Below are 135,360 nucleotides of genomic sequence, written 5' to 3'. Positions count from 1 at the left end.
GTGTGTTTAAAAGATGTATTTGAAAGAGTTAACGAGAAGGAAGGAGAGACAGAGATCTTCCATCTACTGGTTACTCCCCAGGTGACCGCAATGACCAGGGCTGGGCCTTCTCGGTCTCCCACACAGGTGGCAGGGGTCCAGGAACTTGGGCCATCTTTTGCTGCTTTCCCAGGCACATTAGCAGGGAGCTGGCTCAGAAGTGGAGCAGCGGGGACTCAAACCAGTATCCATATGAGAAGCCAGTGCAGCATTTGGTTGCTTTACCTGCTGAGCCACAGCACCAACCCCCCATATTTTTTATTTTTTATGTTTTATTAAGATCATTTCTTGCAATCTCTTCTGCTTTTGTTAAGTTCTGATTATTTGGAAAGAGCTGAGTCTGAAAGAATTAATATTGTTTTTGGGTATCTACTTATTTTAAATACTTGTGTGCTCACCTTATAACTGATTAAACCTGGTCTGTAATGGTGAAGGCAGCCTCACTAAATGGGTGGATGTTGTTTCACAATAACGAAGGGTTCTACTTTGACCAGATACATTAGGCCCTTTGGCATCTTTCTCAGAATCAAGGTTGTAAGTTGTTTTTTAAGAAATTCCTTTTATTTGAGAGGTAAGTTACAGACAGAGAAAGGAAGAGACAGAGAGAAAGGTCTTCTATCTGCTGGCTCACTTCCCAAATGGCCACAACAGCCGGAGCTGCACCGATCTGAAGCCAGGAGCCAGGAGCTTCTTCCTGGTCACCCGTATGTGGGCAGGGCCCCACGCACTTGGGCCATCCTCCAATGCTTTCCCAGGCCATAGCAGCAAGCTGGATTGGAAAATGAGCAGCTGGACACAGATCGGCGCCCATATGGAGAGATTTCCATCCACCGGTTCACTCCCCAAATCACTACAATGGAGGGATTATGCCAGGCCAAAGCCAGGAGCCAGGTCTCTCATATCTGTGGCAGGCGCCCAAGCACTCTGGTCATCTGCTGCTTTCCCAGGTGCCTTGGCAGGGAGCTGGATCAGAAGTAGAGCAGGGGCCAGCGTTGTGGTGCAGTAGGTTAATCCTCCACCTGTGGTGCCGGCATCCCATAGGGGCGCCGGTTCAAGTTCCAGCTGTTCCACTCCCGATCTAGCTCTCTGCCGTGGCCTGGGAAAACAGTGGAGGATGGCCCAGGACCTTGGACCCCTGCACCCACGTGGGAGACCAGGAAGAAGCACCTGGCTCCGGGCTTCGGATCAGCGCAGCTCTGGCCATTGCGGCCATTTGGGGAATAAACCAACAGAAGGAAGACCTTTCTCTCTGCCTCTCCCTCTCACTGTCTATAACTCTAACTCTCAAATAAAATAAATAAAATCTTTTTTAAAAAAAGGAAGTAGAGCAGTTGGGACTCCAACCGACACACATATGGGATGCTCATGTTGCAGATGGTGGCTTAACCAGGTTAATATGCGCCACAGTGCTGGCCCCTGGTTGTAGGTTACTAAACAAGTGTGTTCTAGCAGGCTGCACCTAACCCATGTCCCGTTAGAAGCTACAGACCTAGAACCAAGGATGGAGACAGTGTCACGGACCAGAAGAATCAAGGGTTGGATAGGCTGTAGTAACTCTCCAGGAAGCCCTGGAAACAGCAGCATGGGCAGCAGATCCCTCAGCCCAGAAGGCTGAACTCAAAGCCCTCACCACGCCTTATGCCTTCAGGAGGTAAGAGCAAAGGAATGCTGCTGACCTTGGCTTCGCATGGAATAGAAAACATGATGTACTTTGAGTCTTGGATTCAAGGGAGATGGGAAAAAATATAGAGAAGCCTTGCCAATTTCCCAAACATGCTTCATGGGTGGCCCAGATCTGTCTTCCACAGGACTGGAGGAGTTAGGTGGGCTGATAGGCAGTGAGGTCACATCGCTGTTGGAATGAGAAAAGGGGAAGTCAAAATGCTTGCTTCTGCGCCTGCGCTGTGGCGTAGTAGGCTAAGCCTCTGTCTGCGGCGCCAACATCCCATATGGGCAATGGAAGATCTGGAAGGAGCTTCTGGCTCCTGCCTTTGGATCGGCCCAGCTCCTGCCATTGTGGCCATTTGGGGAGTGAACCAGCGGATGAAAGACCTTTCTCTCTGTCTCTCCTTCTCTCTGTAACTCTACCTCTCAAATAAGTAAATAAAATCTTTAAACAACAACAACAAAAATGCTTGCTTCTCCCCCTGAAGCTACCTTTAGCAAAAGCAAAGTACCATCCCTCTCCTCTGAGTGTCTAGTTTTATCATGAGAATAGAAAGACAAAGTTACCTATCCTACCCTTCTGAGTTGTTGTTGTTGCTGTTTTATCATGAGCAGGCTGGACAGGATTACAGTTCCAGCCCTCTGATGGGTTTTGTCCACGCCCTCTGGTTGTTAGCTGCTCTTCTGCTCCCCCAAACTGTGCTTACAGGACCCCACTTTGTGCGTTTGACTCTCATTTGACCGCAGGGACGCTGGTCTCCGTGCAGGGAGAGAGCCAGGCAGAAAGGAGGCCTCGGTGCCAGGTCGGTGCCTATGTCATGCTTGTTTCCCCTGCGTGCTGTTGCCAAAGATGATGGCTTGCAAGGCCGGCCCACACCACGCTACTTCAACTCCCAGGTTTATGGAAGATTCCAGGCCTTGCATGCAACTCCCTTCTAACTGCCATTGCACCCCCTACAGGGTGGCTGTCTGAAACCCAAAGGTGGGTGTCCATGTGGGCTTGGATTTTCCCCAGAGATGACCAGCATTTGGCCAAGCTAAGGGCCCAGGATCTGGTTAGGGGAAGGGCAGGAGTGGTCCTGGTCAGTGCCCACCCCACCGCCACACACAGAGGAGACCCAAAGGCAGAGACAGACTGCTCCTAGAGGCTGTTTAGGACAAGTTCGCACAATTAAACTCAAAACTACTGGCTGGCAGGCAGGCAGGCAGGCAGGTGCTGTGGGGAACGGGGCGGAAGCATCACCTTTCTGTCTTGGCTTTTCTTTGGGCTGGCAGGGCCGGGGCGGGGGGGGGGGGGGCAGAGGGGGGAGGGGGGAGAGACCCATACATTTCCAGGGTGAGAGAAGGAATACCAAAGGAATTTTCTATTCAATCCATCTCACTTGTTTCTAATAAAGGAAGCAGCTAAACAACAACCAGAAGACCCCACTTGGACAGAGCCCCCTCCCCCCACGCTACGGCAGGAGGTTTCTGACTTAAATAATCTTGTTTCACTCACTGTGAGACAAGAACCAAGGTCACCCATTTCCCGGAACAGCATGATCCCTTGTTATCTTTGTCCCACAGGTAGGACTTGGGAGTGTAATTTGGAGATGGCAACCTTGAAAGGGGAAACTTGTGTCTCCATTGAAGTAGTGTTGTGTAAACATACCTGATTATTCCAAAAACATCTCCTTAGCTCTCCCAGATACACACACCTAGATTACTGCTGCGTCTTAATCAATGGATCTACTCCGGGTTGGGGTAGAAAAGGTCTGGTGGGAAAGAAGTGCCTCTGGCTTTCATTCTAGGTACAGGAATGGTTGCGTGTTGTTGACGTTTTTGATGTGAATGTTGACGCACCTGCAAGATAAAGCTGTCCACAAACTAGGTCTGGCTCCAACGTGACACAGAAAATCTCCTCTAAACCTGAGACACTGCACTTTGACCCTGAACAGCAGGAAGGCATTGGCCCAACTCCAGCCAGACTGAGGAATAACGAGAAATAGGGGAGAACGATACCGAGCCCCAGACGGTGCCTTGAGTGCAGACGCTGGGTACCGCTGGGCCCCGTCTCCTGGCCAGTCTGTCTTAGCTGAACTCACGGGATGGACGGAGTGGGGCACATGGCCCTACAAGACTCTAATCACCAGACTCATGGGGTCATTTGCTCCTCCAATACATAGCACTTCAGTGGCCAGTGTTGTCTCCTGGGGTTCCCTTGAGGGGAACTCCAGTCCAGGGCAGGAAGTAACTACCCCTGCATGAAGCCCCCCTGGGCTGACCGAAGCCCACGTGGCCCCCATGCCCGCCAGGTGACCGTGCACGGGCAGCCCACGCACAGCATCGTGTCGATGCCCTGGGGCTGGGCCGCGGGCTTCCTGCTCACCAGTCCTAAGGCCACACTGCCTTCTTCCGTATCTCAGCTTCTTTCACAGAGGACACAGAGAAGGGATGCAGGGGCCTGGGGCTGGGCCCACGCCGGAGGCCTCAGCTCCTCTGCAGCTTCACTAGACCAGCCCCCCTCCTTGTAGCCCCCAGCAGCCTCACTCAGAGGGCGGCAGTTCTTGAGACCCAGAGACCTGCTACTCCCTCCTCTGCTGACAGACTAGACTTTCTCCTCCCTTCACTCTCAAACCTTGTCCTCATTATTATTATTATTATTTTAAAGATTTACTTCTTTATTGGGAAGCAGAGTTACAGAGAGAGGAGAGACTGAGGTAAGAGATCATCTATTGGCTGGTTCACTCCACAAAAATGGCCACAGCAGCCTGGGCTGGTCCAGGCCGAAACCAGGAGCCGGGAGCTTCCTCCAGGTCTCCCACGTCAGCTTAGAGGCCCCAGCATTTGGGCCATCCTCTGCTGCTCTCACAGGTGCACTAGCAGGGAGCTGGATTGGAAGTGGAGGAGCCGGGACTCGAACCAGCACCCACATAGGCTGCTGGTGCCGCAGGCTGTGGTATAACCCTCTGCACCACAGCGCCGGCCCCTGTCCTCATCATTTTGATTTGGCACCAGGAAGAGGGACTAAGGTTTCAGGAACCTCTCTAAGCCATTGGGAGAGGTTCTAATTCCCCTGCAACAACAATTGGACTCAGTATCAGAGGGAAAATTATCAACCGAGTTTTATACTGAATCAAAATTCCATCCCAATTTAAGTATGAAATAAAGACAATTTCAGATATACGAGGACTTAGAAAGGCTCCCAACTGCAGATATTCTTCACAGAATCACCAGAGAGGTACTCCTGAGAGAGGAATCAGGAGAGAAGATGCACAGGAATTTGGAGTTGGTTCTTTGTCTCCCGAGGATGAAGAGTTCTGACACGGACAATAAAGGGTGGTGAGCCCAGCGAGTGAAAGTGGATTTTACAGAGAAGCAGAGACTCCTGCTTGCCAGGAGGGTCTCCGAGGAAGTGGGTCTGGGTCTAGGGAGCTTAAACAAGGGCTGCATATCAGTTGATCAATTCAGCTGGGTCTGCTTTGTTTTTTCTGTGTCCCTTGTTGGAGTGGTCACGGTTCCTGATCAGTTCACAAAGGTGGGTTGTGCCTACCTGATCAGTTGCTCAGCCCTTGAGACACGCTGCTTTGTGGTGTGTGGTGTGTGATGCCAGAGCCTGGTTCTATGGGTACGGGACCCACTGTGTTCCCTAACTCTCTGTCTTTTCATTTTTTGGGGGCAATGTCTTTTGTCTAATTAGCTGATGCCAGGTTTCATACAAACACCTTCCCACAGGGCCCTTCCTGCCTGTTAACCCTTCTGACTGCACAACATGAACTCAATAATAGAAGTGAATTATCTGAGGAAATCGTGAATGACCTAACCAGTGATACTTACCACTACCTCTGAACGAGCAGAGAATTAAACACGTCAGTATGACTGGGACGTGAAATCCAAGATCATAGTAGCAACGGTGCATGATGGGAGAACAAGGCCAAGGGAAGTAAAGTGAGCTGAAGTCTTTCGTCCTCTTTTTTAGATGATGAGATACAGACCAACACTGGATAATGAACAGAAAAATTTAGGTCTGAGTTAAACATTGAAAGATAAACCAAACTGAGGGTATCACTTCCACATCATCGTTAGAGCAAGAAAATCAAATGGAGCAACAGCAAAAACCTCATGATTCATCCAACACAGGTGGAAAGGGAGTTGGAGAAAAAGCATGCTAACAAACATGTTCAACCAACTCACAACCATCACTAATTCCAATATCCATAACTATGCAAAAATTAAGCCATAAAAGTCATAAATTTCTGATTTAGAAAAAAAAAAAAAAAAAAAAAAGGCCAGGCCAAAGCCAGGAGTCAGATTTTTTTGGATATCCCAAGTGGATGCAGAGGCCCGAGGACTTGGCCCATCTTCCACTGCTTTCCCAGGTGCATTAGCAGGGAGCTGAATTGGAAGTGGAGCAGCTGGGACTTGAACTGGCACCCATATGAGATGCCGGCATTACAGGCGGTAGCTTTACCCACTATGCCACAGTGCCGGCCCCTTATTTTTTCCTTTCTAATGAAGTTAAACTTACCTTCTCTGAGTTCATCTGCTTCATACTTTGTTGCAGATAGGGCAAGTTCCCTTGGCTCCTCTCAGCTGTTAGGCCCCCATCTAGTTCCCTGCTATTGCACCTGGGAAGCAGCTGATGCTGGCTCAGGTACTTGAAGTCCTGCCCCCCACATGGGAGATCTGCGTAGACTTCTGGGCTCCTGGTTTCTGCCTGGCCACGCAATTGTAGCCATCTGGGAGTGAACCAGAGGATATGTCTGTCTCTCCTCCTGCCCCCTGTTACTCTGCCTTTCAAATAGATCAATAGACAGATAGTTGGGAAGATAGACGATAGATAGACAAATCTTTAAAGAAGAAGAAAACCCCAGGTGCACACAGTTTCACTGTTGGGTTCCACTAATCCTCCATAGAATAAAATTTTTTAATTTGTGTGACAATTCCAGAGTATAGAAAAAGAGGAAGCCCTCCTGAGTGCATTTTCTATATGCCAGCAACAAACATTTATTTTTATTTATTTATTTTTTTATTTTTTTAATTTTTGACAGGCAGAGTGGACAGTGAGAGAGAGACAGAGAGAAAGGACTTCCTTTTGCCATTGGTTCACCCACCAATGGCCGCCGCGGTAGGCGCGCTGTGGCCGGCGCACCGCGCTGATCCGATGGCAGGAGCCAGGTGCTTCTCCTGGTCTCCCATGCGGGTGCAGGGCCCAAGCACTTGGGCCATCCTCCACTGCACTCCCGGGCCACAGCAGAGAGCTGGCCTGGAAGAGGGGCAACCGGGACAGGATCGGTGCCCCGACCAGGACTAGAACCCGGTGTGCCGGTGCCGCAAGGCGGAGGATTAGCCTAGTGAGCCGTGGCGCCGGCAGCTACAAACATTTAAAGTCATGAATTCTTTAATAATAGCATCAACCTAATATCAACATCAGTATAAGAAAGGAAAAGTATAGATCAGTCTCCCTTATGAACATAGATGCAAAATCATAAACTATTTTTTAAAGATTTATTTATTTATTTGAAAGTCAGAGTTACACACAGAGAGGAGAGGCAGAGAAAGAGGTCTTCCATCCGCTGGTTCACTCCCCAATGGCCACAACGTCCAGAGCTGCACCGATCCGAAGCCAGGAGCCAGGAGCTTCTTCCAGGTCTCCCACATGGGTTCAGGGCCCCAAGGACTCGGGCCATCTTTACTGCTTTCCTAGGCCACAGCAGAGAGCTGGATCGGAGGTGGAGCAGCCGGGACTCAAACCAGTTGCCCATATGGGATGCCAGCACTGCAGGTGGCAGCTTTACCCGCTGCTCTGTAGCACCAGCCCCAAAATCATAAACTATTAGATGGAATTCAGTAATGTATATAAAGAGATAATATATAATCACTAATTGATATATATATATATATATTTTAAAGATTTGTTTATTTATTTGAATGGCAGAGTTCCAGAGAGGCAAAGAGAGAGAGAGAGGGAGATCTTCCATCTGCTGATTCACTCCCAAATGGTTGCAATGGCTGGAGCTGGGCCAATCTGAAGCCAGGAGCCAGGAGCTTCTTCTGGATCTCCTATGCGGGTGCAGGGGCCCAAGGACTTGGGCCATCTCTTGCTGCTTTCCCAGGAGAAAGCAGAGAGCTGGATCGGAAGTGGAGCAGCCGGGACTGGAACCTGCCCCCATATGGAATTCCAATCCTGCAAGGCGGCAGCTACACCCTCTATGCCACAGTGCTGGCCCCTAATTGATACATTAATTCTACTATTAAATGATGATACATTAATCAGAAATGAGAGGCTGGTCAACAGTAGACACTCAAAAATATAATCCTTCATATTAATAGATTAACACAAAAGTCTCACCATCATCCCAACATATATGGAGAGAATTTTTCATGAATTTCAATGCTAATACTCTAAGGGCTTCCTTAAAGTCTAAAAAAAGGGAAACAGTGGAAGAAAAGATGTAATGATGAAGTGTTGAAAGCTCTCTGAGATCAGGCTCAAGATGAATAAGCCACTATTCCAGCGTCTCTTCAACACTGCCCAGTCAGCACAGTCACACGAGCACAGGACACGAGGGACAAGTGTGACAAGTTCAACCGTATTGGGATTTAAAACTCCTTTTCAATGAATGACACTATTAAAAGAGTGAAAAAGATGGGGCCAGCGCTGTGGTACAGCGAGTTAACACCCTGGCCTGAAGCACCGGCATTCCATCTGGGTGCTGGTTTAGGACCTGGCCACTCCACTTCCGCGCCAGCTCTCTGCTATGGCCTGGGAAAGCAGTGGAGGATGGCCCAAGTCCTTGGACCCCTGCACCAGCACAGGAGACCAGAAAGAAGCTCCTGGCTCCTGGCTTTGGATTGGCGAAGCTCCATCTGTTGTGGCCAATTGGGGAGTGAGCCAGCGGATGGAAGACCTCTCTCTGTGTCTCTCTATTCTCTCTGTCTCTCTCTGTCTGTCTCTCTCTCTCTGCTTCTCCTTCTCTGTGTAATTCTTACTTTCAAATAAATAAATAAACCTAAAAAAAAAAAACAAGAGAAAATGTAATTGCAACATGTGTAACCACTGTAATTGCAACATGTGTAACCGCTGAGGTCCTAGTGAGTAAGGCTGTCACCTGCAGCATCTGCATCCCATGTAGACACTGGTTCGAGTCCCAGCTGCTCCACTTCTGATCCATCTCTCTGCCAATGCACCTGAGAAAACAGTGGAAGATGGCCCAAGTGCTTGGACCCCTGCATTGGGGAGACCCAGATGAAGCTCCTGGCCCAGCCCCATCAGTTGTGGCCATTTGGGGAGTGAATCAGCAAATGGAAATCTCTCTCTCTCTCTCTCCCTCTGACTTTCAAAATAAATAAATCATTAAAAATTTTAAAAAATAGTATTTATCTTAATGGAAGTTAATTTTTTTCTACAGAATTTTATTTGTAAATGTACACTAGAAACCAAAGCAACACTCTGTTGTAGCTGTAGGTGATGAAAGATGCTTTGGCAGTCCCTGTGGCAGCCTTGGCAGCCCAAGTTCATGTGTACAAAGCTAATCCCCATGGTGAGGTATTAAGAGGGTGAGACTTTATCCAACTCTGGAGTTTATTTCTGCCCCTAAACTGTGGAAAGTGAGTAGGTTCAGATAAGGTCGCTTGGGTGGAGGCCCCATAATTCAATCCTTGTGGATTTCTAAGAAGTAGACACACTCACCCAGGCACCTGTACCTGTGTGCTCCTGCTCTCTCGCCATTGGATGCCCTGCACCACACGGGGACTCTGCCAGCAAGAAAGTCATTGCCAGAGGAAACCCCTACACCTTGCACCCCCAGAACCATGACCTAAACCACTTTCCTTGGTGAAGCGAGCCTGCCTCAGGCATTTCATGAAATTATTGCAAAATGGATGAAGACAGCAGGAGATCCAGACGGTTAATGAGAAAAGGATCTGGGATCACAGTTGCCTCCGTCACAAGAAACAGCTTACTTTTTGCCAGATTTCTCAGTTCCACATGTGGCCAGGCAGATTTTGCTTTTAGCTCTGTGAGGTTCTCCTGTTCCTCTCTTTGCTTCTGCTAAAAGCCTTGTCTTCCTTGTTCAGCCCCTTGCCCTGTGCCTTGGGCTCTGCCGGGAATTCTTCTTGTCACTTTTGCTGTAGATTCAGCACCTGTTGTCTCTTCCCCAGATCCTTCTACTATAGAACTTTGTCACTTTAGGGGCCTGCATTGTGGTATAGTGGTTTAAACTGCCACCTTTGACACCAGGATCCCACATGGGCAGTGATTCAAATCCTGGCTGCTCCACTTCCGAACTGGCTCCCTGCTAATGCACCTGGGAAAGCAGTGGAATATGGCCCAAGTGCTTGGGGCCCTGCACCTGCGTGGGAGACCTGGAAGAAGCTCCTGGCTACTGGCTTTGGCCTGGCCCAGCCCCAGCCATTGGCCATTTGGTGAATGAACCAGGGGATGGAGGATTTCTCTCCCTGATTCTCTCTTTGTAATTCTTCCAAATAATTTTTGTACACCTTTATTTATACATTTTGATGAATGCAAAATTTCATAGAATGAAAAATCATGAAGATCAAAATATAATTATGAAATGAAGGACCTGGAAGAGGGAAATGGAGACGCTCAAGCGAGCTGAGTGACAAGAGAACAGGCTGGAGCCTTAGAGGGCCCGACATTGGTTTCTGAAGCCTGCACCTCATCCAGGCTTGGGCACATCTGTCTAGGACTAACCGGAGAGCTCCAGCCTCACTGCCTGGGGCCTGGGCTGAGAATATCTGACCAGCACTTGTCACCCTCTTGCTGGACAAGTTGCTTTCAGTAGGGCAGACGACAGGAAACTGGACCAAGTCATTGCAAGGAAAATGCTTTGGGAAGAGGAACTGGGCCGCTTCCAGAGCAGTCATTGCAGGGAACTTCAGGCATGGTAAGAAGGTCAGTTAGACTTCTGCCTTTGGCTTTGCTATATGAAGAGCCTGGAAGTATTACTCTCATCCCTGCTCTGCTTGTCCTGGGTCCAAGAGGTGAGGAGAGAGAAAAAAAGAGAATAAATGAATTTTTATGAGAACAAAAAAAAATTTTTTTGAGAGGTAGAGTTAGAGACAGAGGGATCTTCCATTTGCTGGTTCACTCCCCAACTGGCCACAACATCTGGAGCTGAGCCGATCCAAAGCCAGGAACCAGGAGCCTCTTCCGGGTCTCACACGTGGGTTCAGAGGCCCAAGCACTTGGACCACCTTACGCTGTTTTCCCAGGCCATAGCAGAGAGTTAGATTGGAGTGGAGCAGCTTGGACTTGAACCAGTGCTCATATAGGATGTCGGCGCTGTAGGCAGCGGCTTTACCCGCTAGGCCACAGTGCTGGCCCCAGGAGGTTTGATTCCCTGTGCTTTTTCCTTCAGTGCACAGCGGTCACATGAGTGTGATAAACCCACCCTTCCTTCACAGATTTGAAATGTCACCTTTAGCATAAGCTTTCTTTGCACATATTCCTAACTATTTCTATACTTTATGCAGTAGAATACCACTGATCAACTTGTCTATCTTTAGCCCTTTCACTTCATGTTGCAAAATCTATTTATATAGCTTTATATATACTTTTATTTATATTTGCATATATTATAGGAAAGATTCTTAATACTCTGTTTTGGATTTTATTGTGTTTAATTTTTCGGCTGCTCACTCAGCTTTTCTGCAGATTCCAATTTCAAAATCCTGTTCTGATTTGGTTGGGGCTGCGTTACACTGACGGATGAGTTGGCCCGCCCTGCATGACGGTAGCACAGAAACCGCTTTTCCTGGGCGAGCAGCAGGTGTGAGTGGCTTTCCAACGCCCTTTGTGAATTCTTCCGACTTGATTCCGACAGGCAGGCCCACAGCGCTCTCGCTGTCGGACTGTCCACAAGGGGTCCTTCGACTCCAAGGGATGGGCGGTGCTTGTGGCGCGAGGCTGCAGGCTCACACGTACAACAACCATTGCACCTGCGTCGCCGACCTGCTCGGGGCGGAGGAACCGTAAGCGGCGCCGGCCTTCCTCACCTTGAGAGCCGCTCCTGCGCTCTGCTCAGAGCCCAGCACCATTCCACAGCTGCGGGCTACTCTCTAAAGCGGTCGCGCTCATCTGGCTCCCATTGGCAGCGGCGTAGACTTGCTAAGAATCACTTGAGTCTTTCCTTTAACCCTGCATTACAGCTGTACAGGTGTTGTATTCGCCTCATTATTACAGGGTGGGAGTAGCAAGCCCTGTTGATGCCCTTAAGAGCGCCTCATTACCCCTGGGCAAGGGACGCATCCATGCTACCCCTGTCCCCTGGGCTCTGCTGACACTCCCTGACTGGGAGGGGTGCAGCTGCCCCCCACATGGTCTCCAGGGACACTCTATGTTCCAACTCCCTGGATTTGCTCTTCTGAATAGATCACATAAATGGAATCATAAAATGTGTGGTCCTGGGGCCAGCACTGTGGTGTAGTGGGTAAAGCCGCCACCTGCAGTGCCATTATCCCATACGGGCGCTGGTTTGAGTCCCAGCTGCTCCACTTCCGATCCAGCTCTCTGCTATGGCCTGGGAAAGCAGTGGAGGATGGCCCAGGTCCTTGGGTGCCTGCACCCTCGTGGGAGACCCGGAAGAAGCTCCTGGATCCTGGCTTCGGATCGGCTCAGCTCCAGCTGTTGCAGCCATCTGAGGAGTAAACCAGCAGATGGAAGACCTTTCTTTCTTTCTGTCTCTACCTCTCTCTGTAACTCTTTCAAATAAAAATAATTAAATCTTAAAAAAAAAAAACTGTGTGGTCCTTTGTGCCTATCCTCTTTCATTTAGCATAATGTTTTCAAGACTCATCCATGGAGCTGGTGCTGTGGCATAGCAGGTAAAGCTGCCGCCTGCAGTGCTGGCATCCCATATGGGCACCGGTTCAAGTCTCAGCTGCTCCTCTTCTGATCCAGCTCTCTGCTGTGGCCTGGGAAGGCAGTAGAAGATGGCCCAAGTCCTTGGGCCCCTGCACCCACGTGGGAGACCCAGAAGAAGCTCCTGGCTCCTGGCTTCAGATCAGCCCAGCTCCGGTCGTTGTGCCCAATTTGGGAGTGAACCAGTGGATGGAACCTCTGTCTCTCTCTCTCTCTGCCTCTCCTCTCTCTGTGTGACTCTTTCAAATAAATAAATAAATCTTAAAAAAAAAAAAAAAAGACTTATCCACGCTGTCACATGCATCCTCATTCTCTTACATCACTAGGAAACAGCCCATCGTGGGGTCTGACACCTTTTGTTTTTCCATTCATCAGTCAATGCACATCGTTTCCACATTTGGGCTATGGTGACTAAGGCTTCTGGGAACAGTTGTGTGTGCAGGTCTTTCCAGGTTACCATTCCGCCTGGGACTGCATTTGCTGGGTCACGTGGTAACTCAACGTTTAGCCTTTTGAGGAGCTCCCAAAGTGTTTTACAAATGTCTGCGGCGGGGCCAGCACTGTGGCGCAGTGGAGTAAGCCAGGGCCTGCAGCACCTGCATCCCCTCTGGGTTCCAGTTCAAGTCTCGGCTGCTCCAGTCTGATCCTGCTTCCTGATAATGCACTTGGGGAAGCGGTGGAAAGTGGCCCAAGTCCCTGGGCCCCCGCGCCTATGTGGGAGACCTAGAAGAGGTTCCTGTCTCTTGGCTTCAGCCTGGTACAGCCCTGGCTATTGCAGCCATTTGGGGAATGAACCAGCTCATGGAAGATTATCTTTCTCTCTCTCCTTTTCTCACTGTGTAACTCTACCTTTCGTCTCTCCATATCGTCATCAACTCTTGCTATTGTCCTTATCTTAAAATTTATTTGTTTATGGGGCCGGTGCTGTGGCACAACGGGTTAAAGCCCTGGCCTGAAGTGCCAGCATCCCACGTGGGTGCCTGTTCTAGTCCTGGCTGCTCCTCTTCTGATCCAGCTCTCTGCTATGGCCTGGGAAAATAGTAGAAGATGGCCCAAGTCCTTGGGCCCTTGCACTCATGTGGGAGACCCAGAAGAAGCTCCTGGCTTCGGATCAGCGCAGCTCTGGCCGTTATGGCCATCTGGGGAGTGAACCAGTGGATGGAAGACCTCTCTCTCTGTCTCTGCCTCTCTGTAACTCTGTCTTTCAAATAAATAAAATAAACATCTAAAAATTATTTTTTTATTTGAGAGGAAGAAAAAGAGAAAGAGGGGGGCTGGCACCATGGCTCAATTGGTTAATCCTCTGCCTGCGGCGCCGGCATCCCATATGGGCGCCGGGTTCTAGTCCTGGTTGCTCCTCTTCCAGTCCAGCTCTCTGCTGTGGCCCAGGAAGGCAGTGGAGGATGGCCCAAGTGCTTGGGCACCTGCACCTGTGTCGGAGACCAGGAAGTGGCATCTGGCTCCTGGCTTCGTATCGGCATAGCTCCAGCCATGGCGGCCATTTGGGGGATGAACCAATGGAAGGAAGACCTTTCTCTCTGTCTCTCTCTCTCACTGTCTAACTCTATCTGGCAATTAAGTTTAGAAAGGAAGGAAGGAAGGAAGGAAGGAAGGAAGGAAGGAAGGAAGGAAGGGAGGAAGGAAGAAAGAAAAAGAAAGAAAGGTTTCTTCTACCTACTGGCTCACTCCCCAAATGCCTGTAAGCAGTATGGCTTGTCAGGCTGAAGTTAGGAGCTGAGAACTCAGTCCAGGTCACTTCATGGCTATCAGAGACTCAGGGACTTAACATCTGTCTCCCTTTCTCTCTGTCACTGCCTTTCAAACTAATTAAATACATTAATAAGCCAATCACTCGGCCTTTATTCTTCTTTGAAAGGCTGAGACCAAGAGCTTCAGCTGTTGGTTCACTCCACAGATGGCTGAAGCCAGGAGCCAGGAGCTCCATCTGGGTCTCCCATATGGGCACAGGGGCCCAAGTCCTTAGGCCACCTGCTGCTGCTTTCCCGGGAGCATTAGCAGGGAGCTGGGTCACAAGCAGAGCCCCCAGGACTCAAACCGGCGCTCCAGTATGGGATGCCGGCATCGCAAGTGGCAACTTAAGCTGCTGCCCCACAAGACTGGCCCCAAATAAATATTTTTTTTAAAGATTTTATTTATTTGTTTGAGAGGTAGAGTTACAGATGGTGAGAGGGAGAGACAGAGGTCTTCCATCCGCTGGTTCAATCTCAAATGGCCGCAACGGCCAGAGCTGCGCCAATCTGAAGCCAGGAGCCAGGAGCTTCTTCTGGGTCTCCCACACAATTGCAGGGGCCCAAGCTCTTGGGCCATCTTCCACTGTTTTCCCAGGCCATAAGCAGAGTTGGGAACTGGTGCCCATATGAGATGCTGGCACCGCAGGCAAAGGATTAACCTACTGTGCTGCAGCGCGGGCACTATAAATAAGTCTTTTTAAAAAGTTCGTGTAAAATTGAATTAAAAGAAAAATTTAAAAGTGAAAAATATTCACTTAAAATGTGTCAGTGACTTAAATATAAGAGTGAAAACTTCCTCCGCCTTGTGGCGCCGGTACACCGGGTTCTAGTCCCGGTCAGGGCACCAGATTCTGTCCCGGTTGCCCCTCTTCCAGGCCAGCTCTCTGCTGTGGCCAGGGAGTACAGTGGAGGATGGCCCAAGTGCTTGGGCCCTGCACCCCATGGGAGACCAGGAGAAGCACCTGGCTCCTGGCTTCGGATCAGTGCGGTGCTCCGGCTGCAGCGCGCCAGCTGCGGCGGCCATTGGAGGGTGAACCAACGACAAAGGAAGACCTTTCTCTCTGTCTCTCTCTCTCACTGTCCACTCTGCCTGTCCAAAAAAAAAAAAAAAAAAAAAAAAAGTATAATAGAGGGGCCTGCGCTGTGGCACAGTGGGTAAGGCTGCCGCCTGCAATGCCCGCATCCCATATGGGCGCTACTTCTGATCCAGCTCTCTGCTGTGGCCTGGGAAAGCAGTAGAAGATGGCTCAAGTGCTTGGGCCCCTGCACCTGCATGGGAAACTTGGAAGAAGCTCCTGGCTCCTGGCTTCAGTCTGGCCCAGTCCTAGACATTATGTTCCTTTCTCTCTCTCTCCGTAACTACATCTTTCAAATAAATAAATAAATATATTTTTAAAAACTAAATGCAAATCAAAACCAATGAGAAAACAGTTCATATCCACTAGAATGGTAACAATTAGAAAGACAAATAATAGGTATTGATGAGAATGCGGAGAAATTGACAATTTAATATTGCTGATAGGGATGGAAAATGGTACTAGGCCCAAAGTTAACCACACAATGATCATCTAACATGGCACTGCAATCCAGAACTGTCGTCAGGAGTGGGGAAAAGAGGCTGGCATTCCCAGGGAGCTGGATCAGAAGGGAGGCAGCCGGGACTCCAACCAGCGCCCATATGGGATACTGGCGCTGCGGGTGGGGCTTTACACACTACGCCACAGCGCCGACCCCCATTCAACTTCTTTAGACATTAGGGAAAATTGAATTAATGCCAAATGAAACACCGTGGCACATCCATTGGAATGACTGAAATAAAAAGCACCGACAACACCAAGTGCTGGATGAGATGTGGAGCAACTGGGACTTCTGCACCCTGCTGGTGGGAGGGCATAATGCAGGAAAGCCTGAGGCAGTGACTAGCAATCCCATTCTAAGGATTTGTCCTAGAGAAATGAAACCTTACACTTACTCAAAAGTGTGGGTAAATGATTATAACATTATTTATAATCACCAATAACTGGGGACAATCCAGACGTCTTTCAATGGGCAGTTAGATAAACCATCTGTGGTATTCCACACAATGGACTACCATTCAACAGCTAAAGGGCCAGCATTGTGGCCTAACTGGTTAAGCCACTGCCTGCAATGCTGGCATCCCATATGGGTGCTGATTCGAGTCCTGGCTGTTCCACTTCCAACCCAGCTCCCTGTTAATGTGATTGGGAAAACAGCCGAAGATGGCACAAGTGCTTGGGCCTCTGTACCCACGTGGGAGACCTGGAAGAAGCTCCTGGATCCTGGCCTTGGGCTGGCCCAGCTCTGGCCGTTGCAGCCATTTGGGGAATGAACCAGCATGTGGAAGATCTCTCCCTCTCTCTCTCTCGCTGTAACTCTGCCTTTCAAATAAATAAAAATCTTTTTTTTAAAAAAAAATAATTAATCTTGATATACAAAAACAGCATGGGTGAGTCTCAAATATCGGAAGATTATACACTTTATAATCCTGAGAAAGGTAAAAGTAAAGTCACATGGAAATCAGTGGCTGTCAGGAGCTGGGCGTGAGGGACAGGGAGTGAGTGCAAGGGCTTGTCTTGCCCATGGTAGCTAAGAATCTTCACGTTTGTGAAAATTCATAGAAATATATACCAGAAAGAAGAGGATGTTTACTGTGCATACAACTAAAAGGTTTATTGAAAAAATTGATAAGTGAAGAAAAGGTAGTAGAATACCTGGCTGATTTTTATTTAATAATCTGAAGGTAGGGAAGCCCTTTCTAGGCTTAACACTCAGAAGTCCTAAGATGAGTGACTTCTAAATATAACTCATAAAAATGAAAGGTGAGAAGGATTCTCTCAATAGAGTGTCTGTGAATCAACAAGTAAAAGGCTGATGGTCAATGAAGAAATAAACAAAAATGGGAGGTTCATAGAAAAGGAAACACAAGTGCCTTGAAACGTGAAAGCTTTGCCCCTCATAAGACAACTATAATTTTTATGAGATTTGTATTTTTATGAGATTTTATTTTTACCTCTCAGATTAGCAAGATTAGAGCGAGTTTGAATCTGCTCCGTGTTGCCCAGGCTGTAGGAATCCAGCCAGCCCTCCATGTCTGTGGGTTCCTCATCCCTGGGCTCAGCCAACTGCAGGTGGAAAATCCTAGGGAAGAGCACTACCTCGAGGCCAGCGTTTGGCACACTCGGTTAAGCCAGTGCCTGCCTGGCAGCCCTCCCATACCAGAGCGCCAGATTGAGCCCCAGCTGCTCCACTTCCAATCCAGTGCCTGGGAAGGCGACGGAAGGTGGCCAGAGTACTTGGGCCTTCCTCATAGGAGATCCAGACGGAGTCGCAGGCTCCTGGTCCAGCCTTGCCTTTTCTGAACATCTTGGGAGTGAATCAGCAGATGAAAGTGTTTTCCCTCTCCCTCTTTCTGTCACTCTTTCAAATTAAAAAAAAAAAAAAATTCCCAAAAGTATTGCTTCTGTCCTCATCACAGGCAGACTTGTTTTCTTACCATCGTTCTGTAAACAGCACAGCGTAACACCTATTGACATAGCGTTTGTATTGTGTTAAGGCTTTTTTACAAGAAACTTTATCTGTTCATTATAAAGGGCATTGCCAAGAATACAGAGGAAGAATGCACAGGGCAAGGCCTGGGGGAAGGAGAGAAGGTTTCAAGTGCAGAGTTTAGACAGACGCTGCCCGTTTTATAAAACACTGAAGGCTCCTTGGAACTTAATGTCTTCAACGATCCTGGCACGAGTCCCCCGTGGACACTTTCGGTGGAATTTGAGCGTCCTGCGCTGAGGTCATGTTGGCCAAAGCCACCAAAGTCGCATTATTCTTGTGGCAGACGTGCCATTTTCAGCATCTTCTACTGTAATTTTACCCCTGCAAAGGTATACATGGAAAGATACTCATTGCAGCTTTATTCATCTAAGAAAACAGATCAGACCAGGAAAAGGCTATGTGGGCCTCAGACTGGGCTCCTGGCCGGAAGAAGCAGACGTGACCGGTTGGTGACTCAGGTCAGTTATTACCCGGGGGAACTGTCGGGAGGGTTGGCGATAGGTTCAATGTCAGATCTCAAGGAGCTAAGCCATGAACCACTTAGGAAATGGCTGGAGGAGTACAGTGCCCGGAACACTGTGCTGGCACCAAGAATTCCGTGCTGTAATTGGCAGTGGCCCCAAGAACTCGCCCTGTAGCTCCCATTGCTCCCAAAGCCACATGCCCGCTCTGCCCAGGGGCCTGTCCCCTCCTGGTGCCTACCTCTGGTTTGCACCCTGGCATAGGTGCAGAGGAGAGCGGAGGGCAAGCTTTCCCACAGCCAGCCAGTCAGCAAACCCAGCAAGTGGCCACTGTGCCATGTGCTGGTAGGACATGGGCTGCTGTGTTGTGGCACAACAGTGTTTAGTCCCTGAACAGAGTAAGGTAGTTTATTTTTTATTTATTTATTTATTTTTTTGACAGGCAGAGTGGATAGTGAGAGAGAGAGACAGAGAGAAAGGTCCTCCTTTTTGCCATTGGTTCACCCTCCAATGGCCGCTGCGGCCGGTGCGCTGCGGCCGGTGCACTGCGCTGATCCGAAGGCAGGAGCCAGGTGCTTCTCCTGGTCTCCCATGTGGGTGCAGGGCCCAAGCACTTGGGCCATCCTCCACTGCCTTCCCGGGCCACAGCAGAGAGCTGGCCTGGAAGAGGAGCAACCGGGATAGAATCCAGCACCCCAACCAGGACTAGAACCCGGTATGCCGGCACCGCAAGGTGGAGGATTAGGCTGTTAAGCCACGGCGCCGGCCAAGAGTAAGGTAGTTTAAAAAAATATTTACTTGAAAGGCAGAGGGCAGAGATAGAGGGAGAGATAGACAGTATCTTTCATCCACAGGTTCACTCCCCACATACCTGCAATAGCCAAGGCTAGGCCAGGCCGAAGTTGGGAGCCGGGAACTCCATCTCGGTCTCCCACACATGTGGCAGGAACCCAGGCACTTGGGCAGCATCTGCTGCCCCCAGGCGCTTTAACAGGAAGCTGGATCTGAAGTGTGGAGTAGCCAGGATTCAAACCCGGCACCCTGGTGTGAGATGTGGGTGTCCCAAGCCATGGCTTACCCCACAGTGTTACAATGCCCACCCCAGAAAAAGACAGTTTTTTTGGTAAGATTTATTTATTTTTTTAAAAAGATTTATTTATTTATTTGAAAGGCAGAGTTAGAGAGGCAGAGAGAGAGAGAGAGAGAGGTCTTCCATCTGCTGGTTCATTCCCCCAGATGGCTGCAATAGCTAGGGCTGGGTCACGCCAAAGCCAGGAGCCTGAAGCTTCTTCTGGGTCACCCACATGGGTTCAGGGGCCCAAGCACTTGGGCCATCCTCTGCTGCTTTCCCAGGCACATTAGCAGAGAGCTGGATCAGAAGTGGAGCAGCCAGGTCTCGAACCGGCACCCATATGGGATGCTGGCATTGCAGGTAGAGGCTTAACCTGCTACACCACAATGTGGGCCCCAGGACAAGAGAGTCTGAAGAGTAGTGATGGAGGGGAGCGTGGTAGGCAGAGCTCCGACACATGGCCCATGGTGATAGGTTTCATCATTTGTATTTAAGGCAGAGCAGCACACATTTACATAAACTTGCCCATGGACACACAACTCTGGAAGGATATACGAAGAATGGAGAACAGAAAAAGATTGCTTCCAGGGCAGGGAGAAGGGAGGCAGGGATGGAAAGGAGTCCTGCAGGCCTGTACCGTAAGTACATTTTGTGCATAGATCACCCATGCAGCAACCTTTAAAAGAAGAATGTTTGCCACACATCCAAACTGCGATTATGCACTTGATAAATGTCACTCACGTCAGACTGCTTAGGGAGAGAACCCAGGACCAGCGGGTGTTAGGCACACTGTGATGAAAAGTGGCAGCGCAGGTGCCAGAGATGCTAATGGTATCTCAGGATCCCCAGCGCCAGCTCCGGGCTAAAGGTTTCCCTTCTCACACCCACCACTGCGAAGCAGCCTCCATCTGTGCCAGACACGGCCTGCCCGGGTCGGCTTGCACCCCGCCCCCCAAGCCAGCTGAGATCTGATGCTGTCAGTGACATTAAGGACACGGAGCGTTAACGAGCATAAGCATTCCATCCTAGGAGGTGAGAAACACTGCCTCGCGCCCACCCCACAAAGTCCATGTCTGGAATCCTCAAAGTGTGAGAAGTTGAGAAACACCCGGGTGACATCGCTAAGCCGCAGACCTTGGGGTAAAACAGCTCTGCTGAGCCGGGGAGGGTAATGTTCTTTAACTGAGATCCAGGCCTACTAACCATGGCTGTGTAAACCCTGCTGAGTGAACCTCGAAATTCCTCCAGCTGAATCACTTAGGGTGCTTCCAACAGCATAAACAGGACGCCCAACGGCAAATGGCTCAGTGAGGTCTCGCACCATCTCACATAGCAAAGAAACTGGAGAAGGGAATTCCAGAGCTGCCTGGCCGCCAAGTCCAGCCTGGCCAGAGCTCTGGCTGGGTCTTTCTCACCACTGTCTTGCTGTGGTGACAAGAGGGCCTCTGCACGGGAGACCCTGGAAAGCAGCCAGCACCAACTTCTTCCCACATCACTCTCTCTTCCTCATCGGGAGGGAAAATCTTTCCCAGAAGCCCCCAAAAAGTCTCTGCTCATCTCCAATTGGTTAAAACTGTGTTACACGCCCACTTCCAAGCCAATCATCGGTGTGGGGGAGAGGTACACGCCCACTTCCAAGCCAATCACCCATGTGGGGGAGAGGGCGAGCCTGCAGGCAGGGCTTATGTGCAGTTCACGCTTGGTGCCTGGGGAGCAGGGTTGTCTGGTTTATCTGAAATTCAGCTTTAACTGGGCATCTTGTATTTTTGCTAATTCTGGCAGCCCCACTGGAGCACACCCTCATCTTTTCTGAGCTCACTGCCAACCCATCTTTGAATGTCAGAGTTCGGAGTTCTGTCTGCAAGGACACAATGCCTAAGAGTGGCAGGAAGCATGACTGGCCCTTGCCTCCCAGGGCTCCCTATGGCTTCAGTCAAGAGAAAGTCGGCATTGCTCACCCAGCGCTTTCACATAAGCACCAGGGTGGCCAGGACGCATGCGTGTGTGTGTGTGTGTGTGTGTGAGTGAATGGGAGATAGCAAGGTAAATAATCATGTCAAAATTCTAGGATGAACAATGGCAGAGATCTTAAAAATAAGATTACATAGGGTGTGTTGCACTCTGTAATTTATATTTATGTGATCCAAAGTTTTATTTTTACTTTTTAAATAAAGATTCAGTCATTTATTTGAAAAGCATAGTTAGAAAGAAAGAGAGAGAAGGATATCTTATATCTGCTGGTTCACTTTCCAAATACCAGTAATAGCGCCTGGCTGTGCCAGGCCGAAGCCAGGAGCCTGGAACCCCATCTGGGTCTCCCATGTGGCTTGGGCCATCTTCTGCTGCTTTCCCAGGTGCATTAGCAGGGAGCTGGATCAGAAGTGGAGCAGTCGCTCATCTGGGATGCTGGTGTCGCAGGCAGCAGCTTAACCTTCTGGGCTACAACATCACCCCCTGATCCAAAGTTTTCTCCACGCGTCTACTTTAGCATTGTTGTGAAACCTAAGGAAGTGGGACACACCAGCCCAGCTGCTCCCAGAGACCCGAGTCCCCTCTGTGTGGGAAACTTTACTGGGCACTGCTGCCTGCTCAAAGGCCACATGGCAGTGGAGAGCAGGTGCCAAGGAAATGATGGAGGGGTGGTGGTGAGGGCCGTGGGAATTGCTCTCACGTCACTATTTTTATGCTTTTGTAGGAAGGGGTGTCTTTGCTGTAAGTAATAAAAAGGCATTTCTGGATACTGATGATAGGTGTGCCCACTGGAATGCTACTCATCTATACACACGCACCCACAACCCCTTGGCCAAGGCCCCAGCCCACCACTGCAGTGGCTGCTGCGGCTCCCACACCGGCTGTGTGCACCACTTGTTTGCCAGACCCCAGGAACTCTGGCCCACAGCCCAGGCGGCGCTGACACACCTAGTCTGCCAGGCTGGAAACCAGAGTCACTCTTTGCAGTGTGCCTTCCCTGGGAGAGGAAAATCACGCGGTTTGCACGGAGACACTGACTGTGGCCACGTCTGGCAAACACTGCTGTTCTCTGACACAAATGTTTTCTATGTATTGCTGGGAAAACAGTATGCATTTCCTAAACCACATTTATGTCTTAGTCCTGATTAAAGAAGAGCTTGTGTAAATGAGCATGAAAGAATGGACACTGTAATAACAGGAAAGAGAGAAAAAGAACTACAAACCCAGAGGGTTAAAGAGAAGACAGAAATGAACACAGGAACCGAGAGATGCGGGGGCAGCTTTGGAAAAAGACAGTGGATGGGGCGTGATAACTGACCTAGCAGGAGGGAGAGGCTGTGCCCCAAAGGGGTGCATGGGGGACTGGGCCATCAGAACACTGGGAGGGTCAAGAATCAAAGGCAGAGCCAGTGCTGTGGCACAGTGGGTTAAAGTACCAGCCTACGGCCGGCGTCGCAGCTCATTAGGCTAATCCTCCGCCTTGCGGTGCCGGCACACCGGGTTCTAGTCCCAGTCGGGGCACCGGATTCTGTCCCGGTTGCCCCTCTTCCTGGCCAGCTCTCTGCTGTGGCCAGGGAGTGCAGTGGAGGATGGCCCAAGTGCTTGGGCCCTGTACCCCATGGGAGACCAGGAGAAGCACCTGGCTCCTGCCATCGGATCAGCGCGGTGCGCTGGCCGCAGCACGCCAGCTGCGGCAGCCATTGGAGGGTGAACCAACGGCAAAAGGAAGACCTTTCTCTCTGTCTCTCTCTCTCACTGTCCACTCTGCCTGTCAATAAATAAATAAATAAAATAAAATAAAAAATAAAGTACCAGCCTGCAACGCCAGCATCCCACATGGTTGCCAGTTTGAGTCCCAGCTGCTCCACTTCCGATCCTGCTCCCTGCTATGGCCTGGGAAAACAGATGCATCTTGGGAAAGTGGGTGTTTTGATTGACAAGTAGGGAGACAGAGTCATGTATGGGGGCTTGTGCCCTCCTGCTCAGCGGACGTAGCAAGCTGCCTGCCCCATCACATGGATGAGAACAGGTCCCGAGCCACACGCCAGCATGCACGGAGACGGAATGCCCTTTTCAAATGTCAGCGGTGGTGGAAGTCCCCTAGATCCCTAAGGAAAAGCGAGAGAAGGGGCTGAGTGCTCCAGCTGGGCTTGGGAGGGCTGAGGTGCAGTTCCCACCACCAGGACGACAGGGGACATCTGCTCCAGATACGGGGGTGACAGGTGTACCACTGCTGCAGGTGTCACAGGAGTCCCTGCTCGATACCTTTGACAACACACAGATGAGGAAGCTCCTCTGGCTCCCAGGACAGGCCTCGCCAATCCCCAGCCTCAGTGGGATTTCTGAAGGCCTTCAGAGAGCTCAGTGGGTCCCATCTGTCTTTTTTTAAGTCAGACAACTGATTCACAGATGTGACTGGGGGATAAAGCACATCACCTAAAGGCTGGCGCCATGGTACAGTAGGTTAAGCCTCCGCCTGCGGTGCTGGGATCCCATATGGGTGCCAGTTCAAGTCCTGGCTGCTCCACTTCCAATCCAGCTCCTTGTTAATTTGCCTGTGAAAGCAGGGGAGAATGGCCCAAGTGCTTGGATCCCTGCACTCACATGGGAGATCCAGAAGAAGCTCCTGGCTTTGGCCTGGCCCAACCCTGGCTGTTGTGTCCATTTAGGGAGTAAACCAGTGGATAGAAGATATTTCTCTCTCTCTTTCTAACTTTAAAATAAATAAATAAAGTCGTTATAAAAAATGTCACATGAAGGCCGGTGCCGTGGCTCAACAGGCTAATCCTCCACCTTGCGGTGCCGGCACACCAGGTTCTAGTCCTGGTTGGGGCACCGGATTCTGTCCTGGTTGCCCCTCTTCCAGGCCAGCTCTCTACTATGGCCTGGGAGTGCAGTGGAGGATGGCCCAAGTGCTTGGGCCCTGTACCCCATGGGAGACCAGGAGAAGCACCTGGCTCCTGCCATCGGATCAGTGCGGTGCGCTGGCCGCAGTGCGCCAGCCGCGGCGGCCATTGGAAGGTGAACCAACGACAAAGGAAGACCTTTCTCTCCTCTGTCTCTCTCTCTCTCACTGTCCACTCTGCCTGTCAAAAATAAATTAAAAAAAATAAAAAATGTCACATGAAAGGAAGCATAGGAAATGTCTACCCATTTTTGCCCTGTGTAGTGCCTCTGGGCAGGACCAAAAGATTGGCACAATCTACGATTTTTGTATGAAGAAAATCTTAAGAGAATATTCTGCCTGTCAGTGTAAATCAAAGCCTATTTAAGACTAAGCCCCCGTGTTCTTGTGCTTTACTTAGTAACAGTTTTAAGTGGTGGTGACTATGAAAGTGTGTACTTAACTGGGGTAGGAAAATTATATGCGATGAGGATTTTTTTTTTTTTTTTTGAGACAGAGAGGTCTTCTTTCTGCTGATTCATCCCCCAAATGCCCACAACAGCCAGAGCTGGGTCAGGTCAAAGCAAGGAGCTGGGAACTCAACTCAAGTCTCCCAAATGAGTGGCAAGGGACCCTACTATCTGTGCCATCAGCCGCTGCCCCCAGGGTGTGTGTGTTAGGAAGCTGGAATTGTGAGTGTAAACAACACTCACACTCAAACATTCCCATGTGGAGCCAGGTGTCTCCAGCACCCAGGGGGGTATTGTTTTCAGGAGGAGGTGGGCTGGGTTTATAATTGTCCGTAATGCTTGGTGCCAGCCTGCTGGGGCAGGGACACTGGAAGGTCAGGGTCCACCAAGGCCTTAGCTCACATTGTTTTGCTTACAAATTGCACAACTTTCCGAGGGGATGGCTCTGCCCTTGTGTTTACAATCTGGTTAAAGAGTCAGCCCTTCTACCCATGTTATTCAACACACACACACACACACAACGGTGGTCATGGCAACAGCAAGGCGCCTCTGGGTTGGACGCTCTCAAATCAGTTAGCAACTTGGGATCCGCAAGACTGCAGGAAGATGACGTTTTTACCCACGCTCGCTCACGGGAGAGAAAGCAAGGGTCTAACGTTCATAGAGAGGGAGGTGGGCCGCATTGCCCTCTGGGTGCTGGAGCTGAACACCTGTCCCCAGCTGCTTTGGGTTAAGACTTTATCAGGCCCCTTCTCTCTTCCTTAGTTTGCGGTTCCTCTGTTTGCCCTGTGGTGATTACAAGGCAACTCCTTATTAAAGATTAACTCACTCAATTAGGGGAGCGCTCCAAGGATCAGGCTGGCCCCGCAGGGCTACGGATGACAAGGCTCGGAATTTAGCGTCCATGTCAGACTCTATTTTGAGATGTTTTACAGGATCTCCGAGCTCTGATCAAAACAGATCTGCCAACGTTACCCAGTGCTCAGTTTCCCTATTTAAGAGGGAGGTAACAGTCAGTGCATCCCCTGGCCAGGAGACGGGCTCACCTTGACTCTTGCGTTGTCAGGGTCCAGTTAAAAGAGAAACCCCACACCAGCTGTGTTCACAGAGCACGCTCATCGTACGGACGGCAAAGGGAAAACGGAAGTGCCAAGGAAACAGAAGTGGCAACCCAAGGAAGCAGTTGGCCCCTTGGGGTGGGGGTGGAGGTGGGGGGTTGACTAAGGGATGGGGTGGGAGTTCCTGGAACCCCGGGACAGACCTCCGAGGAAGGAGCAGTAACTGCTGTGCTGGCATCCTTGCGGGATATAATCAAGGCAAGCTGAAACCTTGAACCAAACTCAGCCTCCTGGGAAAAAGCTGTTGGCACCTGACACCTTAGGCACAGGAAGCAAACTGCAGAAAGCAAGCCCTGTCTCCCTCCGCCACCTCCCCTGTCCCCGGCTTCCTCTAGCGCCACCTCTTGGTGGGTCCGAACGAGGGAAGCTGGCAAAGCAAAAAGTGGTTTGTGGAATCCCGGCCCTGACAGCCACAGGAAACAAACAAAAGCGTCCACATGGCAGGGGTGTGTGTGTGTGTGTGTGTGTGTGAGTGCACGCGCATGCGTTACAGTGATGCCGTGAAGGGCATTCTTGTACATGTTGATGCCTTGTGTACCCAACAACTTCGGATCTGCAAGGCTGTAGGGAGATGCCAGGGGCGGTGCGGTGTACAGCTAGGAGTATACTTACTGGAGTTATTAACCGCTCTGGCTGGGTGTGGTACGGTGTCTCACAATTTCAACGTGCATTTTTGCACTACTAATGAAGTTGGGCATTGTTTTCCATTTGGCTATCCTCTCTAGAGAACTGCTGGAGACACCTGCTGGCCCTTTGCTGTTGAGTTGTTGACCTCACTGGTCTGTGAGGAGTTCTGATACTTTCTTGATGCAGGTTTTTTTTTTTTTTTAAGATTTATTTATTTATTTGAAAGTCAGAGTTACACAGAGAGAGAAGGAGAGGCAGAGAGAGGTCTTCCATCTGCTGGTTCACTCCCCAATTGGCCGCAAAGGCTAGAGCTCTGTCGATCCGAAGCCAGGAGCTTCTTCCGGGTCTCCCACGTGGGTGCAGGGGCCCAAGGACTTGCTTTCTCAGGCCATAGCAGAAAGCTGGATCAGAAGTGGAGCAGCTGGGTCTCGAACTGGTGCAGGTTCTTTTGATTACATTGATTTATGATGGTTTTACTTAACTTTGAATCTTTGACTTATGATGGCGTGGAAGTGATGTGCATTCAGGAGAAAATGTGACTTGGAAATCTGAATTTCAATCATTTCCTGAGCTAGTAAGTACAGGCCATTTCCGTTTCCACTCCTGGACAGCAGTGGTCACTGTGGCTTCTGGTCAGCCAAGTGAACTTGACAGGAAACGATCGCAATCAGTGGGCTAGCGGTATACAATGCATTTTAAAAGGTTTATTTATTTATTTGAAAGGCAGAGTGAAGGGGGGGGGAGAGAGAGAGAGATGGAGAGAGAGAGAGAGATTTTCAATTTGCTGGCTCACTCCACAAATGGCCACAGTGACACGAGCTGGGCCAGGCAGACGCCAGAAACCTGAAACTCCATCCCGGTCTCCCATATGGGTGGCAGGGCCTGCCCTGGCCCCTGGATCAAATCTTTTTGCTAATTTTTCAAAGGTTCGAGAGCTCAGTTGCCTTTGCCACGTGCAAGGTCCCAGCCTGTTCGAAGGTGCAGGCTCTGAGATGCTTCGGTCCTCCTGTCCCCTCCGGCACCTCGCAGGCCGGCAGCTGGGAGCAGTATCTGCAGGCTACTCCTAGCCCCCAAGCAGCTGTCCTGCGGCGCCACCCACGGCCAGGCTGCGGAAGCCGAGCCGGGTCACAGGCGCCCACCCGCTTCCCCCAGCCAGCCAAGCGGGGCACAGAGCGGAGGTGGACCAGCAGTCTCGCCCGGGAGGTTAATGTTCCGCCCTGGGCTTCTCAGGCCGCGCTCCGAGGCCGCTCGCCAGGTGGCCTAGAGGAACGAGGAGGAGCCGGGGGCGGCGACGCTGGGGACTCTGCAGCCTGGGCGGAGGGACCCTGCCCTTCAGGGCCGTGGGTGCGGGTACTGGGCTGCCCACGGAGATCTAGGCTGGGGGTGGGGAGAGCTGGGCCCTACGGAGAGCAGAGGGCCCCTCTGGGTATCTGGCTCTATCTACGTATCTCCGGACGGGTCCCGAGACACTCAGAAGCGCCTTTGCCTTCAGGAGGAATGCGGGGTCGGCCCCCGAACCCACGGACCATCTACCCAGTGCTGCCCAAACTGCTGGCCCTCCTGCCCTTGTCCTGGCAGAAGCGGCTGCACTGCACAAGCCACTGCCAGGTAGAGCTGCTGACCCCGGAGCCCCGGCCTTCCCTTCCCTGCGCAGTGCCCCCTGCTGGCCAGTACCTTGCCTGCCTTCTCTCCCTCTCCCCTCTGATGTCTGGGGCCTGTGCTTACCTCTGCCCACAGGGCCATGGTGTTTGGGGTGCAGAGGACCCCAGGCCGCTCTGCCCTCCTCCTCCTCTTCCCCGTGCTCCCCACGCTGTGCTCCTCTGTGCTCCCCCCCAGCAGGCATCAAAGCAGGACCTCACGCCTTCTCAGCAGAATCCTCCCCACCCCTTATCCTATTCACCAGCTCCACCCCCTCTGCTCTGCGTGCTCCCCAGGACCTCCCTGTGGACACCGAGCTGTTTCCAGAGAAGATGAGGAATGGGGCACTGAGGACCAGTGGCGACAAGGAGGCCATGACTGCAGCCAGCCCAGCCCACGTCCTCCAGGATGGCGCCCCAAGAGGTGGACTGGGGACTCAGCCATGGCCCTCACTGCTCAGCACCCCTACACCGAGTCCCCGAGTCCTGTGTCTAAGACCAGGACAGCGCACTGGGGCTGCCTGGGCAGGGGGTGGAGCTGTCCCAGCACAGAGGAGGGGCCGGGGGAGGGGCTTTGTTGACTATCACCAGAATATTCTAGAACGCAGGTTCTAACGAGTTTGGCTCAGGACCCTTGGCAGAGCTTTTGCCTATGTGGTTGATATCTATTGATAGTCACACATTCGAAATTAAAATAGAGAATGCTTAGAAGGCACTAATAAACCCATTGTACATGAACATACATAACATTTATATGGAAAATAATTGCTTTCCCTCCAGGAAAGAGATGATAGTGAGACGGGTGGTGCTGTCTGTCGCACTTGACATCTGGGGTCTCCGCCCTGCCTCCACGTTCCATCTGCCGTCACGGCACATGTCACGTGGCTTCCGCAACTCCACTCGGTCAGGAGAGAATGAGTGAAAGAGACAGAGTGTCTTTGTGTCATGAAACTGATTCTGGTCACGTAGGCACCGTTGGGGTCGGGGATCCCCAGGATTCCAGCTCCACGCCTGGAATACCGCACGCCTCGGGGCCCCCGGGACGCACTCCGGGCTTCTCAGCTAACGTCTCAGCGGCATTAGGAAGGCAGCCATAGACAGCATTTCACAAAGCGTGTGGCTGCTTCCCAGTGACTTTATTTACAAAATTAGGAAGGAAGGGCTGCATTTGGCTCAGTGGCCCTAGCTCCCCTCCCGTGGATCTAGAACAGAAGAAGTTTGCTGGGGCCAGGCACAGCCAGTATTGTGAAGCAGGGGATTATCCCATTGCCTGTGGTGCCAGCATCCCACATCGGAGCACCAGTTCAAGTCCCAGCTGCTCCACTTCTGATCCAGCTCCCTGCTACGCACTTGGGAAAACAGCAGAAGATGGCACAAGTGCTTGGGCCCCCACACGTACGTGGGAGACCTGGATGGAGTGCCTGCACCTGCCCCGGCAGCTGGGGTAAGAACCAGCACGTGGAAGATCTGTCACTCTGCCTTTCAAATAAGTCAAATAAAGCTTAACAAGGGAAAAGCTTGCTGGGGTCCTGGGCCTAGGGCTTGTGCCACAGAAGGGAGAAAGCAGTGCCATCCGAGTCCTAGCCAGGCTAGGAGCTCCTAGAGCTTCTCCATTTCCAGTGTCTTTGGCTCCCCAGTTGCTAACATCCACAGCTTCCACCATGATCGTGCCCCTTGGTATCCTCAAGGACTCACTTTCGGGGTCCCTGCCCATGCTGAACCCCGCAGGAGCTCATGAGTTTCTCTATAAAATGCCGTAGTATTTGCACGTCAACTACGCAATCTTTGTGTAGCCTTTAGAGTATGTACAAAACCTAATACCAGGTAAACACTGTGCACATAGTTGTTACACTGCATTATTTAGGGGATAGCAACAAGAAAAATGTCTGTACATGTCAGTATGGATGTGGCTTTTCCTCATGTTGGACCTGCGGATGTGGAACCCACGGATGGATACCGAGGGTGCTGGACTTAGACGTCCCTCCGCCAGCCCTGCTTCTCCCACAGCTCCTTCTCAGCCTCCACTCTGGCCTCTTGCTGCTATTGGAAAGCAGAGGCACGGGGCCGGCGCTGTGGCGTAGCGGGTAAAGCTGCTGCCTGATGCTGGCATCCCATGTGGGCACCGGTTCAAGTCCCAGCTATTCCACTTCCAATTCCACTCCCTGCTAATGTACTTGGGAAAGCAGCAGAAGATGGGCCAAGTGTTTGAGCCCCTGCCACCCACACGGGAGACCTAGCTTTGGCCTGGACCAGCCCTGGCTGTTGCGGCCATCTGGGGAGTGAACCAGTGGATGGAAGCTATCTCTCTCTTTCTCTGTCTCTCCCCCTCTCTGGAACTCTGACTTTCAAGTAAATAATAGATAAATCTTTTATTTTATTTTATTTTGACAGGCAGAGTGGATAGTGAGAGAGAGAGAGACAGAGAGAAAGGTCTTCCTTTTTGCCGTTGATTCACCCTCCAATGGCGGCTGCGGCTGGCGCATCGCGCTGATCCGAAGCCAGGAGCCAGGTGCTTCTCCTGGTCTCCCATGCGGGTGCAGGGCCCAAGCACTTGGGCCATCCTCCACTGCACTCCCGGGCCATAGCAGAGAGCTGGCCTGGAAGAGGGGCAACCGGGACAGAATCTGGCGCCCCAACCAGGACTAGAACCTGGTGTGCCGGCGCCGCAAGGCGGAGGATTAGCCTGTTAAGCCATGGCGCCAGCCAATAATAGATAAATCTTAAAAACAAGGGGAAAAAAAAAGCAAGCACAGGCACTTCCGGCGCTGGAGGTAGCAGCAGGGACTCTTCCTCACCCTCCCCACCCTGAGTCCTGGGCACGTGGGGAGGCGGCAGGGGCGCGTGAGGGTGGAGCAGCCTCGCCCCGCCTCCTGAGCCAGGCCATGTCCTGTGTTTACCTCTCTGTCCTGGTGCCTTGTGGGGCTTCTCACCCACACGCCCTTGGGCCTGAAACTCTGCCTCCTCCCTGCTCTTGATGGCTCTCAGCCACCCCCATGCCTCCCAGCCATCTTCTTCCTCTGCTGCTCCTGGTTCTGGTCTGTTCCTGGGTCCAAGACTCCAGCCCCAAGGTCAGGACTGACTTGTCCGAGAGGGCGAGGCCCCATCCCTCCTCTGGCTGTTCCCACACATCCCCTGAGCCTTCCCTCCGCTAGCCCTGTCCCCTGCCAGCCCCTCTGCTCCCTGACTCTGCTGGGTGCTGTCCAGCTGGGGGAGACAGTCAGCATCCAACGGGACTGTCCGGGGTATAAGGAAAGCACAGTGCCTGGGAAGAGGCCCCAGCCGGGGCCTGCTGGGCTTTGCTTTGCCTCTGCCCCCACAGCTCCATCCTTTGCCTGCCTTCCTGGCCTTCCCCACCGGGGTCACGTGGCCAACCCCTCACCCCAGGACCCCGAGGTTACTAGGCAAGGGCTTGAGTACGGGCAGGGTGGGGCAGGGCAAGCTCAGTCGTCGGGAACCCCCAGCACAACCCCGCCGAAGCCAGCTTTGCTGCCGTCCAGGGAGGGACTCTTCCGGCCACCCTTGAGCTCCACCCGAGGATGGACACTCGGCTTTAAAAATAGAACGCTCGCGCTGGACTTTTATGGTCTTGTGGAGAGCACTGTGCTTGTGCCCTCCCACACCTGGTCTCTGCCCCTGCCTGGCCCCGAGTAGCGGCCCGGAGCGGCCCTGCACAAGCTCGCCAGCGGCGCTCCGCCGACGGCTCCCGGCAGATTTACGAGTTCGGCCTTGGCTGAAGCCTGCTCCGCATGGCTGCCCGCCACGGTCCAGCTGCTCTCCCAGTCCCGTGCAGCGCGGGGCTGGGACGTGCCGTGTCTCCTGTTCTACCCCCGGCCCAGCTCGCTGCTGAGTCACCCCGTCAGCCCCCTTTCCCCTGCTGCCCTGGCCAGCCCCCGAGGCGGGGGAAGAGCAGGGCTCATCAGGCTGAACCCAGACCCCCACCCTCGCTCACACTCATGACTGACGAGGGTGACCGGGTGGGGACTCCAGGCGCTGAAATTAAAGGAAAAGGCGGTTCCTTCCGTGCCTGGAGCTCAAGGCCAGTTTAAAGCTCTGAGTTCACCCCAGTGTGCGTAGACTATGATTAGTTCTCGTATTATTGCTTCAGGGAAGAGAGAAAACCCTTAAGGCTCCATCTCGTTGCTGGCACCCCTGGCAGGACCCGGGGTGGCGATGCCCTCAGGAGGCACTGGCCCCAGGGAGCTGCTCTGTATATGGGTGGTCGAGGCGACTCCACAGTCAGTGAAGCCATAGCCAGCCATCGTCCGAGGAGCCTGCCCGGCCCTGGCCTTGAGGTTGGGTCCTAACGCAACGGGAAGAGAAGACCGTGACCATCACTTCATGGAAAAGACTCGCCTTCTGCGTTCTAGGCCCTTCATGGGGGCGTCACGGAGCCTCCCAGGATCCTTCCCGGGCCAGGCCTGACATCGCCTGGGTCAGTTACGGTGGGGCTTTCTCTGGGACAAGAACCTCTGAGTAGGTGGCTGCGATGATCTACAAGCTCCCCTGGGGACCGGAAGGCAATAGTGCGAGCTTTATGACCTAACCCCGGACAAATGCAAGTGAAGAAGGGAGGAAGGGGGCAGGGCTGGAGAGCGGGCAATGCTGCACCTGGCGCAGACACGGCTCTCCTGAGCTCCCCACTCCTCGCCCGTGGGGCTCAAGCGTCTGGAGGGACCGGGAGAAAGTACATTCTCTTCTTAGCCTTCGCAACCCCAGCCCAGGGTTCTTCACACTTGCAGCGGCCAAGAACCTCTGAGACCCTCAGGCTTTCCCAGGAGCACCTGGGGCTGCTGCCAGACCAGCCCCTCCCTCTGTTCCTGGGCAGCAAAGTCTGTCTTCTTGTCTGTGCAAGTCTGTAGGAGCCGGAGGCCAGGAGAGCGAGGGGTGATGTTGGCACCCAGCTGCGAGCCCACTCAGACGCCTTCGCCGCTCACTGCCCTGAAGCTGCCACAGAAGAGCCATTGGGAAGTCCCTTCCCGGGTGTCGAGGGCGGGGCTGTCCATCCTGTGCTCCCTGGGAACTCCCCACCATGACAGTGCCTGCCGCACCTGCCGCTGGGACTTGGGAGCTGAGGCCGAGTCAGATCCGACGGCTGAGGTCCCAGTGAAGACACGGAGGGTCTGGTGGGAAATCCAGGTCCCTCCGTGAGAGTCGCCGTCTCGGAGAGCAAAGCAAGTGTGACGCTCATTTGTCACCCAGAGCTGGCGGGAGTGGCTTGGTGGAAAGGCCAGCCTCTGCCTCTTCAGAGTCTGGGGACCGCACTTGCACATCCTTCATCCTGGGGCTGCAGGTGGTGGCTGGGGTGGCGTCCAGGCCGGAGCACCCTAGGCCTCCAGCATAGAGACGTGAGCGCATGGGCCACTTCTGCAAGACACGGGTGGGGCTTGCCTTCCAGAACCTCACACTGAGCCTCGGCCTCCCCTCACCCCTGCCTGACACCCTCCACCTTCCTCCCTGCTCTGATAGCGGTGGTCTCACCGCCACGTGTGGCCTCCAGAGCCTGCCCGAGGGGCACAGGAGAAGCCATCTGGGGAGAGCCAGGGCCCCCAGAGGAGAAACCCTCCCCTGGGATGGGAGGTCAGGCACCCTGGGCAGCCTGAGGGTCACTCCCTGTGAGGTCAAGTGCCCTGGGCAGAGGTGGCAACAGCCAGGGGCTGGACAGTGGGCACAGCAGAAGAGCTGTGCCAATCTCCCTCCAGGCTGGGGACTTCCATGACTGCCCGTCCTTCCGGCAGGAGTGTGGCCAGTCCCAGAAGTCCCCACGCTGACTCTATCCTGGGGTCTGCCCTTGTCTCCGGCAGCCCCTCCCCCTGGGGGCGGGCACAGCACAATGACATTTAGGACGTAAGTATCCTCAAAAACATAAATGTGACCCCATTACTCTGTCACCCTCAGGACAGAGGACAGAGTGTGCGCCTCTGCCAGCTCCTTCCAGCTCCAGCCCGGGGCCTGCCCGGTGGCTGCGAGCGAGTCGGATGGCCCTGGGTTCAAAGCACGCCCAGCCGTCACCCCCTAAGCTGCAGCTTCTCTGTAAAGTGACCTTCGTTTGGTTCTCTCCCTGGGGGGAAAACACGCTGCCAGCCCTGCTCCTGGCGTGTGCTCAGCCCTCAGGGGGTGGGGCGGCTCCTCTGAGGGTGGTCAATGTCAGGGATGATTTCCTTCATAACCCCGCGCCGTGCTGTGCTCTGGAGGGGAAGGAAGGCTCGTGCAAGCTTCCGTTTTGCTTGTAATAAAACTGAGGTTCTGGAAAGCCGGGCTGTGGCCTGGCAGGCCGTGCACGCGGGAAGCCCCAGCTCCTGCCCAGCCCCCACCCCTCACTGCTGCCCCTGCCAGCTTGGCTGCTTCTAGAATGCTGCTGTCTTGGGCTGCCGCCCTCCTGGAGGGCAGATCTGCAGGGCAGCCTAGAGGCAGGTGCAGCGCCACGGGTGACCTGTGGCTATGCTGGGGGCCACTTCCTTGGCCAGGCCCCAGCCCTACAATCTGCTCCTTTTTAGTTTTTCCTGCCTTACCACCAAGCACCCTCCAGAGTGTTTTCCTCCTCGAGGGGGACCCACATTCCCGTGAAGCCATTTCCAGCCGCCACTCCACGAGAAACACAGGGTCAGCCCCACCCAGGGAGCCAGTCCCGACATCGCTCCCTGTGAGACAGCGGGAAGAAGCTGGCCCCAGTGTCAGCTCAGCCCAGGGCTGGGGGCCAGGTCCAGTGTCCCCTCCCCGCCCCCAAGGTGCTCAATATCAAAACGCCTTCCCTTCCCCTCCCATGACCTACCTTGAGAGGGTGCAAGTAGCGGAGTCCGCGCAGGAACGGTGGCCAGGCGGGGCCGGGCAGCTCGTGCCCCAGCGTGCGCGTGAGGTGGGCGATGTAGCTGGTGGCCAGAACCAGCACATCCAACTTGGAGAGCTTGGTGTCGGGAGGCACGGCCGGCAGAGCAGCCTGCAGGGCCAGGAAGGCCTGGCGCAGCGTCCTCACCCGGCTCCGCTCCCGCGCCGCGTTCTCGGGGCTCCCCTCGCTCTGCTGGGGGCGGGGGTCCCGTGAGTGGGTCTGACCCAGCCGGACCCCCACCCGCCCCCAACCTCTAGGAGACAGGGTGCCCTGCTGGACGGAGTGCAGAGCTCTGAACAGCAGGGCCCGAGGGCCCCGATCATTGCAGCTGAGAGGAGGCCTGGCTTGGGGACAGACGGCAGGTCGGTACCAAAGCTTGGCTTAGAGCCCGAGAGTCCTGAGTTCTCTCGGCTATGCCACCAACGCTGTGTCCCACACCCAAGAGTGAATCCTGGTTCTCAGAGTACCCTCGGGGCCACGGGGAGCCCCACGATCGGGGGGCTGACCCCTGACCCAGCCAGGTCCTGAGATAAACAGGCTGTGGTGGTGCAGAGGAGAGGTGCTGAGACACAGGTTGATGTCCCTCCCTGTCCCTGATGCTGCTGGGGACCATGGGACAGTCACGTCCTTCTTCCCAGCCTAGGTGTCCCCAACAGCAGGGAGTTGAGCCAGTGAGTGATAGGCTCAGCTGTGCTCTGGCTAACAGCAGCTCTGATTTGTCCCAGACTCTGTTGGGACTGGCGCTGTGGGGAGGGGTCCCAGCTCTTGGTCAGGAATGGAGAGACTGGCCTACCTGACCCCCGACCCCAGCCCCAGCCTCCTCCAGCTCCCCTCGGTGGGCCCAGGACTTGCTTACCCTGCCTCGAGCCCGGCCCCCTGTCCTGGCCCCTCGAGGGTTGGGGGCGGCCCGGCCCCAGCTTTGGGTGCTCCAGTTGGTCTCTTCCCATGGGTCCTGCCTTGTCCTGCAGAGGCGGCTCCTCCTCTTCTCGGTGCCTGGCAGCCCCTGCGCTCTGGCCTTAGCCCGGCCATGCCCTGCGCCTGGCGTGGCTGGCGCCCCTCTGGCCTCCCTATGTGACATGCCACCCCCCAGGCTATGTAGGCTGCAGCCCACAGAGCAAGACCACAGTGCCCGGGGGAGCACTAGCTGGGGCGGCAGCCGGCCATGCAGCCGGCAATGTCTACGTCCGAGGAAGCCGGCGCCAACTCCGTCCTGCTCGGTCCTTGCTCTGGGAAAACTGCCCACCAGGCACAGCCCCCGCAAAAAGCCTCCGCCCACCTCCCAACCCAGAGCGGTGGTGGGGGCGCCGCATGCTGGGAGTGGCCAGCCCTGGGCCGAGGGCCATGCTGAGGAAGGCCAGAGGGCGGGTGGGAAGGGAGCACCCTCCTGGGCTGTGCTGGACCCCAACAGTGGTCCGCAGTGGGCCTAGGACTTCAGTTTTGGGGCCCAGGTCCGTGGAGGGGCCCTGTGCACGCATCCCCGAAAGGCCTCTCCTCCCTTTGCCAATGAACATGACCTTGAACGCCACAGGAAGCTTCTCCCCATCCCCTGGATGTGCGTCCCATGTCCAACCCAGGGCTTTTCCTTTACCCTCCCCTGCCCCTGAACAGCTGCCCCAGCCCTGCCAGGGCTGTGCCGTCAGGTTATGCCCTTCATTCATGAGGCCTTGGTCACACCCCACAGAGCCCCCAGCCCCTGTGTCCCAGTTGGGTTGGTGGCACTGCAGCCCGGCTGGCTTCTGCCCAGCTCCATGCCCCTAGAGCATTGTGCGCCAGGCACTGTGCTAAACACTTCCTGTGCGTTATCTTGCTTCTTTCTCAGGGTGAGCTTATGAGAGAGTTGGGTTAGAAGGGGGCACATATCCAGACGTGAGACAGTTTACCCAGTGTCAAACCCCTGGGAAGTGATGGGGAGGGATGAGAACCCAGGCAGGCAGTGGGACGGGAGGCTCCCCCACCCTAGGAGAGTGTGCCACACGTCTGTCCCCACAGGGTCTTTGAAGGCAAGGACTGCGACGTTTGCACGGCCTCCTCCACACAGCGAGTCAGGAGGGAGGCAGAACCACTGGACCACAATAGCCCCTGCCTGTCCTCAAATCACAGCCTTTGCTTACAGCACAATCCATCTTCCACGTCCCTTGTCCCCAGGTCTTGAGCTCCAGGACAGACAGAAGAATTAAAGGGGAAACACAAACATAGGTGTTGACAGTGAGAGAGACCCCGAGCCAGCCAGAGAGAAAGGGGAAAAGGGGGAGGAGTGACTACGACCTGGAAGTGGTGTCGCACAGCCCCAGGAGCTCCCGGGGAGGGCCCACCAGCCCCAGGTGGCCAGGGCTGGGACCCACACGGGTCTGGCACCTCCAGGAGCTGGCATGCAGTGCACGCACCAAGATCCCTCAGCTGGGGAAGAAGCACGAAGAACATCTCTGGCAGACCCTGCTGGCTCCAGAAGAGAAGGCAGCCCCGGAAGAGGAGGGCCTCTCGGCCATTCTGGACGGGCGGGCTCGGCCCAGGAGGGAAAAGACAAGAGCCCCTTGCAGTGTAGACACGGACGGATGGCCTGGCAGACGAGAGCTCCGGCGGTTGCTTCAGCTGGAGCCATAAGCACTGCAGGGCAGTTTCAGAGGCTTTGGGGGAAGGCACTGCTCTTCAGGCTCCTCTTCCGTAGCGGCCTCCAGAGAACTGCTGGAAGGGACACAAGGACACTGAGAGACGTCTCTCCAGCGGTCAGCTCCGTCTGCAAAAAAGCCCTAGGCCCTGACAAAACAAGCAAACAGCCTGGCTGAATTCAATAAATGCTTGCTGTCTCCATACTGTGGAGTAATGTGCAGTCATAAAAAGAGTAACACCGACCTCTGTACAGAGACGTCAAAAACTTCCCAAGATACACGGCTTAGCGAGAACGCTTACCGTAGGTCAATATGTACAACGAGATCCTAGCCAGGTAAAAAACACCGAAGAACTGGGGTGGGTATTCGGTACGGTGGTGCTGAGGCGCCGGTCGGGACAGCTGCATCCCATATTCGAGGGCCTGGTTTGAGTCTTGGTTCTGCTTCCAATCCAGATTCCTGCTAATGCACACCTTGGGAGGCAACAGATGATGGCTCAGGTGCTTGGGAGATGGGGTGAGTTCCCGGCTTCTGGCTTTGGCCTGGTCTACCTTTGGTTCTTGTGGGCACTGTGGAAGCTATCTCTCTCTGCCTTTCAAATAAACTGAAAATAAATAAATAATGTACGCCCCACTCATAAAAGACGCAAGCATAAAGGTTTACGTGTTACGTGAGAATGAGGAGATGCACACTACGCATTGTTAAATTCCAGATGTAGAGAATTTAACACGCACCTCGACCCAGGGCCCACGGCCATCTTTGGTACACACAGAGCCTGTGGTCAGCCCGCCCTCGACCTCCTCCCCCACCCCGCCCACTTCCTTCCTTCAGTTCTCTTTCCTCCATCCCATGATTCCCCCCAGTCTCAGGAGACAAGTCCACGCAGGCGACAAGTCCATGGTGCTTGATACGTATTCTTTTGTCCATAGGTGCGATGGTTTTAAAATGCATTCACACGTTCTTTGACAGCTACTGCATTCAAAAGGTGGCACCCAATCGCTCTCCCCCTGAACAGGGGCCTAACTTGGTGACTTGCTTTGAACAAACAGAACGTGGCAGGTGTGTCAGGGTGCATCATGGGAAGCCAGGTTACAGAAGACGTGAAGGCATCCCCTCTGCTGTCTCGCCCCTGGAGCTGCCGTGTGGAGGCACACAGGTTGCCCTTGGAGAGGCCCGCATGGTGATGGAGGAGGTGTCTGACAGATAGCACTAAGCTGTGAGCCAGCCCGGAAATGGATCCCCCAGTCCCATCTGTGCTGTCGGTTGGCTGCGGCCCTAGCTGACAGCTTGAGTGGAACTCTTGAGAGACCCTGAGCCGGCCACCCAGCTGAGCTGCTCCCACCCGCAGACTTCCTGACCCACGGAAGCCATGTGAGACAAGCAATGCTTATTGTTGCGTGAGTTAGGGAGTGTTGTGCTGAGCAGCCACAGACAGTGGAAGTGATGTGTGTTACTGAAGCACGCGCCCTGTGGCAGGAATGCACCGGAAATGTGCACAGTTGATGCCTTTTATGTTTGCTACTTCCCTTTCTTGCTGCTAACCGTGGCAGAGTACGCCACGGCGATGCCCACTACCCGCTGACTACTCAGAGGCCCAGGCACGGGCATCCAGATGGCCTGCAACCCCGACAAGGCTGCCGTGGGTGTCCTGGGGCTCCCAGAGCGAGATGCTGGGCTAACCGTCCAGAGTGGCTGCAGAGCCTGCACACCCGGCGGCAGCACTGCCCGGCACAGCGGTGCGAGCCAGACCTCCAGTGTGCAGTCAAATCTCCACGATGGGTGTCTGCTGCGGTTTTAGTTTGCCCTTCAGATTCCTGATGAGTCGGAGCATCCCTGGTGCACGGTGCTGGGTTCAGGTTGCTTGCTTTTCCTCCACATGTGAGCCCGTTTTACTTTCTCTGGAGAGTTTGCCCGACGTCATCTACTGAACCCTCTTCTTTCTCCCCATGTAGTTACAGCTCCAACTCGTTGTCTAGGAGTTGCCTTAGTTGTACCTAGGTCAGCTCATGAGCTCCCGTCTATTCTTGATCCTTTTGTCAGTGTCAGAGCCAATAGCCAATATCACACTGCTCTGATTACAGTGACTTCATAGTCTGCATGTTTGGTAGGGCGAGACTTCCTTCTTTTTTTTTTTGACAGGCAGAGTTAGACAGTGAGAGAGAGAGAGAGAGAAAGGTCTTCCTTTGCCGTTGGTTCACCCCTCAAATGGCCGCCACAATCAGCACATTGCGCCGATCCAAAGCCAGGAGCCAGGTGCTTCTCCTGGTCTCCCATGGGGTGCAGGGCCCAAGCACTTGGGCCATCCTCCACTGCCCTCCCGGGTCACAGCAGAGAGCTGGCCTGGAAGAGGGGCAACTGGGACAGAATCCGGCACCCCAACCAGGACTAGAACCCGGTGTGCCGGCGCCACAGGCGGAGGATTAGCCTAGTGAGCTGCAGCACTGGCCAATTTCTTTCTTAACTCTTTATTTTTTATACTTACTTATTTTTAAATATTGATTGATTTATTTGAAAGTCAGAGTTACAGAGAGAGGAAGAGAGACATGGATCTTCCACCCACATGTTCACTCCTCAGGTGGCTGCAATAGCCAGGACTGGCCAGGCCAAAGCCAGGCGCCAGGAGCTTCTTCTGGGTCTCCCACGTGGGTAGCAGGGCCCAAGCACTTGGGTCATCTTCCACTGCTTCCCCAGGCCATTAGCCAGGGAGCGAGACAGGAAGAAGAGCAGCCGGGACTTGAACCGGTGCCAATATAGGGATGCCGGCACCACAGGTGGTGACTTTATCCTCTATGCCACAATGCTGGTCCCAACTCTATTTTTGAAGATTGATTTAGTTATTTCTAAATTTCTATTTCTTGTTTTTCCACATAGATTTTAGAAACTGTTCACTGAATGACTAAAAAAATTCAGCTGAAATTTTTTTGATATTTCATTGAATACATGAGTAATTTTTGGGGATGTTGCCATCTTTGTACTTTTAAGATAATTGTTCCAAAAACATGGGATGTCTCTCCTCTTATTCCAGTCACCTTCTATATCCTTTATTAGTTTGTAGTTTACTCCACTAATGTCTATGTATTCCTGCTTAAGTGAATCACTCAGTAGTTGATGATTTTTGTTGCTCTTGCAAATGCTAACCTTTTTTTTTTTTTAAATTTTAAAAACTATCCTAGCTGTCATTGTGGTATAGCAGGTACAGCCGCCCCTGGATTGAGTCCCAGCTGTTCCACTTCCCATCTAGCTCCCGGCTAATGCGCCTCATAATCTGGGACATAGGCCGGGTGCCGAGTATTGGTCTAACTCCTGGAAGCTGGGCCTCGTGGCTTCCACCGCGGCCTATAATACTGGTGATAGCAAGTTCTCCTCCTCTGGGTCCTGCTTCAGCACCGCACCATCAATCTCCACATTGGCAGGCCCAGGAAGAAGCCTGTGCACGTCCCGTCTGGACAGGACTGGCTGCACACGGAGGACTGGAGATGGAGTGATGCCAATAGGATCATCTTTACGCCAGAACTTGGGGACTGTCATCTACACTTGGAACAATGAACCCTTGGACACTGTTTAAGTTGGGGTTCCTTTGAAAAAGAAGGTACTTGGCAAGCCCAGGATTCACCTGTATGGCCAGGCGGGTGGTGAGAAGGGACAAGAAGGGGCCTTCTCCCTGCCACCAGGACACGCACTCACACTTGTCTTAGCTCCCACGTGCTGGAGAAGGCTCTGGAAGCTTCACCACCTCCAGTCCCAAATGGAGGCCCTCTCTTATTTTTAAATTTCTGTTGTCCCTGACCTATTAGGAATATACCTAATTAATCTTTTCAAAGAGCAGCCTTTGGTTTTGTTGATATTCTAAATTCTTTTTCAAAACATCTTTTATTTATAACATTCTGGTAAAACGTACACGACTTAAAGTCTGCCATCATAGCCATTTTTAAATGTACAGTTCAATAGCTTTTGTACATCCACCTCTGCCAGCCATCCAAACACTTCATCTTACAAAAATGAAACTGTGTACCCATCAGACAGCGGCATTGTTCTGAAAGGGCGCTTTGTGCAATGGATTTTGAGTGTTTCTACTGAGATGAATGCAACCAACTCCTTCAGCTGACGTTAGAGTTGACTGTCTAATTGATAGACAGTCAGTCCCTACTTCACACAATTTCTCTGTTCAGAGACCATGCATCAGGTGTCCTTCGGACTCCCAGGCAGGTCTGCCGACATAATTGGAGACTGTTGATGATGCTGAAAGCTGTTAAAATAACGATGACGTCACATGAGACATAAAAAATGTGACTGCTGACTACACTTTGACTTTCCAAATAGCCAGGCTATACAGACTATATGCTAATCACTTCCTGTCTGTGTGAGCGACTTTTAAAAGGCTGAGTTTATAAGTTGGCGTTCTGGGGCTTACCTCAGGCTGTGGCGTTTTAGTTGGCATGGTCAAGGGTGCATTTCTAACTCTGGAAAGTGAGAGGCCAGGTACAATTGCTGCTGTGGTCTGAGTGCGTCTCAGTGTTGGAAGTCTTCACGTGTTGGAAGTTCAGTCTCCAGTGCAACACTGTTGAGAGGCGGGACCTTTAAGAGGTGATAGGTCACGAGGCCTCACCTCACGGATGGTTCATGTCGCTATTGCAGGAGTGGGTCTGCTACAAAGACGAACCCAGTTCTCTCTCTCCCACCGTTTGGTGGCAAAGCAAAGCAAGAAGGCCCTCGACGGCTGTGAATCCCTTGACCTCGGCTCTCCCGGCCTCCAGAACGGTGAGAAGAGAATCTTTGTCTCTGTAAGTTGCCCAGGCTCAGGCACTCTGTTACAGCAACAGAGAGCAGGCGGAGACAGCTGCCTTCGCCGGTGACAGTGCATACACCACTCCCAGAGGCTGCATGTTCTCCAGGAGTTGTCTGACTTGAACCCACTCCAACCATTGTGGTCGCTCGTTTCCTTTCTAAGCATTCTCATGCACTGTTTAATTATCCTGTTGAAGATGCTGGCAAACAACTGGGAACTTACTGGTTTGGGATTCCGGAATCTCTCTTGTCCCTTTTTGAATATTTACTATCTGCAGCGGTCTGGCACCCTTGTTAGAGTCCCGATTCCTCCAAGCTACTCAGGGTGGCTCTGTAAGCAGCCCTTGCCAGCCCCTCTGTTCCGTAGTATAATGTGCAACCCAAACAGAACTGAAAAAGGAGAGTGGCAAAGGTCAAATTCTCCTAGACAACCACGGTGTCCCCGTCCGCTCACAAGCTTTTGCAGGTCTCTAGGTTGAGTGAGCTGCATAGCATTGGGAAGAAGAACACAGTGTTCTGAGGTCTACAGCTGGAGGCCACGAGGTGGGAAGAGTGGCTGCTAGCTCATTCTACAACAGGAAACAGCAAACCCAAATAGTTTCATTACAAGCTCTTGTCTATATCCTGGATGCCAAATGCTTAGACAACTTCTCTCTGATCAACAAAGTTTTACCAAACATTAACGGGGGAAGTGGTCAGTGCAAATTGGAGGAAACCTTTCATTAAAACTATGAGGGTTTTTTTTCCTCCTGACGTGTCTGACACCAAACACAGGATGTTTCCTGACACCTCTCCCCCAATGCTCTAGATGCTAAATGGGTGCCCAATGACTCAACTCCAATGCCATCTACTTGGAGTTGGCCTCAGATCCCATAAATGAAAGGGGCTCACGCACATGGATGGCCTCCATTTCAGGTACCAGCTTCACCTAGACTTCTGAATAACCGCCCATAATCCAGTGGCTCCCCTGCTGCCCTTCTAAGGTTTCATGAGTTGCCAGAACAGCTCACAGAATTCAAGAACACATCTTACTGACACCTTCCAGTCGATCACAGTGGGTGCTACTCAGGAACAGCCATGTGGAAGGAAAGAGACAAGAGGTACAGAGCATCTATGTCCCTCTGGGCAACCATCCTCCCAGCACCTAAACATGTTCACTAACCCAGAAGCTCACTGAACCCCACTCTTTGGGTTTTCTGTGGAGATTTCATTCCATAGGCATGGTGCATTAAATTGTTGGCCGTTGGCAAGTGAACATAATCTCAAGCCTGTCTCTCCTCCCTGGAGTGTGGGCGACAGCTCAAAGTTCCACACCTATAATCACATGGTTGGTTCCCTGGGTCCAACTCCCCATGCTTGGGGTCTTCAGATCCCTAGGAAAATACAAATGCTTTTTTAAAAGGATTCAAGTTCTAGAATTATCAGTTGTCCCAGTTTATGAGACTGTCTTGGTATTTTTTTCTTCTAAGATTTATTTTCAAAGAGCTACAGAGAGAGAAGGGAGAGACAGGGTGAGAGAGAGAGAGAGATCTTCCATCTACTGGTTCACACCCTTGGTGGCCCCAACATCCAGCGCTGGGACAGACTGAAGGCAGGAGCTGGGAGCTTCATCTGGGCCTCCCATACAGGTGGCAGGGGCCCTAACACTTAGGTCATCTTCCACTGCCTTCCTCAGGCCATTAGCAGGGAGCTGGCTCAGAAGCGGAGCTAGTGGGACTTGAACTGGTGCCCATATGGGATGCCAGCACTGCAGGCAGCAGCTTTACCCACTATACCACATGCCAGCCCTGACACTGTCTTGGTTTTAACACTGAAAATCCTGTATCCCAGGAAACCTCGAATCTCCAAAACCAGGCCTCAATGTCCATACTCCTTCCTAAACCTGCTGTGCCTGGAATCCTGCCTGGTTCTCCTTTCCCACCATAGGTCCCCCTCTTCTATCATATGTAGGCCATATCTTATCCATTCCTGATTTTATTATGATGAATTGCCCTGAAAGAGAGAGATAATTACAAATACTTATATTACTTCACAAAAATCCACTCAAAATGGATTAAAGACCTAAATTTATGACCTGATGCCATCAAATTAATAGAGAACATTGGGAAAAACCTGAAAGCCATTGGGTAGGTAAAGAGTTCTTGGAAAAGACCCCAGAGAAAGAGGCAGTCAAAGCCAAAACTGACAAATGGGATTACATCAAATTGAGAAGCTTCTGCACTGCAGAAGAAACACTCAACAAAGTGAAGAGCCTGGGGCTGGCGCCGTGGCTCACTTCGTTAATCCTCTGCCTGCGGAGCCAGCATCCCATATGGATGCTGGGTTCTAGTCCCGGTTGCTCCTCTTCCAGTCCAGCTCTCTGCTGTGGCCCAGGAGGGCAGTGGAGGATGGCCCAAGTGCTTGGGCCCTGCACCCACATCGGAGACCAGGAGAAGCACCTGGCTCCTGGCTTCAGATCAGTGCAGCACCAGCAATAGCGGTCATTTGTCTATAACTCTACCTGTCAAATAAAAAAAAGTGAAGAGCCCAATGACAGAATGGGAGAAATTATTTGCAAACTATGGAACTGATACAGGATTAATAACTATATTATATAAAGAACTCAAGAAACTCAAAAATGAAAAACACCCCGTTAAGACATGGGCAAAGGACTTAAACAGGCATTTTTCAAAAGAAATCTAAATGGCCAATAGACACATGAAAAAAATGCTCAGGATCACTATCCATCAGGGAAATGCAAATCAAAATGACAATGAGGTTTCACCTCACCCTTGTCAGAATGGCTTTCATACAGAAATCAACAATGTGCCAGCGCTATAGAATATCAGGCAAAGCCACTGCCTACAGCACCAGCATCCCATACAGGTGCTGGTTTGAGACCCAGCTGCTCCGCTTCTGATCCAGCTCTCTGCTATGGCCTGAGAAAGCAGTAGAAGATGGCCCAAGTGCTTGGGCCCATGCACCCACGTGGACCCAGAGAAGGCTCCTGGCTCCTGGCTCCTGGCTTTGGATGGGCTTAGCTCCAGCCATTGCAGCCATTTGGAGAGTGAAACAGTGGATGGAAGATCTCTCTCTCTCTCTCTCTCTATCTCTCTGCTTCTGCCCCTTTGTAATTCTGACTTCCAAATAAATAAATAAATCTTTTAAAATAATCAACAAACAACAAACACTGGTGAGGAAGTGGGGAAAAAGGTACCCTACACCACTGATGGTAGGAATGTAAGCTGGTACAGCCTTGTGCAAGACAGTATGGAGATACTGCAGAAATCTGAATATAGACCCACTATATGACCCAGCCATCCCACTCCTGGGAATTTACCCAAGGGAAATGAAATTAGCATATGCAAGAGTTATCTGTACCTTATATTTACTGCAGCTCAATTCACAATAGCTAAGATATGGAATCAACCCAAATGCCTGTCAACTGAAGACTAGATAAAGAAACTATGGGATATAGTCACCATGGAATACTCTACAGCAGTAAACAAAATTGAAATCTTGTCATTTGCAACAAAATGGATGAAACTGGAAAACATCATTCTTAGTGGAATAAGCCAGTCCCAAAAGGACAAATACCATATGTTCTCCCTGATCTACAATAACTAATAGAGCACCTAAAAGGTAATCTATAGGAGTGAAATTAACTTCAAGATACAATGACTTTGAACAGCCCTTGGCTTGACTGTTGAGGAACAGTTTTTTTTTTTTTTCAATTTGTTGAATTCTTTACTTACAAGTTAATCTTATATGTTTAAAGTTGATTGAAAATAGATCTTAGTAAAAAGTAAGAGTGGGAATAGGAGAGGGAGGAGGAAGAGGGGTGGGAGGGTGGGTACAGTAGGAAGAATCACTATATTCCTAAAGTTGTATTTATGAAAAGCCATGACATTTGTATTCCTTAAATAAATGATTTCTGGGAAAAAAAAAGAAGAAAGATCTCATATAACCTAACCTGCCTGAGGAAATAGAAAGAGAACAAGCTAAACTCAAAGCAATCAGAAGGCAAGAAATGATGACCACTAGAGCAGAAATAAATGAAGTAGAAAACAGAAAAACTAATAAAACCACAAACTGGTTCTTTGGAAAGAACAATGAAAGTGGCCAAACTTCAGTTAGATTGACCAAGAATAAAGGAGCGATGACTCAAGTTACTAAAACAAGGGATAAGAAGGAGGACGTCACTCATGGTCAGATATAAAAACAAAGGAATACAGGGGATTCTGGGAACAACCATATGCCGACAAAGATCGATAATGTGGATGAAACAGAATCTATTAGACAGACATGAATTACCAAACTGACTCAAGAAGATATAGGAGGGGGCCGGCACTGTGGTGCAACAGGTTAAAGCCCTGACCTGAAGTGCCAGCATCCCATATGGGCACAGGTTCAAGACCTGGCTGCTCCTCTTCCAATCCAGCTCTCTGCTATGGCCTGGGAAAGCAGTAGAAGCTGACTCAAGTCCTTGGCCCCCTGCACCCACTTGGGAGACCCAAAAGAAGCTCCTGGCTTCTGATTTCAGATCAGCACAGTTCTGGCCGTTGCATCCATTTGGGGAATAAACCAGTGGGTGGAAGATCTCTCTCTCTCTCTCTGCCTTTGTCTCTCTGTAACTCTGCCTTTCAAATAAATAAATAAATCTTTTTTAGAAAACATAAAAGAAAGTAAAACAGTAACCTTTAGAATCAGAAAACATTTGCAAATCACATTTGACAAGGGACTTGTAGCCAGAATGCATCAGAACTGTTATAATCCAACAATAAGGTGACAGAAACAGGGTTGGCATTGTGGTGTAGCAGCTAAGCCGCTGCTTGCAAGGCCTGGCATGCCACATCAGAGTGCTGGTTTGAGTCCCAGCTTCCAATCCAGCTCTGCTAATGTATCTGGGAAGACAGTGGAGGATGGTCCAATTACTTGGGCCCCTGTCACCCACATGGAAGCCCCAGATGAAGTTCCAGGCTGTTGGCTGTGGGCTGGCTCAATACTGGCTTTTGAGGCCATTTGGAGAGTGAACCAGTGGATGGAAGATCGATTTCTCTTTCTCTCTCTCTCTCTGATTTTCAAATAAATAATTAAATATTTAAAAATAAATAAATAAAAGATGGGCCAAAGATTTGAAGAGACACTTCTCCAAAGAATATAAACAAATAGCCCATAAGCAATGTAAAATTCCTCAGCATCACTAGTCAATAGAAACATGTACATAAAAACCACAATGCAATACCACTTCATACCCATTAGGGTTGCTAAAATAAAAAAAGACAGGTAACAGCATGTGCTGGTGAAGATAAGGAAAAATTGGAAACTCATACCTTGCCAGTGAGGTTGAAAAATGGTACTGCCGATTTGGAAGGCAGTTTGGTAGTTACTGAAAATGTTAAACAGATTCACCATCTGATTCAGCGATTCTACTTCTAAGTATCTAATCAAGGTAAATGAAAATATTTGCCTCCATAAAATTTGTAGAAGTGGCGCCGGCATTGTGCACAGTGGGCTAAGCCGCCCCCTGTGACACCAGCATCCTGTATCAGAGCGCTGGTTGGAGTCCCTGCTGCTCCATTTCCATTTCAGCTCCCTGTTAATGTGCCTGGGAGTGCAGTGGATGATGGCCCAAGTACTTAGGCTCCTGCTATCCACATGGGAGATCCAGATGGAGTTCTGAGTTCCTGGCTTTGGCCTGGTCCAGCCCTGCTAGTTGCAGCCATTTGGAGTGAACTAGTGGATGGAAGATCTCTGTCTCTCCTTCTTTATTATTCTGCCTTTCAAATAAATAAATAAATAAATATTTTTTCTTTTAATTGTAAAAGAATGTTCACAACAGTGTTATTCACAATTGCCAAAAAGCAGAAACAACCATCAGTGAACGAATGGGTATGAAGGACCCTTATGGGGGGAGGGACAAGAAACTAGGCCTGGGCAAATATCAGGGGCTTCTTAAGAGGTTAGATGTTCCCCAGAGTCTAGCGGGCAGGACATTCTCTGGGAAGGAAAAGTCAATCCCCTTCAGAGAACCTCTAGGCATGCCCAGAGCAGAGCTGCCCCTCCCCTCCGGGAAACCTCTGGGCGCGCCCAGAGCAGAGCTGCCCCTCCCCTTCGGAGAGTCTCTAGGCGCGCACTTATGATGTCACTGCGACCGGCCAATCCTGTAACACCTCAGCACTCTCCCTCAGCATTCTCCGGTATGCTAATTGTCCCTCCGAACCAGCCAATCCCGTGCCACCTCTGCATTTTCCACCAGCACTCTCCACCAGCATTCTTCGCCAGCATTCTCCCATATGCTAATGGTCCCTCTGAACTGACCAATCCTACGCATGCGCATTAGGAATATGCTAATTCGTTGCCTATATAACCTGTGTGAAACTGCCGCTCAGGGCTCCTCACTGCCTGAGGTGGGGACCCGTTTGCGCAAACGTTCAATAAAAACCTCGTGCTTTTTGCATCAACTGGTCTGGAGTCTGGATCTTTGGGCATCCTCCCAAGCAAGTGGGCATCTCTGCAACTGAGAGGTCCAACAGGTAAACACAACATGGGATATCCATATAAGGGAGTATCATTTGGTAATAAAAGGAATAAAGTAACAATACACACTACAATATAAATGAAACTTGTGAACACAGTGAGTTTAAAAGGTAAGACACAAAAGGTAATAATCCAGCTTGTGTGATTCCTCCTAAGTGAAGTCCTAGCATATGTAAATCCATAGAAACAGAAAATTCATGGATTCTAGGGACTGGAGGAGGGAGGAATGGGGAGTGACTGTTAATGAGGACAGGATTTCTTTTAGGAGAGACAAAGATGCTCCAAGACTAGATTTGGAGATGTTTGTGTACCCTGTGAATACATTAGAACACACTGTATCCACATGCCCATCAACTGAAGTCTAGATAAAGAAATTATGGGATATGTACACCATGGAATACTACACAGTGGTTAAAAAAAATGAAATCCGGTCATCTGCAACAAAATGGATGAAGCTGGAAAACATCATACTTAGTGAAATAAGCCAGTCCCAAAAGGACAAATACCACATGCTCTCCCTGACCTGTGGTAACTAATAAAGCACCTACAAGGTAATCAATAGAAGTGAAATTGACACTTTGAAAAGCAGTGACTTTCAACAGCCCTTGTCTCGACTGTTGAGGAATAGGTTTTGTTTTTTGTTTTTTTGACAGGCAGAGTGGATAGTGAGAGAGAGAGACAGAAAGGTCTTCCTTTTTTTTTTTTTTTTTTTTTTTTTGACAAGAAAGGTCTTCCTTTTGCTGTTGGTTCACCCTCCAATGGCCGCTGCGGCTGGCGCATCTTGCTGATCCGAAGCCAGGAGCCAGGCGCTTCTCCTGGTCTCCCATGCGGGTGCAGGGCCCAAGGACTTGGGCCATCCTCCACTGCCTTCCAGGGCCATAGCAGAGAGCTGGCCTGGAAGAGGGGCAACTGGGATAGAATCTGGCGCCCCAACTGGGACTAGAACCCGGTGTGCCGGCGCCGCAAGGCGGAGGATTAGCCTGTTAAGCCACGGCGCCGGCCTATTTCTTTTCCATACTATTTGTTGAACTCTTTACTTAACATAGAGTTAATCATATGTATATAAAGTTAATTGAAAATAGATCTTAGTAAAAAATAAGAATGGGGATAGGAGAGGGAGGAGGAAGAGGGGTGGGAGGGTGGGTATGGTGGGAAGAATCACCATGTTCCTAAAGTTGTAATTGTGAAATATATGAAGTTTGTATTCCTTAAATAAAAGGCTTCTGGGAGAAAAAAAAGAACACGCTGTATCGTACAGTTTAGGTGAGCAGGGGTAGGCATTTGGTGTAACGGTTAGGACGCCTGCATCCCAAGTCAGAGTGTCTGGGTTGCAGCTCCGGGCGGCAGCCCTGGCTGGTGCACACCCTGGGAGGCAGTGCTGACGGATCAATTAACTGGGCTCCTGCCACCCACACAGTGCAGCTGAATTGAGTTTCTGGCTTTGACCAGGCCTGGTCCAGCTATCGTAAGCATTTGGGGACTGAATGAGCAGATGCGCACTGTTTCTGTGTCTCAAATACATAAAATAAAAACAAAATGTTCAAAAATCACAATGGGTGTATTGTATGGTATGTGAATTATACATCAATAAAGATGTTGAGAAAATAGTTACTGAAACATATAATAATGCCTCAAGAGAGAAAAGGTGTGGAACCGAGCTACTCAGAAAGCAGGCAAACAGGAAGCTGAAGGGAGGGCTTGGTGGGACCCCCGCGGCCGGGGAGAACAAAGAGGCGGGGGTGGCAGGAGCTGTGGAAGGTGTGGGGCTCAGGCCTGCAGGGGAAGCAGGCAGGAAGAGTTCAGCCTGCGTTGCACACCGGCCAAGGGCCAGTCTTTGGCTGATCTCTGAGAGAAAGCCCCAGAGCCTCAGAGGGGGATTCTATGATGTCAGCAGCTGACCTCTGTGACACGGGGGAGAACTGCCGCTAGGAAACGGGGACCCCAGCTTTTACTGGGGGCGGCAACGCCGCCCCTTGGACAGTCTCCCAGCTTTTCCCAGCTGGCCCCACGGCTGCTGCTGCTGGGCCAGCGCCAGGCTGAGCCAGGGGACATTATTAGCATTAGGGGGCACACAGGGGCCAGGGGAGCCAGAATAGCAGGGTACCAGGATGCTGAGTCTCTGAGTCAGGATCAGGACAACAAACACCGGCGCCACAGAGGCCTTGTGCCTGGCTGCAGGACTGAGGACAGAGCCAGACAGATCCAGGTAGCAGTGAGCTGAGGGCGACAGATGACGCTGGGGACAGACAGCAGCACGTCCCCTGTTGGCTGACTGCGTTCCTGTCTCCCCCAGGCCCCTCTGTGCTTAAGTGCTTGTGAAACACAGCGTGGGGAATCCTCAGAGGTAAGTGCGCACCATACCCTCAATTACTGTCCCCAACTCAGCCCCAAGCCCCTCCTCCAACACCATTCTCCCCTCCCCGCTCTCCCCCCCCCCCAATGTCTCGTCTTCCCTGGAGCATGTCGCCAGCTCCTCTGATGGGAAAGCTGATGGATTTACAGCCTTGGTGAGTTCAACCTGGACCTGGGCACACAGGACAGAGCCAGAAATGAACCAACTCCCCCAACATCTTGAGCTCTTTCTCTTCAGGTCCCATGGGCTGTCTTCCTCCGTGCCCCGCCCAGATCACCCCTGCTGCCCCCCGGCTCCCAAGAGGCAGCCCTGAATCGCCATCCACCTACATCCCTTGTCCACAACTGACTGCAAAGAAGTGAGAGGCCGAGCCCCAGCCCCAAGCGCCCGCCTGAGCACCCAGAGTGCTGCGCGTCTACACAGCCGGCCAGCCGCTGAGCCCAGGCCCGGCCACGCTCCGTGCACAGGAGGCGGCTGGATTTCTCCGTCCTAGTTGGCCTCGGGAGAGCCTCACCCTGACTCCCCTAGGTCTCCCGTCCCTGGTCTGCTGCCCCAGTGCCGTGGGGAGTCGAGGCAATGGTGCCTCAAAAGACGGACCAGGTGCTGCTACAGAACACAGCGCCCCCTGGGTGCCACCCCCAGAACCTCTCACAACTCGTGGACTCTCCTCCCTGCGGCAGCAGGCCTGTCTCCCCCCACCAGTCCCAACCTCCATCCCTGCCACCTTCCACTGGGTCCCATCCCCCCTTCTCCCCTCCCCCACGAGCCCGGTCTCCGGCCTGCCAATTCTACTCTTCTGACTCAAATTCCGACTTAGCTCTTCATCCCTACTCTTCCTCCCTCCCCAGCTCCCCCACTTTCTTTCACCAGAACTTCCTCTCGGTCCCCCTTCAACACTCCTCCTCTCCCTCGAGCCACTGGCTGTACCCCTCTCCTCCTCTCACGCCCTGCTCGGCTCCGTCCCAGCCCCAGAACTCCTCGCCCCGCTCACGCTGCCAGTCTCCTTCACGGCCCGAAGACCTGCCCAGCTCCACCCGGCCTTCCCCAAGCCCCAGCAACAGGCAGACATGGCGCTGGGAACAGTGCAGGGACACCGGGTCCCCTGGGGCTGGGGGGTGCGTGGCAAGCGAGAGGGACCCTGCGGAGTTCAGGGACCCAGGGGCCCTGGCCCAGGCCCTGGTGGTCCACCTGGGGCACCGCCGCATCGCACAAGACCTGCAGCTGTTACTTTTGCAACGCCTGTGGCTAGGCAGAACCGGCCAGGCCCCGGTGGTGGAGTACCCCATATGCCTGGTGTGCCTCCGGCCTCGCAGTCCCTCTTGCCCCACTCCCAGGTACAAGACTGGACCCAAGCTGCTGGCCTTCCCCCAGCTGCTGCCCTGCGCACAGGGCCAGGGATCCGGGCCACTCCAGATAGGAATTGGCTTCGGCCTCCGCCTGCCTCGGGGCCAGGCCAGGGCCCTCCATCTGATACCAGAAAGAAGGCGGCAGGAAGCAGGGCCCCAAGGCGAGGCCACTCAGGCCCAGCAGTGTCAGGCACCAGTGTCTCCAGCCCCGGCCCGGGCCCCAGGCTCACCCTCCCAGGCCAGGAGCCACAAGTCTGGAAGCTGCCACTCACCAAACTCCACCCGCCGTCCAGGGCCTCCGCCGCAGGCGCCAAAGCAGGCCGCGGCCTCCCGAAAGCCCAGGTGTTCTCCCACTCCAAAGAGGCCTGTCTCTCCAGAGTCCATTCTGCAAAAGTCGCCAGCCTAGCTCCAGAGCCACGGAGGCTCCCCGGAGCACCGCCTCCAAACCCCACCCACCCCGCTAGGCCCCAGATCTCGGGGAGTCCCCGAGATACCCTGAAAGGCTGGCTGGCCGGAAGTCAGGTGTGTGCTCCTGCCCTGAACCCTGGGAGCCCCTTGTGGAGTCTGCTGTCTCCGGGCTGAGAGGACCAGCGACACCCGAGGCCCCACGAAGCCAAGGTGTTTCCAATAAAGTCCGCCCCTGTGCAGCTCCTGGGCTGGTGTCCTGTGCGGCTGGAATTGTGGGGGGGTGGGGGGGCCTCAATAGGGCCTTCTGGGGCCAAAGACTGCAGGGTCCATGTATCGGAGGAGCACAAGGAACCCACAAGGCCAGGGACCCGACATGCAGGCGGGCCCCCACACTGAATTCAACTCCGTGGGACACACACGGGCATCCTCGTGATGAAGCCACGGAACCCAGCCCTGGTGGGCAGAGGGGGACTTTGGGTTAGGGAGGAGGTAGCGGTGATGTCTCCTACTGGGCTCACTCCCAGAGAAGCAGGGGGTCCTCACACAGCTCAGACCCCTGCACGCCCCCTCGGGAGGGTGGGGTGTCAGGCGCCGAACGCACCTGCCAGGCACCAGCCCGGGGCCGGCCCTGGCCGCCGCCACCGCCAACAGCGGGGCACAGGTGTTCCCTAAGAGTGGCTTCTTCGTTCCAGGAGGCAGTGGGGTTGGGGACTGAGTCCAGGTTTGCTTTGAAGTCCAGGCTGCCTCCCGGAAGGGGCGAGAGAGGTTCCCGGCCCGTGTGTGCGCCCCGGGACGAACCTCTTCCTCCCTCAGGTCAAACGGGAAGCCTGCGCTTGAGGGAGTCGGCGTACCACTCCCGAAGGGAGGGCCGACCCTATTTAGGGGAAAATCGTTCCTAAAGGCGTGCCGACCTTCCGCAAGCTCTCTAAGCCCCACCTCCTCGGCCTCCCTCGCCCGGCACAAAAATGGTGGCGGCGCTCGCCACAAGGGGGCGGTGAAGCGACTCCGCGCGCCGCGTTAGTGCTGACGCGTAGCGCCGTGCTGCGCTTGCGCAGAGAGCGCCACGGGACAGGTGCGCGTGCGCAGTGCGCGTCTGCGAAACCGAGGTAGCCGGACCCGAGCGGAGACGCGGGTGTCCACGGGTGGTGTAGGTTTGGGTAACCCCAGGAGTGTGAGAGGAGACTGGAGACCTCCGGGCGGCGACGGGCCCACGTTCAGCTGCGGCCAGGGCAGTGTTCGGAGGCCTGGCGCGGCATGCCCTGGGTGCCGCGCTGCGGGCGGTGAACGCGCGGCCGGCGGGATGGGCCGGCGCCGGGCACCGGAGCTGTACCGGGCCCCGTTCCCGTTGTACGCACTTCAGGTGGACGCCGGCGCGGGCCTGCTCATCGCTGCGGGCGGAGGAGGCGCCGCCAAGACAGGCATAAAGAATGGCGTGGTGAGAGCCGAGGGCCGCTGCGGCTGGGTTGCGCCCCGGGGTTAAGGGTCACTCGAGGGACTGGAACCTGCAAGGCGAGCGCCCGGGCACGAAATTCACTCGGAAACTTTCTTGGGGGGTGGGGGTGGGATGGGGGGAGGCCGCTAAGGCCGAGTGCAAAGTGCCCCCGGCGCTGCACAAGGTAGCGCTTCGGCTGGACCTGCGGAGCCACTCCAGGGGCTGAGTCTGGCCTCGCTCGGGCAGTCCACGTAGCCCGTGTGTCTTTCCCCGAGCAGCAGCGAGAGAGGTGCATTGGGCCTTCAGCCTGGTTCCTTCACCCCTCTGAGAGTCGCCGTGTTCTGTGACCTGGAGGCAGAAATCCTAGTCCTCTTTGCGGGCTGTTCGTGAGGGTCGGAATAAGGGAGGAAAAGGGCTGGAGGAAGCCGTGCGAACCAGGAAGTGCAGTAGACAGAGGAACGTGACATCACACCACCGGTCGCGCGTTTCCCTCCAGTGTGGCCTCGGCCCCACTGAACCCTGCGCCTGCTTGCCTCTCCCACAGCACTTCCTGCAGCTGGAGCGGATTAACGGGCACCTGAGTGCCTCCTTGCTACACTCCCATGACACTCAGACACGGGCCACCATGAACTTGGCCCTGGCCGGTAACATCCTGGCTGCCGGGCAGGATGCCCACTGTCAGCTCCTGCGCTTCCAGGCCCATCGGCCGCAGGGCAACAGCAAGGCCGAGAAGGCAGGTGAGGAGTCGGGGGGAGGGCCCCGGGGCTTAGATCCTTCCCACCTAGGTCTCTGAAGAAGCGGGGCTGGAAGTGGGGTTGTGGTAGCGTGGCAGAGGCTGTATGTGGGCCTGACACATGGACAGGGGCCGGTGTCACCAGGAGCTTGGAACCTGGTGAGCTGTTTGTTTTGCAGGTCCCAGGGAGCATGGGCCTCGGCAAAGGAAGGGGGCCACCCCCGCGGAGAAGAAGCCCAAAGCGGAAACCCAGTGCGAGGGGGTAGAGCTGCGGGTGGAGAACCTGCAGGCGGTGCAGACGGATTTCGGCCCCGATCCGCTGCAGAAAGCTGTGTGCTTCAGCCGCGATCATACCCTGCTGGCCACGGGAGGGACGGACGGCTGCGTTCGCGTCTGGGAAGGTGTGCTTGTGGACGGCGCGGGAGGGTGAATGTCAAGGGCAGCGAGGTGAAAATTGGGAAAAGCCGAACGTGGGTGCGGGCAGAGCGGGGCGCGCAGGCTGCGTGGAGTGGCCGTTCGCGGACGCTGGGAGACGGCAGTGCTGCTGCTGAGAATCAGGCCTGACGCTGCTGCTGGCTGCAGGTGCCCAGCCTGGAGAAAACCGAGGAGTTCAAAGCCCACGAAGGAGAGATTGAAGACCTGACTCTAGGGCCGGATGGCAAGGTGAGGAGCTGCAGGGGAGGGGTGGTGGAGAAAGGGAAAGTAGATGATGGCCCGTAGGTGGACCCCGTAACCAGCCTGTATTCCTGACCAGCTGGTAACAGTGGGCTGGGACTTCAAGGCCTGTGTGTGGCAGAAGAATCAGCTGGTGACACAGCTGCACTGGCAAGAGAACGGACCCACCTCGTCTAACACGCCCTACCGCTACCAGGCCTGCAGGTGCGGAAGCCCAGGGAGAGGCTGCCCAGCGCACAGCCCAGCTGCCGAGGGGAGGGAGAAAGCCTGGGGAGATGGGGGGGGGGGGTGGTGGTGGTGGTCATGGCCCAGCCAGGGTGAGGGGCAGGCAGGGCCCAGGAGCTGAACAGCCCCTCACCCGGCCCCCAGGTTTGGGCGGGTCCCAGACCAGCCTGCTGGGCTGCGACTCTTCACAGTACAGATTCCGCACAAGCGCCTGCGCCAGCCCCCGCCCTGCTACCTCACAGCCTGGGATGGCTCCACCTTCTTGCCCCTGCGCACGAGGCCCTGTGGCCACGAAGTCGTCTCCTGCCTCAGCGTCAGGTGTGGGCCAGTGGTGGCTGGGCCGGGTGGGGGTCCTGCCCAGCTCCCTGAGACCGTGACGTTGGCCGGCCTCAGGACAGTGAGCGCTTTGTTCTGTGTTGCAGTGAATCGGGCACCTTCCTGGGCCTGGGCACGGTCACTGGCTCTGTGGCCATCTACATAGCTTTCTCCCTCCAGGTACTGGGTGGAGGAGGGCCCAGCCCTGGGGGAGGAGCACAGGCCGCCCTGAGCCCCAGTGCAGAAGGAGGCGGGCCCAGCCTGTGCAGGGGTCGCCCTGGGGTGGGGGGCTTGTTCCCAGCAGGAAGCTTCCCAGCAGGCCTTCGCTCACCAGTCTCTCCCCACCCCCAGCGCCTCTACTATGTGAGGGAGGCTCACGGCATTGTGGTGACAGACGTGGCCTTTCTGCCCGAGAGGGGTCGCGGTCCAGAGCTGCTCGGGTCTCACGAAACCGCCCTGTTCTCCGTGGCTGTGGACAGTCGTTGCCAGCTGCACCTGCTGCCCTCACGGCGTGAGTCCCTGGGGACGGTGGGCTGCTCCTGGGAGCCGTCCGTGCTCTGCCTGAGCGGAGCGGGGTGAGGATTCTGCGCCCCCAGCCCCTGACCTGCTGCCTTACCCCACCCGCAGGGAGCGTTCCTGTGTGGCTGCTGCTCCTGCTGTGTGTTGGACTCATTGTGGTGACCATCCTGCTGCTCCAGAGTGCCTTTCCGGGTTTTCTTTAACCTCCCTGCCCCTGGGGACCAGGGGCCTGGACACTGCCACCTTCCTGAGCAGAGTGGAGGCCTGGGCCCCACTGCTCACCCCACTGGGTTGACAGCCGAGGTGCCTCCCGGGAGACTCGAGAGCTGCCCGCCTGTCCCCGCTAGGCCTGGCTGTGACTCTGGGCCACTCCGGGTCCTGGGAGCCATGCGCTGGCCACCTGTGGGTCACCCAGGATGTGATGTCCGACTCTCAGGTTGCGCTGTGTGCCTCGTGCCCTCAGCTTGCCAGAGGCCCCAGAGTTGAGCTTGTCCCTGCTCCAGAAACACGGAGAAGCCCGAGGGCCGGGGGCGCTGCCGTCCTTTGCGCCTAAGCAGTCAGTTTCCCTTCCTCCCCCAGGGGCCTTGTGGCCGGATGCCCTTCTCCTAGAGCCCCAGGCATTTGCTGGGGGGAGGGGAAAACTGGCCTGGTTCTTCTGCTGTTAGTGCAGGAAGGGGTGAAAGAAGGCTCGGGCGGTGCCGTGGGGTTCAGGTGGGCAGCACCGGGCCGCCGGGCTAAATGGGCAGCAAGTCCCTGCATGGACTGCCCTTGAGCGCAGGGAAGATGAACTTGGATCACTCAGCAGGAAAGTTGATGTTTAATAAAAAGGGAAGACTGAACTGAGCCCCAATGGAAGTCTGTCAGCTCTTTCCGCCCCCCGCAGGCGAGGGGACACCGAGGTCCAGCAGCTCTGCTCGGTGCTGGAAGATGGCTCTGGCGTAGTCGTGCAGCAGGCGGCTCATGTAGCAGTGCTTCCAGGGGAGCAGCCCTTCCAGGAAGCCGATGTGGCCACCCCGCGCCGTGACGAGCAGTGCCACATGGGGAGAGAGCCGGGCAGCCTGGAGGGGGAGGGCTGGGAGGCACAGCGGAGGTCGGCAGCCCGGCCGTGCCTGGAAGCCCACATCTCTCGGCCCGTCTTCCCTTTGGCCCAAGTGTGCTCACCTTGGACTGGGGAGAAGGGATCATCTGCTGCATTGAGGCAGAGCACAGGGGTCTGGATGGCGTCCACCTTGGTTCTTGGACTCGCTGCTTGGTAGTAGGCAACACAGTCTTCATAGCCAAAGACCACAGAGGTGTAGCGCTCGTCAAATTGGCGGATTGTGCGGGCCTGCAGTGGAAGAGGTTGGACAAGCTAAGAAACATGGAGGCTGGGAAGGTAACGGGCGACAGACTACAGGCGAGTGAGATGGATAAAGCATTGTACCTTTAGCACAAAGTCTACATCCACTGCTTTCTCCATCACACTTCTGTTTCTGGAAAAGAACATAATGGTTTGGCTCAACGACTACAACTGACCCAACGCCCTCCAGCTTCTGTCTTACCTCATGAGAGCCAGCCTGGAGTCCAGAGGGCAGGGGAGCCGTCCGTATGACTGCCAGCCTACCCTCACTGCTGCCCTTCCCACGTGCCAAGACCCTACCTGTCCACAAACTGGCAGAGCCCCGCAGTGAGGGGCTGATTGAAGAGCAGTAAGTTGAGTGGGGTCTCCAGGGAGCGGGTGGTCTCAAAGGAATCCCAGCACGCAGACAGGGTCAGTCCCGCCACCAACCCAGCTGCTGGCCCGGTGCGGGCCAGGTAGTTCAGCACCAGGATCCTGCAGGGTTAGACCAGAGGCCATGAAGGAGGGCTTCACCTGGGCCAGCTGGGACGCCAGAGGAGAGGAACAAAGGAAGAGGAGGCCACGGGTGGACGCGGGCAGCCTTTACCCTCCGAAAGAGATGCCCACGGCCAGCAGGGGAGCCTGGGGGTAGTGGTGTTTTATGTGCTTCACGACCGTCTCCAGGTCTTCAGTGTTGCTGGCACAGTAAGCCCTGTGGGTCTGAGGGCAAACCGGGTTATCGGGTGGAGGGGGCAGCCAGGGCCGAGGTCCCTGGTGGGAGTGGGGGCGGGGGGCACTCACCAGCAGTTCTTCCCCACGGCAGCCCCGGTTATTAAAGACGACAGCCCTGTGGTACACAGGGTGAGGCTTAGGCCTGATGCCCTTGAGGTCTTCAGTGAGGCCCTGCCAAAGCCTGCCCCTGGCAGAGCACTCTCCCAACCAGGCCCTGGCGAACCCCCTGGCACAGGTGCTCAGGCCCCTCCCGCTGCTCTGGGCTGTGCCCCCGTACCTGTAGCCGTCGCCCAGCGCCTGGTTGACCAGGTGCAGGATGTAGTTCTCCTTGCTGCTGCCGGTGATGCCGGGAAGTAGCAGCACGATGGGCTGCGTGGCAGGCTCTGGGCGCTGACCGCTGTCGGGCTGCTCGGCCCAGTCCAGCAGCAGCCGGCCGCCGTCTGGGGTCGGGAGAACTTCGCTGTGGTTGGGGATGGGGACGCACAAAGATACTGTTAAGACTTGGGTGCGCCACTTCAAAGCTTCATCCCCACTCCACCCACTGACAGGTGTGACAACTTCCCGCCAGCATCCGCCTCACTGAGGGCGTGCTTGATGGGGAACAGGAAGGTTACCCAGGGTGGAACGGGGACAGAGAGATGGGCTGTTACCTGGGGGTGCAGGAGTTCCGGCCCTTCCCTGTGCCCACTCCCCTGCTGCCATCAGCACACGGGTCTGGGGGTGCAGATGACCTCTAACAAGAGGCAGAGTTGTCCTAGCTACTTCGGGCTCCACCTCCGCCCTGTTCTCTTGTTCCCTGCTTACCTCCGGTAAGGGACTGGGGGCAGAGGCTGCAAGAAGACTCGGAGGATGGATTGTAGCCGGCCCTCAAAGCACCACAGCGTGGGGAAGAAAGTCTCCGTGGTCACTGGACAGTGTTGCTCCAGGAAGGCCAGGAACTGGGGCCCAGTCACCAGCTGCGGCCTCTGTAACCGCACAGGACAGCCTGCCACACACATCGATCTCGGCACCAAGCCAGTGAGTGCCCCAGTCAGTCTTGGAGGCCGAGTGGACCCTGCTGGCGTCTGGAGGATTCTGCTTTGGGGTGGGATGGGCAGCACAGCTCTGTCTGGAAAGCACAACTCACCTCTGATGCAGGCCAGCAAGACCCCCAGCCCTGCAGTGTCCCCCTTAAGAACTGACTGCACGGGGGGCTGTTGCAGCTGCCGCCTGCTTTCTCCTGGGCAGTGAACACTCAGCAGTGCACACAGGGGCCCCTGCTGGTGGGAATGGGCATCTCGGCAGGGGCTGAATAAGTGCGGCACCATTCAGCCTGAGCATTCAGTGAGTGACACTGTGACACTGTGGCCATCTGGTCCCTCCTGATTGTAGCCCCCAGGCCTGCAGCCCCCTCAGTCTCTGATGTGCTCCCTGCTGGCGGGCTCTTACTTACTGCAGACACCTGCTGCTGGCCCGCGCGCAGGGAGGAATAGTAGGTTTTGATGCTTATTCAGCCAAGGGCAAGGTTATGGGTTGGATGACAGGGCCAGATGAGGTCAGTGGGCTCTGAGCCCTGACTTTCCACCTCTCTGCCTGCTTCTGGACAGACCGCAAGTGCCCGCGGGGGCCTGGCCACTAGATGCTGAGAAAGCAGCTCGGTGCCATCTGAAGCAAAAGCCCCAGCACCTGCCTTTCTGTAGCTGGCCCCGGGGAACTTCAACACCAGACTCTGTCTCCTCTGCAGCCCCCGTCCTCGAAGGGGCCCGGGACCATGCTCATCTGGAGAGGCCAGGCTGATAGTGTGACCCTGGGGCTGTCACTGGGGCCTGGGCTATGAGCCTTCAAATACCACCTGGTGTCGCCATGGTGTGCTACATGCAGGACCTGAGCTTACGGCTGCCTTGTAGGATATAAATGAAGAGATTGAGTGGGGTGCTCCAAGTCACACACACAGCAAGGAAAAGTGAAGTTCCCAGTGCCATCACCATGAACATGTGGTGCCATTTGTTGAGGGCTCCCTACGTCGCAGGCCGAGTGCCCTCCACGTTCTGTGACTAACTTCTGAAGTTCATGACATTCTGTGAGATCCATACTGCCACCCCCTGCCCCCTGCACACAGGCTTGTGTGTTGAGTAAGTTGCCAAAGGTCACAAAGCTCACCGCAGCTGGTTACTGCAGAGCTGCAGGTGCAAACCCAGATCTGTCTGCCTCTGGAGCCTGTCCCGTCTACTCACTATGCAAGATTTTCTGCCAAGATTTAGAGTTGCTATCAATGCATTAAAACCTTGGTCAAACAGCTCAGTAGAGAACAGCAAGGCTAATCGTGTCTGAGTTGAAGAAACCATAGTATTTCTTGACTGACCCCTGAGATTAACTAACGTCATGCCCGGGAGAAAGCAGAATGAGTCCAGTCCCCGGCTGGATGGTTCAGATAACCGGACTCTGTGTCCCCAGAGCCTCCACAAGAGCACTTTCCTGGCAATGGAACCAGATTCTGCATGCGGAGAAGGGGTTTGGGGTGTGAGTGGCAGGGGCTCTGCCTTCCCCAGTGGCTGGTTGCAAACAACAGAAAAAGTCTGTGTAAATTGGAACTTCTGCAGTGACTGACTTTTCCCAGCCTATGTAGCAGTGGCCAGTGCTGTGGCATAGTGGGTGAGGCTGCCGCCTGTGGTGGCAGCATCCCAAGTGGGCGCCGGTTTGAGTCTCAGCTCCTCCACTTCTGATCCAGCTCTTGGCCTTGGCCTGGGAAGGCAGTGAAGGATAGCCCAGGTGCTTGGGCCCCTACACCCGCGTGGGAGACCCAGCAGAAGCTCCTGGCTCCTGGCTTCGGATCAGCCCATCTCTGGCCATTGCAGCCATCTGGGGAGTGAACCATTGGATGGAAGACTCTCTCTCTCTCTCTCTCTCTCTCTCTCTGTCTGTCTCTCATTGCCTGTGCCTCTCTGTAACTCTGCCTTTCAAATAAATAAATAAATCTTTTAAAAAATGAGGCAGAGTCCAGCAAAGTTTGCATTCTATGACTGGTTAAGCCAGACTTACTGTATACACAAGGTAGGCTCCTGTAGGAAGCTCTGGCAATACCGCTAAGGCAATAGCACTAAGGTTTCCTATAGGCCTTTTTCAAGCATTAGAGCTGATAGGTTTACTGTTAGACTGAGCTGAACATGAGTAAAGCACTTTTTCTGACTATGTCAATGAAGTATTTTATCGAAGACCTGGTGAGAAAATCAAGTTCATGCTAATCAACCTCTTGAGTAACCCTGGAGAGCCCAGAACTTCCAACAGGGCTCCCTGAGCCAGGGGGTAGGGTTCCCGCAGTCCTGACTACGTGGGGACCTTCAGCGAGAGGCACTAAGCGATGGGCGTGGTGGTGGCAGGCGGCACAGCCCTTCAAGGTTCCCTCATTCTGTAAGCTGATGAGAAGCAACCAGGGCACCTGCAAAGGAAGGGAGAGCGGCCGGCGCTCACCCGTCCACCTGTCGGACACCTCAGGACGCCGCCTTTCCCCAAATGTTGGTCCGCGTGGTGGGGAGCAGCGCCCTTGCGTTCTAGCAGGGCTCGGCTGCATGGGGAGCAGGTGGGGTGCGGGGGGTGCAGGGAGGCAATGAACCAAGTGGGCATTAGGTGCTCATAGCCAAGTTTCCCTGCGGCGGGAAACCCACTCTTGCCAGCTCCCCAAATGGCTCGAGCCCGGGCTGGAAGCTGGCCCCTGCATCCCAGTATCCCAAACCCGCCGGCCAGAGCCTGGACCCGCACCCACCTGCTGCACGCATGCCCAGTAGTAGCCCAAGTAGAGGGCAACGGCTAGAGCCAAGAGCAGAGTGAAGGTCTCTGTCCAAGTGCTACTCTGGAGGCTCAGGAAGGAGCTCAGCATCTTGTATCCGGGGTTCCAGCTGCCCGGCTTAGGGTCGGATCTAGCCCGGGGGACTTTGACTGCTGGGCCCGCAGGTTCGCCCCGCCCGTTACAGCCATTGGACAGCCCGCAAGCCGCCTCCGCCGCCGGCGGTTTGCGGTTGCGAGCCCCGCCCACCGCCCCTGGCCTGCAGATCGAGCGACTCAGGGGCGGCGCTCGGAGGTCTGGAGACTTGAGCGGTGTGATCCCGGTGACCCACCATGGCTTCCCACCCCCTCCCCGCCCCCAGGGTTACAAGTGTGCAGCCCTGGACCGGTGGCCCCCGCCAAGCTGCGGGGCGGAACTTGTTCAGCGCCTCCTTCCTCAAACTCTTCCCCCGCCGTGCCCAGGGCAAGCTGCCTGTCACTCACAGGTCACAGCCACAACTGTGTTGAGATTCTGCTGTGTCCTGCAGGACAGCCACTCAGTGACCCTTACACACTGGACACACCACTGTTCGGCGGTGTAACACACCCACTAGCGTCGGGCACAGCATTCACCCACGTCCAAGTCCCTGTCTACAGTCTAGGTGGTCCTCAACTCCACCTGGGGATACCCCAGGGACCCTGTCCCTGTCTTCGCTGGTGTATGGAAATACGGAATCTACCAGGGCACCGGCCTCTGACCCCAGCCACAGATCACAGTGGTCTAGGCGCCGTGAAAACCAGCGGTGCCCAGGCCCACCGCTGATCTCGTGGGTCTGCATAGGAGCCCGGCTAGCAACATAACGCAGTGGTCTCTAGGCGCCCCACGCGTGTCCCCTGGGCTGGATGCTCGGGCGTGGTGCTACATAAGGGAAGAACAGCGGCCAGGGGAGCCCTGCTGGGCCGGCTGCTTTCTCCCTGTGCTTTCCCGCCCTCTGTGTTTCTTGGCACCTGCTTAGCACAGGGCCAAACTAACGGCCAAAAGTGTCCACATCTCCCCCGCTGCCGGGAGCTGGGGCTCAGAATCCCCTCCTGTTACTCTCACACGCCAAGGCCACCTTTCTCCCGTCCTCAGTGAACCTGGGGCCAAAACTAAACTTTGCTTCACCCAAGAAATCTCTAGTTCTTTCCATTGCTGCTTTCTGCTCCCCGCCCCCACCCCAGCCTCAGCAGTCTGCCTCTGACCTCTCTCTCTCTCTCTCTCTCTCTCTCTCACACACACACACACACACACAGGTCTTCCTATACAGTGGTTCCCAGCTGGCGTGGGTGCCTTGGAGCAGCCAGGTGGACGGCCAGGGGAGGGCTAGTGGTGGTGCGGCAGCACGCAGTGTCCATGACACCGATCCCTGGCCCAGCATGGCCCAGCACGGCCCCGCTGCTCACCCAAGCCCATCACAGCTGCCTCCGGTCACCTGTGGTGGAGCTCCCAGGATACGGTCCTCCTGCACCCCCCTGGCTGCACAGGCCCTCAGTACACGCTGGCAAGATGCTATCAGTGCAGCAGGGAGAGGAAGCGGGTGGGAACGGTCGCTAAGCTCCGTGATTGGATGATGGTTTTCACAATTCCCTGAGGGCTTGCTCCCCAGCGTGGCCTGTGTGACTCCAACAGTCCCAGGGTGGGGGTTGAGGGGGAAGCTGGGGAATTAAACCCTCATCTGATGGGTGTGGAAGTGGCTGACGGCTGTAGAGCCTGGGCCTCCTCTCTCAGGTGGGTGGGGGGTGGTGGGCAGCAGAGGCTGCTGGCCACCAAGTGGATCCCCTAACCAACCACAGTAGCACTTTAACTGCGGGCTGGGACTTCAAGGCCTGTGTGTGGCAGAAGAATCAGCTGCACTGGCAAGAGAACCGACCTGCAGAACCGACCTGCCTCGTCTAACACGCCCTATCCACACCAGGCCGGCAGGTGCGGAAGCCCCAGGGGGAGGCTGGACAGCGCACAGCCCAGCTGCCGAGGGGAGGGAGAAAACCTGGGGAGATGGGGGGGGAGCGGTCATGGACTGGCCAGGGTGAGGGGCAGGCAGGGCTCGGGAGCTGAACAGCCCCTCACCCGGCCCCAGACTGCTCACTGTACAGATTCCACAAACGCCTGCGCCAGCCCCCACCCTGCTACCTCACAGCCTGGGATGGCTCCACCTTCTTGCCCTGCACACCAGGCCTGTGGCCATGAAGTCGTCTCCTGCCTCAGCATCAGGTGTGGGCCAGTGGTGGCTGGGCCGGTGGGGGTCCTGCCCAGCTCCCGAGTACCCACTGGGTCGACAAGCCGAGGCGCCTCCCGGGAGGCTCTCGAGAGCTGCCCGCCTGCCCCCACTAGGCCTGGCTGTGACTCTGGGCCACTCCGGGTCCTGGGAGCCATGCGCCGGCCGCCTGTGCCAGGACGAGATGTCCGACTCAGGTTGCACTGTGTGCCTCGTGCCCTCAGCTTGCCAGAGGCTCCAGAGTGAGCTTTGTCCCTGCTCCAGAAACATGGAGAAGCCCGAGGGCCGGCGGTGCTGCCCTCCTTTGTACCTAAGCAGTTTCCCTTCCTCCCCAGGGGCCTTGTGGCCGATGCCCTTCTCCTAGAGCCCCAGCATTTGCTGGGGGGGGGGGGGGGCTTGCTGGTTCTTCTGTTAGCGCAGGAAGGGGTGAAAGAAGGCTCGGGCGGTGCCACGGGGTTCAGGTGGCAGCACGGGCCGCTGGGCTAAATGGGCAGCAAGTCCTGCGTGGACTGCCTTTGAGGCAGGGAAACGAAGTAGCCCAAAAGAGAGGAATAATTAACATGCACTACACAAGGTGTTTGTGCCCTTGTCTCGTGCTATACAGAAGAGGCAAGACTGGGGAATTTTTTTTCAAAGATTTATTTTATTTATTTGGAAGACAGAGTTACAGAGAGAGGTAGAGGCCAGAGCGAGGTCTTCCATCTGCTGGTTCACTCCCCAGATGGCTGCAGTGGCACCATTCAGTCTGTGAGCATTCAGTCGCCCTGCAGTGAGTGACACACTGCCACCTCTCGAGCCTGCTGTGGCCATCTGGTCCCTCCTGATTGTAGCCCAGGCCTGCAGCCCCCTCAGTCTCTGATGTGCTCCTGCTGGCGGGCTCTTACTTACTGCAGGCACCTGCTGCTGGCCCGCGCGCAGGGAGGAATAGTAGGTTTTGATGCTTATTCAGCCAAGGGCAAGGTTATGGGTGGATGACAGGGCCAGATGAGGTCAGTGGGCTCTGAGCCTGACTTTCCACCTCTCTGCTGCTTCTTCTGGACAGACCGCAGTGCCCGCGGGGCCTGGCCACTAGATGCTGAGAAGCAGCTCGGTGCCATCTGAAGCAAAAGTCCTCGGGCCGAGCCCCAGCACTGCCTTTCTGTAGCTGGCCCTGGGAACTTCGACACCAGACTCTGTCTCCTCTGCACCCCCCGTCCTCGAAGGGGCCCGGGACCATGCTCATCTGGAGAGGCCAGGCTGATAGTGTGACCCTGGGGCTGTTACTGGGGCCTGGGCTATGAGCCTTCAAATACCACCTGGTGTCGCCATGGTGTGCTACATGCAGGACCTGAGCTAGTAGGATATAAAGGAGGAAATGAGGGAGATAATTGGAGTGTTCCAAGTCACACAGCAATTAAGATCAGTCAAGAGACACTATGGTTTCTTTAAGGGGAACTCTAATCAGCCTTGCTGTTCTCTACTGAGCTGTTTGACCAAGGTCTTAATGCATTGATAGCAACTCTAAATCTTGGCAGAAAATCTTGCATAGTGAGTAGACGGGACAGGCTCCAGAGGCAGACAGACCTGGGTTTGCACCTGCAGCTCTGCACTAACCAGCTGCGGTGAGCTTTGTGACCTTTGGCAACTTACTCAACACACAAGCCTGTGTGCAGGGGGCAGGGGGTGGCAGTATGGATCTCACAGAATGTCATGAACTTCAGAAGTTAGTCACAGAGAGTGGAGGGCACTCGGCCTGCGATGTAGGGAGCCCTCAACAAATGGCACCACGTGTTCATGGTGCTGGCACTGGGAACTTCACTTTGTGTTCTGCAAGGCGCAGCTGCATGGGGAGCAAATGGGATGAAGAGGATGCAGGGTGGCAATAAACGGATCAGGCATTAGGAGTTAATAGCCAAGTCCCCCTGGGGCATGGGCTGAAGGTGCTTGGGGCACCTAAACCCACTCTGGCCATGACCACCACCCTCCTGGGGCACATAGGATCAGTAAGAGCCCACATGGATGGCAGAGCCTAGAGCCAAGTGCCACTCCGCAGGCTCAGAAAGGAGCTCAGGGCGGTTCTGTCTACCGGACTGAGCTGTGCTGCACCTGGGGACCTGGAGTCCTGGAGTCCTGGGCCCGCCCATTCGCGCCGCCCCTGCCCCTGCCCTGGCAGTTCCGGCCGGCAGACTTGCCCTGCCTACCTCTGCTGGCTGCTGCACCCCGATGCAGAGGCGGCGACGGGCGTCGGAGCTGGGGGAACTGTGCCTGCTGCTCCGCTTGGAAGCCTCCTCAGTGACCCTCCTCCGCCACCCTCGCCTCCTGTTGTTGAAGCCAAGCAGCTGCCATCTTCCTTAAACTGGCGTAGCCTGGCCTGGCGGAGCGGCCTGGTGTGAGCTCTCCTGACCCTCATCGCTGTCTGTTGGTTCTGCTCTAACAAATTGTCACACACTGAGCAAATGTTTCAAAAGCTTTTATTTATTTAATAGGCAAAGTTATACAGAGAGGGAAAGACAGAGTCTTCCATCTGCTGGCTCATTCCCCAAATGGCCACAACCATCAGGGATGGTCAGGCAAAGCCAGGAGCCAGAAGCTTCATCTGGGTCTCCCACATGAGTGCAGGAGCCTAACACTTCAGTTGTCTTCCACTGCTTTCCCAGGCACATTAGCAGGGAGCTGGATAGAAGGTGGAGCAGCTGGGACCTGAACCGGTGTCCATATGGGACGTGGGTGCTGCATGCAGCAGCTTTACCCACTATGTCACAGTGCCGGCCACAAACACTGGCAATTTATAATTAGCAGTACTTTATTTCCTGCAGTTCTGGGGCCTGGGAATTCCCAGATGCAGGCTCTGGCAGGTTTGGTGTCCGGGTGCTATTGTCCTGCTTATTAATAATTTTCAGTATTAATAACCCTGTGGGTTCTTCAAAGAATTCTGAAGATCGGCTCAAATAGACCAGACAACATGGCAAGTTTTTAAGCTTTTTTATTCAGTGAGAGAAATGCGCAGAAAAGTGAGGGCTTTATTTCGGGAAGAGAGGTCTAGAAGCTAAGCTGGGTCCATACCAGGCAGAGAGCAGGCCGGGAGCGGCCATGTGCAGCCACGGGCAGGCCAGGAGCCACGAGGAGCAAGCACCCACGCAGGAAAGCAGGGAGCAGGCGGCAAGGGAAGGGCCCACTGGGTTCCAGGCCTTTTACAGACTCCCAAAGGGGGCGTGGTTACGTAGTCTGATTGGCAGGTGGGGTCAGGGAAGGGCAGGAGATCACACGGGGGCGTGGTCTTCCAGTTCACACACCTAATGGATTGTATCCTACCTGCAAGGGAAAGGGGCGTGTCCAGGTGTGGTCACCAGGGGAGGCCTGGAAAGGCAGGTGGGCAGGAGGGTGGGCACCCTCGTGTGCTCCATTCTGACTTCACGTAGCTGCATCTTTGCAAATGCACTCACGTTCTGTGTCCTGGGCATCAGTTCTGTGTCCTGGGCGTCAGGACCCGCAGATACGCGCTTGTGGAGGACCCAAGTGAGCCCAGGAACTGATAGGGGTGGAAGCTGTGTGAGCCGAGGGGGAGTGAGGAGCGGACCTGAGGAACTGGTGCAGGGAGAGAACCAGGGAGCAACCGGAGAGGGAGCCTGCCACTACCCACACTGGGCTATCGGCGTCATCCTCAGGGAGACAGGACGAGAGTGGGCTTGTCGCTGCACAAAGAGCTAAGAGCTGAGAGGTCGTTGCAAGAGCTAGGGCCTCGGGTGAGTGGAGGACCCGGCCACTGAGATAAAAGCAAGTGGCACCCCATGAGGCCACTAAGCGCCAGCCATGCAACTGCCTCCCTGCCACCAGCGAAGATCTGCCACTTAAGGTGATGGCTCCTCCTGCCCCCGAGCCTGACCCTCCCCCCACCCCCATGGAGCCAGTGCCCAGTGATGTGCACAGCCATGGCCACACAGCAGTCGCAGCTCAGTGTCCCTCCGCGTCCCTAACAACTCAGGAGGGGCTCCCCTATCACCCACTAGGCAATTGGCCACACATCGGCCATGCCCACGGGACACAGTCGCACAAAATGCCCCGTGCTGCGTCACAGTCCCACATACACACAGCCACATCGGCACCGGCTGGCAGTGAGTTCCCTCCTATCTGGCCCCCCCTTCTCTGTGTGTGTGCCCCCCACACACACACAGTGACACACATAAGACACACAGGAACACAGACACACGGAGATACACACTTACGTGGACCCACACACACCCCTCCCTCCCGGCCCCCACCGGGGGTGGCAGGGCGCCGCCCTGCCCAAGCCACTGGCGCTGGCTCCGGACCCTGCCTGGGCCAGGGCGGCGGCTCCTGCGGCAGGCGACGTGGAGCGGCCACGTGGAGCGGCCGGGGGAAGGGCGGGCGGCCGAGGGGCCCGCGGCACAGCAGCCTCGAGCCGCCAGGAAGCAGAGCCCGGCCCCGCGCAGCGCCGCCGCAGCAGGTGGGTCGGACCCCGCCCCGGGCAGGCTCGGGGCCGGGCGGGCCGGGCGCGCCGCCGAGCCATCGCAGCCGCCGCCGCCGCCGCCGGGTCGCCTCTGGCCGGGATCCAGAGCGCAGTCCCTCTGCATCCCTGCGGCTGGACGCGGCTGGAGGCGGCCCTCGGCTCTGGGCGCCCTGGGCAAGACGCTATCCTGGCGGACAGGTAGAGGCGCGGGCGCGGAAGCAGGTGATGGGATTCACGACCCCTCCCCATGCAGATGCTCCCTCACAGCGTGGCCGGTGGGGCTCCAGTGCCTCCCCGGGACAGAGCCGGGAGTTCCATCCTCATCTAACAGATGGAGAGGTGGAGGGGTGGGGAGGTGGCTGTGGTGTGGGCCCCCCGCGGCTGCGTAGCCTGGGTGTCCTCCGTGGGGCATGTGAGGGCGGCTGGGAGGCGGGGGCACCAGAGGGGTGAACCTGGGCAGAAGATCCTCCTGTCCAGAGGTGCTGTCTGCCAGCCAGACCCTGGCAGAAATGGGCTGGATGCGGGGCGAGGGCGGGGTCAGGCAGAGGCGTGGTGGCGGCGGGACAGGGTTGCGGGAGAAGTGCTGGGCCTGGCTGGGCAGTTACACACCTTAACCTTCAAGGCCCCTGCGGCTCCCTGGCCTCTGAAACGCTCCAGGAGCGCGCGCACTGCCAGCCGCACGACCCATGTGGCACCTCCCTGCACCCGCCCCAAGCCCCTGCCAGGTAGTTCCTGAGACACTCATTTCCAAAATGAAGATCCCAGAGCTCAGAGAGGGTTAGACACTTTACCTTGGTCACACAGGAGGCTCAGAGGCAGGTTTCATCAGAGGCCGAGGCTCTCCTCCCACAGGCAATGCAAGGCTTGAAGGCCCCTGAGGCTGAAGGGGTATCGTGAATGCACGCGTGTGCATGTGTGTGTGCGTGTGCACGCTCGTGTGTGAGATGAACAACTTCACTGACTCACAGCTCTGTCTACCTGATGGCGGCTTCCCTGTGTTTTTAGAGCAATCGTGTCCGTGCACATGGTAGTTACAGGAAATCATTGAGAACAGTTTTATTTGGCAGCCAGTGAGGATCCATAGCTGCTTTGTTGCTGATGTTTGCAGAAGGGTTTGTGAATGCTTAGCAAGGTGATCACGCGAACAAGTGCATACTGCACCAGCCTCACTCAGAGCTGCGCCAGGCGCCGGGCCCTGACTTCCTTTTAGCAAGGGAGGTAGGTGTTACCGTGGGAAACATTCCTTAACACTACACAGGCATTTGCTTAAGTTTTAAAATTGGCTGGCGCCGCGGCTCACTAGGCTAATCCTCCGCCTGTGGCGCTGGCACACTGGGTTCTAGTCCCAGTCGGGGTGTCGGATTCTGTCCCGGTTGCCCCTCTTCCAGGCCAGCTCTCTGCTGTGGCCCGGGAGGGCAGTGGAGGATGGCCCAAGTGCTTGGGCCCTGCACCCCATGGGAGACCAGGAGAAGCACCTGGCTCCTGCCTTCGGATCAGCACAGCGCTGGCTGTGGCGGCCATTTGTGGGGTGAACCAACGGAAGGAAGACCTTTCTCTCTGTCTCTCACTGTCTAACTCTACCTGTCAAAAAAAAAAAAAGTTTTAAAATGTAATTATTTATTTATTTTTGAGAAGCAGAGACAGAAAAATCTCCCACTCTCCGGGTCACTTCCCAAATGCCCATGGTAGCCGGGGCTATACCCCCAGGGCTAGACCACACCAACATTGAGGGCCAAGAACTCAGGGGGGCCTCCCTGTGGGTGGCAGGGACACAGCCACCTGAGTCATCCCTGCTGCCTCCCAGCACTGCCTTAGGAATGGGGCCAGGGCTCACGCCCAAGCTCAGAGAGGTTGAGACACTTGCCTGGGGCACACAGCAGGGTCAGAGGCCGGATTCCAACAGAGGCCTAACCCCGAGGCCGGGCTCTCCTCCCCTGTACCGCTGCAGGGCTTGACACTCAGACCAGAGGGGCATCCAGAATGTGTGTGTGTGCGTGTGTGTGTGCATGGACACGTGTGCGTGCGTGTGTGTGTATGTGTTGGGAGATGGCATGGGACGTGGGTGTCCCAAACAGTGTCTCAGCCACTACCCCAAATACCTGCCCCGGTTAATGTTTGTTTTGTTTTGTTTTGTTTTGTTTTTTCAAAGATTTATTTATTTATTTGAAAGGCAGTTACAGAGAGGTACAGGCAGAGAGAGAGTGAGAGAGAGAGGTCTTCCATTCACTGGTTCACACCCCAGATGGCTGCAATGGCCAGAGCTGTGCCAATCCAAAGCCAGGAGCTTCTTCCGGATTGCCCATGTGGGTATAGGGGCCCAAGCACTTGGGCCATCTTCCACTGCTTTCCCAGGCCATAGCAGAGAGCTGGATTGGAAGTGGAGCAGCCGAGACTCGAACCAGCGACCATATGGGATGCCAGCACTGCAGGCGGTGGCTTTACCCACTATGCTGCAGCGCCTGCCCCCGGTTTAATGTTTTGAAGTAGACTACAGCTTCAGGCTGAGGTTGTCAGGAGGCCCAGAATGGTCCAGGTTGAGGACAGAACAGGTGAAAGGCATTGTGGGGGCCTCCAGCAGCCCCCGTGTTTGCAGCAGGCTGCTGGTGTAACGAACGGAGCCAGGGCAGAGGCCTAGGTGAGGACCCTGGACTGTGAGGGAACAGGGAGCCACTGGAGGCTTTGAAGCAGTGGAGGGCAGTGAAGGAGGGTTTGTCTGATGTGGGCGGAGACGATGCCGGAGGCGGGCGCAGCAGCACAAGGCTTCTGCCGGGGGGGCTGGCATCGCAACCAGGGTGCTGGTTTCAGTCCCAGATCCTCTATTTTTTTTTTTTTTTTTTTGGACAGGCAGAGTGGACAGTGAGAGAGAGAGAGAGAGAGAGAGAGAGAAAGGTCTTCCTTCCGTTGGTTCACCCCACAAATGGCCGCCACGGCCGGCGCTGCGCCAATCCGAAGCCAGGAGCCAGGTGCTTCTCCTGGTCTCCCATGGGGTGCAGGGCCCAAGCACTTGGGCCATCCTCCACTGCCTTCCCGGGCCATAGCAGAGAGCTGGCCTGGAAGAGGAGCAACCTGGACAGAATCCGGCGCCCCGACCGGGACTAGAACCCGGTGTGCCGGCGCCGCAGGCGGAGGATCAGCCTATTGAACCGTGGTGCCAGCCCCAGCTCCTCTATTTTCAACCCCGCTTCCTACTAATGCACTCGGGAAGGCAGCTGAGGGTGACCGAGTACTTGCACCCCTGCCACCCACATGGGAGACCCGGAAGGAATTCCTGGCTCCTGGCTTCAGCCTGGCCCAACCCTGGCTGTTGTGGTCATTTGGGGAGTGAACCCGCAGATGAAAGATACCGCTCTCTCTGCCACTTTTCGTCACTCAAATAAATAAATGTTTTGTGTTTGTTTTTAGAAAAAGGCTACCATGTTAGTTTGTGCAAGAAAGAATTCATTATCCAAGCAGTATTCCCTATAGACCTGTGAGATAAATATTGCTGTTATCTCACTATACAGATAAGGGAAGAAGTCTTGTGAGGATAATTAGCTTACCCAAGGTCACAGAGACAGCAGCGGAGCTGGGATTTGAACGTCCATCTGGCTGGTCCCAAGTCCTCTGCGCGTACTGAGTAGTCACCCAGGGGAGGGATCCCTGGGGGCAGCAGGCGGGGAGTGCCGGGAACGCACGTGGACCCAGCACAGGCAGGGGCAGAGTCCACGACGCCCCGCGCACCCGTGACCGCGAGCTACCGAGCACCAAGCACCAGCCTCCGGGAGCAGGGCCCTGGGTGGCCGCACAGCTCACACCCCCACGGTGAGCCCGGCCCTGCCACGGGCCGTGTCCAATTGCCAGAGCAACTTCCCAAGTAGCCCGAAAGCTTAGTGGCTCACGGGGATGAATCTGGAGTGCCGGCTGGCCGGGGCTGTGCTCATGCACACATTTCTGCCCTGGCTCATGCTGGCTGGGGGCTGGGCTGCTCTGCAGGTTTGAGGCCTCCCTAGGCTGGTGGATGGGCTGGGAGGATTTGAGCAGCCGGGGGCCCCTTGGGCATCTCCACCTGGTGGCTTCTCACGGTCTCCCCATGGTTGCTGTAGCACCCTGGCTTCTGCCTTGGCAGTTCAAGGTTCCAGAGAGCCATGTATGTTCCAGAGACAAAGTGGGGAGGGGAGGGAGAGAGAAAATGACAGAGAGACAGAGTAGGGGTAGCTATGCCCCTTGTGTGTCCTGGGCTTGGAGGTCAGCTTGCATCATTCCAGCGATGTCACTGGAGACACATCCCCAAGTCCAGCTCATGTTCTAGGGCAGGCTGTGGGGAGAAATGGCAAAGGCTTCCTAGGCATGTTTTGAAAACCCCAGCACCTGATGAGTGAGTAGCCTGGGGGGACCTGAGGCGCCACCACCCTAGACGCCTTCTCTGGAGTTCCCTGGTTTCCTGGTATAAAAGACACCTGCTCATGGGTCAGAACGCCCTGAGGCTGGATGATACGCTCTGACAGCTCTGAGGGACTTTGATTACTCCAGGGCTCTGTTGGCCTGTGTCCTGGCAGTTAACAGATGGGGAGAAAGCAATTGGAGGGGACCCAGGTGGGCAGGCCTGCAGTGTGGGGGGGGGGGGGAGTAGGTGTGAAGCCACCGCCAAGCAGCCCAGCGGACTTCCAGAAGGAGAAGTGCCCTGCACAAGCCTGGCCTCGCTTGTGCCTCACTATGCCCTGCGAGAGGGCTCTCAGGGGCCCCACATAGCAGGTGTAGAACCAGATACAGAAAAACCCAGACAGCACCAGAGCTGGACTTGAACTCAGTTGGCTTGAGGTTAGCTATTCCTTAGCATCTCTGTTTTGCTCTTAATCCTTTTAACATTTGTTATCTTTTTCCTGCTTAAATGTTGGCAAGCTTTAAGGGGGAAAGACAAGCAGTAATTCCACCTTAAGCTATCAATTTAAGGATAAGATAGTGCCTTATATATAGTAGGTGCTCAGTTAATAAATATTTAAGCAATGAATATTGTTTATTATACTTTTTTAAAGAATTATTATATTTATTTGAAAGACAGAGTTACAGAGAGAGGTAGAGCCAGAGAGAAGAATTCTTCCATTCCGCTGGTTCATTCCCCAAATGGTTGTACCAGCCAGGAGCCAGGAGCCAGGAGCTTCCTCTGGGCCTCCCACAAGTGTGCAGGGGCCCAAGGACTTGGGTCATCCTCCACTGCTTTCCCAGGCCATAGCAGAGAGCTAGATCAGAAGAAGAGCAGCCGAGACTTGAACTGGCGCTGCAGGCTGGGGCTTTAATCCGCTGAGCCACGCTGAGGCCTCCATATAATATTGACTTATACTTGTCTTCCCAATGGACGTGTGCCCTCCTGGCCTCTGTCATCTGGCAGAGGTTGGGGTATCCGGTCCAGGGTCCACAGCCTGATGCAGTTCTCTGGCCTCTGGGGAAGCACCTGGCTCCCGGCTTCAGATCAGCGTGATGCGCCGGCCGCAACGCACCGGCCGCAGTGGCCATTAGGGGGGGTGAACCAATGGAAAAGGAAGACCTTTTTATCTGTCTCTCTCTCACTGTCCACTCTGCCTGTCAAAAAAAAAAAAAAAAAAAGAGAGAGAGAGAGAGAGAGAAAGTTTATTTGTTTGAAAGGCAACATGACAGAGAGAAAGGGAGGTATCTCCCTTTCTGCTGATTCTCTTCCCAGATGGCTACAATGGCTGGGGCTGGGCCAGGCCAGTCAGGAGCCTGGAGCAGCTGGGACTCGAACCAGCACTCCTATATGGGATGCTGGTATCACAAGCCACGGCTTAACCTGCTGTACCACAATGGGGGCCCCTTCAAATATAAGCTTTTTTTTTTAGAGGAAAAGTTACAGACAGAGAGAGAAAGATCTTCCATCAGCTAGTTCACTCCCCAAATGGCCACAAAAGCCAGAGCTGAGCTGATCGGAAGCCAGAAGCCAAGAGTTTCTTCCGGTTTCCCACGTGGGTACAGGGCCCCAAATACTTGGGCCATCTTCACTGCTTTCCCAGGCCATAAGCGGAGAGCTGGATCAGAGAGGAGCAGTTGGGACATGAACCGAATGGGTTGCTGGCACCGCAGGCAGAGGCTTACCTTACTACACCACAATACTGGCCCCTCTAATATAAGATTTTAAGCCTATTTATTTTTTCCTTCTAATACTGCTTTATCTACATTATCTTGTTTCAGTGAATATTTGGCCACTCTTATCCAATGTTGAGTTTTTAACACTTTCCATTATGATTGTCTTCCTTGATCCATACATGAGGATGCTTTTTAAATTTCCAACTTTATTATGTTTTCACATTATTTTTATTTCAATTTCTCATGTGATTATGTTGGCCATGTAACATAACATAGAACGGACTATTTGTTTTTATTTATTGGAGAGGTGGAGAGAAAGAGACAGAGAAAGAGCTCCCTAGTTCACTCCCCAAGTGCTCACAAGGGGCTGAAGAGTCGAAGCCAGGAGCCTGGAACTCCATCCAGGTCTCGTAGGTGGGCGGCGGGGGCTCAGCTCCTCGAGCCATCACACTGCCTCCCGGGATCTGCCTTGGCAGGAAGCTGGAGTCAGGAGCCAGAGCTGGGACTTGAACTCAGTCACTCGTGCAGGGGACGCAGGAGTCCCAAGTGGCATCTCAGCCGCTGTGCCAAACGCCCACCCCTAGCTTCCTATGAAAGGAAGGCTGGCGATAAATTCTCTATGCTGTTCATCTAAAATTTTTTCATTTCCCATCCTTCTTGAAAGGTAATTTTTCTGAGAATAAGATTTCCAGAGTAGCAATTTCCTGTCTCTCCGAGCATATTACCACATTCTGGCATCGCTGATGCTGTTGAAAAATTAGCTGTCAGTCTCATTACTTCTCCTCTGAGATGATTCATCTGGAATCTTCTCTTCTTGGTGTTCTGTGATTGCAGAACAAGGTATAGATGTGCATTTCTGCTTTTTTAATCTGCATGGGATTATTTAGCTTCCTGGATCAGAATATTAGTGTTTTGCAACCTACTGGGAAAATCTCAGTTGTCATTTCTTCAAATATTGCTTCTATCCACTTTTATCTGTTACTTTCTACTCCAATGCACCCCACCCCCCCTTTTAAAGAATATTTTTCTATGTGTTGGACTCAGCGAACTGCATTTTGCATAACTTATTCAGGTCTACTTTGCAGTCCATTCATTCTGATATTGGCTGTGTCTAAATCTATTTAACTCACCCCTGGCACTTTTTAAAATCAACCTCCTTTTTATGCAAGTTGTATTTGGTTCTTCCAATGCACTTGGATGTTTTGGGGGCTTATTTATTTCTCACAGTTTCAAGCTTACCTTTCATTCTACAAAGTGGGTTAAATACACCTACTTCCTGTTCTGTATGTGATAATTCCAAGAGCTTTGGCTTCGCCGAGTCTGGTTTTGCTCGTGCCTACAGTATTTCCAGTTATTTCTGACAGTGAGTGTGGGTGACTTCTGGGCTGAGTGGGGGGACCACGCTCCTTGTGAGTCCGTGGCTGTCCACCTGCGGGGATTTTTTTTCTTTTTTTTTTTTTTTTCTTTTTGACAGGCAGAGTGGACAGTGAAAGAGAGAGACAGAGAGAAAGGTCTTTCTTTGCCATTGGTTCACCCCTCAAATGGCCGCCACGACTGGCGCGCTGCGGCCGGCGCACTGCGCTGATCCGATGGCAGGAGCCAGGTGCTTCTCCTGGTCTCCCATGCGGGTGCAGGGCCCAAGCACTTGGGCCATCCTGCACTGCACTCCCTGGCCACAGCAGAGAGCTGGCCTGGAAGAGGGGCAACCGGGACAGAATCCGGTGCCCCGACCGGGACTAGAACCCTGTGTGCCGGCACCGCAAGGCGGAGGATTAGCCTGTTGAGCCACGGCGCCGGCTTTTTTTTTTTTTTTTTTAAAGATTTATTTATTTGAAAGTCAGAGTTACACAGAGGAGAGGCAGTCAAAGAGAGAGAGGTCTTCCATCTGGTGGTTCACTCCCCAGTTGGTTGTAATGGCCGTAACTGCGCCGATCCGAAGCCAGGAACCACGAGCTTCTTCCAGGTCTCCCATGTGGGTGCAGGGGCCCAAGAACTTGGGCCATCTTCTACTGCTATCCCAGGTCATAGCAGAGAGCTGGACTGGAAGGGGAGCAGCCAGGACTAGAACAGATGCCCAAATGGGATGCCAGCGCTTCAGGCCAGGGCGTTAATCCGCTCAGTCACAGCGCCTGCCCCCACCTGCAGGGATTTTGTGGTTCGGACTTGTATTCCTCCAAAGAAGATGTGTTAGGTTTGCCTCTGTCCCCTACCCGAGGGGCACGCCCAGGAAGGTACCACGTCAAATTAATGATCTCTCATCCAGGCCTCAGGCCCGCATCAGAGCGAGCTTGTTAGAATCCCGAGGGAAGATGTTTCTCTCCCTCCTGCTCAGCATCAAAACCCACCTGGGCAAGATCCTTTGCTGCCCTTCTTCGAGGCCAACCGGTTTTTTATTTACCCTTAGTTTGTAGATACCCCCCCCACCCCGTTGGTCTCTTCGCTCTGGGGGGCCCAGGCTCCACCTGTGGCCTCCTCTGCCACACACAGCGCTCAAACCGATGGCTCAAGTTCGCCTGGAGGTGGTACTCTCAAAGCCAAGGCCGAGGTCGGCTCGCCTTTCTCCCACATCGCTATTGTCACTGTGCTTTTGCACGCTGAGAATTTCTCGCCGACTCGATGCTTTTGAAGACACTTTCGGTTTTGCGTCAGCGTTGTCGCTGCTGTCGATGGGACATTTGCTATCAGAGCCTGCCACGTGGTGTCAGGATGCTTCCCCTGGGCTGTGTCCCTCTGAGGGGTCCACGGCGGCGTGGGGAGCTCAGACCCAGCAGACCACCAGGAAAGGGCCCAAGCCCGCTTTCTCTCCCGTGCACAACACTGTTCCCAGAGTCTCTCTTGCTAGCTGATGTTGGTGGGAAGCTGCAGCCCTGGCGTGGTTTTGGCCAACAAACCACCACATCCCTTGGGCTCAGTCGTCGACATGAACAAGGAAGACTGGCTCTGCAACTCTCGGTCCCTTTCACCCTCTCGTGAATGCTCATGTCTTCCTGCCCTCCTCAGGGCAGCTCAGAAGGTGGACAGTGTCTGCCCCTGCTCTAGCCCTCCTGGCGTAGGAAGTGGATGTCTGCCCGGCAGTGGTTTGGGACCAGATTAGGATCACAGAATTCTTGGAGACTCTGCTGAAAGCCATGGATTTTCCTCTAGGAAAATCCGGTGTCATCCAGAGTGTAGGCGGCCGTGTCAGGGGACTGCCGAGGCTCTGCCTAGACCAGCAAACATCGGATGAGTTTTCTTCCTAGAGATGGGATTAGGGCCTCAGCTTTGCTGGGTTTCTGCTTCCTCAAGAACTCACATTACAGGTGGGTATTGGGGGACTGGATCTGTGGCATAGAAGTTTAAGCCTCCACCTTCAGTTCCAGCATCCCATATGGGCACTGGTTCAAGTCCTGGCTGCTCCACTTGTGATCCAACTCCCTGCTAATGCGCCTGGGAAGGCCACAGAAGACGGCCAAGTGCTTGGTCCCCTGCCCCTACAAGGGAGACATGGAAGAAGCTCCAGGCCTCCGCCTGGCCCAGCCCTGGCAGTTCAGCCATTTAGGGAGTGAACCAGTGGGTGGAAGATCTCTCGCTCTCTTTCTTTCTTTTTTTCTTTTCTTTTTTTTTTTTTTTTTTACAGGCAGAGTTAGACAGTGAGCAAGAGAGACAGAGAGAAAGGTCTTCCTTCCGTTGGTTCACCCCACAAATGGTCGCCACGGCTGGCGCTGCGCCGATCCAAAGCCAGGAGCCAGGTGCTTCTCCTGGTCTCCCATGGGGTGCAGGGCCCAAGCACTTGGGCCATCCTCCACTGCACTCCCGGGCCACAGCAGAGAGCTGGACTGGAAGAGGGGCAACAGGGACAGAATCCGGCGCCCGGACCGGGACTAGAACCCAGGATGCTGGCGCCGCAGGCGGAAGATTAGCCTAGTGAGCCATGGGGCCAGCCCTTCTCTTTCTTTTAACTAAATAAACTAAATAAGTAAATTTTAAAAGGGGTGTGTGTGTGCGCATTTGGCGTAGCAGTTAAGATGCTACTTGGAACGCCTGCATCCCATAAGAGAATGCCTGGATTGGAGTCTCGGCTCTGTTCCCAGTTGCAGCCTCCTGTTGTGTACCCTGGGAGGTGGCAGGGAGATCTGACTCCTGGCTGCAGCCTGACTCAGCCCCAGCTGTTGTGGGCCATTGGGTGGAGGGAGGTCTGCCTGCCTCTCTGCCTTTCAAGTGATGAGCACAGAAAACTTCCACCTCTTCACCTTCCATATACGCATACCAACGAGCCGCTCAGTTTGCACTGACTGTATCTGTATCTGTTTCCTCATGGCCAAGTGGTTGTTTTGCCAGGGGGCCATGGGAGGCAGATGCAAAGGGAAGGTTTTAGTTTTTCCTTTGTACTTGGACTTGGTTTTCGTTAACTGCGCTTAGTAAACACTTCTCCTGGGGCCCCTGCTGGCTTGATGCTGATTTGTTCTGTTTCCAGTCTGTTCTTCAGACCTCATTCAGGGTGGGCGGCTGTGGTCTGTGCCTCGGTAGAGACCACCCAGCCTTCTCTCCCTCTTTGCCCCTCTGTTTAAGTCTTGGTCTCTTGGGGCCTCACAGTGTTTCTGACCACGTTTCCCCAAGTGAGCCCCTTTCCAGCGGGGAGATGAGCGTCCGGGGCAGGATCAGAGCTGCGCTTCTCGGAGCACCTGCAAGCTGGGGGGGGGGGGGAGCAGGGGAGTGGGGTGGGTGCAGGGCTGCCACCCCCACCGGCAGCTCTGCCCTCACGCACTTCACGTGGTGGAGCTGAGCCTGATTTCCACCCAGCAAAGGTCCGCGTGGGCTGTTCATGTCTCTAAACCAGCCCTCCCGGAGCAGGGGTCCTGTCACCTGGACCCCCAGGAGACCCCAGGTTTCCATCTCACCCACCCCACCCCCACACTGTGGCGCTCACCCCTGCTCCCTGCCCCTCTCTTTCCACTCCTGGTTCCAGTTCCCGGAGGGATGGCCCAGCTGCTGCCCAGAGCGTTCTGGTGGCCACTGCTGCTGCTGCCCCTGAGCCAGGCTGCTCCCAAGGATGGAGTCACGAGGTAAGGGGATTGGCAGGCCAGGCCGTGGGCTGGGAGCAGGGAGAGTCACTGGGGACCCCTCTGGGCAGCAGGAGACTTGGGGTGGGTTCCCCGATCGCCGCACCCGCCCCCCAACCTCCTGCCTTGTGCCTGTCAGAGTGCCACAGAGTGGAATTCACTGCACTCTCGCTGAACCCCCTTGGAGAGAGGGAGCGGAGTTCCAGTGCGGAGGGGGGCAGCGGGGAGAGGCCCCGGGCCAGCAAGGGTTGCAGGTGCTCATGGAGCCCTTACAGCAGGCAGCCCGCAACAGCTGTGAGGAGCCTAGCGTTTCTACCTTTTCTGAGTGCCTTTCTGGGGGTGTTAGTTACTGCCACTGTGCAAGGGGGCTGCTGGGGGGAGGGAGACAGGGACAGGAGCAGCAGCGACCGGCGTGGCTGCCACAGCTCCTGGAGGCTGTCTGGCATTAGGGCTGCATGGCTCTGGACTCACAGGCAGCCTCATCCACAGCTGGGAGCAGAGACCCAAACCAACCTGTGCTCTGTGCCTGAAAAATTAAGAGTCAAATTTTATCTTTAATTCGTGTGAAAGAGTTACACAGAGAGAGAGTGCTTCCATCTGCTTGTTCACTCCCCAGATGGCTGTAACAGCTGGGGCTGGGCCAGGCCAAAGCCAGGAACCAGGAACTCCATTGAGTCTCCCCTGCAGGTGGCAGGGTCCCAAGCACTTGGGCCACCCTCCACTGCCTTCACAGGCACAGGAGCAGGGAGCTGGATTGGCAGTGGAGCACCCGTATGGGATTCCAGGATTGCAGGCAGCAGTTTAACCTGCTGGTCCGCAATGCCAGCCCCAAAGAGTCAGCTTTACATCAAGGAGCAATTGGGTCTGTATAAGCTTGAGCGAAGCCACCCCACTCAGCCAGACACCTGCCCTTGGCTCCCAGTGTCACAGGAGAAGGCTGCTGTGGCCCACATGGTGCCACCACACAAGGCTGTTTTTGTGGGTCTCCACCTTGGGAGGTGTGGTCTCCTCTGGCCTCTGCCTCACCAGGTATTTTTGGGGGGCTCTCATGAAAAGTTTAGGTTAGGCAGCTGCCAAGAGAGAGTTGGGAGATGTAGGATTCTGCTTCCAAGCTCCTCCCCAGAATTGTGCCTTTAGGGGAGCAACTCCTGTTGGGTCTGGGGAGAGACTCGTGCCAGGAGGTGGGAGGCTAGCAGGCTAGGCCCTCAGGAGGGGCTCTCTGCAAGGCTGCTGCTCCTCTTCCTCCCACAGGCCGGAACCGGAAGTGGAGCATCAGCCCCTGCCCAACCCCTTCCAGCCCGGCCAGGAGCAGCTCCGGTGAGTGGCCTGCACGCGGACGGTCGGTGCATAGGTGAGGCCTGCGAATGCAGACTGGCCTCTCCCGGGCTGACCTTGCCCTCTCCCGACAGACTGCTGCAGAGCTACCTGAAGGGACTGGACAGGATGGGAGAGGAGCCAGAGCACATGAGCAGGGAGCAGGGTGAGTGGCAGGGCTGCCGGCTGGGGAGCAGGAGGCTCCGGGCAGCCAGAGCTGGGACGGGCCCCTGACTCCACGGTTCTTTTTTAAAGAGTTATTTTCTACTTATTTGAAAGAGTGAGATAGAGATGTGTGTGTGTGTGTGTGTGAGAGAGAGAGAGAGAAGGAGGAAGGGAGGGAGGGAGGGAGAGAGAGAGATCTGCTGGTTCATTCCCCCAAATGGCTGAAACAGCCAGGTCTGGGTCAGGCTAAAGCCAGGAGTCCAGAACTCCATTCAGGTCTCCCAAGTGGGTGGCAGGGGCCCAAGCACTTGGACCATCTTCTACTGCCTTCCCAGGAACATTAGCAAGGAGCTGGATCAGAAGTGGAGCAGCTGGGACTTGAACCGGTGCTCATATGAGATGCTGGCTTTGTAGGCTGTGGCTTAACCCACTGCACTACAACACCAAGGCCCTGAACTCCACGTTGACTCCTGCCTTCTCCACCCCTTGAATACCCATATTAGTCTGTTTTCTGTTTCTGTAACACAATACCTGAGGTAGGCTAGCTTGATAAAGAAAACGGGCTCATTGAGCTCATGTCTGGGATGCTGGAAGTCCAGAAAGCATGGTGCAGGCTCCAGTGAGGGCCCTTGGCAGCGTCACCTCCTGGTGGATGGCTCCCCAGGAGCCCTGTGGGAGCCAGGGAGCAGCCACCCAGCCAGACAGAAAGCCAGGGGGAAACTGGGGCCCCACACTGCTGCCCAAGGATGTGCCTCCAACTGATGGATGGAGCCCGCCACCCAGTGCCGGTTTCCAAACATCACCGCACTGAGGACCAAGCTCCCAACATGTGAGCCTTTCGGGGATACTAAAACCACTCTAAGCTGCAACAATGACTGTCCTAACCCAGCTTCCCCTCCCTAGTTCTCCTCTACCTCTTTGCCCTGCACGACTATGACCAAAGTGGACAGCTGGATGGCCTGGAGCTGTTGTCCATGTTGACAGCAGCTCTGGCCCCTCAGGCTGCCGACTCTCCTAACACCAACCGGGTAAGCTCTGCGGGCTGGGGGCCTCCCATGGAGACCGCGCTCCTTGGGGCTTTGGTCTTTTGCATCACGACTCTCTTGGTGATTCTCCTGTAAAAAGAGGGTTCCGCGTGGGCGCCAGCGTGACAGGGTGGTGGGGGTGGGTTTGGGGGGCATCTCTGGTTATCAGAGACTGCATGGTGACTGTGTTTCTACAGGTCATCCTGGTCGTGGACAAGGTGCTGGAGACCCAGGACCTGAATGGGGATGGGCTCATGACCCCCGCTGAGCTCATCAACTTCCCAGGGGAGGCACCCAGTCACGGAGAGCCCAAAGAACCCCTTGCTCCAGCTCCCCAAGAACCCCTGTTAGCTCAAAGCCCATCGAGACAAGAAACACAGGAAGCTGTGGAACCCAGGGAAGATGCTGCAGGCCAGACAGAAGCTGGAGGGGAGTCCTTGCAGCCGGCCCAGGAGGCAGCGGGCCAGGCAGAGGCTGAAGAGGATGTCCCAAGTCCTGGAGGACAGGCAGAGGCCAGGAACAGTGACGAGGACGCCAGGGGGCTCCCCGGGCAGACGCTGGACTCCAAGGGCGCCCCACAGGAGCTGGAGGCGCACAGCATCCAGCTGGAGAATGATGAGATGTAGACCCCAAGGACACCGCTCGCAGCCCTCGGCGTCCCGAGCCCCGAAAAGTGGGACGAGGACCACATCCGTGTCCCCTCTCTGGCCCCTGCGGGTGGCAGGTCTTTCTGTGTGGCTCAGGGAGAGCCTACATTTAGGGCCCAGGCAATCAATAAAGACCTGAATGAATTCAGTCCCCCGGGGCCATCAATCCAATGGCCCCATCTGCCCGGACACTCTCGGGGCACAGGGGCTGGGGACTGTGCAGGCCTCCTGGAGGGGCGGGGGCTCAGCAGTGCTGTGACAACAGCATCTGCAGCCAGCTGCACTTTGTCCCTGAGGCCCAGGCTCCCGGTCCCCTTCACCTGCTGTTCACAGCCCAGGGTCCTCCCGTAGCTCAGAGCAAGCGGCCCCCACCACCTGCGCCTGCCCCTCGCCCCAGTCATATTAACTATCATTTTAAAAGAGTTTATTTTTTCCATCTACTTGAAAGGTAGAGCAACAGAGAGAGGCAGAGAGAGAGAGAGAGATCTTCCATTTTCTGGTTCACTCCCCCAAATAGCCACAATAGTTAAGGCTGGACCAGGCTGAAGCCAGGAAACAGGAACTTGAACCAGGTCTCCCATGTGGGTGGCAGGGGCCCAAGCACTTGAGCGTTATTGTCTGCCTCCCACAACACAGTATCAGGAAGCCAGACTGTAAGGGCAGAAGCATGGGATATGGGATGCAGGTGTCCGGAGCCGTGGCTATACCACAACACCCACCCCAACGCCCACCCCAGAGACCATTTTCTGAGAGCCTGGTATACACCAAGCACCGTGCTGGACACTTCATATGTTATCTGATGTCACGCTCATGACAGTTCCATGACCAGAGAGAACCAGCGCCGTCTCCCAGACGCGGACCTGAGGCGCCGGGAGTTATGTAACGCACCCTAAGGTGCTGGGCAGCTACTAGTAGACACTAAGGCCCAGGCTCCTCACTGCACGGCTCCACACACACTGCGCCAAGTCTCCTTTTGGAATTGGCCCGTGCCGTAGGCCGTTTTGTTACCATAACAAAACACCTGAGGTTGGATAACTTATAAAGAAAAGAGGTTTATTTTGGCTTGCAGTTCTGGTCCCAGGTGGAGGGGCCACAGCTGCTGATGGCCTTCCTGCTGAGAGTCCCGAGGGGCACAGGGCACCGCATGGCGAGACGCTGTGTGTGTGTGTGTGTGTGCGCGCACATGCACAGGCGCTGTGGTCCCCTTCATACAAAACCACCAGGATTCAATCCCGGAGCTCAACCCTAACGACCTTGTCTAAACCTGATCACCCATACAGGCCCTGCCTCTACACCCCACAGCTCCCACCCTCATCGCACCTCACAAGGGGGACTGAACTCCAACGCAGGAACCCTGGGACACTCAAACCCCAGCCAAAGCGTGGCAGTCCCCAGTTCCCACAGGGCCTGCACACCCGATCTGCCGGAGGGAGGACCCTGTACCCTGGGTCGCTGCCCCCTTAACCGTAAGGCAGGTGCCGAGGGCGGAGCTTGCAGGCTCCGGGCAGCCCCTCAAGGAGGCAGGCTTGGGCGCTGAAGGCCCCACCTGACCACAGAGCAGACTACCGAAGCACTGGCCAGTCCAGGGGCTCAGCCGCTTGGGGCCCAGGGGCGATTTTCTCCAGGCTCGCTGCAGGGTATAAGTGCCCTTGCCTGCAGGGGGTCGGAGCGGGGTGTGTGTGGGGGGGGGCGGCTCAAGGCCTCTACCCAGTGCAGGGACGGCTGAGCCTTTTGCACTCTGAGGACAGGGCTGGTGGCAAGGCTGGGGCACTTCCTGCTGCCCTGGCTTGGGCAGCGCCTCCTTGGAGCGGCCTGGGTGGGAAGGTCAAGTTGAGGAATGGAGGGGAGGAGGGAGGACTGTGGTTGGAAGCTGTGGGAGTCCCCAGCCACCAGGAAGCAGATAGAGGGGATGCCGGCTGGGAAGGAGGTTTATTTGCTCTGTGGCTCTGCAGGGAGAGGGTGGGAGGCGACACAGGGCACACGCAGACCCCTCCCCACGGCCAGCAGGAAGCAGGGCAGCTGGGAAGCCAGGCTGGACACGCGGGCGATGCCTGCGCCTGGGGGCCTCTCACACGATGCCGTCGAAGCCGTGCACGCCACACTTCTTGCCGGCCACCTTGCAGCCAAACCTCAGCGCCTCCAGCATGCTCTTCCCTGCAGCAAGGACACACAGCTGGGACCGCCTGGCGCGGTAGGGGCGCCGGATTGGGCCGGCTCTGCCGCCCCCGCCGGGTACTCACCCTGGGACAGGCTGAAGATGACGGAGGCATTGAAGGTGTCTCCTGCCCCTAGGGTATCCACCACTCGTGGGGGCGACACGGCGTCGGAGTGCAGCAGCTGGCCGTCCGGGCCCAGCGCGTCGGCGCCCTGCTCGGCCCAGGCGCAGACCAGCGTGGCCCTGCAAGATCTGGCCTCAGCCCGCCACGCCACCAGGGCGGACCCAGCCCCGCACGGCCCCTTCTGCGTCCCGCGGCTCACCCTTTCCGCACACGCGAGTACAAGCCCCTGAGGGCTTCCTCCGCGGAGCCGAAGCCCAGGTGCCTGGCCACGTCTTTGCTGACAAACACCTGCGGGCGGCGGGGGAGAGGCCAGGTCACACGCAGCTCGCCTAGCACGGGATCCCACTGTCGCGCAGAGCGGATGTCTACACTGCGGGACAGCGCTAGTCTGTTCGGAGACCAGAGGCCCCAGGAGCGCCCTCTGGGGGCGGGGCGGGTGCCGGCCTCGGCGCGCAGTTGCCGGTCTCCGCCGCCCCACGGCTGCGCGTCCACATTCCCCGCAGCCAGGACAACGGAGGACTCCAGGGCTCCCTCCACACCAGCTGCACGACGGGGGTCTCACCCCCGGCAGGCAACGGAAGACCGGGAGGCGGCGCCTTGGGCGTCCGGAGATTCCTCTGGGTGGCAAGGTTGGGGACCAAGACCACATGCCACATTCCCAGCTCTGCCCAGATGTACCTCTCCCGGCTCCTACTCCGCCCCTCATTGCCTAGAGGGAAACAACGAGGAGGCCCAGAGAGGAGATGCTTCTGGCCAGGTCCAAGACCCCTGGGCACCCTAACCCCCGCACTCTCCGGGAGTGGACAGTCTGCTCCCTGGCCACTGCTGAGCTCAGAGCTGGAGGTCTGCGACCCTCCAATACCACCAAGCCAGAGGCTGGGGTGCCAGCACGGGGGAGGGGTGGGTAGGGCCAGGGGATGCTGGAAGGATGCTGGACGCTGGGAGCAGCACACCGGCTCCGTGCGCACTCACCACGTCTCCATAGCCAAACAGCTGGAACAGCTCCTCCCGGGGCTTCTCTATCTCCACGGACACCCGGATCCTCTGCTCGGCAGGCTGCCTGGCGTTGTGCTGTTCTATCCGCTGCAGCATTTTCACCTGCTCCGATGCATTCCGTCCCTGGGGCCGGGAGGGGCAACTTAGGGCCCGAGGGCACTGTCCAGCTGATCTGGCTCATTCCTGCCCCCTGCTGGGACTCTGGGTGGATGGGGGGCTGGGAGTAGGGGACAAGGACTGGGAAGAAGTTGGGCTGCAACCCCTTGCTAAGTTACAAAATTCAGGAGCTGTCATGGACCTTGCAGACTTCATCAAATGGCTCTCCCATGTCACAGATGAGAAAATAATGAATAAAAGCTCTGAAGGCCCTACAGCAAGTTCAATGACAGGGCTAGGATTAGAACTCAGGACTTCTCAAGGTTCCCTCTAAAACGTCCATCTTGGAGGCAAAGGTCTAGTTCCCTGCGTTTGGGAGCTCTTGTTCCCGCTTCCTGGATGCAATGGGTTGGAGGATACAGAGCCGGCCTCCTGCCAGAGGACCTGCTGGACTGTGCCCGGAGCCAGGGCCCCTCCTGCGTGTGTTTCCGGGCCTGAGTTTCCCCATCTGAAAATGGAAGGAAGGGTGGAGAGGGGCCTCGGAGCTGGACGCATCTACTTCTAGGTGCTCCATGGTTCAAAGACACCAAGGAAGGGGCAGAACACGTGGGCGGGGCTGGCCAGTTGAGTTCCTCAAAAAGCAGGCCGGGGCGGGGCTTGCCTCAATGTGGATCCACTTGAACCGGGTCAGATCAACCTTCTCAAAGTCCTTAGCAGACACATCTGGCAGGTTCCTAGGTCACAGGATGGAAAGGACAGAGAAGGGCCTGGTGAGGTCAGCCGGGGCTAGGCTGTCATGGGCTGCTGGGGACTGCGCCCGGCACTGCAGGCAGCATGGCAGGCGGCTGGATCTACAGCTCAGGAGCTTCAAGTTCAGCTCCCGAATGGGCCCTGCCCCAGTCTCCCAGGGTGCCTGGTCTTGAGGTTGAGACTCAACAGCAACACCGGACACAAGGGGCCAGCTCTGTGTGCCTCGGAGACCATGTCTCCCAGAATGCTCTAAGAGCACTGGGAACTACAGTTCCCAGAATTCCCCTTGCCAGTGCACACAACTCCCAGGAGGCAGTGCCCCAGCAGACTCCAAAGCCCTGGGGGATCCTGCAGGGAAGCTTGGTCTATCATGCCCGTTTCTGTATTGGGAGCACCCGCCATGCGTCCAGAGCCCCCGTGACATCTCTGAGGTCAGGGTTGGCGGCGGCGAAGAGTTTATATTTGGCCAGCTTAGGCATGGAGACTCAGAAGGGGTCTGCCTCCACCTTGCTTGGCGGGAGCCCCACCCCACCCCCTCCATGGCCCACGGCCCAACTCCATGTTCTGTGGGCCAATCCTTTGTCCACTTCACTAGCTGCGTGGCCGGGGCCCTTCTGAGGCTGCTTCCCCTCTGCCTCTCAGCCCAGCTGCAGCTGGATGTAGCATCTGTGCACGCGCCTGGACTGAGGCCAGCCGGCAATACACCTCTCTCCCCAGAGCCCCTCCCTGTGAATCCCAGGTGCGTCCTCGAGCCAAGGAGCTACAGAGTATTGCCCAATGAGCAGTTCACTGGGATTGCCCAGTCTGAAGGTCACCTCTGGAATGGCGGGGCGCCCACTCATTCGCTGGGACATACAGAGCCCAGGGACCCTGCAGCTGATCCTGGGCTGCCTGCCCCTCCCCCATGTCCCTTGGTCAGGGTGAGCAGGCAGGGAGGGAGCCTGAACCCTGGGGCGCTGGGCTTGGGCCCTCCCAGCCCCAGTGCAGCCCCCCGCACAGATTCCTGGTCCCTGAACCTCAGATTCATCAGGAGGGAGTCACCCCCACTTTCTCCCCCACGGGTTAGCACCCCATCAGATGAGCCTGATCTGCTGCCCAGCGCCCCTGCTCCCTGCCCTTCAGGCATGACTGAATGGTGTGTGGTTGTCTGGTCCCGATCCTTTGTGCTAGAACCCTCAGAGCTCTCAGCTGGCTGGAATATACCCCAGCTCCTTGGTGCATGCTGCAGGCTGGCATTTGCAGAGCTGACCCTGCACAGTCCCGTGGGCCCCTTAGCCCTTCTGGGCTTAAGATGGGTTGAATCGCATCCCCCACCCCCCTCTCCTGGGAGCACTTTCCCCGCACCCACACCCAAGCCACTGATTGACTAATTATGGAGGAATCACATCATCAATTACATTTGGTGCAGGCCTAGTTACCAGGCACAATGGAACCCGTCCCTTTCCACCCTACTTCTCCCCTAATTGAAGACAATTCTGCAATCACGGCACAGTTTGGCGTGGGGGCAATTTCTGGTGCAGAGAAGCCACAGAGGGGCAGCTGGGATGCCCGTGGTGGCGGTGAGGAAGCAGGCTGATTGGTGGGTGGTGGAGGGTGAGGCCGGGGGCCTTACGTGTCGTAGAGCACAATGGTACGGGAGCCATTGGTGCTGTTGACGATGCAGCAGGAGCAGGGGGTCTCTCCCCTGTCCTGCCAGGCCACCTGAGACACATCCACGCCCCGCCGCCTGAAGTCAGCCACCAGGAAGCTTGGGGTGGAATCCGAGCCAGGGGAAGGGCAAGGAGACACAGGTTAGAGCCTGCACGGGCCGGGGCCTCCCAGGCCAGTGGGGAGGGGGTGTGGCTGCACACAGCCCTCTGGGAGAAGGTCCTTCTGTGGGGTTTGGTGACGGCAGTGGCGGCGGCAGCAGCTGGCAAGGTGCAGACAGGTGTACAAACCTGTAGGCGTGGAGGATGGTGCGGCTCCCAGTGGCCTCACTGACGATGACTGTGGAGGTGGGGACAGAGCCCTGGGTCTGAAAGACTGTGTAGCGTAGGTCCACAGAATAGCGGCGCAGGTCCTCCAGGACAAAGCTGCCAGGGCAAGCGAGCCAGGGGGTGCAGTTCGACGAAGGTTGAGGGGAGCACAGCGTAGCTGGCAGGGAGGGCAGAGGGACAAGCAGAGGGGCTAGGAGAGAGTGAGGCATCACGGTCTTGCCACTGGCTGTGCAGAGGGGCAGGAGAGGCAGGGCTGCAGAGCCCGGGGCTCAGAGCGACAAGAAAGAACATTCCTGCAGATCCTGGCAGAAGCACCCTCCAACCCTGACTCCGTCTTCCAATCCAACTCAGGTTGGAAAGGACCGGCTCCTGCTCACAGAGGAAGGAGCGGGTGGATTTGGGGCCTAGACCCTGCGCCCTGTTGGAACCAAGTAGATGTGGGCACTGGCCCGGGGCCCAGTTAATCATTAATCACCAGGGTGAGACTTGGCACACCCCCACCTCTCCCAGCACGCTCAGCCCCACGCCCTGTGGCCCTGTCCTCTCAGAGTCCCCTTCCTGACCTAAGCTCTCACTCCATGCCTGCCTCTCCTGGATACCCATCCAGGAAGTGGGGCCGCCCTGGAGACCTGCTCACTTCCTATTCTCCAGCAGCTGGGAGAGCTGGCTTCCAGGACCTGGAACCCCTCAGGCTGGGCCTGGACAATTACCCAGAATTCCCTCCAGCCAGCGTGAGCCCACGGGTGCCGTCAGGAAGACTGCAGCTGCAGGTGAACAAGGAGGCCCACCCTGGAAACGTGCTGTTCTGTGTGCAACAGCCCAGCGGTGCAGCCGCCACCCGGGGCCCCTCACCAGGACCTCCCCCTGCTTCCAACAATACAGACGCTGCACAAGACAGATCTGCAGGTCCCAAATCAGGGCATCGGCACAACTCAGGGATTCTCTACGTGGCCTTCCCAAAGCATCATTCGGATGGGTTGGTTTGCCAAACAACTATGCACACCTCCAGTGCCTGGCACATAGTAGGTGCTCATTAAATGTCTGTTGCCCACACGGGGTGCGTTCTGAACAGGTCACCCCGTCAGCACGACTGTTGCATTCAGGAAGATCTCTCTACCCCCTAAGCCAGCACTGCGGTCCCGCCCCTAACGAGGCGGAGAGGAGCTACTGACAAGGGCAAAGAAGGGAGCAGCCCTGGGCCCCGAGGCCCTCTGTCCTGTCTCACATGGCAGGTGCTCGCCTCCCGTTCACTGTACCCATTCTCCAGGGTGGGGAGTTTGGCCGTGGCTCAGGTGGTTGGGCTCCGGCAGCCCCCCTCAATCTAGAGTTCAAAGGACTGCACTTCACAAGCCAGCAACCTGGCAGCCTGCCCCGGTGCCCACAGCGGGCAAAGTGTGGGCCTCACCTCCCGATAAGTGCGTGCTGAGCTGGCAGCACCAGGGGTCAAAGGGCTCCTGAGCCCTCGCAGCAGCCAACGTGGAGAAAGCGTGCGGGCCACTTATGGGCTGCGGCCCCACAGCCAGCTGGGAGCTGTGGGTTCTGGGCCCAGCATGGGCACGTGCTTTCGGGGTGTCCTGGACAGGAACTCTCACCTGCCCTGCCCCTCCCCTGGGACCATGGATGAGGGAGGGCGAGTTAGTGTGTCCCTAACTGCCTAGGCCCCACTGCAGCCGGGATAAGGCACTTGGGAAGGGCAAAGGCAAATCCACGGCAGCCTGTAGGAAGCAAGGAAGGAGAAGCCGGGGAAGCCAGAGCAGGCTCCAGGCAGGGGCCAGGAAAGCAGCTGTGGACGCAAAACCTGTGCAGCAAAGCATTGGGCCACCGCCCGCCACCCCGCCCCACCTCCGGGGCGCTGCACCCCTCCACCCAGCTCCCCTTTCTCATACCCCACACCCCAGGGTTCTGCCCCACTCCACCTCCCCCAAGGCAAGCCTCCTCAGTAGGCACCCCCTCCTGGACTCACTCGGCAACGTGGTCGGCAGCCAGCGAGCCCATGAAGGCACAGGGGGCTCCGAGCAGGGACAGCACAGTGCAGGAGTTGGACGCGTTGCCTCCACGCTGCCATCTCTGGGACAAGCACCTGCGAAGAACAAGGGGGGTCCCTGCAGGTCCAGCGGGCTGGCCTGGGAGACCAGGGCCAACCCCCGACCCCTGGGACAAGGGGGTCCCTGCAGGTCCAGCAGGCTGGCCTGGGAGACCAGGGCCAACCCCAACCCCTGGGACAAGGGGGCCCCTGCAGGTCCAGTGGGCTGGCCTGGGAGACCAGGGCCAGCCCCCGACCCCTGGGACAAGGGGGTCCCTGCAGGTCCAGCGGGCTGGCCTGGGAGACCAGGGCCAACCCCAACCCCTGGGACAAGGGGGCCCCTGCAGGTCCAGCAGGCTGGCCTGGAAGACCAGGGCCAGCCCCCGACCCCTGGGACAAGGGGGTCCCTGCAGGTCCAGTGGGCTAGCCTGGGAGAACAAGGGCCAACCCCAACTCCTGGGACAAGGGGGGTCCCTGCAGGTCCAGCAGGCTGGCCTGGAAGACCAGGGCCAACCCCCGACCCCTGGGACAAGGGGGTCCCTGCAGGTCCAGTGGGCTGGCCTGGGAGAACAAGGGCCAACCCCAACTCCTGGGACAAGGGGGTCCCTGCAGGTCCAGTGGGCTGGCCTGGGAGACCAGGGCCAACCCCCGACCCCTGGGACAAGGGGGTCCCTGCAGGTCCAGTGGGCTGGCCTGGGAGAACAAGGGCCAACCCCAACTCCTAGAACAAGGGGGTCCCTGCAGGTCCAGCAGGCTGGCCTGGGAGACCAGGGCCAACCCCAACCCCTGGGACAAGGTGGGTCCCTGCAGGTCCAGCGGGCTGGCCTGGGAGACCAGGGCCAACCCCAACCCCTGGGACAAGGGGGCCCCTGCAGGTCCAGTGGGCTGGCCTGGGAGACCAGGGCCAACCCCAACCCCTGGGTGGGGGCCCACAGGATGCAAGGACCAGCAGACCCTGCTGCACAGAAACCATCTAGGCCACTGGCTCGTTTCCTAGATGACATAACTGGGGCTCAGCCAAGGGAAGGGGCTCAGTCAAGGGCAGGTCTAGAAATTCACAGCAGTCAGGGTCGACGGTTCCATCTGTTCCAGAGGTGTCAGGAAACCACTCACCCCAAGCCATCATCAATGGGGGCTCCACTGACTGAGCCACTGGTCCCCAGCCAGTCAGAGGGGCTCCCACAGGCCAGGGCCTGCAGCCAGGGCCTCAGAGACTGTGTCTTCCCCAGGGCATCACACTTCCTACCTGTCCCTGTCCCTGAGAGCCACTTGAAGAATAACCCCCGAGTTAGGAAATGAGTAAGGCAGGACAGCAAGCCTGGACGCTGGGCTCATTCGGAGTGTGGGCGGGAGGGCTAACTCTTATGATTTCAAATGTTAAAAAGAGGGGCTGGGGCCAGCACTGTGGCATAGCTGGTTAAGCCACTGCCTGTGATGCCAGCCAGGTTCAAGTCCCGGCTGTTTCATTTTCCGAGCCAGCTCCCTGGTAATGTGTCTGGGAAAGCAGCGGGAGATGACCCAAGTGCTTGGGCCCCTGCACTCACGTGGGAGACCCGGATGGAGTTCCAGGCTCCTGGCTTTGGACTGGCCCAGCCCTGGTAGTTGTGGCCATTTGAAGAGTGAACCAGCAGATGGAAGACCTCTCTCTCTCTCTCTTCTCCTACTCTCTCTCTCTAACTCTGCCTTTTTAAAAAATTTTTTTTTTCTCCATCCTTTTTTCCTCCATCCTTTACTGAAAATCTGTCAAAGGGAAATGAACAAGATACTCCCGAAGGGCTTCGGTGTCATCGGCAACCCAAACGGTAAGTCAGGCACACCCACGAGCTCCTTCCGGCACGCTGAGCGCTAAACCGGCTGGGCTGCTGCCTATTTCCATGGAGCCACTTCCAAAATAGCCCTATAATAATTATTACGGTCATGGCACTCGCAGTAAGAGGAACAAAGAACCAGTAACTCGGAGAAATCATTGAATGGGGATGTGTAGGCCAATGCCTGTTTGTACACAGAACTTAACCCCGAAGCTCCCTTCAGACTGGGGAAATGGGGAACCCAATCTCACAGGATAGAAAGAGGAGGGACTCGTTTGTAAAGGGCCCATGGCGCTCAAGTTCTGTGCTTTGGGGAAACCGGCATGCAAGGAAAGGAGGTGTCCAGCCACACAGCTGACAGCAGAGCTGGGCTCCCTGGCTGCAAAGCCAGTGCTGTTTACCCTGTATTTTATTTTATTTTTTTAATAAGAAGTAGTTAGGCCCAAGCTTTGGTGGGGCTCCTAAAAAAGGGTATGGAAGTCTGCTCTGTGCTAAGCCTTCCCAGTCACTGATACCTGCTGTGCAGAAGGGCTCAGCTGGAGGAGGCTGCTCTGTGGCAGGGGCCACTCCCCGTGCGTCTGAGGGAGCTCCAAGCGGCAGCTCCTAGAAGTCCCCAGCAACTGCTGAGCGCAGAGACCCTGAGCCCAGTGATGCTGAGATGCCCAGCAAGGGAGGAGTCCCCGCCTCAGAGGGGAGGGGGACACCAGAGCCCAGGCTGTGCTGAGCAGAGCCCCAGGCTGAAGGGAGGGGAGGCACGCCTGGAGGGCAGGAGACATGGCCAGCTTGGGAAGCATTCAGTAGAAGGACACCTGGCCTGGCCCCCACCTTGTGAGCCTGCCCTGTCCTTGTGGGAGCCAGCAGCACCCCACCCCCACCCCGCAGAGCAGTAGAAAGAGGCCCTGGGGTCTTCCCCAGACCCTGCACAGCCCTTGGAGACCCTGTGGCAGTGGAATTGGCACCACTCCCCCAAGAGCAGCCCTGACCCCTCATTGTGCACGGTGGCCTGGGGCTGGCTGCACCCTGGAAAGTGAGTAAGGTCTATGCAGCAACACCCTGACTCTCTTCCGCACTGTCCCTGCACCTGTGGCAAGCAAACCCTGTGCCCAAAGCACAGGGTCAACTCCGCCAGCCAGGCAGCAGCAAAGGTTCAGGGAGTGCAGGAGCCGGCGCGAGGCTGGAGTGCTCGGTTCTGAGCCCAGACACGCGAGTGGGGATGCCGCTGATGAACCTTGCGATTTCTCCACATCTTCAGCTTCTTCCTCTGCACAGAGTTGACTGATCCTTGCACGGTTCCCACGGGCGTCAACCCTGCCCGGTCTCTCTCCCGCAGCCAGCCTCAGGGCCATCTTGTCAGAGGCAGCCTTGAGCTGTCTTTTATCTGGTTCTGGGCTGAGCCACCGGAGAGCCGTGAGCACTTCCCAGGGTCCCTGCCACACGGGAGGTGTCTCCACGGCAGCACCCTATCACGTGCAGGTGTAACCACCACACAGGACTTTGCAGCTTCTACCAGGCGACTGAGAAGGATGTTTTCCGGAATGCTCTTCCCTGACCTTTGTCAAATCGACTTCTGGTAAACTCCTTGTGGAATTTAGCTCCAGGGAAAACTGGCTCCCAAACCACCTCTCCCATGGCATCCCCAGCACCGCCTCGGGTGCCAGCAAGCCTTGGGCCAAAGCTCAGATACCACGGTTTTAAATGTGCTGGAACCTTCTAACTGCTCATACCTCTTACCCTAAGCGACTTCAGATCTTTTTTAGAAACAGGCAAGATATATGCAAGGCCGTCAAACAGTTTGTGGAAATGCATATTATGAAAGAAAAAAAAAAACTACATGGATTTCAAAATAGTTTGCACAAAAACAAATATTTTCAATCCGTTTTCCCATGAATCTCTTGATGCACCCTCCGATATGTGGCACATAGGTTGGAAGAACGCGTTTAGAGGCAAGTGCACACTCCCGGGGTGGGCGGTGGGAGCGCCGGGCCGCCAGCTGTCTGCCCTGGGGTAAATCGCTTCCTCTCTGTACTTGCTGATCGGCAACACGGGAATCCTGAGACCTAAGCCGATGGGCTCCACAAGCCTGCGACCATTATTTCTCCTCTCCCACTAAGAGCCCCCCAGGCTTCCCCGGCAGAGAGGGCTGGACCCTCGCGGCCTCACTGCGGGGTCCCTGGCTAGCAGCCCAGTGGTCTTGGCCGCGGGCCACACACGCAGGGCTTCGGAGGGGCCCGGGCGCCCCTACCTGCTGTCCGTGTCCTCCTCCGGGTACTTGTCCACTACATTGATGACGTCCAGCACCACTAGCCCCACGCACAGGATCTGCTTCTCCTCCATGAGGCTGCGCCCGAGCTCTGGGCCCGCCAGGCTGTCGGAGTGCCTTCCCGGGCCCTGCCTCTTATCCCGCAGGGCCGGGTCCCGCTCCCAGGGGCTGCCCCGGCTCCTCCCCCGCGTGCACAGCTCCTCCCCCGGGAGTCCACGGCGGCGGCGCCGGAGGGTGCAGGGAACACAGCAGGGCCCTGGCCGCCGCAGCCCAAGGGCCCAGGCCGGCCCAAGAGGGCCGTCCCCGAGGTCTCCCCGAAGCGGCCGGCCTGGCCTCGCAGGTGACAACGCCTCCCACTCCCGGGCCTCAGCTTCCTCGCTTGTCGCCCGGGCTCGGGGTGGACGCAGACCTAGCTAGAGAGCGCGGTGAAGCAATCGGCCGCACGCAAGGATAAAGGGCACGAGTACCGCGCCACCTGCCCGCCCTCCGCCGCACCTGCCGCTCTGGCTCTGCGCCCTGCACCCGCGGGGCTGAGCGCGGCCTCGCGACCCGAGCCCAGGCCCCGCGACCCGAGCCCTCCGAGCCCTCACGCCCGCCCGCTCGGTGGGCACCGGACGTCACGTGACGCGAGACGCCACTGAGCGCCCCCTGGCGGACGCGGGCGGAACCGGCGTGACCGCGAGAGCCGCGCGGCACCCGGCGGCGGCGGCGGCGATTGCGGGCGCCGGGCCTGGGGTCCTCTCCGTGCGTTGCCATCTTCTCCCGCCCGGTCCCGTGTACTCCTGCCTACCCCGGAACATGGACTGGAGCGGAACGGCTTGTTTTGTTTTGTAGAAAAAAAATCAAGTGTGTTTATTCGTCAATAGTTTCGTATGGCGGTGGGGGCCGGAGCCCGCTCGGGAGAGCCCCGGAGTTGGCCCGCAGGGCTGGTGGAAGGACGGAGGGGCGAGCATCGGGCCTCCGCAGTCCGGGTCCTGGAAGGGGCTCAGGCCGGAGCTGGGCTGGGGGCGCTGAGTCCCCGAGGCTGGGCGCCCAGAACGGCGCTCCGTGCCAGGCGGGGCCCGCCGGCTCATTGGCGGGCGCAGACACTTGAGAGCGGTGAGGTCGGCCTCCTGTCTACACCTGTTCCAGCTCCAGGTCCGCGTAGAGCAGGGCCCCGCTGAAGATGGTGAGCGGCTCCTCCGAGTGCGCCAGCTGCCCCATCACCAGGTCGATGCAGACCGTGTCCCCAGCCTGCAGCGGCAGGATGAGGCTGAACACGCCCAGAGCGCCGGGGCTCGGCTGGCTCTCCACCACGGGTTTGTTCTCCAGACCCTCGGGCTCGTAGCCGCCGGAGTCGATGCGGGCCACGCCCAGGTTGGAGCGGGACAGCACGGCCTCCACTTTCTCATGCCGGTGCCCAGTCAGTACCGCGCTCAGCAAGTAGCGTCCGGCCAGGGGTGCGGTGAACACGCCTGAGGACAAGGGTGGGCGTCAGGGGGGCTTCGGGGTGGGGGGCCAGGGGAGGCCCCGCGGAACGTTCAGTTGCTGTTGCATTCACTCAGAACAGGGCCTGGGCCAGAGCAAGCCCCGGGGTAGAGCGGGTGGGAGAAGGACTCCCCTCCCCTACCCGGGCGGTGAGGATGAAGGCAGGCAAGGCCCGTGTCCCCACTGCTCACCTGTCTCCGGGTCATAGTAGCCTCCGTCGTTGAGAAGGACCCTGTCGAAGGGGACTGTGCCTGGTTCAGACCGCGGCAGGCTCAGGGCAGCTGAAAATGCCACCCGGGGCGCATACACCGCAGGTGCCCCCTCCTCTCCTGGGGGGTGGGGTGGGGGGTAGGTTAGAGGAGCTCAGCACAGACCTGCCCCCCACTCCTCCCAAGTCCTCTGCCCCCCAGAATCAGAAGAGAGCTATACTCACCCTGTTCACCCTGGGGGCCTGTGGGAAGAGAAAGGAGAGCAGTCAGGAGCGCAGCTCTCGCTAAGTCATTCAGCAAACACTGGCTGAGCCTCCCCGCTGTGCTGCTACCCTGTGGATTTCAAGGCTCGGCTGCTGGGCCTTGAGCCCTCACCGCAGGCCCCACCACCACCACGCCAGATGGCCCCAGTAGGACCAGTCTTAGTCTCCAGGGCAGCAGTGGGGCCAGCATGGCCAATGGCAAACACGGCGACTGTCCCGGCTCCTAGTCGTCTGTCTGTCCACCACCAGCCAATCCCTCAGCCCTTTCCCTTCTCCGTCAAGTTCAGGGTGGAATGTCAAGCCTGGGGCTGCCCAAAGGGTTAGCGGCAGCCAGGGTCTTGGCCCACGTACCTGGTGGCCCAATGGGCCCCTTTTGTCCATCCTTGCCTGGAGGTCCCGGAGGTCCGGCAGGGCCTGGGGGCCCCTGCACCCCAGGAGGCCCTGGAGGCCCAGCCTCACCCGCAGGCCCTAGGGCGACAAAACTAAGTTGAAAAAGAACCAGAAAGGGAGTTTGCGAAGGCCAAGGAAAGCGGTGGCCCCACGGGTAGGGAAGGGGGCCGAAACAGGTGGGCCTCTGCAGGCTGACAAGGGGAGGGGGCCTGGCTTGCCCATGCCGGCTGTGTGGCTGGCAGAACAAGATCACACCTCCACCCACAGGCCTGGCTGAGCGGCTGGGCGACACGAGGGAGCTGGGACCTCCCACCATCTCCTGGGACAGGCTGGAACCCCCGAACAGAGGCTGGGGCTACAGTTCATGCGGGGCAGAGCAAGGAGAAAGCAGCTGAGCCGGAGGCTGGGCTGCTACAGGGTGAGGGGAGACAGAAAGGGCTTGGAGGGGGTCCCCCCGTGCCTGATGCGGCCCCTCACCAGTGAGATCCTGCAGGCTGAGCTGGTGCAGACGGCCCTCCAGGAGCTGCAGCGAGCTGTTCAGGGCGCCGAGCCGCCTGCCCAGGCCGGCCTGCCCCCCCAACAGCTTCTCCAGCAGGGCCGCCTGGCTCTGGCTGGTGCTGTTAGTTTCCCGTAGCCCGGCCCAGAGGCCAGCCACGTGCCTGGAAAGGCCCTCACGCAGGCCCTGCAGTCCCCCAGCCACGGTGTCCAACCGCTCACAGACCCCTTCGAGACGGCCCAGTCGTCCCTCCAGGCTGGGGCACTGGCCGGCCTGTGCCTGCCCCTCCTCCAGGCCTCGGAAGCGTTCCTCGCTCTCTGTGGCGTGCTCTGTGGCCTCCTGCTGCAGCCTGTTAATCTCTGAGATAATGCTGTCCTTGGTGGCCCCCAGGTCGGCCAGATCAGCACCCTGGCCCTCCACGGTGGTCTGCAGCTCGTGCAGGGAGTCATTGAGGGAGCTAAAGGTGAGAATAACTTCCGAGAGCTCTCCTTGCAGGGCCTGGAGGGCCGAGCCTGAGCTGCCCCCAAACACGCTGAAGCCGTCCAAGGGCCCACGGCTCGGTCCCCCAACACCTGGACCGGCCCCAGGGCTCCGTGGAGGGAGCAGGGGGCAGGAGCAGCGCTCCACGCCATCCCGAAGGCGGCCCAGCTCCTCCTGGACACCACCGCAGGCCCCACAGCCCTCCTCCCCGCGGGCCTGCAGCAGGCTCTCCAGCTGGCCCAGCCGCGTGGCCGTGACGTTCAGCCCCAGCGTGAGTTCTGCAGCTGCCTGGTCCTGTGCATCCATGCGCTCCTGCAGCCGGCCCACAACCCCTTGCAGCCTCTCCAGCACGGCCTGCCGGGCCTCTCCTGCCGCTCCCACCTGGTGCAGGCCGGAGCCCACCAGCCGCAGCTGCCCCTCGCTGTCTAGCACCCTGCGCTCCAGGGCACTGAGGATCTCGCTGACCTGAGAGTCCTGCTCCCCAGGGGCCCCGGAGCAGAGCTGTCCACACGCCTGCACCGCCCCCGCCACCTGCTCTTCCAGCAGGTCCAGTCGCCCAGCCAGCTCCCCGCTCACGTTGGCCACCCGACCCTCCAGCTTCTCTAGCCGGCCTGGGGCAGCGGGCAGCCAGTGGCCGAGCCCTCCAGGTCTCCCAGGCCAGCCCTCCTCCTGCTCGTCTGAGGGACCCAGGGTGGAGTTGAAGCGGTCCTCCAGGCGGGAGAGGCGGGAGACTAAACTGGTGTAGCCCTGAGGATGGCCCCCCTGGCCCGCGGCGCCGCCCAGCTCCGTGCCGCGCCTCCCGCTCAGCACCGTCACAGAGCCGGCCACCACGTCCAGCCTGCGCTCCAACTCCCCCAGGCGGCGGCCCAGCTCCGGAGGGCAGCACTCCGGAGGCGGCCTGCGGCCCGCGGCCGGCCCAGCCAGCGGCCGCTGCCGCTCCTCCGCAGAGGCCAGCAGCTTCTCCAGGGCTCGCAGCCGCTCCCGGTCCTCCTGCTGCTGCCGGCGGAAGCCGTCCAGCCCCGCCAGGCACACGGAGCACGACTCCTGCAACCGGCGCTCCAGCTGCCGCAGCAGCTCCTCACTGGGGCCAGGCGAGGCCGGGGTCTGGCCGGGAGCCCTGCCGCTGCCGCCGCCGCCGCCGCCGCCGCTCCCGTGATGGTTGTTGAGATGGCCCAGCTCCTGGTCGTGCGTGGAGACGCGGTTGTCGAGGAGCTGCAGCTGCTGCTGGATCTCGTTGAGGGTCTCGTGCACGCCGGGCCGGGCGGCTGCGTCTGCCGGCTGCTGCCTCCCGTTGAAGGCCGTCTCCACGGCTTTCTGCACGTCTTCCGCCAGGCGCCCACTCAGGCCCTGCAGGACACCCCGCAGGCCTTGCAGCTCCTTCGTCAGGCTCTGCACCTGCTCCTCCAGCTGCTGTACCTTCTCGGACTCCCCAGGACCTAAGGGTGGGGGGTGGGGAGAGGCAGAGGGCAGAGAGGCTGGACCTCAGAGCTCTGGGACTGCTGCCCAGACCCCCCTGTCCAGCAGGAGTCAGGCCCAGGCTGCTTGCAGGCCGGAGCCCATCTGCCTCTCCTTGATTTGAGCAAAAGAAAAAAGGAACCTCAATTCACTGACGCCTCTAGGGCGAGTTTGAACCTGGCTCTGTTCCCCTTACAACAGCTCCCCCGGACAAATACTATTAATTCTCCCCACTGTATAGACTGGGAAACAGAGGACCAGAGATGCTAGGGCACTGATCGTGGCGCACTGGTTAAATGAGCGGCAAAGCCAATTTCAAACCCAGATCATCTGGCCACCACGCCCATGTCCTTTCCACCTATCCACAGTGTCACTTGACTTTGTGGACTTGGCTACCTCACTGTGGAATGAGAACGACCCTCGCTGTCTCCCGTCAAGCGGAGCAAGGTGGGGTTGGCAGAGAGGCCCGTTGGCCATGCTGCGCTGGAGCTGCGACTGGGCATCAAGTCCCTCCAGCACCGCGGGGACACACAGAGGGCCTGTGGCCAGCCAGCTGGGGCTCTGGCTGCCTAGTCAGACAGACAGCCAGCAGTTCCTGTTTCCATAATTATGGCGTGGCTATCTCGCTGGCAGGAAAGCACAGCGCATCCGGAGTGCCCGGCACACAGGGAGGAGAAGCCGTGGGAACTGCTGCATTCTGGGATCTGCAGTCTCCGGAGGCCACGGGGCGGCCTGGGACCCAGAGTCAGGTGCAGTGCATGCTAGGACTTGTAGTCTCAGCTGTCCCCCACAGACCCAGCTCCTCAGAGGAATGCCCCCTTCCTCTCACAGCTGTTCCCAGCTAGGGAGGATCCTGGCCACACGTGGGCGTGCGAGAGCACTCCCCTCTCTCTGCCTTCTTTTTCTCTTGCTTTCTAGCTGTCCGCACGTGCACACACGCGCGCGCACACACACAGAGCAAGGCGTGCACGGGGAGTTTCAGGGATCTCAGGAACTCCCTCCTCTCTGACTTGGAGTGCGGCTTCCCGTCGGCAGCCTGGCCCGCGCTGTCCGCTCAGGACGGCTCCCCCTCCCCCCCCACCCCCAGCAGCTCCCTTGCTCACCTTCTCCCCCAAGTCCGCTCAGGTGGCTGCCTGCACTGGAGCCAGAGAGGTTGGGGCGGGCAGGCCGGGGCCGAGGCTGCGGCGTGGAGGGTGCAGGGCCCTCGGCACAGTCATCGCCCCCATACCCCTGACAGCACCTCCACTCCATCTCCGTCACTGTCTTGTAGGCCACACGGTAGCGAGGCCGGAGGAAGCTGCGGTACCTGGCAGAAGCAGAGGCGGCCTCCTCAGTGCTGCCTGTCCCGGCAGGGACCCCGGCCCCTGTCCTCGGAGCCGCTGCTGGGGAAGGCCTGCCCTCCGGCTGGGTCCTCCTAGCTGTCCCGCATGTGGCCTTGCTCAGTTGACAGCTGTCAGCTTTCTGGCCAAGGGCCAAGTCCCTGCTCTTCCTCCCCTCGCCCTGTGCTAGGACCTCGATCTCCCCACCTTGTGGATGACCCGTCCCAGACCACCGAAGGCTTCTGGGCGCTTGCAGGAGAGGTCAATTTGCCCTCTGTGCCCCACTAGCCAAACTGTCGCCTCAGCACCTCCTCTGGCCAGAGCCCCAGGCCTGCCCCTTGCTATCTGCTTTGTACAACTCCCTGAGTCAGCACCCGCCTAATGCAGCTTCCACTGAGTGAGTGCCCACCCCAAGCTCTGGGGACTCACATGATGCTTCGGGGGCACTGGGGCTGACCCCAGCCACAGGGCTGGTAGTCTGGCTTGACAAAGGTCTCCACGCCATCCTCAAGGACACAGCTCACCGTCCGCGTCACCACGTAAGCACACCAGTTCCTGCGGGCACAACCATACCTGGACCCAAGCACCAGAGACACAGGCCCCAGAGGAGGCCCAGGGATGACCAGAGGGGCTGGTTCAAAAGAGCCAGGTCCTGAGTGGCCAGTGAGAGCCAGGGTCCTGGCAGGGGCAGGCCCCCACGCCTTCCTGTGTCTCAGGAGCAGATAAAGACTTTTCAAGATGGGAAGAGGCACAGACTGGAAAAGCGCACCCCGGAGAGGTCCACTCTCAGGACTGTGGGGTCCCGGGAAGCTTCCACATCGCGCAAGTGCTGGCGTCCCTTTCTGGCCCCGGCTCACTCCCAGCGTGGTAGGCTGAGTGCCAGCACTGGCCCAGGCCCTGACGGTGATCTCCTGGATGCTGGCTTCCACCCACCCCGCAGGGGAGAGGACGGGCAGGCAGGGGTCCTGCTCAGCTCAGGGTTAAGCAGAGAATAAGCCATTGATGAGCCCTGCCTCCCGGGGGGCTGGGAGCGGAGCAGGAGTGGGGTCAGGAGGACCCAGTGCTAGAAGGGGACAAAGGATCAGCCCCGAGGATCCAGGCTGGCGTACAGCTGGCAGCCGGCAGGAAGGCCTGGCCCACGCCCCTCACGCTCCCTCCGTGCCCAACTGCAGGTCCCCCCTCGGGAGGACGTGGGCGCCGATGCCCTTTAGGCTTCCACTGTTCAGGGGACCCTGGAAAAGGCCCGGCAGGAAGGCAGACCTGCGAGGGGCCACCTGGGCCTCCCCTGCCCTCCTTCCTGGGGACACTGCGTCCCGCCCGCCTCCGGCCTGGGCCCCAGAGCTTACCTGTGGCGGCTGGCAGGCCGGGGTACGCTGGGGGCCTGGGGCCCCCCGGGGCTGAGGGCACCGCCGCCCGCCGTGTAGAGGCTGTAACCTCGGGGAGGGTAGCTGGCGGCGCCCGCGGCCGCGGTCAGCAAGCAGCAGAGGCAGCAGCTCCAGAGGGTGCTGGGGGCCATGGCGGGGGCGCTCTGCGGGGCCTCAGAGGCACATCCCGGCCTGGCCGCCGGCGCGCTCCGCGGGACAGCGGACTCAGTCCCGTTGCCCGGCTTCCTGCAGGCAGCCCCCAGCCGCACGCACGCCGCCTCCCGGGCTGCCTGGGCTGACCCCTCTCCCCTCCTCTCCCCTCCTCAGGCTCCTTCCGCTCTCCCCTTCTCCACTCCTGAGGGGAGTCTGTTCTCAGCGCCCCGGCCCCCTCGGATGCTGCTCCTGCGCCCCCGCCCCCCGGCCACAGCTGGCTCTTCTCTCCTGATGGCCGGATCCTGGGGGTGACAGGGCTTTGCCCTAGTGGCCGTTCAGAGGCGCAAGAGCGGCTGTGGGGCGGCCGCCTCCTCTCTCCCCAGTCCCTCCCCTCCCTCCCCCTGTCTGGCTCCCGGTCCAGCCTCCCCCCACCTCTCCAACCATCGGGCGCCACATCTGCTTCTTGTTAACTCCGGGAAAGAGAGAGGGAGAAAAAAAAAAAAAAAAAAAGGAAAAACAGAAATGTGGAGTTGCCGCCGGGCCTGGGGCCAGCCTCTCAGACGGGGCACATGGAGCCAGAGCCACAGCTGGGAGGAGGCGTAGACAGGGAGCAGGGGCCAGCGCCACAGCTCTCAGGGGCCAGGGCCTCCCCTGGGAGAGAGGACTTGAGGGAGGGAGGGAGCCCGGCTGGTGGGGGCTGTGAAAGAGAAAAGAGACTCGCAGGGCTCAGCCAGACACCACTCACCATGCAGTCCAGCTGCTTCTTAGCACGCCCTGAGTCTCAGAGTGGGAAAGCCACTTGTCCAAGGTAACACAGCAAGTCAATGGTCGCGGTGAGATTAGACTCCAAGCACCTCGGTCAGTGACTGGGGAGAAAGAAGGAGAGCGGAGAGGGCTCCTGGGCCAGGGAGAGGAAGAAAAAGGCAGGCAGGAAAGGCAGCGAAGCCGGCAGAGGGAGAAAGGGACCTGGAGACAGAGCTGTCTCTGTCAAGCAATGGAGGGGCCAGGCAGGAGGAGGAAGAATGTCTTCCTTAAAGAGCCACACGAATAACGGGCCCAGGCTGGTCTCGGTGAAGGGCAGACCCTACCCCCAGGTGTAAAGATTGGGACCTGTGTGTGCAGTGCCAAAGGAACTCACTCCCCGGCTGGAGGCAAACCTGAGCGCCGCTGTGAGAAGGCAAGAACGTGGCCACTGTGCCACGGGCACTCTCAGCGTGGTGTCCCAGACCGGGCTCTCCTGTCGTGGGTGTGCTCTGGGAGAGAGACGCCAGGGCAGTAGACAGCAAGGAGACAGGAGAATGCTCTGCGCCCGGCCCCGGGGATGGCCGCAGGTGGCGAAGGGCCCCGCCCACGAAAGAGCAACTGAGGCTGCGCGAAACAGGTCACCGCCCTGAGACCCAACCACCACAGGGCAGGGTGGGCCGAGGGCCGATGGGGTCTGGCTAAGAGGAGGGAAGGCAGCTGGCACAGCCTGAACAGTGGGGGAGAACTGAAGAACGGAGACGAGGGGAGACGAGGGGAGACGAGGGGAGACGAGGGGAGGGGAAGGGGCTCAGCCGTCCCAGGCTTGAGAGGATTGAGTGAGTTAATTCCCATAAGCCACCTGTGAACAGTGCCTGGCTCGTAGTATATGCTCAATAAACACGGGCTCTGTGTGAGGAGAGGGGGACAGACTCGGAGTCAGATTGTGGGTAGATGAGGGAGGGTCTCCGGCGGCGGTGACAAGTTTTCAGGTAGAAGAGGTTGTCACACAGGAAGAAGGTGCTGTCACTGGGGGAGAAGGGGGCCTACTGGAGCGCAAGGAGTCACCCAGCTGTTGTCAGAACCTTGCTCAACTCCCAGGATGCCACTGGGAGTCTGATATCTGAGGTCCCTTCCAAATTCTAAACCACAAAGTGGTACAGCCGTGGGCTCTGGTGGGACAGGGACCGTGGCTAGGAAGGGAAAGTCATGACGACTGGTGACTGCCGAGGCACTGAGGGGCCAGAGGGAAGCAGTCACTAGAGATGACTCCAGGGCTCGAGCCAGAAGGGGGGGATGGCACGAAGCAGAGCAGGTTTGGAGGAAAGAGAGGGACCTTAGTTTAGGCATCCTGAATTGAAGCTGAGAGCAACCGTGCAGGAGACGGTGTGAAACGTGCGCCGTGGTCCCCGGGGACCCTTTGCGGGGCAGGCGTTGGAAGCCGTGAGAATGGATGCCACCAAATCTTCAGTGGGACTCTGGCTGGCCTGCCTCGGAGGTCTATGGCCCAGGACAGGGCCTTGACGGCTGGGAGAAGGGCTGGTAACAGACAGGGTGGTGACGGTCAATGCTGGAGCGGACATCTGTGATGACCCGTGCGGATCAGCACGCGGTGGGGACCTGGCTCCAGGAGAGCTGTCAGGGGCCGCCTGCAGCTTGGGCCCTGGTCTCGGCCTCAGCAGCTGGCCGACTTCCCCTGCAGATGGTCCTGGCTGCCACTCGGAGTTCTTTCTTCCTCTCCTCCCCCTGCAGGGGCCTCCGGTGACCTGAAAAGTCACTCTAGTCATCTTGTCACTGCCCGATCTCACCCATTCCATTTCCCCGTCTCCTGGAGATGAAACATTTCTTGTACAAGTGCAGTCCAAATGTTTGTTGGCTTTGAAATCCAGTTGCAGTAGGTTTCATCTCATTGTCTTGTGATCAGGAGCTAAGCCCTAGGAGCTGAGATGAACGTTTCTGAGATCTCCAGTATGGCTGCAGCTTTGGGTTCGCTGGGACCATCGGCCCCTTACGGTGAGCACGCAGGCTGTGCAGGAGACAGGTTACGGGGTGCAGGGCATGGGGGTGGGGGTGGTGGCAGGCACCTGCGTGATGGCAATGCTCTCGTCAGGCAGCCACAAAGTTCCGAAGCGACTGGTAAGAGTTCTCAACACCAAAAAAGACTAAGTCCCTGGGGTGGGGCACTAGGACAAGATCTAGTTAATAACTTCTCCGGGATGGGGGATTTCCAAGGATCTAGTGCCAGGGGAAATCTTGGCCATACTCGGCAACCGACTCATTCATTCAGTCGTCACTGCCTGCGTGGTGAGCTCATGTTCCCAGGGCCACACCAGCCACGGGGGCAGCAGCAATAGGAGCATTTTCTGCCTGACACTCGCCGTTGGAGTGCGGAATATTGGGAGGAAGGCGGGAGGAATCATGGCTTGAGCCTCGGGTCATGCCAAGCCAGATGGGGATGCAAGCTTGTGGGGAGTTCTTGGCAAAGTTCACTCCTCCCCACATGGATACACTGGCCTTTTCCTGCCAACTCTGACTCCAGGTGTAAGACTTAGGAGTCCTCCTCCCTGGGTTTGGGGTCCAGTTCCCCTCCCCCCAGGTCTTGTTGCTTCCTCACGCCTAATCCTAGCCTCATGGGCTTTTCTTGAAAATGGCACAGCAATCTGAGATTAAGTCCCGCAATGCCCTGCTTGCAGCCCTCGCTCACCCGCCCCAGTCTTCCCGGGGTGAGGCTTTGCCTGTCTCACTTCCCACATACTTTTCCGTCCAAGCTTTTTTCAAGCATTGTCAGTTCTTAGCTGAGTCTAGCTGACTCCCAGAAACCATTTTTATTTCAGTTCTTCCAGGCACAAGGCCAAATGACCCACGCACGGCTGATAAGGAGTCGCTGACCTAGGCACAGGAAGTTCCGGGAGGTGCAGGACATTTCTGGGTGCTCCCAAAGCAAACGCTCTCCCTCTTGTCCTTGACCCTAGGACAACCTATTGGGTCTGTTTTTGACTGGAACGTGGGGTAGAGGCAGGAGGAGTAAGTGACACCGTCTTTAACCAGCTGTAGGACCTATCTTCTGATATAAAATAATCTTGAAGTCCCCCTTGGGCTCTGATGGTCTACGGTACCACGCACCTGGCTTGGTTGGTTGTAGGACACCTGGAAATGGAAGCACCTCCAAGGGTTTCTGTCATGTCATATGCAGTCTAGTACCTTCCAGGATCAACCTAGAGGTAGAGTTTGTTTAAAAAAGGGAGGCCTGGTTCTGAGTCACCAGTAGACCCCGGGCGTCTGGCGGGACCCGGGGCTGCCTCACGTTTCTGGGAGACATCAAGTATGATGAGCAGTCCTCCAAGATCGAGCCCCTCTCTCCAGAGCAGCTCAGTGAGGTCGGCGCATGTCCAGGGCTTCACCAGCTGGAGGTGGAGGGGATGTGGGCTTGGGAGTCCAAACACGAGATTTCTGGGAAATGTTGGGTGGGGGCTGGGAGGTGAGGTGGGGGTTGGGCAGGAGAACCTCAGACTACAAAGGCGTGGATTGAGTTTAGGACCTACTGGACTGGAACAAGGGGGATGGGGGAGGTGCACAAACTGCTGAGGGTCCAGGGCCAGGAAAGCCCGCTTGGGCTGGTACAGCCTGCTCACCAGCTCCACAGACAGCAAGTCGCCCCTGTCCCAGCGGTTCTAGCCCCTCTAGCAGCTCCTGTAGAGTTTTCTTTGGCTCGGGGGAAACCAAGGCCTCCCCTGAGTCCTAGCCCCTCCACCGCAAAGCAACTGGCTTGCATTACCCCTGACAGCTCCAGAGCAGCAGCCCCCCCCCCCCCAGCCTGGCTCTGTGCCGTGCCCTTTTATGGTGAAGCTGGGAGAGAGGAGAGGGGGGAGAAGATCCTGGCCGGGCAGAGGGCTGCGAAGCTCCAGGCCGCGTCTCCCCTAGGTGGGGACCCTCCAGCGTCCACCCGCAGCCACCTCGTCGTCTTCCGCCGGGAACCAGTGACCCCTGCCCCTCCCTCACATCCGGGGGGGGGGTGATTTCCCACTTGGCCCCAGTCCCATGGTTTGGGTTGCGATTCCCGGAGGGTCCGCCCCATTTCCGACGCCCACCTCCAGGGATGCGGAGGAGGGAGGGAGCCCGGGTAAGACAGGCACTGCTCAGATCACGGGCAGGACCCTCCTGCTTGGTCGGAGGTGGGTCCGAAAAGCCTTAGTCTGGCGGCGGGGAGAGGGACACCCACAGCCCTAGCCCTGTCCCTGCTCTGCACCGCCTCCCACTCCCGTCCCCGCCTCCCGATACAGGGAGAGGACAGCGAGGCCAGGACCCAAAGGAAACACCTGGTGGGCCGGCCTGGGAAGCGAAGGGTGGGCAGCAGTACTGGGGGCCGAGGCAGGAAGGGGGGGGTCGAAGCCCGCAGGCCAGGCCGAGTCCCCCGCCCGCCCCGAAGCCGCACCCTCGCCCAGGTCCACTCCTTGGCTCGGAGTTGGCAGCCACCGCAGCTCCGCTCGGCGCGCCCCAGGCCCGCCAGCTGCGGCCAGCTGCGCGGCTCCCTGCCCCAGGCGCGCGCCCGCGGCCCCGCCCCACCCCCTACGGCGGGGCGTCCACCGCGGCCCCGCCCGAGACCCCGCCCCTCGCGCGCGCGCGGGAGCAGGCGAGACGGCGGGGCTAGAGAGGCCGCCCCGACAGCGCCGCGCGGCCGGAAGTGGCGTGCTTGGCCGGGGCTGGCACGACGAAGTTCCGGTCCGGGTCTCCTACCTCTGTGCTGTGTGGAGGCGGCGTAGGGTCCGAGGCGGGCGGGGCAGGTGAGCGGCTCGCAGGCGCCGTCCTCCGGGCCAGCCCCGCGGTGGCGGGGCCGTGGGGGCGAGAGGGGCGCCGGCGCGAAGCTCATCCCCCCTCTTGCCCGCAGGATGATCACGGACGTGCAGCTCGCCATCTTCGCCAACATGCTGGGCGTGTCGCTCTTCCTGCTTGTCGTCCTCTACCACTACGTGGCCGTCAACAACCCCAAGAAGCAAGAATGAGAGTGGCGCTTTCTCCGCCCTCAGGTAGTGGTCCGGGGCCGGAGAGCTGGGTGGCGAGGCCGCGCCCAGGGCCTGCGGGGTTCGAGACTCGCGGTCAGAGCGCGTCGGGCCGAGCGGGAGGCAGTGCAGAGCTGGGCCCCCCCGCCAGCTGCTCCCCGGGGGAACCGGGGTGGGGGCCGGGAGGCACTGGGGGCGCCTCCCCGCGGTTTCGTTTGTGGCCCCAGGCTCCCGTAGGCCGACTGCGCCTGGAGCGGGCCCGGGAGGCGGACTGAGGCCTCCCGCGCCGCGGGGCCACGGCCTGGCTATGGAGAGCAGGACGGGGGCAGGGTCGGGGAAGTGACTCCGGAGGATGCCCAGAGGAGAGCTGCGGCGTCTTCCTTACCTCAAGTCTTTCCCCCTCTTTTCTAGGGCTCCAGGACATAGTCTGAGGCCAGATGGAGGGTGTGAGGGGCCTCCACACTTCATCCCTCTGCCCATCACAACACGCAAAGCAACTACACCTGGAGTTTTCCAAACAACTTTTATTTCCTCAAAGTCTTCCTTAACCCTATGGAACAAGAAGCTGCCACTGACTAGGGCCCAGTGTTAGGGGCTGCTTTCCCCCCCACTTCTCCCCAGTGCCCCTCCAATATAAAAATATAGTTATATTTTTTTGTGGTCCCAAACTCTTGTGCCGTGGAGGGAGGGGAAGGGTGGCAGGTCCCTAATGTGTCCTGTCCGGGACGTCCAGCCGCCACGTGGAGTCCGCAGCTGAGGGGAAGACTAGCACGTTCCCTTCTCACTGGGGTCCGCACCAGGAGCTGCACCCTGGCCACTGTCAGACCCGGGGAGAGACAGTGAGTGGAGGGGGTGCAGGAGCAAAACAAACCTCAGGTTGGCCCAAGGGACCCCCGCTGTGACAGATCCTGGCCGGGGAGTCAGAGAGGCTACAGGAAATAGAAAAGGCAGGGGCAGAGCGGGGCCGTGGGGGCCTGGCCTGAGGCAGCCTGCAACAACAGAGAAGAGAGAGGAGTCAGGGCTGTGAGAACTCTGCCTCTCTTCTGGTCTGTGAGTGGGGGGCTGGGAGGTGAAGGAGGTGGAGAGGTGATACGGGGTGAGCACGGGCAGGTCGATGGCCGCACAATGGTCTGCGGCTAGAACCAGCCGGCTTCTAGGCCTGAGGCCCTAACCAGAAGTTGGTGGCCTGTCCTTTGGTGTGAAGGCCTTAATAAAAGGCATTTAGTCTTCAGGGGTCAAATGGAGTAGGAAAGAGAAAATTATCCCACAGAAATGGGAATGTGGGGTAGAAGAAACGAGGGATGGGGCGGGGGATTGGACCTGGTGCTCACCCTGGTGTAGCAGAGCGGGGTTCCGGCTCACTGCTCTCCCTGGTCCGGGGTGCAGGGGATGTGGGGCCTGAAGAGCCTCTCATCCCTCTGCGAGGCGGCGGTGAGCCCCGGGCCAGCCCGGGCCCAGCCTGTGTGGACAGGGGTAGGCTAAGAGGCTGGATTCTTTCAGGAGCTTTTTTGCTCCAAGGTTTGCTTCTAGAGTTTCCATGAGTAAGAGTGTAGTATAAGGGTAACCAGAGGTCCTAGGACCTTGAATTCCTCGGTACTGTCCCTGGTTGAGATGGAGAGGCAGGGTAACAGCCAGAGAATTTCTGGATTCAGTCCTCAACTACGCATTCAAAGTCTTTCATAACTAGGCAAAAGGAACCAGCATTTATTTAGCCTCCACAGCTGTCCCATGGCCAAGGTCTGGCTGAATAAAGCAGCGCTGTGTAGGAAGATGGGGGAGCACCTACTCCTTCGCCCCTGCCAGAGCCTAGGCTTCCCCCTCGAGTCCGCTGCTGCCTACACTCAACCTTAGCTGACCTGGCACGGGTCTGAACGGAATCGGGATTGGTGGCAGGGCTGTTCCTAGGAGCAGCAACCAGATGTGTTACCTGGGGAATCCGGGACCCCTCCTGGCGGAAACTCTCCTTGGACAGGTCTGGGCAGAAAAAGAGGAGAAGCTAAGGGCAGGCCGGGCAGGGAGCCAAAGCTAGTAGCCTGAGGTTCGGGTGTATCTGGCAGGGGCATGGGTTGGAAGCAAGCAAGACATCTGGCTGATGGGCGTGGGGTGGGACACCGGGCAGACAGGCACGCAGACACCGGGGCAGCTGCTAGGGCTGGGGTGGAGGCTGGAAAGCAGTGCTGAGCATTCGCCCTCCCGCTGCCCAGAGGACCAGTGCCCCGCTAGGTTCTGTCGGAGTTGCCAGGCTGCGGGCCGGGGAAGACTCAGTTACCTGCAGTCGGGTCCTGATGCAGGGGATCCGAGCTCCAGCCCCTAGCAGACCTTTCCCAATCACCATGACAGCCTCTGGCTTGTCCCCCGAGGATAAGAGTGAGCTGTTCCCTAGAGAATACAGGAAACTGGTTATCAGGGTAGGGGCCATGGAAAAGAGGGGAGAACTTCCTTTGGGTCAGGATCGCTCAACCTTGGGACTATCTCGACACTCTGGGTTTCGGAACTCTTAGCCATAGGGAGCCATCCTAGCAATCTAAGATGTTTAGCATCCCTAGACTCTAACCACTCTGATGCTTCCTCCCCTGCCCCCTGTACTAACCAAAAGTATCCCCAGACATCACCAAATGTCCACTAGGAGATAAAATTGCTCTTGAGTGAGGCTCTATTGGGTCAGGTCCATGGGGTAACAGTAGTAGCCTGGGGCAGAGTTAGAACCCACCTAAGCTTAACTACCTGGTAAAATGCATAGACCTTAGGGCTTGCTCCAGTCACATGATGAAGCATTTAAGGATCAAGTCAGCTCTACCCAGGCCTGGTGGATTGAGTGCTATCCTTTGAGGAGAGGTAGCAGGTTGGGAGTAGCTGTGAGAGGGAGGGAAAGGGTGGCAGGTCCCTAATGTGTCCTAGAAGATGTTAGACTGGAGTCTTAGGAACCATTCCTGTGCAGTTCTTCACACAGCTGGGTCTGTAACTTAGAAGTAGACACTTGGGTTCTGTGTGGGTGATACGGTTACATCTTCAGTGAGGACAGATGAAAGGTCTGTGGGTTTTTTCATTCTCCAGTTGTATCTAATGTTGCCCAGCCCCTGAAGTCAAGGCACTTGGGTAAGTAACACTTTGCAGGCAGAAAAGTCCTCAGGATCTTCAGCTAAAAGTGAGGATTAAATGAGACAAAGTGCATACAGCAGTGCCTAGCATATGGTAAACGCTCAAAAAATGTTAACTTTTTTTTATTTTACAAAGACATTCTTTAAATTCCAGCTCTCTCTACAAAGGCACAGGTGTTGGGGGTTTAGGATACCAGTAAGTAACCAATGTCCCTGGTCTAAAGGAGCATTGCATCAAGTTGAGAAGGAGCTCCAGAGCGGGTGGCAGCGTGGCTGACAGCATTTGCTCAGGCCTGGTCAGGAGCCTGGCCTAAGCCCTGGGTGGTGGAGAAGGGAGGAAGTTGGCCAACCCAGGTTTCAGGGGCAATGGGTACAGACCTGATACGCTGAGTGAACTGGGCAGTAGGCAGGAGCCCAGATTGCGTGAGGATGCTGGGCCGGAACTGGCAGGAGTTGGGGATGGGGCCAAGCTACTAGCAGTGGGGCGATGGTTCAGTGGCTGTTGCCGCCTCCTCCTGTCCTGGCTTCTGGGCTCTGAGTGGGAGAGATAAACAGAGAAAAGGGAAAATAAGTGCAGCACCATGAGATGGACCTGGCTCCCCCTGGTTAGAAGCCTGTTTCCAAGCGCGGCACCACTTTAACACTGGGTCTAAGTGCTCCTTTTCCAGCCCCCTGATTGTCGGTGTTCCCTGTTATTCTGTCCCCCAGTCTCTCTCTAGCCCTTTTCTCCTGAAATCCAGCTCTAATTGTCCACTGGACGTTTCTACCAGGGAACTTGCTATGACCAGAACAAAACTCTGTCTTTCCCTGCCTGCCTTTCATTTTCCCTATCTTGGTGAGCAACCTACCTGCTAGAAGCCTGGTTTCATCTGTCTTTTTTTCTTCCCTTATATTGTGTTTGATCAGTTGACCATTCTGCCTCTGCATCTGTCTGAGTTCTTCCTTTAATCTCTCTCTTTTTAAAAAAAAAAAAATTTTTTTTATTTGAGAGGTAGAGTTACAGTGAGAGGGAGAGACAGAAAGGTCTTCCATCCGCTGGTTCACTCCCCTAATGGCCACAATGGCCAGAGCTGTGCCAATCAGGAGCCAGGAGCTTCTTCCCAGTCTCCCACATGGGTGCAGGGGACCAAGGACTTGGGCCATCCTCCACTGCTTTCCCAGGCCACAGCAGAGAGCTGGATCAGAAGAGGAGCAGCCAGGACTAGAACTGGTGCCCATATGGGATGACGGCACTTCAGGTGGAGGATTAACCTACTGCGCTGGCCCCCCTTTAATCTCTCACCACTGACAGTTATTTGGAAAAAAAAAAATTTCCCTAGTGGTCTCCCTAGCCTGAATCTCTTCTCTTACCATCCATCCTTCACATAGGTGCCAGAAATTACTCTAAAACACAGGTCTGATCAGAAATCACTGTGGTTCCCATCTACACAGCCTCGGTAGGATGTTGGTTCTTCACACCCCTGCTATGGCCCCTCAGGGCTACCAGCTGTGTGGTTCCTGTTCCCTTTTCTTGACTATCTTTCATGGGCCATCTCAGATGTTACCTCTGTGAGGCCTTCTTGACCATGCCAGGTAGTTAAATTATCCTCTCATTACTTTGTCTTGTTCACAAGCTCAGAGTTGTTCATAGATTCATGACCTGAGTTAAAGGCAAATGGTTATGCCCTTTGTGGCAGCTCTCTCTGGCCCACTCCTTGTGGCTGAAGTGTGGGATCCCAGTGGGGCAGAAGGTGAATGCATGGGGTAGAGAGGCTGCAGGCTTGGCAGGTCCTCATCACAGAAAGACCCCAGGTACCTGATGCTCTCAAACTGAATGTGCTGTTAACTCACACAGAAACGAATTTAGTGGAGGTGCCAGCATGCCAGCTGACTCCTAACAAAGCAACACGTTAGACAGGAAGGGCTTTAGAAAGTAGGCAATTGCGGAGGAGGGGGTGGCGTTGTGGCTTAGCAGGTTAAGCCGCCACTTGCAATGCTGGGGACCGGTCTGAGTCCTGGCTGCTCCATTTCCCAACCCAACTCCCTGCTAATGTGCCTGGGAAAGCAGTGGAAAATGGCCCCAACTGCTTGGGCCCCTGCACACAATGTGGGAGACTTGGAAGAAGCTCCTGGCTTCAGCTCGGTGCAGCTCCAGCCCTCTGCAGCCATTTGTGGAGTGAACCAGTAGATGAAAGACCTCTCTAACTTTCAAACAAATAAATAAATGTTACCCAAAAAAGTAAAGAAAGTAGGCAACGATAACGTCTTTCCTGATACACTGGACTGTATTAGGCAGTAACGAATTCTGAAAGGGCCCCAGCTAAGACAGGGAGAGATCTTAGGACACAAACCTACGGTACCGATGAGGGGTTGTGCTGAAACACTGTACCAACCAGTGCCTACACGGTCAAGAGTCAGAAACCACCAGACTAAGGAGCTATTGAAAATATGGCAACAGGACAGGCTGAGAGAGCCATAGTTGTGTTCAAAAATCTGAAACATTAGCTGTCAGCAATGTCTCAGAGACACTGGGCCCAAACTTGGCCAAATCTGTGACAAACATGTCAAGATGATGCCCGGGTGACTGCAAAGTAGGCAGAAAAAACGATAGAGGAAATACGGCATATGTAGGTGATCTGGGAGATTTGTCCACACAGGCATGTGCGGGATGAGCCACACACACTCCTAGGAAGAAGGAAGAGAGAGCAAGGAAGTGTGTGAAAGCCTTTGACGTGTAAATACTAGGGAGAGTCTGAGTGACACTCAAGAGGGTAGAAAGCAAAACAGGCAAATGATGTCAAAAAAAGGTCAAAGCAAAATAGACGTAGGGATTGCGGGAAAGGCACGCAGACAATCCAGGAATCCTGCCCCTGATGAGAGTCCCAGGACAGGAGACAAGGACTGAGGAGTGCCGGGTCTGGAGAGGCAGGCACTGAGATGGCAGCTCCGTCATCACTTCCATGACTGTCTTAAGTCTACACCTGCCTGGGATCTGTGTGCACAGCCCAGTGTCTCCTGTCTGGGCTCTGGTACAATCCCGGCCACTTAGTCCCCATTGAGACAGGGAGTAAAGGGGGGAAGGTGGAACTCTGTTTCTTAGTTCTGAGCTGTGGGGAGAGTTTATGGTGGCGTATAAGAGGGATGTGTGTGATCAGCTCTGTGTCCAGAGGCTTCAAGGTTCTACTCAACAATAGGTTCCATTTTGGGAGTAGCAAGATGGAGGTTGGCTCAGACCAACCTCCCCTTGTATGAGTTGAATGGATGTTCTAAGGCCTCACAATTTGATGGAGCAGTTACTTGTAGCTAGGTCCTGCATCACCCTCCAGAATTTGGAAATGTCCCTCTATGCAGCATCCCAGATCTCACTGAATTCCCATGAAGATCACAGACTTGACAAATCGCCCAACTGGATTTTGCTCCTAACTTTTCATCTTTTACTAACAGGCCAAGACACTGCAGAGGCCAGGAAAGAGTTCTAGGAACCTCAGGTTGAAGTAACAGAGCTGGGAAGGATGAGAATGGTGATGGTAGGGTGACCGCTAAAGGCCCTTGCTTTTATCCATAACCATCTTGTCTTTCATACCAGGATGCTGCTGGGTAGGCCGAAGGGCCAGGGAATAAGCTGCAGTTACTGAGTGAGCCTCCTGCTGGGATCCAAGGCCAGGACTAGAATGGAGCAAGTGAGGCACCTGCCTGACCCTGACAGCGAGCGCCTTCTTCGGTTGTGTGAACCCCTAGTCCTTGCCCTACTTTATCACTACGAAATTGGTAGAGGAGAAGGTAGTTTACCTGTCCCCCGGCAGGCACTTCTGGCTGTTTGCTTCACTTTGTACAGGATCTTTGCAGGCTTTTGACTTCCCTCACTCCATCCCCGCTTTAGCTATTCTCTAATAACCTCTTCTCTGCAGCAAGAGCAGCTGCTTGACTGCACCGTGTGCGCTGAGCCAGGGGGATGGGAACGTGACCATTTGGGAAAGTGGTACTCCGGGCATGTTTTTGCAGCAGGGAGAATGAGGTAGAGGAGATCCTGGCACTGAGGTCAGGAGGTGCTAGGAGCCAAGGCTTCGTCAAGGCCCTGCCAGCTTCCTGTCCCAAGAGCACTCCTGTTTGCTGCAAGCTGTCTACTCACTGACCTGAAATGTCATCCCCCAGGCTCTCTGCGGGTAGATCTGTCAGAGTAGTTCCTTAACTATCATCTCCTGGCTGGGCTGCCGGATCCTTTCTGAAACTCCTTGGCAGCCCCATCTCATGTTTTGTTCTGGCCAGTAAAGGACAGTCGTTAATTAAATGTATAGTGATAAAATTATTATACTTTAGTGGGAAATTTCTTCTAAATAAATTCACAAGAAAGAAGAAAATCCTTGTCAACCACAGGCTCAGTTGTGGGTTTGGAAAGTGTAGGTGGTTTGGGTTTACAGTTAAGATTTCCAAGATGTGGGGGTGTGTTCCTCCCAGCTTGGAAAACAAAGTGCTGGGAAGTACGAGGCAAAGAGCCACGCATGTGGACCAGGGAATGCTACAGGACAGCCCGACTGGGCAAGCACGTTCTCCCAAGGCTGGCTGAAGATGCCAAGTCCAAATGCCACAGTCTGCATCGGGGTCCCTGTCGCAAACCTGGGCTAGCTCCCCACTGTGCAATCCAACAGGGACTTTAAAAGGTGGAACAACAAAAGTCACGGCCCAGCCCATGTCCAGTGGAACGCAGGAGTCAAGATGCTTTCCTCTGCTTCCGTACTTTTCTGCCTACAGGGAAGCTCCATGTGGATAGCCATGACTTCTGCAAGTTTCTGAAACAGAGAACTCCACTTCTCTTCCAGCAGTGTCATTACTGTCACCGTAACTTTCTCCGTTGGCTTGTAGCCCGGAAGCCCTCTTGGTTCCTGTCTTCCCCATCACCGCATCCTGCCACTTGGTTTCTAACGCTTATGCTGGCCTCTCTTTCCAGACCCTGGTGGAGGCTGTGGTCCTCTACGGCCAGGCTCTCACCTCCCTTTCCCGTGCAGTATGTGCAGTTCGCAGGCAGCCCTGAATTTAGTGATGATTTTTAGAAAACACACAGCTGTTACCATATTTCTGCAGAAACTCGTAATCCTTACTTTTACTTCTCTTTACCTCTCTTCCCCTGATTGACCCTTTGTAGACCAGCAGGTTATACATGCTTTTGGCATCTCTATTCCTTTCTGGAATGTTTCTGTCAAACCTTCTATATTCTTCAAAACGACCTCTCACCGGGACATTCCTGGTTAATTACACTTGCATTTATCTGCCACAGTTGCCCTCCACGTCCCCTAGATGTTCATGATGTATGTGTGCTTTTGTGGTGTAGTCACAGTCCTGTCTCCCCTAATGAGTTTCAAGTCAGTACTCAGGGGCTACACGTATTTTCTATTAATTACCTGGGGAAATTACAGAGAAACAATACATGTTTTTCAAGAATACAATACAGCACTCTCCACTGGGAGGGAGGCGGAGAGGATGTTAGTGAAACACTGATTAGAAACTGCCTCAGGTTCTCCAGTGACGCCCTAGAAAGGCTCTTTCCTATTTCCCTTGGTACCCAGAGGAGAATTTATGATGCTGGTAGAAGAATTCCCAGAACAGAGAGACTGACCAAAAAGATAAAGGGGGAAAAAGAGAGGGAGAGAGAGAGAGAGAGAGAAAAGAAAGAAAAAGAGACAGACAGACTCTATCCAGATTTAACATGAAAACTCGGTATACTGGAGTGTGAAGAACACACATTTGAGTAACTCTGTCACTTAACAGCTGTGCAGTCTTGGACAAACCACCCTTAAACAGCCTTGGTCTCGGGAACACTACCGTAAGTCACTACTATTACTCTAATCCTCTCTTTCACACACAGTACATAAAAGGATCCTTTCTGATGAGGATAGAACCTCAAAGAATGGGGCTTGGAACATGAGCAGCGATGAGCAGGTTGACCGTTTTAGGAGTCAAAGCTGGCAGGGAGCACTGCTCTCTCCTGCAGAAGCACTCAGACCCTAGCGCACGCCTGCTCTGCGCGAACAGCATGGCTACGAGCTGAGACGCAGGGAAATGCTAAGATGGACGAGTGCGGCGGGAAGACCAGCAAACCCTTGGCTCCAGCTTACAAGCCTCCCTCCTCTGGCAAGGTTTCTGTAGCCCAGATGCTGAGCACGGTACTGACTTGGGGTCTAGTGTATTTCCAGAAGGACTCTCGCCCTCCCAACAACCCTGGTTACTCCCAGTTACTTTCTCTTCTTTTTCCCTAAAGGCCCATCTATTCCTGGTACTCACAAATGTCCGCCTGAGAACCTGCTGTACTCATCAGGTGGGGTCTCATCACGGGGTCCTCACGTGCAGTGCAGCAAGTGTGCCCACTGCCGGAAAGGGCCAGCTGGTACTTTGTAAGCCTGGAATACAAGCTGTCTGCAGTTCTGTTTGCCTCTGGAAGTTGGAATCCTCTGACACACTTTCCGAATCAGCTCTGAAGCCGGGAACAATTTCAGCTCACAGAGATCACGTACAGGACGACGGTGCTGCAGCCTGGATTCTGAGGATGTCCTCTTAGACTGTCCCCAAGAAGACAGACTGACCCCATCCGTGACGTGGCGACTCTGTGTGCAGCACTGCTTCGGCTAGTGTCTCCTCGGCAACGTCCCTGGCTCCCAGCACCCCACCTATGGCCACAGAGTGCCGCCCTGGAGTCATGCCGCAGGGAACACCAAGGTCGCAGGAGAGGTTGCAGATTCTGCTACAAACTAATTTTATTGATTGACCCCTTGGACCCAGTCCAAGTGTGTATCTTCAAGCTCTCACTTGCCCCAGCAATGGCCCAAACAACCGAACACCTGCTGCAGGGGCTCCCAGACTGGCTTACCTCTGACAGGGCCCAGCACCCGGTGGCTGACCTTCTGGGTGCTAGAGCCCAGGACTGGCAGCCCTGCAGGCCGGCTGCCATGGAAAGGAAAGCTGGGGGAGTTCTTCATCTGTGGAGAATTTTGTTGGCTGCTGCTGCTACCCCCAGCACTTGTGCCAGTGCTAAAACTTCGCGCCCGGCTCAGCGTGTTTTCAGAGCAGGAAACGGGCAGTCCACTGCAAGGAAGCAGACGCCAGTTAGGCCTGGGCCCGGGGAGGCTGGCACGGCATTCCTCAGGCCTCCTGCTTCATGAAGCTTTATCTCTGGGGTAAAGAAGGCATAGGGAGCTAATCCGAGGGAAGAGAGGGGTTCGTGTCCATGGATGAGGTCTCCTGCCTGAGGGCTTCTAGCTCGTCTCAGGATGTCCCTGAGCAGCTCTGTCTCCCAGGGAATTACCCTGACACTCGCTCTGGAACTCCAATTAGTCATTCACAGCCACAGGCAAGAGACCCGTGCCACTCTCGCCTCAGTTACATGCGGTTTGGTGTAGAGTTCTGGAGCGGGGAGTCCCCCAGCCTGATCCTTAGCCATGTCAGAAGCACACAGCGTCAGGTGGAAGGCAGTTCGCAAAGATGAACTGATCTTACTAATTCACTGATTTTACTAAACCCTGAAAATATTCCCCATGTGCTACTTTTCGGAGGGAAGGAGCTCAAGGCTCAAGGCTTAGAACTGGCTCTAGAGCTCTGCCCACGTACGTCCCTTTCCACCTCCTCCGCCTCCTCCCCCTCCTCCCTCCCAGCCTGCAGGTCTTACTTGTTACTTCTGGGTGGAGTCCGAGCACCTCTCCTCTTGCTGCCACCCACATTCACGGTGCTGCTTAGGCCTCGGCTGTTGCGCACGTGTTTTAGCATCCAGGCCCGTAGGTTAGTGAGGCTGCTGTGTTCTGACAGCACGATCCGGGGCCAGGGGTTGCATTCGGCCATGTCCAGGGCTGCAATGGCCATAGCACGTCCCACCTGTGGGGAGTCCAATTTGGCTCAGCATCTCGGCCCTCTAGTCCATGCTGCTGTGTTAAAGGGGGGCGGGGGGCATAGCACAGTAGAAGGGAAGGAGGCCAGGCCTACAATTTGCTCAGTAGGTACCCTAACTTGTGCCTCAGCTTTTTAGCTCAAGTGGGTTTAGAGCCTTTCCCTAAACCATTGTCCCCCTGGGGGTCTCATCCATTAGGAGCAGGGACAATGTGCTTTCTGGCGGGCGCCATGAGGGAGTTTTCCCAGCAGAAGCCTGAAGTTCTTTCTACTCCTTTTTTGTCCCAGGAAAACTGGAGTCTTCAGGATTGCTCCAGTGGGGGTACTTTTGAGCCCAGGCATGAACACACCCGGAAGAATGAGGAAGACCAACTCAGAGGCATAGACTGACGGCAGCGTGCTAGAGGATCCTCTGTGGCGTGGGCCAGAGCCACTGCCCGTTCACCTACAGCTCCGCCTCAGTCAGGCACGCTCCTGTCCGCTGAGGACACCACAGTGCTGAGCGTGGCCCCGGTGAAGAGGCAGGCAGCGGGGGTGGGGCCTTTCCCGAGGTTGAGGGCCCCCTCTCCCCCTCAGCCCACGTGTTCGTACCTGCTCAAACAGCTCCACAGTGTATCTGGAGGGGAAAGCCGGCGGGGGAGGGGGGCTGGCACGCCCGTTGTCATGGCAGGCAGCAGGGATGCTGTTTACTGAGCGTCCAGTGTTGTAGTTGCATTCAAGTGTGTAGCTAAGACACAGAGACTTTTATCAGTGTCCCGCCTGAACAGACGCCAGGACACACCGTGGGGGACAGGTTACGTGGTCTAAAGGCAACTGCTTGTGAAAACAATGAACACAAATAGAAAGTGCTCATGATCTCAGTAACTGACCTTGGCCATACACCATACACCATATACCCAGGGAGTCCCCAAAAAAGGCAGAGCCCCAGACTACAGACAGCAATGCTAACTGGAGGCTCTCTTGTGCGAAGGCGTGGATGGCCCCTGCCGCTCAAACACCTTGCCCTGGGCATTGTTTTCTTCAAGGAGGCTATTATCAAGGGTACCCCAGTGTCCACCCAACCTGTGGATTATCCCTGAGGCTTTGTAGATTGCAACACGGCCGCTTCCCTCTTTAGACTGGCCATCTCTTCGGTCTCGGGCATACATGTTCTTCTCTGAGAAATTGCAGCCCTGGAAGTCGAAATGGGCTGAGTTCAAGGAGATGAGCTTTGGATATAGCATGTTTTCCACCTGTTTGGGGAGAAAAAGGCAACTGAGAAAGAAAAAAGAAAAAGGGACAAGAGGCAAGGAGGAGATGGCAGGCATGGAGCCCTGCGACCCAACACAGCAGATCCCATCGCCACCACCGCAGTAACCAGCATTTCCTGAATTCTGACTGTGATGTTAATTCTAGGTGTTGGGAAGCAGCGGTTCTACCTCCTTTTAGGCTCTTAGCTTCTTCCCCCGAATAATGCAACATTTCTCCCTCCCAAGTTCCCAAACACTAGAAAAGACGGGTGCTGACAGCATGACCCTCACTCAAAGGTCATTAACGTAATGGCTGCAACATAAGGCTGTCTTGCCTTGGCCCAGGTAGTCTACACTGGCCTAACCCTTACCTCCTAACCTGCAGTGTCTCCCATACTCGCATAGCATTGCTGGGACTCCTACCTGGGTGCTCTCATCACTAAAGCTGTTTCCATACATGAAGCAGCCCCTTTTAGACGCGTGTCCATGCAGGTCCACATAGTAGGCAACGCCACTCTCTTTGGGGGGGATGGTGTTGGGGGCTGGCTCCTCCAGCTCAGTAGACGGTTGTGGCACAATCCACCCACTGTTGGCCTTCTGTTCCGCTGGCTCTGTCTGGGTCCAGGCCTCAGGGTTCTCCCCGTCAGAGGACTGCCCCAGGTGAGCCTCATTCTGGAGATTGTTGGCTTTCTCGAGGTCAGAGAGAGGGGCGTCGGCGGGGAGACGGGGACTGGGCTGGTGCTCAGGCGGACTCTGGGAGTTCAGACGAGAGTGCACGTGGTGGTAGAGGAGCACGGCTTTAGCCCCATAGATAGCCGGGTGCAGGATGGCATCAGGCTTCAGATACTGACGGTTCAGATTCACCCCACGTGAGTCCGTGCTGTGGGAACACAAGGACTGAGGCAGGGTCTAGAGAAGATCCCGTCTCCCGTGAAGGAGCCAAGAGAGCGATGACAGACTGGGAGACGGACTTCTCAAACGGGGGCTGACGCTGCCTCAGGAAAGAAAGAATTAAGCACACAGGCCTCCTCGCTCTGCTGCCGCGCCTACATGAAACCTAAGGTGAGCTCCCCGTGCCGACAGCCCTGCACTTCTCTGGGGTCTGCCCCTCCCCGGAAGTGCCACTGGATGTGATCACACCGTTCTCAGGGCACGGGAAGAGCAGGTGGGCTTGCCCTGGTGACAGTGCAAGAGGAACGGGAACGCAGGAGGCGGGAGGTGACAGTCCCCCGCAGAGAGCAGGGCACGAAGGGAACGGCAGGGGAGGCTACTTACCGGTAGTGGCCTCTGACCACACCATCAGGGTTCAACATAGGAATCAGCTTAAAGACAAAGAGGCGACGCAGGGTCTGGGCCCGGGGGTCGTCAGGTCGAAGGATGAAGTCCAGAAAGCCATTGAAGACGAAGCTAGATGGAGTCTCCCCAGGATGCACCCTGCTGCTTAAGAAGAAGATCTGGGGTGGAAAGGAGAACAGACATTGGTCAGTTCTTCCACAGGGCCACTGCGACAGAGAGGCGGACGGGAAGTGGGCGAGGCAGGAAAGCCACCAGAATTGCAGCCGGCTGAGTGGGCAAGTGGAGCGGGAACTGTCACCCCTGCCTCAGGCTGCAGGCGGAGGCTGTGTCCAGGACACCTAGGGACAACAGCTTTCCACTCCCAACAGTGCCTGCAGCCAAGGCACGACCCGGGTGGCGTTCCTGCTCACCTTCTTGCCTGTGAAACGGAACGGCCGGGGGGTGCTGGTATCAGGAAACAGCTGCTCCAGGCGTGGCTCTCGATCTTCTCGAAGCCCGTGGCAGGACGTGACTGTGAGCAGATCTACACGAAGTCCATCCAGGGAATAGCAAAGGAGCTCCCGGTGGTAATAGATGGTATCCAAGGGACTGCAGGGATAAAGACAATTAAGCCCGCAGAAGCCCCTGGAGGCCTGTCAAGAGGCGGGCCTTGTCATTGGCCCAGGATTTGTAAAATCTGGTCCTTCTCCCTAACCTCCGCGGCCATGATAGTCCCTCGTCGTGCTACACAGGGCCAGGGATCCGGGCGAGTTTGCACTGCCGGAATGCAGAGCCTAGGGCAGGGTGGACTCCCTGCTTTCCCCATTTGTGCTCCCTAGGATACATTACGTCACTGAGACAGAGTTGTCCTCTGTGGGCCCGGATGAAAAAGGAGGGCTGAGCAATGGCAGTGCTGGCTCAGTCTGGCTAATTGGTGGGAACGGGGCAGCAAGAGGCTTGAATTGGCAGGTGGAAGAGTGGAGTGTAGGTGGTAGTGTGGGGAGATCAAGGTCACACAGAAACGTTCCAAACAGAGAAACTGGGTTTAGAACCCTTAGGGCAAATTCCCAAAGTCGCAGTGGCGCTATCTGACGCAGGCTTGGGTATCCGGGTAAGAACGGGGTTGGCACCTGCTATGGGTATGATGGTTCTCTGGAAAGCGCTGGTCTAGTTGGTTCAGCAACTCCTGGCAGTCACTGTAGGAGAAGGGGTAGCAGAAGGCGAAGAAGGTGGTGGCCCCGCGGCCCTCCACGAAACGGTGAACAAAGGACAACACAAACTGTGTCTCTGTCATCTGTGGAGCAGAGGGGGAGAGCAAGGGCAGCACGCTGACGGTCTCGGAGCTGAGCTCCCACTGGGGCCTGCCTCGCACCCGCCCTCCACTTCCATCAAGCCCCTCGCTGGGCCAGCCCGAGGAGGGCTCATGACTCCAGCATGGGCTGGGGGGAAAGCCGACACCCACAGCTGGTGTGCACCAAGGGCCAACTCCCCTTCCTCCCCTCCCCGCTTCTCAGCACCCAGGTCCTGGCTGCCTCCTCACGCAGACTCACCTCAAAGGTCGGCCGGTCCCGGATGCGCTCCCAGCGTGGCCGGGTGGGCAGTGTGCGCACGAAGGGGGCCATGCCCTGGGAGTACAGCTTGCTTTGCTTGTTCATGTTCATGATGTTGATCTTGATGAGTTTCCCGGGGGTCCCTCCACGGACGCTGAAGTAGAACCATGACCTGCAGGCCGGCGCGGGAGACACAGGTCGTTACACAGGGGAGGACTGGAGACACGCTCCCCGTGAGAGCTGGAGCAAGCCCGGCCATGGAGGAGGAACTGGCAGTCACAGGGCTGACGCCGTGGAGCCGGCTTCCTCCTCCACCCCCACCTCTGCCCTCATACCTGTTTCCGTTCTCAAATTCCGTTTCAGCACAGTCTGGACGGGTCCACACGTTGAACTCGTAGTCAGGGGAAGAGGCGACGCTGCTGATGGAGGCGGAGGCCCCGCCTCCTACCCCTTCCCCGTCACTGGCCACAGAGTCCACCTTCTCCACATGAGCTAGGTTCCCTGAATCAAAGCGAGAACTGAACAGCAGTCCCCCACAGCGCAGCTCCATCGCGGGGCTGGGAGAGCATCCTCCTGCCCCACTGTGGCCCTGAGAGCTGGGAAGAACGAGGGTGGGGGGGGGAGGGAGAAGAAAACAAAAACAAGTTTTTGGGTATCTCCGGGTGGCTGCGAGCTGTTCTTAGGGAGACTCTCTCCCTCCTAGAAAACAGAAACGACCATCCGGCAAGGCCAGGAGAAAGCAGCACCAGCCACCACATTCAGTGACCCAAGGGACACCAGGGTCCCACACCTTGGTTGTTCCCAAGTCAAAGACCCGCTGGCTTCAACCTGTTGAGGGACACTAGGCTCGAACTGTCCCTGCAGTCCGAAGGTGAGAGAACCAGAGAGGCCAGAACACACATACACCCCGGCCGGCGACACGGAGCCGTCTGTAGAGACGGCCCCGCGGACCCGCTGCGGTTCTCCAGCGCAGAGCCAAGAACCCAGTGTCCTCACAGGTGTAGACCAAACTGCTGTTGCTCCCCTGAGCCCTGCAAGGCTGCTCCTGCCTTCTTGGTTCCTACCCTGTGCCTACTACGAAAGGAAACTACAAAAGCGTGGCCCCTGCCAGGCCAGCCAGAGCAAACCGGGCAGGTGCCACCTGCTCGCCCAGACTCCAGCTCAGTCCCTCCAGGGCACAGGGCTGGGCCCAACCCCTCAGGCCCAGCGGGCACGCAGCTCCGCACAAACGACACTGGTGGCTGAGGGTGAGTGATGGGTGTCCTCAGCACCCCCAGAAACGCTGGGCTGAGTCCCGCCTGGGGGCAAGGGGACTGGCTCTCCACCCCCGACTCCGAGGACCCGCACACTGCCCGGGCTTGCTCTGCGCCGGGTGGGTCTGGGGGCACGGGAGGGGTCGAGACAGACTCGTCCCGGAGGGGCGGGGAGGCAGGGCGCGGGGCAGAGGGGAGCCGGGGGCGCGGAGGGCAGGGGTCGCGGCGTCCCCCGGGCTCGGGCCGAGGGGGCAGCGAGGAGGGGGCGGGGCCCGCAGCCCGCGCGGAGCCCCTCACCTCTCTCCGGGCCGCCGATCCCGCTCCCTCTCCCGCTAGCGAGGCGGCACCTCGGGCCCCGGCACCCGGGCCCTCCACCCAGGACCCAAACAAAACCCGAGCGCCGCGGTGCCGGGACCCCGCTCTGCCCGGAAACAAGAAGTCTCTCGCCGATTGGCCGCCACGGCAGCTGGCTACCCGCCCAGTAAGGCTCGCTGCCATTGGCCGGCCCGCGGGGCGCCTCGCGCGGGCGTGGGTACCTGAGCCGGTGCCGTTGGGGGCCCCGGGGGCCCGGCCGGAGGACGGTTCCGGCTGCGACGTCCCGGAGGTCGGTTAACGACCCGGCCCTCGTCGGGCGGGACAGAGCGGCCGGGCGAGGACCCGAGACGCACCTGCGACATAAAAGGACAGTGCCCACCGACTCCTGGGCGCCTCGCTGAACTGCACAATAAAACCACAGCCCGCTTTGGCGGGGCTCGGTCTCGCAGTTCCGTGTTCATTAACGTGATGCGGACGCAAAAAGGCAAGTGGAGGATGCGGGCATCGATCCCGCTACCTCTCGCATGCTAAGCGAGCGCTCTACCATTTGAGCTAATCCCCCGGCTGGTGCTAGCTGCCTTCTCTTTGCCTTATAGGTTGTTCCAGACTGCCCACTGCCCAATGAGTCCACGGTAAGTAAGGCAGCAATGTGGCGGAGTCCAGATGGGCAAGATTTTTTTTTACGCCAGGGGTATAATTTCACGGACGCAATAACAAGAGTGACCCGGAAGGGCGCGTTCACCTGCGCGTCCGGTACGCTGTACACCGCCTGGCGAGCGCACACGCGCCTCGCCACCCCGCAGCGGTGGTCACCGCGGCGTCCCAGCCCACCTCGGCAGCAGCCTTCCTCCCCGGAATAAAGGGGAGGCGCAGCTAAAAATAGAAGCCGAAGTCCTTCGAGCCGGAATCGAACCAGCGACCTAAGGATTGCCGCAGCCAGCCCACTACAGTCCTCCGCTCTACCAACTGAGCTATCGAAGGCCCCGCTCCCCGCGCCGCCTGCCGCCACCCTCTAATATCTGCCGAGGCCGCCTTCCTCCGGACCCCGGCCGGCCATTGGCCAGCCCGCTGGGCCCCCGCCCTGTCCCGCTCCAGGGACGCCCCAGGGAGCCGAGGAGCGGCCGGAGTCCGAGCGGCCAAGACCCCTTCGTGGCCCCCAGCACCGGGGCAGTGCGCGGAGAGCGGCTCTCGGCCCGCGCGGGCCCCGCAGCACGCAGACGCCTGGTCCGCGCCGCGCGCCCCACGCGGGCCGCCTGTCCTGTCCTTGCCCTACTTTGCCCCTACGGTTTCGCGCGGCGGGACGGACGTTCGTGCAGTCAGTCAGCAAACGCACGCTGGGTCAGGGTCCAGGCGTCCGGACCCGAGCGAGGACGACGTGAGCGCCGCGCCGCGGCCGGCAGGAAGGGCGGAAGCTCGCCGGGTCAGCGCCGGCAGACCCCCGGGGCGGCCCGGCCGGCGCTGGCATTCCCGCCCGGCACAGCGCTGGGCGCCGCCGTGACCGCCCCTCGCGCCGCTTGCGTGGGCTCCGCTGCCTTTCTCTCCGGCTGCGGGGCCGTGGGCCTTGGGCTGTGGGGACTGACCGCGCCGTGGGGACTGACCCCGCCGTGGGGACTGACCGCGCCGTGGGGACTGACCCTGCCGTGGGGACTGGCCGCGCCGTGGGCGTCCGCGCGCGCCGCTGTGTCCCCCCGGCTGCGGGGCCGTGGGCGCACGCGGGCGTCGCTCCTCGCGGTGCCCTGCGGGCCGAGCGGCCGGAGCCCGCGTTCTGCTCACCTTTGCCGCCGTGCCGTGCTGGTGCGCGTTGTCCCCTCCAGGTCTGAGGGTTCCAGGTTCCTAGTGGACTTGCTCATAAGTATTTCCCAGTTCTCAGAAACACACAGCCAGCATCTCAGTAAGTGGAGCCCACGCAATTATAGCCGTATTCCCATGTGGGCAAAGAACTTGGTTTCATCACACTTGGTAGAAATACTGATTTTCCTGTGTAGTTTATATTCCACATGTTCACTGTTAGATACGGCAGAAATGAATGTGCTTGGACAAATCTTTGGATTTTTGCTGACTTCTCTAGAATACATTTTTAGGATATTTTATGCCTGGCCAAATTTGTTCACCTTTTTTTAAGACTCGTTTTATTTATTTATTAGAAAGTGTTACAGACAGAGGTAGAGACAGAGAGAGGTCTTCCATCTGCTGGTTCTCTCCCCAGATGGCCCCAACGTCTAGAGCTGGGCTGATCAGAAGCTAGGAACCATGGGTTTCTTCTGGGTCTCCTACGTGGGTGGCAGGGGCCAAGGACTTGGGCCATCTTCCACTGCTTTCCCAGGCCATGGCAGAGAGCTGGATCAGAAGTGGAGCAGCCAGAACTCAAGCCGGCTCCCATATGGGATGCTGGTGCTGCAGGCCGGGGCTTTAACCCACTGTGCCACAGCGCCAAACCCTTTATACGCCTTTTGATAAATATCAAATAATTACTTTCCAGGAATGTCATACCAATTTCTATCATAGCCTCTCCTTAGTATAGTGCTGAAAAAATTGTTGAGATGGAGAAGAGGAAATAGTATCTTATTTTAAATTTGTATTTCCTTACAAATAAAGTGAACCTTTCTTTAAGTCTGTTCATTTGCCTTTCTCTTATTAATTTTCTGTATCTGTTAAGTTAGGATGAATTGGTTGTATTTATTTTTTGTTAATTTTTTTTTTTAATTTTCATTTTATTTGAAAGTCCGAGAGAAACACAGCTGGAGGGACACATTCCATCCTCTGGTTCACTCCAAATGCTGCCAACAGCCAGGACAGAGAGGAGCCCAGGTCCCCACACAGGTGGCAGGGACCCAGGACGTGAGCCATCCCACGCTGCCTCTCAAGGGAGCCGTTAGCAGGAAGCCGGACTGGAAGCAAAGCAGGCAGGGCCTGACCAGGCACTCTGACCAGAGATTTAAATGTCCCCGTGTGGCTGCCTAACCACGGCACCGAAGACCTGCCTCACCCACTTTTCTGTATTACTGTGTTTAATGCTTTTCTTATTCATTTCTAAGTTCTTTATAATGTTAGAGAATTATTTATACACATTTACTGCAAATATTTTTCTCTATTTTTTAAAAATTTTTCTTTTGGGCCTGGCACTGTGGTGCAGCCAGTTAAGCCTCCATCTGCAGTGCCAGCATTCCATGTGGGTGCCAGTTCCAGTCCGGGCTGCTCCGCTTCCAATCCAGCTCCCTGCTAATGCGCCTGGGAGAGCAGCAGAGGATGGCCCAGTCCTTGGTCTCCTGGGCTGGACACCTGGTTCCTGACTGGGGCCTGGCACAGCCCAGGCTGTTGTGGCCATTTGGGGAGTGAACCAGCAGATGGAAGCTCTCTCTCTCTTCTCTCTCTCTAATTCTGACTTTCAAATAAATAAATCTTTAAAAAACTTTTTTTTTATATATATGCATTTAAAACTTTTATGTGGTGACATTTATCACTCATTTCCTTTGAGCTCTTTCCCACTGCTTTAAGGCTTAGGAAATCTTTCCCCATGTGAAGATTACAAAATCAGATTGGATGGTTCTGCTGGGCTAGAGGCCCTGACTCGGTTCCAGACTCCAGCGTCCTGCTGATGTGCACCCTGGGAGGCAGCTGGTGACGGCTCAGGTGGCTGGGTCCCTGACTCCTACATGGGAGACCTGGAGTGACATGGGAGACCTGGAGTGACATGGGAGACCTGGAATGACATGGAGACCTGGAGTGACATGGGAGACGTGGAGTGACATGGGAGACGTGGAGTGACATGGAGACCTAGAGTGACATGGGAGACCTGGAGTGACATGGAGACCTGGAGTGACATGGGAGATGTGGAGTGACATGGAGACCTGGAGTGACATGGGAGACGTGGAGTGACATGGAGACCTGGAGTGACGTGGGAGATGTGGAGTGACATGGAGACCTGGAGTGACATGGAGACCTGGAGTGACATGGAGACCTGGAGTGACATGGGAGACCTGGAGTGAGCTCCCTGCTTCCCTTGCAGGCACTGAGACACGAGCGAACAGATGGGAGCTCTTTCTCTGTTTCTCTGTCCAGTGGGTAAATAAATAAAAATATTTTTATTTAAATTCATTTTTTACTCTTTGTTATATAATCTATTTGGAAATTATTTAGGCATGATGTGAATTAAAACAATAAATCACTTGTTCTCTGCCTTGGCTGCACACTGAAATCATTTGGAGAACTCTACACATACTGATGCCTGAACCCCAGCCCTAGAGAGATTTATTGAACTTATTTTTTTTTTTTTTTTTTTGACAGGCAGAGTGGACAGTGAGAGAGAGACAGAGAGAAAGGTCTTCCTTTTGCCGTTGGTTCACCCTCCAATGGCCGCCGCGGTAGGCGCGCTGCGGCCGGCGCACCGCGCTGATCCGATGGCAGGAGCCAGGTGCTTCTCCTGGTCTCCCATGCGGGTGCAGGGCCCAAGCACTTGGGCCATCCTCCACTGCACTCCCTGGCCACAGCAGAGAGCTGGCCTGGAAGAGGGGCAACCGGGACAGGATCGGTCCCCCGACCGGGACTAGAACCCGGTGTGCCGGCGCCGCAAGGCGGAGGATTAGCCTAGTGAGCTGCGGCGCCGGCCAATTTATTGAACTTTTTTTTTTTTTTTTTAAAGATTTATTTATTTATTTATTTGACAGGTAGAGCTACAGACAGTGAGAGAGAGAGACAGAGAGAAACGTTTTCCTTCTGTTGGTTCACTCCCCAGATGGCCGCCACAGCCAGCGCACTGCACCAATCCGAAGCCAGGAGCCAGGAGCCAGGTGCTTCCTCCTGGTCTCCCATGCGGGTGCAGGGGCCCAAGCACTTGGGCCATCCTCCACTGCCCTCCCGGGCCACAGCAGGGAGCTGGACTGGAAAAGGAGCAGCCGGGACTAGAACCGGCGCTCATATGGGATGCCGGTGCCACAGGCGGAGGATTAACCTAGTGTGCCACGGCGCCGGCCCCGATTTATTGAACTTTTTAAAAAAGATTTTATTTATTTATTGAGAAGTAGAGTTACAGAGAGAGAGGGAGAGACAGAGAGAATGGTCCTCCATCCGCTGGTTCACTCCCCAAGTGGCCACAACGGCTGGAGCTGGGCTGATCTGAAACCAGGAGCTAGGAGCTTCTTCCAGGTCTCCCACGTGGGTACAGGGGCCCAGGCCACAGCAGAGAGCTGGATCAGAAAGAGGAGCAGCGGGTCTCGAACTGGTGCCCATATGGGATGCTGGTGCCGCAGGCAGAAGCTTAGCCCACTACGATATAGCGCTGGCCCCTATTTATTTATTTAAATTCAAGAACATGGAACTGCTCTCCACTTTTTTAAAAAGTCTGATATTGGCCGGCGCCGTGGCTCAACAGGCTAATCCTCCGCCTTGCAGTGCCGGCACACTGGGTTCTAGTCCCAGTCGGGGCGCTGGATCCTGTCCCGGTTGCCCCTCTTCCAGTCCAGCTCTCTGCTGTGGCCAGGGAGTGCAGTGGAGGATGGCCCAAGTGCTTGGGCCCTGCACCCCATGGGAGACCAGGAGAAGCACCTGGCTTCTGCCTTTGGATCAGCGTGGTGCGCCGGCCGCTGAACCAACAGCAAAGGAAGACCTTTCTCTCTGTCTCTCTCTCTCTCACTGTCCACTCTGCCTGTCAAAAATTAAAAAAAAAAAAAAAAAAAAAAGTCTGATATTAGTAGTTCTTAGTATATTTAATAAATATTTAATAATAAAATACTTTCACTTGCAATTGATTTTACTTTGCTTGTTTCTTTTCCCTGCAGTGTTGCATTGGCTGAAACAGCGATCCTTAGGACTCTTTCATTCTCATAAAAATGACTGAGGATCCCACAAAGTTTGGTGTCTGTGGATGGTGTCTATCTGTGTTTTCTATGTTAGAAGTTAAAAGTGAGCATTTTAAATGATAGATTGTAATCGGGGGGTGTTGTGGCACGGCAGGTTAGACTGCTACTTGGGACACCTGCGTCCCATAATCAGAGTGCCAGTCGGAGTGCCAGCTGCTCTGCTTCTGACCCAGCTCCCCGCTAATGCACCTGGGGAGCAGCACTTGAGCTCCTGAGAACATGCGCAGTAGCCTCTTGTGGAGCTGTATGGGAGCACTTTTTAAAAAGATTTATTTATTTATTTGAAAGGCAGATCTATAGAGAGAAAGGGAGAGAGAGAGAGAGAGAGAGAGAGAGAGAGAGAGAGAGAGAGGGAGAGAGAGAGAGAGGAGGGAGAATCTTCCATCTGTTGGTTCATTCCCCAAATGACTGCAACAGCTGGGGTGGAGCCAAGCTGAAGCCAGGAGCTGAGAGCCTCATCTGAGTGTCCCACGTGGGTGCAGGGGCCCCGCACTTGGGCCACCTTCTGCTGCCTTCCCAGGTGCGTCTGCAGGGAGCAGCCAGGACCGGAGTGGGTGCCCAGATGGGATGGCACCCACTCATCCCTGCAGTGTCTGGGGTGAAGGCCCGCCTCTGGGGACATGATGAGCTACGGAGGGAACGTCTGTTTCACTGTATAAAGCAGAGAAGATATCAACAATTTTAAACCTGCAGATACAGCATTTGCAAAAGGCCTATCCGATAAGGAATTGGTACCAGAATATACAAAGATCCCTTAGAACTTAACAATAAGAGAACAAAATCAGACTGAGAAACAGATACCTCACCAAAGAGGGTGGCAAATAAAGTTTTTTTTTTTTTTTAGGTTTTATTTATTTATTTGAAAGGTGGAGTTACAGAGAGAGGGGAGAGAGAGAGAGAGAGAGAGAGAGCGCGCTTCCATCTGCTGGTTCATTTGTCAAATCGCCAAAATGGCTGGGGGCGGGCCAGACTGATGCCAGGAGCTTCTTCCGGGTCTCCCACAAGGGCGCAGGGTCCCAAACACTTGGACCGTCTGCTGCTGCTTTCTCGGGCCATCAGCAGAGCTGGAGCAGAAGTGGAGCAGCCGGGAATCAAACCAGCATCCATATGGGATGCCTGAATCACAGGGGGCGGCCTTGTCCACCACACAATGCCAGTCCCGAAAATAAAGCATATTACAAGATGTTTCAGCATCATATACCTCATTAGGGAATTGGAAATTAAGACAACAATGAGAGCTCTCCATCCATTAGTATGTCAGAAGTCCAAGAAAGTCAATATAACCAAATACTAGTGAGGATGTGGAGTCACGGGAACACTCACTCATTGCTGGTATGAATACAAAATGGTGCAGTTTGGAAGAGTCTGGTGGTTTCTTACAAAACTAAACACACTCTTTGTGGTCTAAAACTGGGCTCCGTGGGAGTTACCCAAATGCGCTTGAAGACTTGTGTCTACACACACAACAGCACATAGATGTCTCTAGCAGCTTTACTCATAATCACCAAACTTGGAAGCAACCAAGAATGTTCTTCAGTAGATGAGCAGATAAGCTGTGGTTCATCCAAAGAAATACTATTCAGTGCTAAAAAGAAACCAGCTATGGGCCGGCGCTGTGGCATAGCAGCCCATGTGGGCGAGTCCCATCCAGCTCCCTGCTAACGCCCTTGGGAAAGCGGCGGAAGATGGCCCAAGTGCTTGGGCCCCTGCACCCACGTGGGAGACCCAGATGAGGCTCTCAGCTCCTGGCTTCGGCCTGTCACAGCCCCAGCTGTTGTAGTCATTTTGGGGGAGTGAACCAGTGGATGGAAGACCTCTCTCCCTCTCCTCTCTCTCTGCAACTCTGCCTTTCAAATAAACAAACATATCTTTTGTTTTTAAAGACTTATTTATTTGAAAGTCAGAGTTACATAGAGGAGAGGCAGAGAGAGAGAGAGAGAGAGAGAGAGAGAGAGAGAGAGAGAGATGCAGGGGCCCAAGTTCTTGGCCCATCTTCTACTGCTTTCCCAGGCCATGGCAGAGAGCCAGATTGTAAGTGGAGCAGCCGGGTCTCGAACCGGTGCCCATTAACCCGCTGTGCCACAGCGCTGGCCCCAATAAACACATCTTTAAAAGAAAGAAATGAATGATCAATTCCTGAAAAGATGCAGAGGAACTTACAGGCACGTTACCAAGAGGATGAAGTCAGTCTGGAAAGGCCCCAAACTCTATGACATTCCAGAAAAGACAAAACTCTGGAGCCAGCAGAAAGACCAGTGGATGTCAGGGGTCGTGTGGGAGAGGAAGATATGAGGCATAGGTGGTTTTCAGGGCACTGAAACTAGTGGGTGCCTACCAAAACCTACAGAAGATCCAACACAGTGAGCCCCACTGTGTTGTGAACCATGGGTGACAGCCGTGTGTCCACACAGCCTCACTGATGATCATCGATGCACTGAACTGGTGTGGGAAGCTGATGGTGAGGGGCCTGTGTGTACACGGGGACCAGGCAGAGTACGTGAGCCTTTCTCTACTGCTCAGTTCTGATGTGAACCCCTTACAAATGAACAGCTGGTGTGCGTGCTACCATAGTGAAAATTAGACAAAGGCACATGCAACAGCACAGTTGAAGTTGGCGTTTTTTTTTTTTCTTTTTAAGATTTATTTATGTATTTGAAAGAGTTACACAGAGAGAGATCTTCCATCCGATGGTTCACTCCCCAAATGGCCGCAATGGCCAGAGCTGCGCCAATCCAAAGCCAGGAGCCAGGAGCTTCTTCTGGATCCCCCACGTGGGTGCAGGGGCCCAAGGACCAGGGCCATCTTCCACTGTTTTCCCGAGCCACAGCAGAGAGCTGGACAGGAAGTGGAGCAGCCAGGTCTTGAACCGGCGCCCATATGGGATGCCCGAGCTTCAGGCCAGGGCGTTAACCCACTGCGCCACAGTTCCGGCCCTGAGCGTTTTTATTAACAGGCAGAATATTCAATAAATATTCTCATACCTTGAACAGTGGGGTTTTCCCCCAAATTCCCTCTCCCACGTCAGTGAAACTGTCCAGTGTGAATGGGATCCCAAGGAAGGAGAAGCAGGGCCCTTTGTCCCTCAAGGTCCTTCTGGGGGCAGAACTGCGAAGGGTTCACGGTAAAGGGATGGTCACTAACTGTCCACCTGAATCCACATTCCACTAGGAGAGAGGGCCTGGTAAGACGCTCAGAAGTCACAAGCACTGGAATGTCCTTGGCACTGAACCACCGGACCACTCTGGAGCAGGGCAAGGCAGACAGGGCTGGCTCTGGGGAACACGTCCCCCTACGCTGGTGACATTTTGAGAGTGAAGCGACAGAGCAGCAGGTAGGAGCCCAGCAACACTGCCCATTTGTAACGAATCAGATGCCTTGTCGCATACCTGAGGCTGTGCACTGGACACACAAACATGGAGACTTGCTTTGGGACTTAGAGAAAAGAAAGTAGTATTTCAGAATGAGTCACGTGTACCTTTTGCAGGCCCATAGGAGTTGGTAGGAACTGGGGTCAGTAAGAGATGATCGCACACACACTGCCTTCAGCTTCCCAGCACGCGGCTGAGCTCCCAGTGCGTGCGACGAACAGTCGCAGCATCCAGATGTGACTCCGCGGCTTCAGCTCCCTTCCAGCTCAGTGTGACCGCCCCGCCCTTCTGCACCACGGCAGCACCCCGCTAGTCCACACCAGCTCGACTTCCTGGCTCCACCTGGACTTCACCTTGTTGACAACCCTTTAAAAATGAGACGTCTGGTTGTCTGATTTTGCCCTAATGGCGAGCAGGTGCAGAG

The 135,360-nt window shown here is 56.2% G+C and overlaps 9 protein-coding genes and 1 non-coding gene across 16 annotated transcripts; 4 read left to right on the top strand and 6 right to left on the bottom strand.

The window, feature by feature from the left end:
- Positions 1–33,313: 33,313 nt before the first annotated feature.
- TCF23 (transcription factor 23) lies at positions 33,314–36,030 on the bottom strand. Its single transcript, XM_062210165.1, has 3 exons — positions 35,809–36,030; positions 34,899–35,141; positions 33,314–33,493 (listed from the first exon to the last, which is right to left on the bottom strand). Exons 1-3 carry the CDS (start codon positions 36,028–36,030, stop codon positions 33,314–33,316), a joined length of 645 nt encoding a protein of 214 aa, XP_062066149.1.
- A 15,761-nt stretch (positions 36,031–51,791) lies between these two features.
- Positions 51,792–52,967, top strand: PRR30 (proline rich 30). The gene has a single exon (XM_062208822.1). It carries the CDS (start codon positions 51,792–51,794, stop codon positions 52,965–52,967), a length of 1,176 nt encoding a protein of 391 aa, XP_062064806.1.
- A 1,071-nt stretch (positions 52,968–54,038) lies between these two features.
- On the top strand, positions 54,039–57,707 carry PREB (prolactin regulatory element binding). Its single transcript, XM_062209129.1, has 9 exons — positions 54,039–54,404; positions 54,946–55,138; positions 55,314–55,537; positions 55,717–55,797; positions 55,889–56,013; positions 56,179–56,352; positions 56,457–56,529; positions 56,701–56,860; positions 56,977–57,707. The coding sequence occupies exons 1-9, from the start codon at positions 54,270–54,272 to the stop codon at positions 57,069–57,071; spliced, it is 1,260 nt and encodes a 419-aa protein (XP_062065113.1). The 5' UTR covers positions 54,039–54,269; the 3' UTR covers positions 57,072–57,707.
- ABHD1 (abhydrolase domain containing 1) lies at positions 57,663–62,805 on the bottom strand. Its single transcript, XM_062209128.1, has 9 exons — positions 62,658–62,805; positions 59,723–59,883; positions 59,196–59,378; positions 58,988–59,033; positions 58,794–58,906; positions 58,508–58,681; positions 58,292–58,340; positions 58,030–58,195; positions 57,663–57,940 (listed from the first exon to the last, which is right to left on the bottom strand). The coding sequence occupies exons 1-9, from the start codon at positions 62,769–62,771 to the stop codon at positions 57,729–57,731; spliced, it is 1,218 nt and encodes a 405-aa protein (XP_062065112.1). The 5' UTR covers positions 62,772–62,805; the 3' UTR covers positions 57,663–57,728.
- Positions 62,806–69,300: 6,495 nt separating this feature from the next.
- On the top strand, positions 69,301–83,753 carry CGREF1 (cell growth regulator with EF-hand domain 1). The gene is made up of 6 exons (XM_062210164.1): positions 69,301–69,355; positions 80,379–80,475; positions 81,724–81,789; positions 81,882–81,952; positions 82,855–82,979; positions 83,174–83,753. The coding sequence occupies exons 2-6, from the start codon at positions 80,390–80,392 to the stop codon at positions 83,600–83,602; spliced, it is 777 nt and encodes a 258-aa protein (XP_062066148.1). The 5' UTR covers positions 69,301–69,355; positions 80,379–80,389; the 3' UTR covers positions 83,603–83,753.
- Positions 83,754–85,533: 1,780 nt separating this feature from the next.
- On the bottom strand, positions 85,534–96,304 carry KHK (ketohexokinase). 3 transcript variants are annotated; one of them, XM_062209126.1, is made up of 8 exons: positions 95,794–96,304; positions 91,684–91,800; positions 89,682–89,816; positions 87,656–87,728; positions 86,875–87,021; positions 86,102–86,190; positions 85,864–86,021; positions 85,534–85,777 (listed from the first exon to the last, which is right to left on the bottom strand). In XM_062209126.1, the coding sequence occupies exons 1-8, from the start codon at positions 95,883–95,885 to the stop codon at positions 85,692–85,694; spliced, it is 897 nt and encodes a 298-aa protein (XP_062065110.1). In that variant the 5' UTR covers positions 95,886–96,304; the 3' UTR covers positions 85,534–85,691. The 3 variants fall into 3 exon arrangements, with proteins under 3 accessions (XP_062065110.1, XP_062065109.1, XP_062065111.1); XM_062209125.1 differs by lacking the exon at positions 89,682–89,816 and adding an exon at positions 89,357–89,491 and having other exon boundaries at positions 95,794–96,285; XM_062209127.1 differs by lacking the exon at positions 89,682–89,816 and having other exon boundaries at positions 95,794–96,292.
- Positions 96,305–96,559: 255 nt separating this feature from the next.
- On the bottom strand, positions 96,560–103,776 carry EMILIN1 (elastin microfibril interfacer 1). The gene is made up of 8 exons (XM_062209124.1): positions 103,237–103,776; positions 102,320–102,445; positions 101,675–101,877; positions 98,618–100,552; positions 98,102–98,218; positions 97,712–97,729; positions 97,470–97,607; positions 96,560–97,265 (listed from the first exon to the last, which is right to left on the bottom strand). The coding sequence occupies exons 1-8, from the start codon at positions 103,404–103,406 to the stop codon at positions 96,928–96,930; spliced, it is 3,045 nt and encodes a 1,014-aa protein (XP_062065108.1). The 5' UTR covers positions 103,407–103,776; the 3' UTR covers positions 96,560–96,927.
- A 5,045-nt stretch (positions 103,777–108,821) lies between these two features.
- OST4 (oligosaccharyltransferase complex subunit 4, non-catalytic) lies at positions 108,822–109,795 on the top strand. The gene is made up of 3 exons (XM_062209123.1): positions 108,822–108,929; positions 109,034–109,172; positions 109,557–109,795. The coding sequence occupies exon 2, from the start codon at positions 109,035–109,037 to the stop codon at positions 109,146–109,148; it is 114 nt and encodes a 37-aa protein (XP_062065107.1). The 5' UTR covers positions 108,822–108,929; position 109,034; the 3' UTR covers positions 109,149–109,172; positions 109,557–109,795.
- Positions 109,796–109,845: 50 nt separating this feature from the next.
- AGBL5 (AGBL carboxypeptidase 5) lies at positions 109,846–126,094 on the bottom strand. 5 transcript variants are annotated; one of them, XM_062209118.1, is made up of 15 exons: positions 126,067–126,094; positions 124,481–124,741; positions 124,146–124,317; positions 123,726–123,889; positions 123,027–123,204; positions 122,596–122,774; positions 121,744–122,200; positions 121,154–121,323; positions 120,683–120,818; positions 119,877–120,079; positions 119,082–119,296; positions 112,622–112,777; positions 111,415–111,524; positions 110,477–110,604; positions 109,846–110,134 (listed from the first exon to the last, which is right to left on the bottom strand). In XM_062209118.1, exons 2-15 carry the CDS (start codon positions 124,693–124,695, stop codon positions 109,966–109,968), a joined length of 2,652 nt encoding a protein of 883 aa, XP_062065102.1. In that variant the 5' UTR covers positions 124,696–124,741; positions 126,067–126,094; the 3' UTR covers positions 109,846–109,965. The 5 variants fall into 5 exon arrangements, with proteins under 5 accessions (XP_062065102.1, XP_062065103.1, XP_062065101.1 ...); XM_062209119.1 differs by lacking the exons at positions 110,477–110,604; positions 126,067–126,094 and adding exons at positions 111,073–111,119; positions 125,696–125,815; XM_062209117.1 differs by lacking the exon at positions 126,067–126,094 and adding an exon at positions 125,696–125,815.
- A 511-nt stretch (positions 126,095–126,605) lies between these two features.
- TRNAY-GUA (transfer RNA tyrosine (anticodon GUA)) lies at positions 126,606–126,694 on the bottom strand. Its single transcript is given in 2 exon segments — positions 126,606–126,641; positions 126,658–126,694. It is a non-coding gene; the product is annotated as a tRNA-Tyr (tRNA).
- Positions 126,695–135,360: the final 8,666 nt, after the last annotated feature.

The sequence above is a fragment of the Lepus europaeus genome, chromosome 13, assembly GCF_033115175.1.
Source record: "Lepus europaeus isolate LE1 chromosome 13, mLepTim1.pri, whole genome shotgun sequence".
NCBI classification, from domain to species: Eukaryota; Metazoa; Chordata; class Mammalia; order Lagomorpha; family Leporidae; genus Lepus; species Lepus europaeus.
Note: the sequence above shows the minus strand (reverse complement) of the source record. Positions and strands in the feature narration are given on the sequence as shown.

Bases quoted from the DNA above. Each gene is read 5' to 3' on its own strand.
- PREB (XM_062209129.1), top strand. From the start codon at position 54,270: ATGGGCCGGCGCCGGGCACCGGAGCTGTACCGGGCCCCGTTCCCGTTG. The intron at 56,014-56,178 runs GTGCGGAAGCCC...CCCGGCCCCCAG, and splicing joins TACCGCTACCAGGCCTGCAG to GTTTGGGCGGGTCCCAGACC. The intron at 56,353-56,456 runs GTGTGGGCCAGT...TCTGTGTTGCAG, and splicing joins GTCTCCTGCCTCAGCGTCAG to TGAATCGGGCACCTTCCTGG.
- EMILIN1 (XM_062209124.1), bottom strand. From the start codon at position 103,406: ATGGCCCCCAGCACCCTCTGGAGCTGCTGCCTCTGCTGCTTGCTGACC. The intron at 101,878-102,319 runs GTGAGTCCCCAG...TGCTTCTGCCAG, and splicing joins CAGTGCCCCCGAAGCATCAT to GTACCGCAGCTTCCTCCGGC. The intron at 100,553-101,674 runs GTGAGCAAGGGA...CCCCACCCTTAG, and splicing joins GAGCGGACTTGGGGGAGAAG to GTCCTGGGGAGTCCGAGAAG.
- KHK (XM_062209126.1), bottom strand. From the start codon at position 95,885: ATGGAGGAGAAGCAGATCCTGTGCGTGGGGCTAGTGGTGCTGGACGTC. The intron at 89,817-91,683 runs GTGAGTCCAGGA...TTGCCCTGGCAG, and splicing joins GCTGCCGACCACGTTGCCGA to CTTTGTCCTGGAGGACCTGC. The intron at 87,022-87,655 runs GCAAGCCCCGCC...TCCCGGCCCCAG, and splicing joins TCAAGTGGATCCACATTGAG to GGACGGAATGCATCGGAGCA.
- CGREF1 (XM_062210164.1), top strand. From the start codon at position 80,390: ATGGCCCAGCTGCTGCCCAGAGCGTTCTGGTGGCCACTGCTGCTGCTG. The intron at 80,476-81,723 runs GTAAGGGGATTG...TTCCTCCCACAG, and splicing joins CCCAAGGATGGAGTCACGAG to GCCGGAACCGGAAGTGGAGC. The intron at 82,980-83,173 runs GTAAGCTCTGCG...GTGTTTCTACAG, and splicing joins ACTCTCCTAACACCAACCGG to GTCATCCTGGTCGTGGACAA.
- TCF23 (XM_062210165.1), bottom strand. From the start codon at position 36,030: ATGTCACATAGGGAGGCCAGAGGGGCGCCAGCCACGCCAGGCGCAGGG. The intron at 35,142-35,808 runs GTAAGCAAGTCC...CGCCCCCAGCAG, and splicing joins GGGGCCGGGCTCGAGGCAGG to AGCGAGGGGAGCCCCGAGAA. The intron at 33,494-34,898 runs GTAGGTCATGGG...CGTGTCTTGCAG, and splicing joins GCTACTTGCACCCTCTCAAG to AAGTGGCCCATGCGCTCACG.
- OST4 (XM_062209123.1), top strand. From the start codon at position 109,035: ATGATCACGGACGTGCAGCTCGCCATCTTCGCCAACATGCTGGGCGTG.
- AGBL5 (XM_062209118.1), bottom strand. From the start codon at position 124,695: ATGGAGCTGCGCTGTGGGGGACTGCTGTTCAGTTCTCGCTTTGATTCA. The intron at 123,890-124,145 runs GTGAGTCTGCGT...TCTGCTCCACAG, and splicing joins GGGACCGGCCGACCTTTGAG to ATGACAGAGACACAGTTTGT. The intron at 119,297-119,876 runs GTAAGACCTGCA...GCTTCCTTGCAG, and splicing joins ACTCCACCCAGAAGTAACAA to TGGACTGCCCGTTTCCTGCT.
- PRR30 (XM_062208822.1), top strand. From the start codon at position 51,792: ATGGTGCCTCAAAAGACGGACCAGGTGCTGCTACAGAACACAGCGCCC.
- ABHD1 (XM_062209128.1), bottom strand. From the start codon at position 62,771: ATGCTGAGCTCCTTCCTGAGCCTCCAGAGTAGCACTTGGACAGAGACC. The intron at 59,884-62,657 runs GTGGGTGCGGGT...GTGCGGTTACAG, and splicing joins ACTGGGCATGCGTGCAGCAG to AGGCCGCAGCTGGTGACTGG. The intron at 59,379-59,722 runs GTAAGCAGGGAA...CCCCAACCACAG, and splicing joins CCCCCAGTCCCTTACCGGAG to CGAAGTTCTCCCGACCCCAG.